We start from the raw sequence: 124,245 nt of genomic DNA, 5'->3' as shown, positions 1-124,245 counted from the left end.
CCATATTATCACTGACAAAACAGCATACAAAACAGCAACAATTATTTGTTTATATGAATCAAATACTGAATTTCTTCGCTTTGACTTAATGTCTCTTGTTGTTGTTTTAATGTTTCTTTGAGACCAATTTACCAAGATAAATCACTTTTATATTTCTTAATTGATAAGTAATTCAAAACCCTGTTTTTTCTTTGGTAACATAGAGAGACAATACATAATTCTGCTACCTGATCTCTGGCTGCATCATAATTAACTTAAATTTTGTACTGGAACAACAAAACTGTCGTCGTAGTCCATATTTTAGTTTGTGGAACGTGTGAACAAAAATACTTAAATCTATCGATTAAGTTCAGTTGATTTTTAGCTTATATTTCCAGATGAATGATTTTTTTCCATTAACATGTTGATAGAAATTGATTTTGTGAAAATTAAAAAAATCTCATTACCAGGCTGTTTATTGACCTCTGATTTTAAGATATGTGTGACAAAACTACATGTAGTACACACAGTGATATTATTCAAACTGTAAAACAAATTTCTCCAGGAGTGTAGATTTTTACACATTCTTTAAGGGAAACATTTCTAAAGTATTCTCTTCAGAGCCAAAGTATCACATTACTCACAACACAAAATCACATGAAGGCTTAACAGTGGCTAAATGCTGTATATTCACATCATTACTGCCACTGTGTGGAGTATTGTGGTACTTACTTGCATTACATGGAGTCCTGTTGTTTCCCAGTCATTTGTCTGGGTACATTATATTACATTTAATGAGACTTTAGAATACAGTTTTAGCTGTGAGCCAGTGAAACTGCTGGTGAATCATGAAAGATAGATAATGGGACATTGGTGAACATGTCGGGTTTAACAGAAAATACAAGACAAGTGAGGGCAACTGTTGTATTTGAACTAAAGCTAAATGACTGTAGAAGTCATGTTTGGTGACTGTTCCTCTAATTGACAAGAATATTTTCATAAATGCAAAGATATTTGTGTGAAAGCATGCAAACTTTATGGACTGGAGGGTATTATAATGCGTTATGAGCCACTTGAGCCATATTGCTTTACATTAATCTTTATAGTCTTAAGAAAGTTTAAGTTTAATAAATGTGTTGATGTTAGTGGGGAACTGCAAGAAACAAAAGAAACATGAAACAAGAAAGCTAATTAGCAACTTGTTTGTAAAGTGCTGTTTAATACAGAAAGCCAGGCCTTAAAATTGTTAAACTTTGTTATGCTAACCAATTTAACCCATCTTTAATAAGTTGTGTGTTCTCACACTAATGGCATATTGTTGCCATAAAAGTACAAAGGTAACCGTTATTATTTTCTTAATGGAGCTCAGACCCTCTCCACTTCATAGATGGCGCCAAATTCCGGACTCCCAAGAAGAACGCTGCTCAGTGCTGCCACTAAAGGCCACAAGTTGTACTGCATTAATTTAAGCCAAGAAAGGTGAAAACAGACAGATATCACCATTATTGATGTTTTAGGTAGGTCCTGGTCCTGCCATTTATAGTCTGGTGAGACTTATGTATCAAATTATATATGTTTTTAAATGTAAAATTCATACTGACTGACATGAACCAAGGAGTAAACATTGCTATCTACAGCCGTGATAGGACACTCTCGGCTTGTGACAGCTAACAAAGCAAGCTAACCGCGGGCTGAAAGCAAGATGGCCAGAGCTGGGAGAAGCAGTCCACAGGTGGGTGAGGCTTGTCAATGGTGCAGTTAGGAGATGAAGATAAATGACTTTGCAGGCGGGCCTTGTTGGTCTTAGGGCTGCATGCAACACTACTGCCTCTCTATCTGAACATAGACAACTGTGTCAGAAACTGCTAGCAGGCTTTCAGCCAAGGTCGACAATTTCTGGGAGTTCATTGAAAAGCAGGTAACTGAACACGTGTCACCGGATCATATTATCCACATGGACGAAGTCTGGATTGTGAAATAAATTTCTAAATAAATGCGACTTATAGTCCGGTGCGACTTATGTTTTTTTTTCCTCTTCATGATGTATTTTTTGACGGTAAATACGGAAAATCACCCATAAGTGATTCCTATTTGTCCAAAAGACATTAAATGTGGCCAACTTATATCTCCTTTACTCAAGAAAAAAACCCTGCAAGGTTAGCAGTATAATGCCTAATAAATAACTTTATGAACATGTAAGAAAAAAAAAATCTGTCAACCTGTAAACCTCGAGTGCATAGAATTATACACTTACAGAGATTTTTGAAGCCTTTTAAGATATAGACTATAAAATAATGTACATAGGCATGTTGGCTGTGACATTACTCATTAATTAACCACCTAATGTCGAGTACATCTGCTTTTTGGTGACAAAACAGCCCAAGTCTGTGGAGGCATGAACTCCACTAGTGCTCTGATAGTTCACCACATTCCACAGCTACTTAAATTAATTGAGATCTGGAGAATTTGAAGGTCAATGCACCACCTCAGACTTCTCTTCCTCAAACCAACTGGATGCTGGTTCAGTGGATCCTTTCATCTCTGGGCCTCTTTTGGGACGTCCTGACTACTGCAGTCTGGGAACATCTCACGCTCAAATCCAGACACTTTTCAGTTTCGCTGCTTCCAGCTCCTCAACGTCAAGGACAGAATGTAAAACTGCTGCAAGGTGCCACTCTGATGAGGTCAAATGTGGTCATAATGATATGTGGGAGAGATGCAGGGAACTATCACTACTTCTGTAGTGCTTCTGTTATTTTTTAATACACAAAATGAGGTATTATCTGATCAAATAAGTCTGAAAAGACAGAAATGAGAAGGCAGCTGTAAATATCACAGAAGACAGGAATCAATCTTTTTATTAAGTTTGTTTTTTCAGGATGTTCATTGTGTCACACAGAGAAATCAGCCACACAAGTAAATCTGATTTTATTCTCTTAGCTTTTAATCTTTTTGCTGTTAATTATATTATTATTATTATTAATCTCCCTTATTATAAGCGCTAATGCTAAAAAAGTTACACAAGATCTATCACACGATTAACTAACTTGTGAGCACACCGGGACAGTAAACTAACACGTCACACAGATTTAGAAAAAAGAAAAAGAGCAACTTCCAAAATGTCGAAGGGAAAAGAAAGATGCGATCACAGTAAAGTGTGACTTACAGACAGAAGACAACATGGACAAGCATTTGCAATCACACAACCCTGCTTGAATCTTTCATTTTCAAGGTTCCTCCTGGAATCTCTTATTTGATAGATACTCCCCTGTCTGACTGCTTGAGTTTTCATTTCAGCCTGGAACAAGCCACACATTTACATTCCTGAAATTGAAACGTGCCTCAAAACAAACAGCATCCTACTCAATGTCAAAATGTACAGTCGTGGCGTGAATTATCCAGTCACCTGGATTTGGGTTTCGTGCACCAAATCGAACAGTTGTTACCAACTGCAAAGGCTGGCTGTGCGTCGCTGTGATGGATCAGACGGGGACTGGATTTAAACAGGATGCTGCCGTCCTTGTCACCAATTTTCCACCAAAGCAAAACTCTGTGGCCATCTGCCGACTTCTGTCCTGTCAACATCGTCCCTCCGTCTCATCAGAAAGGTTTGGGAAAGGAGCAGTGGGGTAGATGGCATGTGCGAGACACAGGAAACCTCCCGCTCAATCGCTAGAATGAATCATTTCTTATATGTAAAGAATACCTCAGAGCTGCATCAGAACAAGCTTAGAAAAAAACACGCACTTGATTCCAAATACAGATTCCTTTACAAGTGCAGCGTAATGGCTACGCGTCACAGGGCAGTGGTGAGCTTTGTCGTCATAAATCAAACAATTTAGAGGGAGGATAGAATCATTTGGACTATATATCGATTCTCCTGGCAGAATTTGGACTGAAAAACTAAAAAAAAACACCCCTGTAATTTCTGGGGCCCTTACTTTAGGCAGTACATGATGCTTTTTGGTCGCAGCCTGTTGGCTGGAGGCTTAAACGCTCTTTCGCCTCCTGAAAAATAGTAGAACTTGTGCGCGGTGGCAGTGAAGGGGCTGGTTCGTTGTCATTGTTGAATCAAAGCGGGTTTAACTGGTCTCAGACATGATTTCTTCATGGACCCCATCCTTCCTCCCTCCTCGCTGAACTCATTGTACTTTTACTGGATAACAGCAATCCCTTTCACCTCCTCTGACATTCACAGACCTATCGCATGCAAACGCATTTGCCTCAACCTTCCTGCACGAATAAAGCCGTTTCTTTGGCGGGTAAGAGTGCGTGTTCCCCTCGCAGCGCATACGATCTGAAGTATGCTAGCTGGGTTCGCTAGTAGGTATCCCCGCATGGGCTAAGGCTAACCCAGATAATGAGCACAGTGACCCCTTCTGGCGTCATCTCGCACTGGAGAGCAATATCATTCATAGCTGGGGAGTAGCACGGACATTGGATATTACAAGGGGCAGAGCGAGACAGCCAGGAACTTTGGAAGCTTTGCTTGATGTGCGACTGCTGCTCACAATAGCGTGCCGGCTAGCTAAAGCGCACAAACACCCTCAGTTTCACCGTTTCTGACCTTCAGCCCGACATTTTTCCACTCAGACGCTCACATTCACGCGACTCATTAGTAGATTATGAAAGAAAAAAAAAAAAAAGAAGCTATCCAGTCAATATTCACACGGGCCGACACCAGGCATGCAACTTCCAAACGGTCCAGAATAAGGGAAGAGGGAAAAAAAAAGAAGCTTCCTGCCCGCCTCCTCAAATCCAATCAAAAACAAACCAAAAAAAAAAGAAAAACAACTCACTTATAGACGGGGCAAATGGAAGACATTAACAACCTGGCAACATCAAGGAAGAAGTAGTCACTATCATGGCTCTCATTGGCTGTCACCCAACATGACGGGTCAGCCAATCAAAGCTTCCGGCCCCTTGCTGAGACAGGTTACAAATTACAAGATAATATCCAATCAGAGAAAGAAAAAAAACCACAACAAAAACTAGCTTAAAAAGTGGTAGACACACAATGTTGTAAGTATCTCTGCTATAGTATGTTTTTTTTTTCATCTATGTCATATTAAAGTCATGTAATAAAGAGAAAAGTGTTACAGTTTTTTTTTTCTATTACATCATCATCATCATCAGCTCCAATATCATGAACATGTAATCATCAGCATTAACAACATCACCGTTTTCAGGATTATTACTATCGGTTAACGCGAGGTGTGCGGCTTCTGAGTGCCGCACTGAATCTAAATTAAAGGGCTGACAGAGGCTCCAGCAGAGGGAGGGAAAGAGGACTGGTTTGCCTTTCTTTACCTCCGGTCTTAGATGTATTTATCTTGCTGTGCTTCTAGAGGCTGTGCTTCACCGTAAAGCAGCCCAGTGGAGTTTGTTTTCAGCCGGGGGACGTAAAGAGAAGGACTGGAGGACAGCTCTCTATTCTATCCTCCATTAAAATCTCCATTTCTCCTCCTCCCTCCCTCCCTCTCTCTGCCTCTATTTCTATTCTGCTCTTGTGGGGAATGATGGGAGTCGTGTAATGACACATAAGAAAGCTACTTGTCTTTCTCCTGCATTTTTGTCATGCTTCACCTTTACCTTCCTTTTGCTTTCACCCTCCTCTCTTTCCCGCTCTCGCTCTCTGTCGTTGCGTTCTCTTCAGCAGGACACCTCCATCGTTTGGGAGGGGCTGGGCGGCATCTGGCCGCCTTGCGAGCCCTGGGAGAGGGTGCGGGAGCGAGAGCGGGACCCATCCATGGAGTAGGAGGAGGAGAGGGAGGTGGTGCGGGAGCGGGAGAGGCGGGTCATGCAAGAGGAAGCCACTGTCGGGGAAACAGAGAGGCAGAAGTAAACCATCATGTTGAGACGTCAGGATTTTATTAGAGCAGAGCGACAGTCTAGAAATCGATGAATGAATGAGAGCAGAGCACTAAATCTTAAAGGTCCAGTTTAGGTTGGACTATCCCAATAAGTCAGTTTGTTTTTGATTAAACATTCATTTCAGAGAGATAAAGGACCACTCAACTGAGGATTATACCAGGACCCCCACCTTATCAGCGTGTTGACAATAACAAAAACATAGGAATACGGGGCGATATGAGTCTAAACTCAGACATATTTAATTCAACAAAGAAAAACAAGACTGAAACTTACTGTAGCCCATGCCCTGGATGAAATACTTGAAAGCCTCAGTCAGTTTAGCGGGCTGTGAACAACAAAACCAAACAAAAATCAGGTTACATGTTCAATCAAAACCATCAAATCTTACCTGAACTAATGGATACAGGTGACTTGAAGTGGCAGCCAACCACAGAAATACTTTTACTTTTGCCAAACTATACCAGAAACTGAGACAATTTGCATTTCTTGGCCTGTGACCTCCAGCCTCCATGTTGAAAATCACAACCGTGTGAAACTGCAGAGGCTTCTCGGGGTTGTTTTTACCTGAGTGAGCTGGGGGAGACCACCGGCATCGGCCATCTGCGACAAAACGAAAGACGTGAGTTGAAGCGAAAGAAAGAACGGAGGCAATAAAAAGGAGGGGAAAAGAAAACAGGAGGTTCACCTTTAGGAAGGAGGTTGTTGTCGGGTCCAGTTTGCTGTTGCACTCCACCTGGTGGTCACAGAAAGAAGGCACGGTAAACCTCAGCAGCCCGTCCGATCATGTCTGAGTCGAACCTCTTTACAACACAAGCTAAACTTACAGCAGCCTCCTCGTATGGAGCTTGATCCCCCACCACCAACATCACTGGACACCTGAGGTTGACACATCGAAAGTCAGGCAGGTGGCATTAAAATGACATATCTGAGATATTTCTGACAGAAAAAACCCAAAGATTCTTACTTGAAGGTGTAGGTGCGGTCAAGGATCAGGTCTCTGCGACTGCGGGGGGGGACACGAACATGATGTTAAGTCTTTATTTAACGGTCTTTAATATCTATGCACTCACACTGGCGGGAGTGTTTCACCTGTTGTAAGTCTTCCAGAAGAGCTCTATGTTGACCAGATTTGAAGCTTTGGAGATGCGCTCTCTGTGAGTCTGCACTGCATCTGCGTTCGCCGACAGCTCCTCCTGAGAGACGGAGTTCAGCCTTTTTAGCCACAGCTCAAAAATCAACAGCTAATTCTGCCAACCTAACGTCACCGCTGCATTCTGTGAACATACAGCCTTATTGACATGTTGTACCTGACTGAAAAGATGACACAGGATCTGCTCGGTGAGGGAGGAAGTCACAGAGCTGAGCTGCAGAGGGAGACAAGACAATCAATGACACTGTAATAGAATACAACATGATGTTTAATAAAATTATTCACATAATCAATAGTTGAGATTGATAAAGAACTCCCATTAGGACTAAACTTGATTTAAATACCAGGGTTCCGTGGATGGAAAACCACAGTCCCGACTCAACAGGAAGGAAAGTAAACAATCAAAGCAAATCTGACAGCAAACAGAACATAAAGAACCTTCTGAGCGGCCCAGTCCATCCATCCTCGAGCGTTAGTGTCGATGTTGACCAGAACCAGACCCTCCACTGAATCTGGGTTTGCAAGCTGGAGAGAGACGGTGAGTTAAAAAAGAAAAAAATGTCACCTTCAGCGTAATCAGACTGAAGAAGAAGTCAAAAAAGGAGCGCTCGTACCTCCCATAGAATCTACTGTTACAAAAAAACACTACTTCTTTATTATTATTTGAACCTTTATTCAACCCGTACAAAAGGAAAGGATTTACAACTTCATTGTATTAAGAAACTACGGATAAATCTAGAATTTGATGCAGCAACACACTCGAATGAAGCTGGAAGAGAAGCAAAGACTTCAGTTTACAGAGCGAACCGGTCGCAGTGTTCTGGAAGATTCTACAAAAAGCAGATTAATTGGCGAGGGTGTCGGGGTTGGTTATAAACTGGTCAGACGAGTCCACGTTTCAGCTGCTTTTAGCAGAAAACTGGAGGTTATTTCAAATAAATGAAAAGGTAACAGATTTCTCTTGTTGCAGTTTATATAGTACACATAGTTTATGAGTATATGATATACTAAAGTACTGAAAACTACTATTACTACTGTGATAATCACATTATCTGCAAGTTACTGTCGGACCAAACTCATGGGAAGTGTACTGGCCAGCGTCAGCAGTATGCTCTTTATAATTAGAAGAAAGCATCCAAGAAATGTACTAAAAGTTTACCCGAGTGTAAATTAAAGCACCGTCGCTTATTCTGGTGCCAACGATCGTTTTTAGGAGAATTACACCAGGACACGACCTTGTTCTGCAGCCGCTCGGCGACTTAAACATCAAACGCTGACAGACTCACGACTGTTTTTGTGCTAAAAACAGAGGCTGACACTTTTTGTCAGGCAGACAGCGGGACTCAAAGTGACAGCTCAGACAAAGAGATGATGCTCACTGTGAACTTGGAGAGGATGTACGCTCCGGCTCCCACTCCCACTCCGATTACAGTGCGGAAGCTGGCAGAGGGAGACAGTAAGTTAGCACAGGCGGCGCGGCGTAAGACTGAACTGAAAGAGGCGTTCACTGACATTCTGTGGAGGTGCACAGCAGAAACACTTTGAGTTAAGTCGAATGAAACCCGGCCGACTCACTTGAAAAACTGCAGCACTGCAGGGATCATCTCTGCGATGGTCTCCATGGAGGGATACTGGTAACTACAACAACAAACACAAATGTGGTGAAGCGCAAGGCCAAAAAGTGTTATCATCTTTAGGTGGGAAAGTTTTCTGAGCTGGGATCACTCCAACCTATTTGTAGCAACCTGATTGGTTGATTATTCGATGTAACTTATAGCACATACAGACTAAGACTTCTGGCCAATCAGGGCAATACATGTAACAAAATCCTCCTGAGCCACTAAAATAATCACCCAAGGGGGAGAAGTAATGGAGAAGTGTAGGGAGGAAGTGTGGCGAGAGAAAAGTGAGGATTTTGTTTAAACCTCTGACAAGAACGCATTAGAGAGCAGAGAGGAGGGAGATGTGAGAGATGGGAACGCTTTTTTACATGAAGGGGGATTAATTCTAAGCCTGCACAGAAGAGCGTTTCCATTTCGGGCAAATTTACTTTTAAAAAGTAAAAGCAAGGTTAGTGCACGACACGGAGGGAATGTCGTACCCTGCGGGGTAGGCGGCGGCCCCCTCCTCTTGTCCCGGGGCGTCGATATGAATCAGGGTGAAGTTCTTCACGATCTCCTGCATCTCCTCGAACTTAAACAGGGGAGAGAAGCAGCTCTTACCTGCAACAGCGGGAGAGACAGAGGTGGTGGGGTGAAGAGGAGCCCAAAGTGGGTGAGAGGTTATAGAAACACAGACAGAGAGAGGGGGAGGGGGGTGTTACTCACTGTCCAGACCCACGTCGTGCAGGGTGAGGATGGCGGGCCTGCGTGTGGTCCGTGAGCCGTGGAGGGTCACGTGTAGGATGCCTTGCGGGGTCTCGACAGTGTGCTCCTGCAGAGACACAGAGACAGTTTGTTCAGCAAAATATATGTCAGCCAGGTTCTTCTAAAGCATTAAAACTGCTCAAAAAGCTACTTTTTTTGTTGGCGTCAAGTCTGTCTATCTGCTCCACCAACAGTCACTCTCATTTCATCTCATCAGCCGTGTTTCAGACGTTGTTGCCTCGAGTTAATCTGCACCTTCCGTTTTTCGTGGTGTCTTTTTTGCCACCCTGTTGACTCTTCCCAAAAATATCTGTCTGGTGGTCACACCTCAACAGGTCTTTTTTTCTGTCAAGTCTTGTGACTTTTCAGTGTTGGTTTAATTGAGGTTCTGCACACGGTGCAGTCTCACCTGTCCTTGGTCGAGGAGTATCCTCGCAGCCAGTTCAGCAGCATCCTGTGAGAAGTGAAATAGTGGATTAGTAGGGGAGCCAACACAGAGGACGAGACTTTTTTTTCTTCAGACAAAAAGGAAGAGACTCATACACAATCCACACCTTCAACATTTACCAGCTTACCACTCACTCGATAACAATAATGAAAAAAGAGTATATACTCTTTTCGCTCTCTCGTTAACCTTGTTGTTGTTTGAGTGCTGCAGTTCCCTTTCTGCCCACCAGGTGTCAGCAGCGTGAAACAAACAGCTCTGCGATGCAGCGCTGCATCTGCACAGCAACACCAGGCGCAACAGAGCAGCAGAGGATCTGCTCTCACTCCTTCTGGGCTTTTACTCCAGCCCCGCACATATGAGCCAGCGCTGCAGCTGTGTGCAAACACACACTTACACACACACACACATGCAGGCTCGCATTCACACACGAGAGTTTTCACATATGTGCTACGAACACATGTTGTCATAAGTAGGGTTTGCTCAGACTTAAAAGCGCAAAACACTGGTGCATTCACGCCCACACGTACAGCAATGTCACATGGTAACACACACACACACACACACACACAGAAACATAACCAGCTCTGGTTTTTCTGTCTCTGGGGACACACACACAGTGTTTCAGATCATGTGGCAAACGTCCAAGCTGATGTGTGCCTGTGGATATTAATCCAGCACGTAGGTGAGCTTTACATTCGGAGCTTGGAAACGAGTGTGTGCACTTTTATCTGTGCGAGGTCGTGGAAACCATCTCTGACCTTGGCAGGATCCGCCTGGCCCGTGAGTAAAGGCTTGTCCTCTGTGATGGCGATCTCCTGCATTTCTGTTGTCATGGTGACGCCTCCTGTAGGTAAGGACACAATGAACACGTCGTCTTTTATCAGTTTTTGTTTTTAATCAACTAAATACATAAAAACTGTCACTGCAGTGTCAACATGGGTAAAATAACATGCAGCAAGAAGTATGATGCAAAATATATGACTAATGAGTGCACGGGGAGCAATAAAGTGTGTGTGTGTGTGTGTGTGTGTGTGTGCACTGACTCCCAGCCTAACACAATTACTCAGTGGAATACACTGCGATATAGGCACAGTTGTGTCAAATTCACTTAAACATGCACTGTGGCCTACGCACACATTTCTGCGTGCACAAAACACACACGTGCACACACACACACACACACACACACACAGACAGAGTGATTAAACACTGCATGTAGCTGTTATCTTCTGGGACTTTGTTTGGGCTGTGGGACCTTTTGAAAGTTAATTAGCAATTAGTGCCGGCAGGCATGAGCAGAATAAGATTTTGGGGCCGAAAAATATGAGCTAAAAGAGAAACATTTTTAAAAAAAAGGATGGATGGATGGATGGATGGATGGATGAAGGAGACGGACACGTCACTATTCACCCCACGTCTGGCTCTGTGAAGCAAGGTCCAGCAACAGTGACGCGTTCGCACCTTTACAGCCCCTGTGAGTTGTGACAGTTCAAGCTGAAGCCCTGACAGCTGGGCAGATGTTCTGCACGAGGACATCATCAGGATTCCAGTGATATCTAACTTTGCATGAATACAGATGTTTCATGCCAACTTAGCTAGCCCCAGCTGATAAATTACCGCTTCTCCCTGTTGTCTGAATATGGGGTTTCGTTGGGGAGCCAATTCTTATCCTATAAGAATCAAATTACCTGGAAGTCTTTAAGTTTGAATTTGGTAAATGCTAAGGAAAGGAGTGCTACCTTTAGCATCTCCTTTAGCGTAGGAAAGATTCAACCATCCCTTCTGAAAGAAAGGATTCTGTCTCACAGTTCCTTGTAGCTGCAACCTTTAAAGCCATGCTGGATTATATTTATCCATTTGTACTATGACTCGTGTGCATAAATATGAGGATAACTGTGAGCAGCCTGCGACGGCACATTTGTGCCTTTTTCTTTCCTCTCCCAAGTTCTTGTGAATTTTTCCTACCACCTCTCTGTAGCTCCCCGATGTTTTCCAATGACGTCGAGTGGAAGAGGAGAGAAGACTTTTTAGCCTATTCGACCGCACTTGTGGTCACTTCTCCTTCCAAAGACAATTTAAAATGGCAACAGGATCGAATTCAAAGCTAAAGCTGCAGAACAAACGTCAAAACAACGCGTGACATCACAGCTGTTACTTCCATCTATAATATCTGATGTGTGTTGGTTATCTTCCCCTAGTTTTGCTTTTAGACTTTGTTCAGGCTAAAACTAGACAACAAAAATGAGGCGGATAGCTGTGACTGTCTATCTGAGGGCCTCATACTCAATCTGACATTTAATCGGAAATATGGGACCTTTTGAAATTGCTTATTTGTGTGTGCGCACGGATGCATGCGTGATGGTACTCTATCTGCAGGATTGGCATTACATGAGACGGGGGGGGGGGAGGAGGCGAGTTAGTGTGCGTGTGTGCTGGTGCACGTGCGCTTTCATCAGAAAATGAACAGCTACCCCGGGGGGGGAGGATGCTGTGTGTCTCAAACGGAAATGATTAGTCACCAAAGCACCCCAACACACACATGCAAACAGTCACTGCTTCCATTGTTCCTTCTTTGCATTCATATTCATGTTTAATACTTTTGCACAAACCAAATATGTGTGGTTTTTTTTTTGTTGTTGTTTGTTTGTTCTACCAACACAATTTCTATCTTTATTTCCCTCAATTTTAGATGTTAACTGAAAGAACCTCAGCAGAGCAATCCTCTGCCTGCCCTTCTTATTTGTTTTGTAACGCTCTGTGAGCGGAGCGCTGTGATTGGTCTTCTTCAGGGTTATCCTGAAGTGAGAACTGCATTTGTTTGTTGTTGCTGAAAGCCGAGCCGAGACATAATAATGTGAGGTTCAAGCGAAAGAAAAAATCATCTTATGGTGGAAATCCTGCAGAAGGACTGAGACAACAGACCTCGGATACGTTTTCCCCTTAAAGCTGCCTTAGTGTCATCATCACATGCTCCAGATACAGGCCGGTCCTATATGTTCACTTGCTATGTGCAATCATCTATGGATGACCTAACTAGCATTTGGCACTAATTCAGTCGGTGTATTCTAAGCCACGCTCTGCCTCTTCGCTGCAACATCTTCACCAGCGAAAGAAAAGAAAAAAAAAAGAAGCAAGATTGTAAAATGAGTTCAAATGCTATGCGTGGCCTCTTTAGGGGGAATACTTCATATCTTAACTCAAAACTCACACATACACAGTTTAAATCCGAAAACAAATGAGCAAAACATCAAATTTATCAAGAAAGAAAGAAGAACGAGCTCATAAGCTGAAGATGTCAACGGGAATCAATTACTCACAAGAAGAGCTTTGTCTCCAATGTGAGCATTTATACAAAGTCAGGATTGAGCGCCTGAGCACTCAAGATGGTCTCCAACTAAAGCAGAGCAAACGAGCAACACAGCAGGCAGATTATTAAGAAACACCAATTAAAATGAGATCAACAGACTGTGACAGAAGGATCCAAACAGTTCGAGTCAGACTTTAACGAACCCCACAGATTTAAACGGGATGTCCCCACGTGTTCAAAGGCCATTTCCAAACAATGTCCATCATTCTACAGAGAGAAAGGTTTTTCACAGGTGGGTTATCAGAAGTTTTCTCAAATAAGAACACGGCTGATTGAGTCGAACATAAAATCCTCAGTTTACCGAAGTATTCTAGAGTCCAGCGTGAGGCCATCTGTCAAACTGGACAACAAATCTACCACAGAACCGCCAATAATGAACCGATAGTTCTTTAATCACAAGCCCCCTCTTTTGATTGGAAATGCAAAATTAAAATGGACAAACACAAAAAAGCCTCTAAAGTCGATGCTCGGTTTGTCCACTCCGGGCTACAGTAGTGAAACGGCAGAAAAGGCAAGCAGGCTGCCGTTTGGGGAAGACCTGCGTCATAGATAAAGTGATCTAAAAGCATACACTAGGGCTGCATCGTGTTGTCCATATTTGTGCAAAGCCGAGACACTCCCTTTAGTTCCTTTTGCTGTGCATTACTTCCACTCTTTAGCTATGTTAGCCACCGACTTTGACAGCAGTTCAGTACTGAGCAGGTAACGTAGATAAGTGTGAAGCGCAGTGAGAGTGAATCAAAACAGAAAAGAAACCATATATAAAACCAAAACAATTAGCTTAAAGATGCTAAAACTGTCAAGTGAACTGCAGAGCGGTTTGCTAACCTGGATGCTAATATGCTAATGCATGTCACTTATGCTTAAAATGCTTATTCGCTCAGCTTAAATTAAAAAATATATGCATATTCAAATTGTCAGTTGATTAAATGAATAATTTAGTTAATCACTAGTGTCGAATACATCCTAAAAATCACCACATTTCCATGATTTTATCATCAAACAGATCAAACTCAGCTTGAGGATGGATACACTTTTAAGCCAAAGAAGAAGAACTTTGTGTTGCATCTTTTTCTCTCATCTCATCACGTACTGAAAGTAACTAACTACTCTAAATTAAACACTCAATGCCAACACTCGCAGACAATATATTTAGCGCTCTTTTGCTGATGTTTCATCCAACTGTGTTCGTCAGAAAAAGCAACCTAACCACCAGCTTTCAGAGTGTTGAGACAGAAAGAGCACCTCTGATACAGGTCTCATGTCACTCTGCCGTTATGTTTAATCTGCTCTCTCACAGACAAAGAGTTCGCTGATGACTTTTACATTTAATCGGCCTCACTCTCTCCATCATCCATCGCTGTTTCTCTGAGTCTGTGTTTTAGAGCGTGTAATAACTGCTAAACTGCACAGGAGGCACCGTCTGTCACCGCGGAAAGAGAAAGGCAAAGATGGAGAGATTTTTCGTGGAGAGCTGGAAGGGAGGGAGGCTGAGAAGTACATGTTGCTAGCTGAGAGAAAGAGACAGAAAGAGAGAGAGAGAGAGGGGAAAGGAAGCCTTGCTTCTGATTTGCCTCTATTTAAACATTTCAGCTGTCAGACAACAGTTGTTGAGTTCATCTGCGGCAGTGAACAGGTTCCCCGTCTCAGATGTACGTCTGTGTCTGATAATTGCTCCAGCTAAATCAATCCAAGCTACTTTAATGCGCATTTCTAATCATTCCGAGCATTCTGAGCATTTCATCTGTTCCATCCTGTCAGCAGGCCGCCTCAGTCTGTTTCTGTCAGTCCTCCCTGTCAGCGCTGCGCCCCTCCCCCCCCGTCTTTTCTCCTCATCCTGCTCCCCTCTGCTCTGTCACGCTGACTCCGTGTCTTCGTCCTTCAACACAAAGCAATGTCACCACACGGCAACTGTAGCCCCGGGGCTGCAGATCAGCTGATTGAAACTGAAAGGACTTTTGCGGCTGCTGTTGAATTAGGAAGTAGTTTAAGGTATGGCGCTCGCCAGGTCTTAAACAGTCTTAAACTGGTCTCATCTTGTCCTTCCTACACAGCTTATACGACAAATTAAAGAGTTGCAATTCAAATTCTAATTTCTAGGCATCTGAAAGTCGGCACCTTTTATACATTTGATTTAGTATTCATGGCCAACTTTAACATCACAGCCCTATGCCACTTTGTCTCAGGCCAATGCATCAACTGGGTTTATTAAACTGGGTTTTTGCAACCTGTACAGTGATCAAACCTTTAAATCCACTTTGTTAAAGAGGCTCCCCCTTTAATCAGAGAAGTTCTTTGCACTGCATGCCCCTCATCTTCTGCCGTATTGGTTAATAAGCTTTAATGGATCCCGTTATCAATTACTTAACGTTGCTAATGAATTGAAGGAGCGCTCATCCCCTCCAGCTGCACACAGCTGCAGCTGAGGCTGATGGGCTCTATGAAACTTCCCTCCGTGTCATCGGAGCTGGAACGGGTCCCAGCTCGCACAGACATTTGTGTGTTTCTAGAAGCAGACCGGCTAAAGATAAACTCAAAGGAAATTGACAGCTTGATGGACAACGCCGCAACAATACTAAAAATGATCTGAGTGTGGGTGTTGGCGTGGCAACAAAAGACACTAAATTAAGATAACTGACGCTGTGGCCTACTCTGAGGCTTCGGGGCTATAATAAAGCAAACCGACGTCTCGAAGCATGAGTGACAAAACAGCCCCCTGCTGGGTCTCCTCACGTCACTCTAAGTTGGTCAAATCATGGAGTCTCCATTCTCCATGACGAAGTGGCTAGAAAACACATTTTTGGGGTGTGACGGTGCTATAAATGTGACTGTCCCGGGAAAAAGCAGCTTCATTTTGTACATGCTGGCAGCAGACTCAGTTTCCAGCAGAACTGGGGCTTTTAGAGTTTGTATTTCTGCCATCAGAGGAAGCAAACTGTCACCAAAATAAAAAAAAACGAGAAAGTTCAACAAAGACGAAAAAAGGATTCGGTCTTCAAATTGTGCCACTGCTTTTTCAACCATCAACCGCCAGCTTATCTGCAGAGATGACACATTTTCCTTCACTCCGTCTGCCCTGTTTCTTTATCTTAATCACCTTCTCTCACCTTCTCGCAGCTCCGTGTCCCTCCCGACTCGCTCTATCCGTCTTTCATCACACTACCGACTTGTCATTCGCCTCCCTCACGGCTCCTGCCAGTCTCCTCCTTTTCAGCGTGACTGCGGCTCTTTGTCTCACTTCTGCCATCCCTCTTCCTTTCTCTCCCTCTGGTGAAGAGGAGAAACGGGCAAACAGACTCCTTTCTTTCATTTGGTCTCGCCCTGCTGCCACCCGTGTGTGCAGCTCTGAACGAAGAGGCACGGCCGGATCAGATACTGTACGCACACACCCAGACACACACACACAGCGCTGCCTAAAGGAGGGCGCCGGGCATTAAGGATGGAGGCTGACATACTGAAAGGTTAAAGCACGGCTGCTTCAGCATGTGGGTTCAGACTTTAGAGGGTGGTGAGAGGCAAGAGGTCTGAGAGAAGGAAGGAGACTAACTGCTTCATTCCTTCATGTTTTTTTTTAAAAATCTCTTCAAAGTTCAGGACATTTCAGAACGACCGAACTGTGATGGGCTCATGTCTCATCTTGTGGTAAAATGTGACGCAGGGTGGTCCTACATTCAGCCAGTTAGCGCTGGATGTCTTGATAAAAAGCACATAATTCAACAGTTTGCCCAGTTTAATCATCTTTCTCTCGTTGTCTGTGTTTGTTGAGCGTCTTTCTTCCTGATTTACACGGCCTCCTCTGATTTTCTTTGATGGCCTTCTCCACCCACATTACTCTCTCATTCCTATTAGTTTCTTCTCTTTGTTTTTTGTCACTTGTATTCTCTGGTTGTATTATTCACAGTCTCCTCAAAGTCTGTTACTTTGGCATTGCTCTTGCTTGGTTTTTATTGGACCTGAACTTCAGTTTTAGTTCAGTCTAATCGGATTTTACCCCGATCAAAGTCTTTTGATCAAAGGTCACATCTAGTTTCTCTTTGTGGGTGCCTTCTCTGAAGTTCTGTCAGCTGTAAAAACCAGTTTGGCTTTAAAACCCTCCCTTATCATTCAAACCTGCAGTAAGTGAGTCTTGGCAGCAATCTGACAGCACTGTAAGCTGTTAACTATGTAACTGTAGAAAAAAGTTCTGCAACAAAAACCCAAAGCAACGAGGTGATGTTTAGGCACTACGGTCCTGACCCGCTTTGCTTTCATTTTCTGTCATAAAACACACAGATAAGGAACGCTCTCTGAAGCATATTTGGTTGAAGGAACTTCCATGTTCCGAGGCGATACTGTACATCAGGATAAATACATTGTTTGCTATCCAGGACTGTATGTGTGTAAGTCTCTGCTCCGTGTTCCGTTCATATTGAACCACACCAGTTTATTTGGAGGTAAACCGAGACCAACGTATTCAAGTGGTCTTGATCCGCTTATCTGACGCACGCCAGGGTCCGCATGACAGTGACGATCCTGACTAACAGAGCAAATGCACCTGGCTTTGTTTTCACCTACCTAAACCTCTCACGTTAACCAATAACTTGCTCGGTACAGACCTTTGATTGTTCTTGCACTGGAACAAAAAGTTTAGGTGGAAAATGTTCCCCAGTCCACATTCTGCACCAGACGGCCCTTTTTTGGTCTGACAGACAGGATTTCCTCCATTTGCAGTGAGTTTTAGAACCAATGAGCCAAGAGAACAGCTGAAAAAGGACTTCCACTCCCCTTAGAGGTCGCTTCCACGGCACTTCTGCTCCTAACATTGAGTAATGACTTAACAGTAGATGCTGCTGGTAGAAATTCTATAAAAACATAATTACAGTGACAATGAAATGATCCTTCTTTCTCAAATCAAACAAATGAGTCACAAAGTACTTTAGGGAGGTCACGCAGGTGATGACAACAGGATGGAGGTATGTCATTATTAGTGGGTTGGTGTGAACCCAATCTGGAAAGGATTAAACATCATGTGAATGCTGCATGTAAACGTTGTCCTTTAAATGGAAGACCGGTGTTATGATCCACGTGTTAAAGTGTCCTGGGGCGAGATAGTGAATCTTTCACTGGCCGTGACACTCGTTAGCTGTCCTGGATAAAGCACGTGTTAAATGAGCTCATTTAATGCCAGTTCTCCGTCACTGTTAAAAATAATGCAGCAAATACAGAAAATGTTTGGAGAGAAACTGGATGCTGATTTCCTGTGGGTTCAACTTCTACATTAGGTGTAGTCATGCAATCTTTTGTAAGTATACTGAGAGGAAAACCCTTTAAAACGGACTCTCCCGGACTAATAATGTCGTTGCCACGTTATTTTTCCATATGCTGTGGAGCTTCATGTTGCACGATAGCGAAATGACACGAAACAGGTGGGTATAGACAGAAGTAAAACTGATCCACTTGTGGTGAGAAGTTTGGAAAAGTAAAGATTTCCCATGTTATATAACATGTAAAGATTTCTCTTAACAACAGTGATAGGTGTTAGACATTTTTCATCACTGACTTCACACACACACACACACACATAACACAGCAGTGAACCCGCAGGTGTTAAAAATGCAACCGCTCTCAGGACTAAATCTGTCCTCTCTCCTGAAGCAAATCATGTTAGTCTGCAGTGTTTCACTGCTGTCACACCTGGGCGCCGCCATGACGGTTTTATGTGGGCCCAGTTAATGTGTCGTCCTGCAAACTGTCTGCTGAGATCAAGTTTTCTTTCTTTTACTATTCGGCGCAGTGACACACAGAATATAAACAGAAACAAATGAAAAAGAAGGAACAAAATGTGCAATTTTTCACCGCATGCTCGCCAAGGCTCGACTGCTCATGGGAAATACAGAACGTCAGGCGACTGATCGAAATTTGCGAGTCACAAACACACATTTGCGAGCACCCGAAACCCAACGGGATGAACAGGATCACGGATCATACAGCATTGTATGAAATCCGAAATAAATCTCCCCAACTCTCACTTCTTCTTTGAGGGAGCTGTGGCTTGTCGAACGCGGCAGCATTTTTTAAACAGACTGGCAGTTTTTGTTGTACAAAGCGCAGAGCTGAAAAAACGCAGAGAAAAATGAGCGACAAGTGCCTGCAGAGAAAGGAGGCACAACAGTAGCCACCATGGAGACCCAGAGAGGAGCCAAAGCTCCCCTCGGCTCCCCACGAAGCCAGGATTTTGCTCGCTCTGTATCACAGCAGATCACTTCGGCCCCCTCTGTTCTCCATCACTCGCCAGCGCTTCTTTTCATTTTCAGGGCACCTATTGTTCCCTCCATCATGACCTCACCTCCACTCAGACTTCCAGTCTCTGTCTGTCTCTGGAGGTGAGTGAACACTTTGACAAAAGGTTAGAACACGATCCACCGGATCTCCAGAAAGATCAGCGCGAACGTTGGTGTATGCGACTGGGATTTTATACAGTTCTTATTCATCAGTCAAAAGAAGATGAACAGTGTTGATTTTATTTTTAACAGCCAATCACTGCCTATTTCTATTGAGACCAGCTGGTAAGTTTGTTATGATACATACAAAATGGATACCCGTTGTTTGGTTATATTAAAAAATGCCTGTTTTATGGATGTTTCCAAGTAAAAAACAATATCTATAATAATTTAACAATGTTTCAAAAATGCTATATGTATTTTTTCCCCACTGCTTTTTCCTAAATTTAATTAGTCCCATTGAATAATTTTAGTCTAAAAATAAGGAAAAGAATGAATTATATTTTCATTAAAACGTTATATCATTCTATGACAGGAATCATAGTTCAGATTTTTCAGGAGGCATAACTTAAGCATGTAACACAGCACTATCGACATCATTAATGCTAGCTTTAGAGGCTAACCTAGATAAAGCACACTAATAATGCAAACATTTAAATATTCTAAAATAATTAGCTATAAGATATGAGCCGACACTCAAGTCGATGCAAAGCTACCAAAAGATAACTCCAGGAACGATTGGCACTTCATTTACCCAGCTGGATTTAGCTAGCCTCGCTAGCTAGCTTCCATTTTTCAAAGGGAACGCGAGGCTAATGCTAAAATAGCTCCTTTATAATTATGAATATTGTTGAGACCCAGATTGTTTAAAATGTTGATAAAACATTACACAACCAACACAATTTTGACTAGCTGAAAAATAAGTGTAGCTACGGCTACATTGTAGCTGCCTTTGAATTAGCATTTTTCATCTTTCTCTCATCCTGTCGTTTAAATGTTTTTCCTGACACAAAACATGATCGTTGACTTTGGGACACTGCAAGAGGAACCGTTTATTGCTTTTGAAAGCTTATCTGAGCATTAAAATTTCATAGATAACTTATTATGGACGCTTTATTTAATCTAATGGCAAGTACAAAAGCATGAACTCCCAAGAAATGCTCTGAAGAGGACATCAATTGTTGCTTAAAGCATGTATTAATTTCTTTCTGCCTGGTTCTTGCTGTCTCTGAATGAAATTAAGTGTGCCTTTTCTTAACTGTAGGCTTTTAATTTGCTCTCTGCACATTGTAACTGGGAGCATGAATCAGGGTGAAGCATGACGCCAACCAGTAATTACCTTGAACAATGACAAGACCGCACAAAAGGTTCATTTAGTTCCGTTCAGCGCAGTCAGCGTTTATTCAGCTATAAATAAAAAAAATTAAAAACTATATGAAAGAGATTCAGATAACTGAATCGGATGCTTTGATCTGGGTCATGGGCCTGCAGACGAGCACATGGTCACGGACCGATGCGATCACACAGACACACACAAACACACTAATTGACCTTCAAACTGGGTTAAATTGATAGAGTGGAGCCACTGGCTAATAGTTGAAAGAGATAAACAGCTTAGCGATGGTGCACTTTTTGCTGGTGCAGCCAAACAAATTCCAAAGCTTCCCTGCTCCAGAAAACACACGAGTTTATCTACGATCTCATTCACCTGTTTATACTGCTTCTATATTTGCCACTGCCATAACTTTGTATCTTATCTGTGAAAATATCACAAATGTGTACTTTTAAAGCTAAACAACAACCAAGAGGCTATTGGCTATCTCATATTTCTAGCTTTGGCCTCTCAGCTGATGTGTTGCAGCTCCCAAAGAGCTCACTCAAAGCTATTTTCTCCTGATGCTACATGTTTTGTTCTTGCTTGTTTGTCTGACATAAAAAAGAAAGTGTTAAAATATTATAAAAGTTCCCATCACAGGTGGCATTTTTGGTCCCAACATGGCCCAAAACCACACGTTTTGAATGGCGTGGGCACAGGGCCAAAAGTAAGTGGACACCAAAACAAATTCATTCCACCCCCCCCCCCCCCCCCCCCCCCCCCCGACTTCGCTAATGTGATTCCAAAACCAGTTTAAAAGCATTAATATAGTGCTTTACCATCCCCCAAAGTGCTTGGAGGGCTTTCCAAAAGAGTTTGGAAGCAGACTGCAGACAGTTGTAACCACCGGTGCAGTTGGATGTTGTCTGGGAAACAGTGAGGCTGGTTTCAGGTGCTTACCGGCTGATGCTGCTGCTTCCTATAATTTATAATAAACAGTCTATGAGCTCAATTCAATACAAATGTGTCTCGAGCAACAAAAACATCCCACTGTTTGAGACGGAGTTTTGTTGCATGGCAGAGACTTTTAATTCAAATGAACCAATTCACTTTTGGCCACACTACGCTGCAACCTTTCGTCCCAATCTTTCCTCTACTTTGACATTTAGTCATAGCTCCTTTATAAAGTGTTCACATATGCGCTAAAGGCATCTGCGCATCAGCCACCATGAAAGTCACATGATGTGCATTAAATGAGTCACACAAAGGTATCCCCCGGCGACTGACTCATGAGCCATCACTGGTCTGTCCTAATATCCTTTGTTTACGGTCCTACTGTCTCTGTAATAGCTGTCATGGGAGCAAGATGGCTTCCTGCTTCATGAAAACGCAATTAGAGCAGTTACCTCATTACCGCAAATGTTGAGCAGGATCGGCGTGCACGGTGCCGGACACCAAACCATGTCAGTCTGCGTTATGGACTCAGATATGAAATTTTAATGAGGGACTCACAATCTTTGTGGTAGACGGTGAAGTTTGTATCAGTGAATAATAGATAATAATAGGCTGTATATCCCTGCTTCATTGCTACGGTCTGTCTGTCTGTCTGTCTGTCTGTCTGTCTGTCTGTCTGGGAGCAGCTAGTAGATAAAGATGAAGTGATGAGGCCTGAATGATTACGAGCTATTCTCGCAGCAGATGCTAAGTTACACCAGTTAGAATATTCTGTAAACAGGAGTAGAAGTCAGCAAATGTCTCCTCTCACTACATGCTATTCTTCTCATTCTAATACATCCTTCTTTTATTATTGTGATGACAGCAGACTCGCTGTGATCCAACACAGGACACAGGAAATGTCATTAATGTGCTTGAGCGAGCGCTCTGAGCTCCACTCGTCCTGATTAAGACTGAATTGTTAAGTGTTGTGATTAATCTCTGATTCCACCGGTGTATCTGCTGAAAGTGGTGCTGGAAGTTCTCACTTTTTAAATCTGACTGACTGTCTTCTTAATTCTGAATGTAACAGATTTCTGTGAAACTATACTATATAGTGCTAAACAGTATGATATGAGGACTGTAGCCGAAGATTCTTCTTCTTTTGTGATTGATCTGAATAATTAAATGACAGAGAATAGCATGAAACTACCAGTAGCAATGCTTTTTTCCCTGGATTATCAGTTTAAAATCCAAGTTGTATAAATTTACTACAAATACTCTTCAAATTCATTTTTGTCATCACAAGTGAATGAAATCAAAAACACTTTGAAACGCCGCTTATCGGGTTACTGTCAGATTACTTGCTGTTATGATGTTCTCCTCAGGGTGAATTTGCTCACTTGTTTCCTCCATTTTCGTTCACTAATTTGAGCAACATGCAGAATCTCAAGCAAAAAACAACAACGTGGAAAGAAAAGGACAGTGACTGGCGCAACAAAAGGGATGCCCTGGATATCCCAATTTGCTTTGTCACTCACAGTTGCAGCTTTTATATCAGTGAGAAAACATCTCTCACCCCTTCTGTTGTTATCACAGTTCTTATCACTTATGATTATTAGTTTAAATGGCTGACAGCTGACAGGTAATCGAAACTAAGCACATGAACCACAGCAGTCAGCTTCAGGTAGCTGTCCTGCTGTTATCATATACCTCCCCATTAGTGCCCGGCAGCTATATCTTCAGCGGCACCATCTCTTGTTGCTAGGAGATTTGTGACACAGCTGCAGTATGGATACACCTCACATGGATATCGTACGTGTTTGTGCTGTTCTTTTTTTTTTTTTTTGCCCTGTTCAACTCTCCTTCTGCCTGAGGATCTATTGACAAAGACGTCCTGCTTATGTAACACGTGCACACATTGTGAGGCATCGCCACTGAAGGCCTGGATATGCATGTGGACACGATTAGAGTAAAATCTGCACCACGGATTTCAGGAAAAAAAGAAAAGATGCATCTCCACATGCTTGACTCCACACATCCAACCTGAGAAATATGAATGGAGTGTTTGGCTATAAATAGGGTGTTGTGAAGGCCTGTTTGGACTCGAGGGAACAGACGAGGCATTGTGTTGCCCGGCCTATCTGTAACTGGCCTAAAGCCATCAGCCAGAGGACTGATCTGTTCCCCCCCGACAAACACAAACACACACACACATATCAGCCTGAACGCTTCCATACGAAGGCTGCTGTAATCTCATACACCTACACAGCATAAAATCCATATGCTCTGACCCAGATGCTGAGACTCTCATGCTTACGCACACCTACGCGGGCTATAAAAATACAGAAAATCCATATTCCTACACAGACTCATATGGCCTAGACACAACCATTGGCCAAAGCTGATGAGAATTCAGATGAGAAACACGCACAAATGTTACTCACATGGACAGAAATTATACAGACTAGACCGATCTCAAACACCTACGCACCGAGCGTCGCTCCATGCTGTCTCGTCATCAGCTAATATGCTCTTCTGCTCTCTTCAGACAGTAAAAATACAACTGAGCTCATATCATAAAACCCACACGAGTGTACACCGCAAAGAGAGATCTGAGGAAACGAATCAAAGCAAGCGGCCTGGCCTCCGAAGCAAAGCTAACGTTTACGCGCTCGAGTGCCTTTCTGTCCCCCCAGCGTTTTTAACGTTTTAACAGAATGAGAACGTCGCTATTTCTAGGAATCGTTCTGATGTTGAAGAGTGGTGGAGGAATATTTGCAGCATTTTCTGGGCTATGATGTCAGATTAACTGGCAAAGTTTTACGACCTAGAGGCTGTGACCTGCTCTGGTGGTAAGCTAGTATCAAAACCGTGTGAAATCCTCTTACGAGGCCAAAGATGCAGGTCTGAGTGGGAAAAACATTTCAGCCGTGTTCGTCTTCAGTCCAAACCATTCTTTTTCTTTTTTTTTTTTTTTTGTAGGCCGCGAGTGCACATTTAAATGCTTGTTAGGGGCTTTTTGGAGCTTTCTCCTCTCATGCTGACCAGGTTTTAACACACCGAGCTAACAGAGAAGAGTCTGTGTTTCTGTTGGTGCCGGCAGCCAGAAGTGCAAAACTAGACTCTTATTAATAGTGCAGAAGCTGTACTCAGACGGGCTGTGGAGGATTCAAGTGGAGCATGTAAATAAACCACGGGAGGGGCTCTTCTTTACATTTGCTCTCAACACTTTTTTCTCTAAATTAGGTTTTTTTTTTACAGAAGCTTTATTTCAAGTAATTTGGAGCACCATCTCAGAGTTAGCTCTTTCATTAAATGATCCAATAATCTCTGTAATAAAACATTCGGGTCCTAAAATGTCAGAAAAAGTTCAGCTGCACAAATATTAAAAGCAGCATTCCATAACTTTCTCAGTTACTCGGTGGCGTCAAACAAGCAGAGAATAAAAAAAGGAAAAGAAATCCAAGATGTGAAGCTAAATCTGTGAGCAAACAGGATGTGTTTTCAACTGTCGAGCTTTCAGCCCCTCTTTTAACAAAGCTCTCAGAAAAACAAGCCCCTGCAGTTTGAAGTTTATTAAGATGGAAAATAACTCGACTCATGAAACCGGTGGTTTCCCGTAATAACACCGGTCTTTCTGACCCCAGTTCAGAGGAAAGCGGGACGTGACGTTAAAGCGGAACATCATCTCTGAAGAGGCAGCATCGGCCCACACAGATCCGTGGCACCTCCACCACAGAGCCACCGTCAAACACTGAAACACAGTCCACTCGCCCCAACACTACTTCACATTTAATGGGAGCTTAGCTACACCGACATGTCTCACAGCAGCTGGCATGCCACACACTTCCCAAGACGTGGCGTCAGTGTCGTCAGCGCCTCAACGTGAGAAGAACAAAGACTATTTCTGAGCAGACAACAGCAGTCACTCTCCTGATATTCTGGGACCTGAATCCACCTCTGAAGCAACAGGAGTCCAATTCTAGCTGTTTCTTATATTATAGCACATCCATCCATCTTTCTGTTCTCAGTACTCAGTGTCTCAGTTTAAAATGTATTCTGCTGTCTAATCAAGTGCTATTCTCCAGTTTAGCATTGTTTCAGGTGTCAGTTTTATTCATCCTCTAATGCCAGATATAAATCCAGCTTTGTTCTTCTTTTAGCATCAGAAATAAGCTGTGATTTGAGCTCCGGTCTTCTGCTACTGTACTATTGTTCCCACTCTAACAGGTCAAGCATATCATCCCTTCCTGCAGTCAATATTGATGGATTAGCAAACACTGGGGGAGTAAATGTTAATATTGGAAGAGTAAACAGATAAGGTGACAGTCTGAATGTGCTCGAGTAAGTTTCCATCCACAGCTGAGGAAGTACATTTGTTCTTTGGCAAATATGTAACTGCAATATTTAGTGCCCAAAACTGATAAAAGTTCTCCACTTTCTTATCATCTCCATTTTCTCCTTTAGTTTTTCTTTCACATTTTGCCTGAAACTGATAACGTGTTAAATAAAGCTATAGGTCACACCTTTCATCAGTCGACTGCCTGGACTATAAAAGGTCAGATTGTTCTCAACAATCCAAATGAACTGTGCAGAGTCCAATGATGGCACAGCCAGTCAACAATGAGGCCAATGGTGCAGAGACGATGAAAGATGGCTGCTTTGCATTAAACAAAAAACAGTAGTTCTTCCACAGATGAACTTCTTCATATCTAACCACAGTCATTTTGCTGTGATACGTGTGTGCGCTGAGCTGGAGTTCTTAGTGGATTTACAAATGTACCATCTCCATCACAGGAAACTGTGCCAAGCTGCTCCCGTCCGCCACATTTGAACAATGTCAACAAGTTTATCTCCTTGGATTACTGGACTGGCCAGAGCACAAACACTCAGGGCACACTCTGAAGCATCAGAGCAAATGGCAACTGTTCCAGCTAAAGAGTTTATTTTTGGCCCTGACAGATGCGTACGACAAGGCTCCAGAAAAACGTTACAAATCCCCCACTGTGATTCATCCACAGTCCAGCGCAATGAAAGCAGAAAACGGTGCTGGAGGACCGTTTTCTGCTCACACTGTTGATGGAAAGAAACCGGGCAATAAAGTGAAGTCAGTTAGCTTCTTCAGTGCAAAAGTAAACAAGTAGCAAACCCTGAAATGTACCCGAGAGAGCAAATGTTCAGCATTTTCACTGGAACCACTCACTCCTTGTCAAAGTCACCGTTTACTTTTAGTGAATCAATAAAATCGTGCTTGATAAACTAATATATGCTGACGTTTTCTTTAAGCCGTTTTCAGTCAAAGAGCATGTGACAATTCTGACCTCATCAATCTCTTAAAGTCGTTCTTTCATCCAAATATTGGTTTCTTTTGTCTCAGTTTCACTCGGAAACACCAACGACCAGTGCTGGTCAAAATTTGACTTGCAGCAGAGTCCCCTCCACCCCCCACCCCCCCGGAAGTGGTACGCTATATACCGCCTATATCGCCCACAGGAAAGACCAGCACGGTCAACAACAGCCTTGGTCAAATGCAATATTTGCCATACACGCCTGATTAGATAATGCATTTAGTGAGGTGTTATGCAGGAGATCAGGCTTTTTGGTTTTTTTCATCATAGTGCAACAAGTTATGTTGTCATGACGATACATTCTAGGAAAACAAGCCCACAGTGGATGGGAGCAGTAGAAAACGTAGCTTTTCTACAGCTTTAAAACGTGAAAAAGAGCTTTGCCTTCTTTCATACACATATGAACATAGTTTTTTCCGATTCCTTTGGCTCGTGTGCGAGGTGAAATAACGCCCTGGCGCTGCACACGGAGTGGGCAGATCCATAGGGTGGCGAGATTTGGACAGCACAGTTATCTTTTTTAAAATGAGGCAATCTCCAGATTTTCTCATCAAATTCCAAATGAATCCACCCTAACTCGTCTCTCTGTTAACACTGCTGCACGGAGTTGAGACTTTTGCTTTCTTGACAGCGATATGTATATGTTAGCAGGTCCAACAAACTAAGGTTGTCGCAATGACTACTCAAAAAGTGGCCAGGCTACTCATTTAGACACGAAGGCAACGTGTTAAATTGTCATTATCTTAACAGGAATAGGAGCATGTCTGAAAGGAACCGTCGCCAATCCATATTAGAGCAGGCCTTAGCTGTGTGTCACACGTGATTTATTCAGCAGCTCAGCGTCCGTGGAAACTGACCATATTAATATAAGCAATGCACAGCCAAACAATTTGTTCTCATGACCTCAATAAATAAACCAATGCTTTATAGCAGATTAAAAACACCAGAAATCCTTTGAAGTCTGCAGATATTTCTGACACATTCAGCTCCCGAGGCATAAAATAAGAGGCATAAAATAAGAATTCAAACTTGGAAAATGTGTATTATATATACTCAAGTTCACATAGAAAAGAGTTTAGACTGTTAAGTTATTGATTTGTGCTGTAAAGACTCGTAAAATGTAGGAAGTTTTCCCTTCTATGCTCAACATGTCTGTGCTACTTCTACTTTTTGCGGGTTTTTTTTCTCTTTTTGCTACCACTCATGATCCAAATATTTAGCTGTCATCATCACTCAATATTTAAAAAATGTTCTCCCTCAGACATTGGTGTTTTGTGGCAAAGGCCGAAAGAAATCAACACCCCCCCCCCCTCACCACCAACCACGCAGAATGCTATTCTCACAAATGTGTCATTTCAGACTATGGGTCTATGGGAAATGCAAACACTGAGAGATCTGAGCAAATGTAGCAAAGAGTTAACAACCGAAGCAAGCCTTCAACCTACATTCTTCAGCTTTCATCTGCTGGGGTTTTAATGCATGTGCCTCTTATGCCATTTTAACACCAAATGTAGCCACAAACATTAAGGGAAGACATTACACTCCATCCTGAGACCACAACCCTTCATAAGCATGAATTTCTGGGACGATTAGGCCGTTTTGACTGAAATGTGGACGTCGGCCACAAACAGCGGGACTGAGAGTGAGCTGCCAGCTTCTTGCAGGTAAAAATCGATCAAGCTTGTCTGTTTTTGCCCGCAGGCTGTTGCTGTCAGCTTCAGAGTGAAACAACGTGTTTTTGTAAAGAAAAAGCGAGCTGTGCCCACTCTTGTTGCACCAACCACAGCAACCTCACTGAAAATTACCAGGTGTTTTGCTCCCGTAGACAGCTGGGTTTCCATTCAACAGAGAAGGCAATCTGAAGCTGCTTTTTGAAAAGCCACAAAAAAGGAAACGTGAATCCGATACATTTTTCAGTTAACAGGATAGGAAACATTTCTTATTGTTCTAATACAGTAGGGGAAGTAATTGTTCAAACAGGAAACAAACTTTGCGGAGGAAAAAGCCAAATCCTATGTGATGGACATCCACAACAGGTGTTATTCAGGAATTACTTTCATCTCAAGAAAAATCTGGGATATTATATCACATCTGGGAAGATGCTGGACACGTAAGGTGAGTTTGGCCAAGTCGAACGCCATTCGAAAAGTTGCTTCCATCCCCCCTAAATGAACATCGAGTCTTTTTTTCTGGCACGGTAGCGGACTTTCCTTTTCTTTTTTGCAATCATTATGTTTCCTTTAACCTTTCTTTTACAGATTAAACATTCTCTCACTGCGCTCAAAAGCCAGATGTTTGCCAGGGGTTAGTGTTTTTTTTTTTTTTACTGGTGTAATGAAACAAAAAAAAAGAAAGAAAGAAAAGATTTCCTCCTGCACTCCAATACAATAGAGGTGAATGTAGTCTTGTTATTGTTGCACACAGCACAGAGATGCAACACTGTGGATGTGATGTGAAAACGTTAATTCAAAGAGGGACTACTTTCTTCCAAAGTACAACCCCAAGGAAAACATGTCAAAGAAATGCTTCTTTGATACACCTCAAACAACATTTGTCAAGAGGGAGGTTTTCAGCTGCTGTCACTCATTCTGGCGCTTAAGGTTCTAGCTATATGAAGATGTGGCTGCTGGATATCTACCACACCCAACCAAGAAAGCCAAACACCAGCCTACAGTCCTGTATGTGGCTGTATCCATATCCCAATCAATCATTTCTGTCATAGTGAGTGCGCGCCTGCGTCCTCGTGGGCCTGCAATTTCTACCTCTCAGGCCTGAACAATTCTGGGGAGAAAAAAAATAAATCAAAAATCTACTTCAGAAGAAAAAAAAAAGCCTGCCTCAGTGTGCGCGTGCACGCTATCAACAGGGGCTCCACTTCACTCAAAGAGCCGTGAGGCCGCGAGTCTCCAAATGCGGTATGACTCACAGGGTCTGCGCGCGCGAGCTCGCTTGCTTGCTAGCTTGAGCGCGCGGCTTGCAGCACAGCGAAAACCTGTCTGGAGAGCGGTGTGTAGCCGGAGAAGTGTGTGAAACTATGTGTACGTGCGTGTCCTTGGTCTGGCACGACACGCAGAATCAAAACATTCACCCCCTCGCGCGCCCCGACGGGCCACGTCCATAAGATATCCCACAATATAGGCTCATATGAAACGCACATTTTCAGGTCAGTTTTATAGCAGTAATTTCCCAAGGTGCTTTTTACCCAAGCTGCTACGAGGCCCGTTAGACACACAGGAACACACCTCCATTTGACATTGGCACGTAGCAATGAGGCGGCAGAGCTTGACTTACACCCCTCCACTCCTCTCAGAAAAAATAAATAAAAGAAGGAATGAAAAAGGATGAAAAAAACATTCACCCGTGAGATTCCCAGGGCTGAAACCCTGTGGGATAATCTAACTGTTAAAACAGCACAAAGGAAAGGGACGGATGCGCCTTCTGAGGCAGTGAAGAAATGGGGAGGGGGCTGCATATGACTAAAGTTCACGCGAAATGAAAACGTCAATACTGGCCTATATTCTGTCTGCATCAGACTTGAGCCGTGCCATTGAGCTGTCATGCCTCGGTCGGCTATTGTAGAAAGAGGTGGGGAGGGGAGAGCAACAAAGAGCCGCTGGCTGTGCCACATGTGCGCGTCAATAACACGCACTCTCTCTCGGTCACAAGCTCTCGTACCCAAAACACAAATTGATGCAGGGAATTCGTTTTCTTTCATCTCATTGTTTGGCTTTAACGTATTATATCAAATGTGAAGCCTATTTAAAAAATGAAAACGCTGCTATCTGTGGCATAGCTTTACATTAAGCAATAACAAAGCGAGGGTCCACCTGGCGTCTTATTTGTTTTCTTTTCTTCTTCTTCTTCTTTTTTTTTATCGAGTTCCTGCAATTTCAGTTGCACGGCTGTTGAAATCATATGAACACGTATTCAGAGGCTACTCCCTGACTTTCCGGGAGGGCACACTGACCTAAGACAGTTTAAAAAAAATAAAAAATAAATACTCAACCGTGATGTAGGGGAAACAACAGGAGAAACTCACCTTTTTATCAGAAGATAGCAACCAAAAATTCAGGGACTTCTAAAGATATATGACAGGGCTCGTTCTCCACTCGTAAAATTTCTTCTTGCTCTGTTTTCAACCTGTCCCTCCTGTCTGTCCGCTAGTCTCCTGTTATTTCACTTTTCCCCCACCTCCTTTATTTTCCGCTGTGCCCGCTTCCTCCCTGTTTCTCCGTGTTGTTTTTTTTTCTCTCCTTTCTCCAGCAGGAGGAAAATTCAGCTACCAGAAGAAGAAAAAAAACGTAGCGGTCAATTAAAAAGCGAGATGGACCTTGGAGTTTATAGGGGTGTCGGAAAGTTGTTTCCCAACAAGCTAACAAGGAATACTGACACCGTGGTTTAGTTTACGTCAAACACATTTTAAATTATTTTTTGATAGACACGGTGATAGCTAAGGTCCAGAACCAGACTAACTGTTGACGTGAAATCAGGAGAAAATAGCTTGCTACTCTTTCTGGCTCCCCCTCTTCGTAGTATTCGCGTTGGTACAGTCCGCTCTTGTTGAGCTTGTGTAGTAGAACCGAGCGCGCGAGCATTCCCCTGGGTCCGAGCCAGCAGGTAAATAAACACACCTGTTATTATAACGCGGTCAGAGAGGAAAAGGAGGGAAACGTCGCTGCTTGAGGGAGCCCAACACTGACACTCCTAACCTATTGCGGGCTGGGACTTTAAGGGTCGCCCATTTAACCGTCACTAAGATTTCCATCTCAAAACATTAAAAACCTGTTAGGGTTTAGCTTCTTTCTGAGGACTATCTTTTTTTTTTTTTTTAAAAGGAGGATGGGTAGTTGTTGCAATCAGCTGTAGATAACATGAGTCATTGGGCCCCTCCTTATTAAACATAGAACCAAGAGCTATGACATAAGTTAAGCTTACATCTGGGCTGCAACTGCAGTTTCATATACAGCCATTCGAAAAGTAAATTACACCCTCTTTTGATATTACTGTTTTGCATGTCAACATGTTAAAAGATAAATGATAACATGTCATTACTGGATCTTGAATACACATAACAGATGAACACATTAGCACACGACACATTACACTGTGCAGTTATTTAGTTACCAGAAACTAAGTCAAAGTGCAGAAGCAGTTTGTGAAAAAAAAAAATAAGGACACCCTTGCTGCTTCTATTTGAATAAAGAGGGTAAATATTAGCCAGGTGCTTCTAACAGAACACACTTTATTAATTGATCATCAGCGGATGTGCGCATCTCTATAAAAGCAGAAGTTTAGCCAGTTTGCTGGTCTGGAGCATTCAAATGTGTGTTAAGACAATGCCAAGGAGGAAAGACATCAGCAATGATATTAGCAAAGCATTTGTATCTGCCCATCAATATGGGAAGGGCTGCAAGGTCATTTCCAAACAATTTGAAGTCCATCATTCTTCACTGAGAGAGATTATTAACTTGCGGAAAACACTCAAGACAGTTGCCAATCTTCCTCTTACTGGATAATTGTACTTTATGAGAGAACAATTAGAAAAAGGCTGAACAAGTATTCTCAGGAAGGCTTGCAAGGGAAAGCCTCTTCTCTCCAAAAACAACATGCAGCACAGCTTAGGTTTGGAAAGTTGCATCTGAACAAGCCACCAAGACTTCTGGAACAATGTTCTTTGGAAAGACAAAACCAAAGTGGAGATGTTTGGTCATAACACATAACACCAAAACAACCGAAAACCAAACTCAGGATATCAGCACAAAGACGTCATACTAACAGTCAAGCACGGTGGTGGAAGGGTGATGATTTGGGCTTGTTTTGCAGCCTCGGACCACAACACCATGCAGTTATTAAGTCAGTCATGAACTTTTTTTGTATACGTGTGTGTGTTGCTTCAAATAAATTCAGAATTTGTTTACATTTTTCAAATTCAGTGAACCTGGTTAGTGAAGACAATGGAAATGATTTTCTATGTAAACTTGTATGTTAAATAAAGATTCAAACAAATTAAGTTTTTGTTGCCCTTTAGCAAACCTCCCAACTTTTCTGGATATATGATTTGTATTTACAGTAAATTAACAGTAAGAGAGTCATTACAAACACTGGAAGAAAGATAACAGGTGCTGAATATGAATTCATTACATGGGGCCCTCTTGGTCGGACAGAAGTTGATTAGCTTGACAGGATCTGTACCGGGTCAGAGACTCAGATGAGCTTTTCCTAGAAAAGAGAACTGGAAATTCACCTCCAAGTTTCTGTTTCAAATTTCTCCAGACTGTGCAGCATAGTGGACCCATAGCAGAGCTGCTGAGAACTAGTGCATCACCCTGTGGTTATGTAAGTCGGGTCATAGTTTCCCCAAGTGACACACATAGAGTCATATTGTATTGCCATGGGATGACCGCATTGTTTCCCGCATGTGTTTCCCAGCTACATTTAGACTGGAAAAAAAAAAAGAGGATTCATAATGAATCTTTGGTTCCACAAAGATGATTATGGTATTTACGAGGATTTCTAATAGCTGTACTGGATGCACGCCCATCACTCAGCTTTAGGTTTATTTTCCAGATAAGTTGTAGAAATGCTTCAAATTATAAAGTCTGAAGCCTGTAAACTATCTAGTCTAATTTTGGAGTAAAACCAGCCTGTGCATCATGGTGTAGATGGTTGTTTGAAATCTCTTTGTGGCCCTATGCAAACCAGCTTACATAATGATCCTCCTGCCTGAGCTTCTGTCAAGCTGTGGTGAGCCGCATATTTGTTCCACCAGAACACACACTGATGCACATTTCGGTGAGTAACTGTGTCACTGTGAATTCAGCCCAAATCAACGCATTCAAATCAAGTGCCCGCACACTTAAGTGGAAACAAGAAAGCCGAGTCACTCCACCGTATGCTCAAATTTTACGTCTCCGTTAAAGTGAAGGAGAGTGGCTCTTTTTGCTCAGCCGACATCAGAGACTTGTTGCTTTTTTTTTCTCCATTAAAAGGTGAGATAGGTATCTACGGACTTGCTCGTCAGCAGCTGCAATTGTTGCGGTTGTATATCAGTGGTCTTTGCTTATCTTGGCCTCACAGCTGCGTAGCCTGGCCAGATTATAGCGCTTCTAAATGACGTAGCACACCCTCAAACGTAAGCCGTCGATATCTGGTTGTGTCAACAAGTGAATAAGCATCCTCTACAGGCTTAGTTGTTTGTCTTGATGTTTCTGCACTCGATGTAATGGTGTTCTTGAAGTAGTGCACCCTCTCTGTGTTTGTGTTCCTCTTTTCTGTTTTGCGGCAGCAGGTCTGGTCACACATTCATTCACATTCATTTTTAGACTACTCTTTTCTGGTTACAGAGATGTAAAGTAATTGTAAAGGCCTAATGCCAGCCTGGGAACCGACTGGTTCTGAGAAGTTTTAAGGTGTGGCAGAGTGAGTTTAGCTCTGGTCTGAGGGAGGGAGATGAGGGAGCATGGTACAAAGAGACACTTTTGTCCCGTCAATACTTAGGAGAAAGTTTGATAATGACCTGTTATCCACCATTTATCTGGATAGCTTAAAAGCCAAAAGCCTGAAAACATGCTAGCTGCTAGCATGGATAGAAAAGTTAAAAAGCAATTAAATTTGCCTATAAGTATACCTGAAATGTCTCTAATTAACATGCCACATCTGCTATGTGCAAACTATACAAAAATCTAAAAACGCCAACACCAACACGGGACTCCAGCTTCCAGAGGCCTGAGGAAGTTCTGGGTGTTTCTTCTCCCATCGTTATTTGAATAAAGAATGGATACATTTCTGTGGAAGACGAGTAGCTCGTCTCTCTTAGCTGAGTCGAAACACATTTATCTTAAGACTAAATTTATCATGTCCAAATTTGTAGTTGTTCAATGCTTACTCCCTGCTAAGCCCTACCTCCTCGTGTACAGTTTATCTTCAGCTGTCAGCAGCCATTTTAGCAGTATTTCTAAAAGCCATACAGGGTCTGTTTACCTTCACCAGACATCCTGAAATTAGTTTGACAAGATGCAGAACGTAAGACTTTGTCTCCATCTTGTCCGGAGACAAACTGTGTGACCTGACACCACCTCAGTCCGAGGCCAGACTCACTTCAACACAGCCTGACCGATGATTAAGCACATCTACTCTCCCAAACGGTGAGGTCATGGCAGGTTGAACGCTTCGGGGAAACTTCCCCTCGCCACATCTTTTACACTGACAAATCCCGAAAACAAAACATGAGCGAATGTGTGGCTCGTGGGGATTTGTTGCACACCTCCAGTCAGTCAGAACTGGAACAATAACAGATCCCTTCGAGTATAAACACGTCATTTAGTTTAGCAGAGACTTTTTATTTTGTACCACGGCCAATAAAAATGTTAGCGAGAGGAATGAATTATCCACATGTGCTGTAATTCTGCACAAAAACAAATCGTCTGACGCACAGCGACTAACACCAAGCATGGAGAACAATCAGCCGGAAAGTGATTTCATTTGTTTTCCGATAAAATATTGGCTGCTGAGTAATAGGGACAAGCCAACATGTTGAGCAGGATGTGACATTATAGAGAGCTTAACTGGCACTGCGTGCGACATAACATTCAAACAACACCTGACACTCAAAGCTCCAAAGGACCCCGTGGCGCCGGGGTCAGCTTACTTTGAATTTTTTATTACGAGTAGATTTCAAATTTTGCAAAACAATTCACGTCTCATTCAGACTGTTGATTGTGCAGGATGGCGCTGCCGCCCATTCTTCCAATATAATCAGGTTTGCCCATTGTCAATCAAATATGAGCCCGCGTGGTGTAATTTACCATAGTGCTATTAAAGTGATGAGATTTCAGCTTTATCGTGATTGAACTGTGGGGAGCCGGAGCCATAGGAGGGTCGAGTTGTCGGTCATGTAATTAGGGACAGACTAGGGAAAAATATCCATCACATTTTCTGTTTCAGTACAAATCCAGCTGTGGGTGTATGGAACAAAGATTAAACACTCATTCACCTCTCAGGCAGTCTTATGTTCCCAGCCTAGGATTTCAAAAAAACACTTATTGCGGGTACAGAGCACTAGATCAGCCAGACTACATCTGCAGGTGTTCTAACTCGCACTGGGATTGGATCTTAGCCAATCAGGATCGCAGTTTCTACAGCTTGACTGCAATAAATCAGTACTGGATGTCGAAAGGTTGCCTCCTCCTGCAAACTTCAGCACAAGCATCATTTGAAGGTCGGGGTAGCAATGTCAATTTGGCCAAAGGGAAAAAAGAAAGAAACAAAACCACAAAAACAATTCTCCTCGACAGCGTTGCTTATTGAGATCGGATTCAGTTCAGACTTCCAACTGTCTGCCAGGAATGCATGATCTACATCTGCACAACTAGACCCGGCTTGCTCGCTAGTGCAGGAGATGAAGACTATGAAGATTACAAAAAAAAAAGAAGGGGAAACCTAAAAGTGTGTGCTTTCTGCTTTTTGGCAGTGTCAAACAGAGTAGGAGTCACACGTTATCAGCTGGTCTTCAGTTTCTTCTCTCCACGTGGACGTGTTGCTGTTAAAGTGTTGCATGTTTAGGAAAAATGAAGATGACAAGTAAGAGGAGTGACATGTTCAATTGGCCATTAGCTTTCTGTTGTCACTGCCTGTTGTCAGAATGGGATTTGCGAGGCTCGCAGAGACGTCCCAGTCCTCAGCTGAACTTCGAGCTTGTTTAATATTTTCAAGGCGTGAGAGAGGAGTTGGAGGGCTGAGTGAGATGTCAGTCGAGACCTGATTGTGACACCGTCATCATCATTTTCATCATCGCCAGTGTCTCAGCATCCTTTTGTCCAAAGATGCCTCTGGTTTCATTCAGGAAGAGCAATCAGCAACGCTGATGCCTTCCAGCCTTTAGTGATCCAATCAAACGTTTGTATCCTTTCTATCCTTAATTGTTAGTCCTAAATTTCAGCTGGCAGTAATATACCCTGGCTGCTGCAGGATGTCGAACCAGACCAAACTCTTTGTGAATAAAAGCGCTTTTGATCTGCAGTCTCTTCCTCTCCTCTCTGTGAGTTCACATCAGACTGCATAACACATTGACTTGGTCAGACGCTACCCTCATCAGCTAAACTAGGCTGCCTTTAATCACCGCTATTAACCTCGTGGCCTTTGCACACACACACACACACACACACACACACACACACAAACACACATCTTCCCATCCCTCTCCATGCCCCCTTTCACCCTCCACACTCAACCTCCAGCAGGCTGCAGTCCACCAGGTTAATGCAGATGGAAAAAGACAATGAAAGCTAATGACCCTCAACGATCTTTATTTTTTCCAAATTATGTGTTAACTCCAAGTACATTTAACAGTTTGCGCATGACCATGCAACCACAGAAAGGTACTAGTGCTGAGGAGACATAAGAGGCTATATGACAAGGCGCTAATAGTTCTTTCCTAATTTCTTGGTATTCTTACCATACTTATTTAAAAAAATACTGGCTAACTTGGTCAAATTACCTTATTAATAGTTTTTCAAGCAACCATAGATATTTGAAACTGTACAAAACCTTTAGACTTTTGAATTTCTTTCCTCCGCCTTTGCCAAGCAATGCTGCATTCCTTCTCCCTTGCGGTGGGAAATTCGAAATGATATTTCAAATCTTGGGATCAAGACAAAATCCCCAAAATCAAGCTATCTTGGCGTAAACTGCACTTTGGGAAAATATCGCCCAAATCGACAACTATGGAATCCTAGTTTATCCAAATACCTCTGAGTTCCCAGTTGTGATTGAATGCAGCACAATGAATGTGAGACAGATAAGAATTAGACACTGAACGCAGCAACAAATGAATAAATCTAATCAAATGTGATGTACCAATTGTTTTAGAACACTTACCTTTTAAAGCACAAACACACCAAAACACAACCCCATTGGAACCTGCTGTGAGAATCTTCTGCCATCAGAGCATGTTTGCTTGTGTGACACCAGTTTGAGCTGAAAGCTGTTTTTTTAAGCTTCACATTTGCATGCTTTCATTGGCTGCTGTCTTCTCAAAGGGTGCAGCCCAAAAACAACCCAAAACGCAGCAGAGGCTTGTGTCTCCATAGAGAAAAGCTGCACCACACACTTCTGCTGGGTCTTAAAATGTGGCTAAGAAGTTTTCTTAGGAATTCCCTGCATATTGTCTCTTTTAATGAGGCCTGTAATCTGTTTTTGAAGACCCTGGTTGTCTTATATCCAGCTTGCAGTATCCTCTTATTCAACATCAGTGACTCCCTCCGAGTTCCACTTTACTGCACGATGACATTTGCCTGACATGCCCTGGACTGACATGCTTATCCAGAGGGATAAAAAGCATTCTCATGTAATGACGCAGACTTACTCAGACAGTACTCCGATTATGTTAGTGAGATAATGCTCTCGGCTAGAGTGGATCTAATGTTGCTTCTGGTTGCTGCCTGCAAAACTCTGGTGTTTATCGCTCTTTCCGTGATGAGTCTGAAATGAGAAATCTCATGGGACACTTTAGTGCAAAAAAAGCCAACTCCATTCAATGAACTGTAATAAATCATTTAGAATGGTTTGAATTGTTAGACTCTAAAACCTATCACCAGTGAATGTGCCACCTTTTGATAAGACGGGAAACAGTCACAGAGGCAGCTCCTGGCGATGAAGACGATCCCTTTATTGTCCAAGTGTGGTCGGTGGAAACTCCCCTGATGGACGCCTCGTTCTGTTCTCTGATTGGTCTAACACTCAGAAGGGAAAACTGAGTGCACTTGCACAAACTTCCCTCGACACATTGTGTTACGACCCTAAAATGTTAAACACAGCATCTGGCCTCCATTAACACTGGTGGAGATCTTTCCTTTTAACATAATCGAATGTGAAAGGGATGAAACAACGCACAAGAAAGAAGTGTAAATACCACAAGGGCAGACGCTGAAAACACTAATTCTGTTGCACACACAAACAGTTGCTGGCGGTAATGCAAATGGCAGCAGATAGCAGGGAATGCCACAGCAGCTGTCAAGACATCCTTAAGCGACAGGGCGAACTGACGACCTGTAAAATCCAGGATTGAATTTGAAATTCTTTTCCTTCAATATAAAGCTCTTAATGACCAACCTCCTTTGCATCTTAAAGATCTGAAAGATCACATTTTCTTCACACTTACAGTTTGAACTGCCTCAGGTGACAGTGGGCCATGCCTTTAGTGATGCTGCTGCGAGCCGAGACTGCTGGGTGACCTCCCATGATGCACTGGGCACCTTTGCTAACCTGCTGTCTTTATTATCGATTTCATTAAAAAAACTAGTGTTTCTCTATTTCATCTTTCTTTCCCCAGTGCAGGTATCCCCGGCCAAGTGTTTTCCGTGTTTGTTTGTGCATCTGTCTCATGCCGTCCCACCCCGGGCAGCCGAGGCAGATGGCCACCCTTCCCGGTTCTGCTTGAGGTCTCTTCCTGTTAAAAGGGAGTTTTCCTCTCCGCCCTGTGCGTGCTCAGGATGGGGCTGCAGCTTTTGAATTAGCTTGACATGAATACAATTACCAACAAAAAAAGAAGGACTGTATCTATTTGGACTTGTGCTGAGCTTGTTTACTTTCTCCCTAAAGGGCCCTGAGATGACTTTTGTTGTAAAATGGCCCGAAAAAACTGAACCATTTGCATTCATCCAAGCCAAATTTACTCGAGTCAGACTTGCTATAAGACACTTGAAAGGATGAGGCGTGTAGAAAAAGTTTACATTTTGAAAAACACACTCGATCCTCATCTGATTGCAACTGACAGTGGAACTTCTTGTGTTCTCGGGTATCATGTGAGTGCTTATTCATGTGATTCATGTGCATTTTTAGCTCACAAGGTGCGAACGAGCTCGGCTATTTGCATCGCAAGAAAACACATCAACTCACCTATGCATTTAGAGTGATAATTATGCTCACAGTTAAAGCCGCTGTCTGATTACTCCCTGACATTTGGAAATGCTGTTCTTTTTCTGCCCTTTTCACCTAAAAAGTGAAGGTTATGTGCTTCATCCCCATATTGTTGTTTGTATGTTACAAATAGGTAACATAGGTAGGTTACCTCGCCTCAGCCTCCGGCTCTGTATAAATCTGTCTCCTCCTGCTGAGAGGCTCTTCACCTTTACACACAAACCCAGACTGGAGTGCATCGCTATCACACTTTGTTGAAGGGCGCATGAACATATTAAATGCTTGCAGTCAAAAGAACATCAGAAATAGCTCCCTGTGTTCGGTGCAGGCATCCTCTTTAGTGCGGTCTGAGTGAACGGAGAGGTGAATTTTATGGGAGGAAGCACAGGGGAGGGAAGGAAGAGGAGACGAGGACGAGAGGAGAAAAGTGCCATTCTCCTCGTGCAACATGTCACTGTGAAAAGCTTGTAAAATAATTCCTGTGCAGGTTTTTTGGTTAACAGTTTCAAAGAAGGGAGAATCTTGTCCAACACCAGCCAAGAGTCTGTTAGGTCTTAATTTGGGGAATTTTCATTCTTTCTTTCTGCAACAGCCTTCTTGCTCTTGCACTGCGATCCCACTTGAATACACAGCTCCTTTAAGCTGCAGCGCTTTCAAAATGCGTTCTATTTACAACGCGAGCATCACCTTCATGGCAACAGTTTCTGGCACCTCGCATGCTTTTGCTTTTGCCTTTGCTGTCATGAATCACTTGACGCTGCATATTCTTGGAATATGGCCACAGGTAACATCCGTCTGCGTGAGCGTATGAGCCACGGTCACATTTTTGGGGAGGAGACGGATACCTTTAAAGGTTTTGAGAGGTGCTTATTGAGCTTACTGTGAACACTCTGAGTTTTCTCAGTGCTCACACTTTCTGGGGGAGGGTGCATGGTGCTGCTTTCTTCATGCATGTAGGACATCATTGCCACCTAGCTATAAACAGAAAGAGGAGCACTGACACTTCCGGTGTCTGTGCTTGTAGCTGTAAGAATGTATAGGTGCATGTGTGACTGTTCACATCTTAATCTGCGCCCTTTGAAACAGCTGCAGAAAACAGTGCAGCCGGGAAAAAGGGGGGGGAGGTGTGTCCCTGCACGCGATTGGCCGGGTGGGATGACTCCAACGTAAGTGACATCACAACTTCGCGCCTGACCTACTTTAAAGACGCTGTGACGTCACGGCTGTCTTTTTCAGTCTTCCTCTTTTTTTTATTTCTCTCCGTCACCCACTTCAGATCTCTTGCACGACGTCTTTCTCTCCCTCTTCCTTCCTGTCTTTGGCGTGCATCTGCATTATTTCAGTCCTTTTTTTATGATCACACAGAGGCCCGGGAATAGACTTAATCAGGAGAGTGAGGCAGAGAGGAAAGAGGAGAATCGTCCACGAGTGCCAATAACCCACTTTCGGGAGATTAAAGCTATATTGATGAATATTAATGTGTTGAAAAGCAAAGCTGGCCCCATAGATTTGACAAAACGGAGCAGCGGGCTTCAAGCATATGGGGAGAAAGGCTCTGTGCGCTGTTTAGCACTGATATATGTATTTATAGCAGCTGTATTCCACATCGTTACATTGTAAGATGTTGCTGTTGCACACAAGCAGGTGAAAAATAACACGCTCACTGATGGCTCTCTGATGTACTCCGGTGCACTGAGCATACATTTACCTTTCCATAGGTGTAATTCTATAGCTGACCTACAGTCATCCACTCAAACTATATATGACTATATGACTGCGGGTTGTGATGTAACACGATGCCTAAAGAACAATCTGGGATTTAGTCTTCTCGTTAGTCAAAATACGATGTTGTAAGAATTGCTTCTGCTATGACGATATAAAGAGGGGCTTCACTGACCTCAATTAGCCCCGATTCAAGGCAAAGCTCTCAGTTAAAATCGAGCTAAATGTGTCTGAAATGGTGTTTTATGTTGTTTCGTTTTCCGTTCATCTCTGTTCGATGGTCTTTTGTAATGGTTTCTCCTTTTTACCTGCCTTAGTACCACGACTGTAAATTAGCAACGTTGCCATAATCCGGCATTTTGTGTCCCAATCACATAGACACTGCAAATAAAAAAAACAAAAACAGAAAGTTTATTTACGTGAGAGAGGGTTCGTTTTCACCAAACATGGGACATGAGCTGATATTTTTTATGGATATATCCATGCATAACTTGTTTGACGAATCCTTGCTGTTTTCCCCTCTTTGACACGGCCCAAGTTTCAGTTAATGGCCGTGTTGCTATTTTACGTCTCTACACCAGTTTCAATGTGATAACACTACTTTCCACAAGTAGTATTTACTTTGTCGCTGATGCTTAGCAGGATTCCTCTGTATAGTGGATGGAGGGGGGGACCAGAGGTGCCATAACGTGGGCCTTTTTGTTACTGAACACATATGTGCAAGAGGTTACTGGTTTGAAATTCATCCTTTGGAATGTTTTCATCTCTCAGTGTACTTTCTTACTCCTTCCCAATCACTATTCCTTTGTTTTCTGCTGTGATTACACCAGAAAATGGCTTGCCTTCGACAACCTCAACGAAATGAAATAAAAGAATGGCTACAGCTTTCCCATTTCCTTTTTTTCTTACCGGAATCTAATCCTCTTACGAGCTGGTGTGCTTGCATATATGCGCTACAGCTGCTTCCACACATGCACCGCATCCCTGGAGTTGTGTTAACGCTACCCAGAGCACCGTCTGTGGAAACATTTTCATCAGTCGCACTGGACCTTTGTCAAGAGTTTACTCAGACAGTCCTTTGTGAGTTCAGATAATGTCTAATAAGGCATGTTTAGATATAGCACATGAGTCAGAGTCAGCATATGTGCTGATATCTGTTGCCTCTTCTCTGCCGGAGCGTTGCTTTTAGGCTTTTAGGTCTCAAGTTCTGCAGCTTACTTTTTGTGTCATATATCGTGTGTCCTGCATGCTTTACCGAGATGTCGCTCAAAGGTGTTTCAGGTTAGTGCCCGTCTGTCTGCGTGAACACAAGTCCAAGGGTAAAATACAAGAGGATGTATGAGGCTGATGGGATGCTTCAGTAGTAAAAACGTACAGATACTGATGTAAACCTTTCAGCTAAGAAATACCTCATTTTTTTAACCAAAACTTGGGCAAATATTGGGGCAGCCTCTCCTCGCTTTCGCTCTTTGTGCAAAAGGAAACTCACCAGCTTCTGAATTTATCTTCACATTTACTGGATAGTCACTTTCAGCAAGGAGGATTTTGAATGCAGGATTCGTGCTTGCCATGCAGTATTCTGACACTGTTTTTCCTTTGATAAAGTAGTTAGTCCATCAGTGCTGTGTTTTTTTGCTCTCAGCCAGCAGCAGCAGCAGCATCACAGCGGTAATCTACGTGTTTAATTGTATTACAGTGGAAAACAGATGTGTCGGCAGATTTTTGTTTTCCTGAAGACGAGAAGATTATCTGTGAGGAGCAGTAATGCTGTGGGGTGATCACAGCTGCAGGGTCACATCTAATCTGTGGATACGGTCATATCAGTCAACAATCACTCTGCGGCGAGAGGGAGGGAAGGAGGGATGCAGAAGAGTGGGAGTGATAGCATCTAATGGTTTACAGAGGGACAGAGATCTCCAATAAGCAGTCACACGTGGTAAAAGAAAAAAATGGAAAAGTGGATTGAGGGATGAAAACAAGAGCATAAAAAAAGAGGAAAAAGGCATGTAAAGGACTAAATAGAGAGGGTTGCACATGTTAGGAAAACAGAAAAGGCAAAGTGAAAAGAAAAAAAAGAGAGTGAGAAAAGACAATCCAGCTTTTTTCCGTTTGCTGAACATCGCCAAAGGGAGAATAGGAAGCAGGAGGCAAAACAGCCTCAAGCAATTGTTCCTCTGCTCGTCCTCCTTTTCTTCTTCTCTCCCCCCTCTGTATTTGGTTGAAGCCCTCTTTCTCTCTCATTTGTATTCACACCAGCTATGGGGCTAGTCACAGGGCAACCACTGCACAGTGCTGGTCAAAACACACACAGGAACACACACTGATACAGTTGGGGCTCTTCTTTGTGAAGCTAGATTAAGTGCAACCAAGTGCAGCCAAGTGCATCAACAACAACAAGCTGGAGCACTTTTATGTTAAATGTTAAAAATAAAATAAAAAATAAAATAAATATAAAAAAACATTCAGTTCAAACATTTAATACGAGGCCCTGCAGTCAGCAGAACAGTCCCAAAGCTAGCTTAACTTTTGTTAAAACTGTATATATACATATATATATATATATATATATATATATATGTGTGTATATATAAGGCAGCTCTTGCACTGTTAATAAGATAATGTTCAAGTTTGGTCCTGAACACAGTCAACTGTCCTAATACAAATTGGCTCTCCTAGAGTAAACCAACCATGCAGCTAATGTGAGAACAAAATTATATGCCAGCAATGATCTAGTGAAGCAATTGTTGCTGCCCATCAATCTGGGAAAGCTTCTAAGAACATCATTCTGCAATGAGAAAGAAAATCCAGATAATCAAGACAGCCGCCAATCTTCCCAGGAGTGGACGTCCCAGCAATTTAACCCAAGGCAAGACTGTACAATGCTCCTATCCTACACTGGATAGTGTAGTGGTATGATTGCCACCTTCCATGTGGGAGACCTGAGTTCCCCTGCATGAAAGCTACTACCTCCAGTAGGGGTCCTTAGGCAAGACCCCCTTACCCTACATGCCTACCTGTAAGTCGCTTTGGATAAAAGCGTCTGCTAAATGCATAAACATAAACATAAAAACACCAAGACATCTCAGATACTCCAGGCCTCAGTGAGCATTTGAAATGTAAAAATAATAAGTATTAGCTAAACTTATATGAATAGGTTTGGAAGGGTTGTCAGGAGAAAGCCATTTCTCTCTTTAAAGATCATGGCACCACAGCTAGGGTTTGTGAAGTCGACCTCGAACTCCTCTGTATACCGAAGTATATGAGGCTTGGCTGAAATTGGCTTATGTAAAAGGAAAAAAATCCCAAACACAGCAGCAAACCTACAGCAGAGTGTCTGAAAAAGAAAAGAATCAAGATGTTGCAATGGTCCTGTCAAAGTCCAGATCTCAACCCTGAGTTTGTGGTGGTGGGACCTTCATAGAGCTGGGCATCAACAAATGCCCACATACCTCAATGAACTGAAGCAACGCTTTAAAAAAGAGTGGGAAAACAGTGCCTCTTTTATGATGTGACAGACAGAACGTCATACAGCAAACAATCACGTCAAGGTATCGAAAAACAACAACTTCGCCATTTCATTTGAAAGGTTGGACTGACGTCATCACATGACCTGCAGTGGATGACCTGACAAAATGATGAGCTTTGCCACAGAATTTAATCACATTTCGGAAAATACTTGTGTTCTGAGCCTATAATCAGCATATTATCCCACTTTACGCATCCAGACCTTTAAGAGATATTTCTGTGAATAGGACATATTCAGAAGAAAAATGCTCCAAACCATTTTCCCAATGAATGTTTCATTCCTTTCTACTGATGGTGCAACCTTTGCAAGGGACGCAATGTGCTTCCCAAATGGTGCGTGTCCACAAAGCCATGACAGCTCAAGTATTCCAGGAGTTGGCTATATGGAAACTATCTTCTTTGCCCTGCAGTTGGCAAACCTGTCAATTTATGTCTTTGAGTTAGTATAAACACACACACACGAATCAATCCTATACTTCTTAAAGGGGCAGTAAGTGGGGTGTATGGCTGTGATGAAATCTTGAAGATACAGAAATCTTTTTTTGTTTTTTTAGTAAAAACAAAAACGACTTTAATCTTTTCTAGTGTTTTTCTTTGTGATCTTAAAATCTCTGAATATTAGCCCCTCGTCTGGCTTAATATCCTTTTTTTCCAACCCACAATGACTAGAATGCACTGCTATAAGTATTAAGAGTGTAAGGTGGCATCTCTGCTTTGAGGCCAATGGACACAGCCTTGTTCAGAGCGCAGGTACTGCTTGAGAAAATCCCCACATGGGTGTTTGCAATGCAGCTCCATTAATAACTGCACTTGAACAAGAGAATAATGTTTAAATTGACAGTGAAAGCAGCTTTATATTGATTCTTGTTTTATGTGTACGCACACAGATGGCTAGAAAGCAAACAGTAATACATCCTTAGGGACAGATCTTTTCTCTCCTGACGTGTAACTCATATTTCACTCTGTTTTCCTAACACTCACACACACACACACACACACCATGTGCACACAGAAGAACAGACTTGTCTGATTCAAACTCGCACACTCTTCTTCTTTTATATGTCTCTTTCATCATCATGTTTTTTTTTTCCAGGCTCCTTCTGTCCATACTTTCTCCAGCATACACACATTCATACAAAGAGCTTCAAGCCACTCTGATAAATCACCCCGGAGACCTCCAAATCCCCCCCCTACCAATTTGTCGACCTTCCTGTAACACTCCTCGCTCTCATCTCCCAGCTCCTCTTCCCTTTCGCACTCTTCCCCCACCCCTCCTTCCGGCCTCTCCTGTGACCTCTCCAAGGCTCAGATAAAAGCTTTGCTTTTCATCCCCTCCCCCTCCTTCTTCACCTTAACCTTCAAGATGGAATTATCTTACGCATAACCACCGATGGTATGTTTCTCAATTTTTATTTAAATTTCAATTTAAATCGTTGCAGTATTTTCTCAACACCTAAAAATGTCCCCCAAGGTGATGAGGAAAGAGACCTCCAATGACCTTTTGTTCATTAGTCTCAGAGTGTAAAACTGTGAATGTGTTATATAAGGATTTATAGACATAAATCTTTCAGAATAAACATACCTTACACAGACAGTTATAGTGCCTCTGCAATCCAGCCTAGTTTCAAAATGACCTCTAAACATCCCTTCATTTAAAAATCACTAAATCAATGCTGACTGGTTTAGCTTACTGTTAAAGGAGGAGTTCGACTTTTTGTTAAATGGGCTTATTCATTACCTTACAGAGCATGGATGGTCAGACGATCGATAAAACTTGTGCAGAATTTGTCTGTGCAGTATGAATCTATGGCTAAACCATGTATGACTGCTATCTATTTCCCATTTAAGGGGCCTTACACACTCAGTCCACATTTGGCAGTTGGTCACGTCTGAGCTGTCAGTTAACGTCTATCTCTTCTATTTCCAGTGTGTGTGCCCCGTTGCCATTGTCAAAATCCATTAATGTTCCTTTTTTTTTTTTTTCACCGGTCAATTTCAACATGTAGAAGTGGTGTTATGTCTCCCGGTGAAAGAGCTCAATATGAGTGGCTGTTCAACACATAGAATGAGTGCACAAGAAGAATAGAAAGCTAACAGCTAAATTAGCACGTCACAAACAACAAGCGACTCTTCCACAACGAAGTGGCCATGTGGAGTCAGGAAACCGAAGACCAACTGATGATTAGGATTCAATAAAGACCAGCTCTCTTCCTCATGTCCAATTGGTGTAAAAGACTTGTAACTCCCAAGAGGAGAGCAAAAAAAGAACATTTCCCGAACAGTTTCTTGTAGCTAGTAATGGGCTGAGCTCAAAAGTGACTGGGCTGCTAATCAGGGGAAAAGACAAATCTCGTGTCAGATTTTGACATTTCTACTATTTCTACTGATGGGGGAAAAATGTGCTTTTTTTCCCTCATGACATCAAACACCAATTTCAGATTAGCTTGCTTCAGTATCTTATGTGCCGCCACCCAGTTCCTGCCTGTTGTTGACAGAGCGGAGAAATAGATTTAAGCATTCATTTAGATCATGACTTGTGTGGTCACAGTGGATGGCTTTGTTTGTATGACATATTGGTTTTGTAACCCCGACCACTTAGTTTGTAAAGTAGAAACCTTACCGAGTCGTTTGGATTTGTCTAACCCTAACCATGTAGCTTCATAGTTCATTAACCAGGTGGTTTTGGTGCCTGAATCTAACAAAACTCTACAAACACTGGTCTCTTGGATGTAACGTTGTGATGTCAAACAGCTCCACTGCCTCACCGTTTTGTCTCCTTAAACACACTTTGGTTAAAACTGGGAAACATTCCTTTCATGATCAAATGATGGAGGTTAGCCAGCGACTGTCAGTCTTCACCACTATTTAGGGCGCCACAGAGAAACCTGCAAACCACCCTAAGATGCACAAACATCTTTGTCTTTTCCTCTTGGTGGTTTTATTTCAGATTATTCTGCTCAGAAGAAGTGGCCTTTGACTTCTTTTGTTTTTAAAAGAGCCGGCTAAATGAATCATCTGACAGTCTGACAGTCTTATGATCACTGTCATGAGCTGTGTCCCGGGATGCTTGTGATATTTTTTATTTCATATCTTTCTTTCGCATTCACATGAGTACATAGTGAACGATTATGAGTTAATGTAGCACCTCTCTGCTAAGTGCTAAGGGTCTTACCTTCTTTTTTTTTATGGTATGAAGGCCTGGGAAGCAAAAAATGGAAGTATGTTAACCAATTAAATGAAGCGGATTCAGCAAAACATGGAATAACCTGAATCACACTGTCTGCAATCAAATAACAGTCTAATCAAATTTAAGAATTACTGCTTTTTTTTTTTTATTCCCATTTTGCATTCCGTTCAAGCTTTGTCTGATCTGTGGTTGTATTTAACAGCCAACCTTGTTTAAAGTGTAGAAAAGTGAAACGGCGCAACCAAATCCATTCTTGGCGTGACCATCCTTCAGGCTTAAATGATTGTGTCATCGAATCAGACGCCTTTACTCTTGAGTCACGGTTAGTTGTTTATTCAGCCTGTGTGATTTGATGGTTCAGTTAGATGACCCAACGTCTGCTACCATGAAACATTAAAACGGGAGAGCACCTCATTATCTCGACTGGTGTGGGGAGTTTTACGGCTTCCATGGTAAACGCTGTCATTCACAACGAACACAAGAGGCCACATCGATCCTGAAAATATACAGCCACCTCAAATGTGGTTTTAAAGAAAAAAACTTGTTCTTTTTTCATGTTACGTAGAAATATTTTGGTTTATTAGTGAAGGAGGAAGAAAAATGCTCATATCCCACGGAACACTGTGGAAAAAACATCCACAAGTATGAAGACAAACAAAGGCCCCTTGCTCTGGGATCACTCACTGTAACTGTTAAACCGTTTCCACATTCTTCACCCCCCCAGTGCATGCCATGAAATCTTTTCCGCTCTTTCTGTCTTCTCTCCATCTGTTAGCGACTCCACCATCTGTCTCCAGTCTTCCGTGGCATGTCCATCCACCCATCCACTCTTCATCCAGACTCTCATTATCCATGTCGGTTGTCCTCTCGTTAATCACAGTTCCCCCTGAAGTTTTATGCTTATTGATTAGTTGCCCCCCCCCCTTTTCCTTTTCCCATTCCTCTTTACTACTGCAAGCTCAATGTTCTTTCATTAATTCCAGAGTTCTAAGGCCTTTATGGCCTCTACGGGCTGCATACCGTTAATAAAGAAGCTGTGCATTGATGTAGTGACTGTGCTATGGACAATAATTAAATCCTCCCTTATACAGTTCTAATATTGTTTAATCCAGGATACGAGTACGTAAAAATACAGCCTGAGATGAATAACATAGCGGTGCAATTACACTGCACCATCATTTAACAATATCGGTCCAAAGGACATTGTTCCAGAAGTCGTGGAGGTTTGTTCAAATGCAGCTTTCCAAACCTCAACTGTGCTGCCATGATCTTTTTAGAGAGAAGAGGATTCCTCCTGCAACCCTTCCAAACAAGCCATACATAGCTCAGTTTTTTTTTCGAATTGCACTGTCATGAACTTTGACATTTAAACATTTAAAGTGAGGCCTTGAACTTGTCCTTGACCTCACAATCCTTCCCAGATTGATAGGCAGCAACAGTTGTTGCTCCAAGGTCGTTTCAGGTGTCTTTCCTCCTTGACATTGCGTTAACTCACATCTGAATGCTCCAGACCAGCAAACTGTCAAATTCCAAAGGAAGGACTAAGAGTATGCTTAGTTTTTCCCATGCCACTGCAATTAGGCTCAGTTTCTGTTAAATAAATAATGACATGATGAAACGTGGCATGCGCTCATCTGAGATCATATTGACCCAATTTTAAGACCCGGTGAGGACCCGAAGATTTATTTTTTTTTAATATCATGTTCTGATACATAAAAGAGAACTAGAATTTAGAGAGGGCTTCCTTCATATTTTACACATTTGCATTTCGGTCATGCTTACGTTCTGTTGCACAACCCAGTTTCTCCACTAAATCCATCAGTGTAGCACCACCGTAACACCCCAGTGAAAAACAAATCCGTGCATTTGTATTGCACGGAAAGCATCTCAAGGCTCCAACATGGAAAAAACAGGTTTATTCATTTCGACCAGGGCAGACGAGCGAGAAAACACCGACTGAAACTGACAAACACTGAGACTGGCTGCGTCACACAAGTGGAGGACAGCGACACCCACAAGCATCTTCAAAGGCTGACAAGCATTTTTCTCTGAGGATTTGTGTAGTGTGACTGGGACTTTGTGCACGCTCGTGTTATCTGAGGAGCGGAGGGAAGGAGATTGTATCAACAAACCAACACAAAAAGGTCCTGGTGAGCTTGTGGTTTGGGGATACACTGCCATCTGCTGGTTAGGAGGCAGCTGTGCAGCAGATTCATCAGAAACTTACTTTTGGTTTTGCCAGACTTCAAACATGGCGCGCAGTGGCATTTTGCCTCAAGATTTAAACTGAAATCCCTGCATTTAGTCACATTCTTACTGCTAGGTAAGTTTTTGTCAGCATGGTAGTCATTAAAAAAAAAAAAGAAAATGTAAAAGTCAAATAGAAAAAAAAAGTACGGAACCATACCAATTTCAAGCGAAACTGAAAGGTTAAGAAACAAACAGTTCACACATTTGTGGAGGAGAGGAGCTACAGCTACAACACACTGTAAACGAATGTCCAATCACTTCAGCACATGCGAGCACGTGACCGCTGAAGAACATGTCTGTTGGGGGGAAACTTTCAGAGTCTGTGCGCGTGTGCCTGCGTCACATATTCAGAACTCGTCTCCGTTGGCGCTGTCGCCGTCATCCTCCCCTTCCTCCTGCTCGTCCTCCTCATCCTCATCTCTCTCTCTCCTTTTCATCTGCATGGAAGGAAAACAGTGGGGGGGAAAAAAAAGTAGAAAAAAGTAGAAAGAAAAAGACAAGTAAAACATCACATTAAGGATAGTCGAATATGTTACTTTCTACAGGTTTAAAAAGATTTTGTGGGACAAATTGGCATTGCTATGAAAGCCCCCCCCCCAAAAAGAGTCACTTATGGATCAGATCTAGGCCTGGTTCCCCTCTGCTCCATATCGTCACACCTCGTCCTCATCCTCCAGCAGGTCTCCGTCCTCCTCAGAGTCATTCAGCTCCTGGCTCCCTCTGTCCCTCCTCAGGCTGTCCTCCTTCTTGCTGGAGGTAGACGAGTGGAGGGGGGACACTTCCCCCGGCTCCGGTTTGGAGCTTTTCATCTCTGAGTAAATCAGAAAAATGGGACGTGGACAGAAGGAGTCACGGATGAGCAGATGGGACCATGGCGCACCTTTCATTTCATGACATTTATGAATCTGAACTTTCCATATGCCCTTTCATATCGCATCGTATTGCTTGATACAGTCACGTGCAGCTTCCTGATGTCACGCTTAAGATTTTAAGTTCTTACAGCGGTTTGTGAAGCAAAGCTATCAGTTGTCATGATGTTTTAGGCTGTGAAAGGACTGTAAGATTGAGCAAGGGAACCCTCAGAGTAACTGTGCCGTTGTTTAAATGGGATTTTCAGCTTTCAATTTGCATTTCTCTCTTCATTCTGGCCCACCTGACTTGTTGCTGTAGTCCTTTTCCATGCGCTCTAAGCTCTCCAGCAGGTAGTCCACCTTGTGTTTGATCTGTGAGAGCTCTCTTTTGATGGTCTGAAGATCGTCCGTCCTCACTGTGGGACAAAGAGCGGCTGGCTGGTAAGAAAGCGCAACATGTAACTGATCTCTACAACACCAAAGGTTATGGTAGAATCATTCCTTTCATGTAAAAGTTGTGCACCAGTTTCAGGAAAAAAGAAGGACAGATGCAGCATGCTAAAGATTGAGCTAAGAGATTTGGCTCTCAGATTAGTCTCAGACATTAATCAGCCGGTTCGTGGTCGTATTTAGGAAGGGCAAGCTGATACAAATCCAAAATACTCTGACTCTTCAAAAGCCTCCTCTATCAGCTCCTGATACACCATGAGAGGTATAAACTGAAGATTTCGACGTGGCTCTCGACGTCCTCTGTCTAAAACGGACAGCCCCAAATCCCACAGAATTATAGGGACTCATGCAGAAATGATGGACAGAATTTTAGCTGCCACCAACCGTTTCCAAGCTGTGATAGTTGTCAAAACAGGTGAGAAATGGGTTCTGTTCTGAGCCGCTTCAGTTCCTTTTTCTGAAAATGTTTCATTTACGAATAAATTCTACGCTTTTTTAAGCATAAAAGTAAGTTTGCTTAAGCGTAAAGCTTTGGCAGTTAAGTGGATTATTGTAAAAATGCAGGTACGTGTTTATTTTCATTGGTATCACAGCATAAACTAAACCTGCAAGGACACTTTCTTGACATCAAACTTAAAAAGTATTTATTCATATGTCTTTACCGCCAGAACTGTCAACAAACAGCTCGCGTAAATGCTCGGTCTGAAGAGGCTCTCGGTTCTCTCACAGAGCAGTGCATAGCAACACAAAAATGCCTTTACAAAGGATTTCTTCTTGAGTTGCACTCTTTATGGGCTAATGTCTGAGAACTATATTCCTAGCAGAGAGAGTGGACTATATTTGCACGTTTCCATGATCCATAGCTAAATTATAAACAGAGAAACAATTTTCTGATCATCTCTGACTCGTCGCCGCTTCTGTTTGCTGCTGCCTGACCCTGAAACGCTGCAGGGAGGGAGGACGCTTTGTTGCTCAGACAGCTGTCAGGATGTATTTCTTTGAGACACTGTTTTTTTTTTACCCCCAAGGTTTTTAAGCTCCTACTTACTTACTTTCTGGCCAAGCTTTAACAGCATTAATTTGCCAGAGACGCATTGCATCACACACTGGACATTTTATTGAACCTAAACCCCTAAAACTGGATTAACTGGTGTTTCTGGAATGCAAATGGTTGGACTTTGAGTCTGATGTTGCCTCCACCGCTCAGCCAGGTTAATTGTTTTTTGTGTTTTTTGGGGTGTGGGCAGCAAGGCATTTTTCTTAATGGAAAAAGATCACGAACAAACTAACTAGAAATACATTTCCTCTTGATCTACGGCTGGCTAGCATGTCTTTATATTTTACCAGTAGCCTACAGGCTGCCATAAGAGCCTTCGGTTGGTTCTAAGCTTTGACTGTGAGAGTTTTGGGAGAGGAAAAAAAAAAAAGCACAGTTTTAAAACTTTAGGCACGCTGGTGATAGCGTGGGTGCGACCTACTGGTGCGTGAGGTCCTCTGGCTGCTCTTGGAGGAAGAGGAGGAGAAGGTGGCCTTGCTCCGTCGGCTCCCTCCGCCACTCAGGCTGACCCGGGGACGCTTTGAGGGGATGACGGCGTGGGAAAGCGGCGGAGGGGGAGGAGGCACCCGGGACTGGTAGGAGTACATTCTGACAGAGAGGGAGGGCGCCAGAAAAAAATTTAAAAAAAGAAAACAGGGCATGCTTAATGTTCAAAGTCTTTCCATCTTTCTTCTTAACATTAAGAGTATTAACTGCCAGCAGAAGAACAGACAGCTTACCTGTCATAATAATCTCTTTGGAAGTCATAGTCCAAATCGAAAGATGAGCTGTTAGTGACGACAGCAGTGAAAGAATCAGCAAATACATGCATGTTTGAATGTTGTTTTGCATGTTTTTTTTTAGCACATTTCAATGCTTACGCACCTGTACATGTCACCTGCGGATCGCTTCACAGTCTTTGACCTGTGAGGCTTCGGCTCACCTGCCAGGTTGATGTCTGTGGGAGGAAAAACACTGAGGTGAGGAAAGACGGAGGAAGGGAGGACTCGTTTAAAGAAGGGGACAATGTGTGTCTACAAATAATATACGCAGATTATACCTCTCCCAGGCGGCATTTGCATGTAATTACTCACATCTTCTTCAGTCAGCTTGGAATGTTGGCCATGTAGGACACATTTGGCCAAAAACGGCTGTTTTTTTTTCTGGAATACCGCATAAGAAATTGGTGTTCAATCCTGTTGTGCCGCTTTTGCAGTGCCCAAGCTACACCACTAGAGGGCAGCAAAGTAAGCCAGCTTAGAGAAACACTGGGTCTCCAAATGTGAAGGTCAAATGTGAAAACTGTAAACTGCAAAAGATACGGTCAGGAATGACTGAACATGTGTTTTCTTTTTAAGATTTTAAATATCCGCGACACGCTGTATCTCAATCTTTTTCCCAATGCATTTAGGGATCAGAAACTGAAGAGATTTCAGCAGCACATGCTTAAAATCATTTGAATTATTTACATCTATGTGATGCCGTTGTTCTGGATCTGGATAGTTAAATAATGCTTTGTCCATAGTTCAGGGGATTTGCTATGACTGCCTTGTCTCTGCTGTGAACATTTTTTAAAGATATTTAAGAAAGGCGGTAAAATACTGAATTCAAAACTCAGTGTTGGGACCCAGCAGTCGACTTCGTCACTCCACCTCACCTAACACCTGTCCCACAATCATCCGGCCGTCCTCCCCGGCCACGGCGGCCCTGGCGTTCCTCTCGTTGGAGTACTGGACGAAGGCGTAGCCTTTGTGGACAGAGCAGCCGACAACCTTGCCGTACTTGGAGAAAATGGCCTCCACGTCGGCCTTGGTGACCAGCAGGGTGTTGAGGTTGCCTATGAAGACCCGGGAGTTGAGCGAGCGGGGGTCGGTCTTGTTGGTCACGTTGCTGCTGGCCATCAGGCTGGAGGTGGAGGACGGCGACCAGCTGAGGGAAGCAGACGGAGAGAGGTGAAGGTTGAGGGCAGGTGCGGAACAGACGGCGGTTTAAGATCAGAGGCAGTATCTATGACGTTTGAGACGTTTCACGGAGGCAGGAGGTTGTAAAATAAAGTGTAACGAGCCCAAACACTGTGACACAGTCGTGTCCTTCTCATCAGTGGTGTGGCTTTATTCACACGGCCTAACCTTTACACGTGTGAGGTGGGAGAAATTCTGTAAAGTCCTGTTTAAACTCTAGATTTAGTAACAAATAAAGTGGATCTTTTATATGTGACCCACACTGCACAGAATTCATGATGTGGAGTCCTGCAAAACACAGATAAGCTGATAAGTGATTCACAAGAAGAACTGAAATGTGCAGATATTCAGATTTTATGAGTCGGCTACACGATTCATTGAGATAAAGCATGTTATTAGTTAATTGACTAATCTTTTCTGCAATTTGGCACATTACATATCCTCATGTAACCACATGCACCCATCTTTTAATAGAAAATGCCATTTCAATAACTGATATACACAGGAAATTCTAGTTGTAGCTCCTACTTTCTTTCCCCTCCAACTAAGGTGTGTGTTTTTTAAAATAGATAGTAGAATAAACAGTGGGATCGGGCCACCAAGCAGCCAACACTCACTCCATTGTGTCTGTACTCGGGTCGGTGGAGGTCTGCCTGCCTGTCTTTCAGCCGGAAAGAAGAGGGCCGTCGAGAAAAGTATGAGAGACGGAATCAGGGGCTTTTCTTTTTTTTTAACCGCCCGTCTCGGGTTTTTGTCAAACCTGAGACAATAGGCGGACACGGGCTTGGTGGAAAAGGGCGTAAAAAGAAAAGAAAAGACAAGAAACACCTGTGGGATAAATGGTTGTTATGACAAAAGCAAAATCATCTTTAAATCCAAAAGCCTTCATCTTCTGTTTCACTATAAAAGTCCTTAAAGTTTGGCATTTTATTGGCAGAATAGATTAGACCTGGTCTATAAACTACTTTTGTTTGGCACACAACACAGTCTGCATGAATGTTCGTTTCATAAACAATCAATAATCCAGCTGGTACAGTCGTTGACCTTCTCTTTCAGTTTGAGAACCTGCGCCCCCCCCCCCCCTGTTGAGACTTCTTAGCACTTCATAACATTTCATTAATGCATCAGCCACTCATTGTTAGCATATCGTGCTATTAAAAGCGCAGTCTCCAGCTCTGCTGTCGCTTTAGTTGCAAAGACTGCAAAGTTATGCAACGCTGCAGGGAGGAGGGAGGGGATGGGGTGGGATTTCGTAATCGTGACAAATCCTCGAGTGTGTTCATTGGCCTTTCCCCCACCGTGGTAAACTCAGCACTGCTTGTACTCATCAAGCTTTTGTGCATCTGTTTTGTTCTATCCAACGCCGTGAACTCCTCATCTTCGAATCAAGCGCTCGAGCTGCAGCAAAGCCGTGTGTCGCCTGCCAGAACCCGGCACTGCTGCCAGAACCGGCACTGCTGCCAGAACACGGCACTGCTGCCAGAACCCGGCACTGCAGCCAGAACCCGGCACTGCAGCCAGAACCCGGCACTGCTGCCAGAACCCGGCACTGCAGCCAGAACCCGGCACTGCTGCCAGAAGCCGGCACTGCAGCCAGAACCCGGCACTGCAGCCAGAACCCGGCACTGCTGCCAGAAGCCGGCACTGCAGCCAGAACCCGGCACTGCAGCCAGAACCCGGCACTGCTGCCAGAAGCCGGCACTGCAGCCAGAACCCGGCACTGCAGCCAGAACCCGGCACTGCTGCCAGAACACGGCACTGCTGCCAGAACACGGCACTGCTGCCAGAACCCGACACTGCAGTCAGAACCCGGCACTGCAGCCAGAACCCGACACTGCAGCCAGAACCCGACACTGCAGCCAGAACCCGGCACTGCTGCCGGCTGGGTTTCGCTGGCCTCTCCCTCTCTGGCCAGCAGCTAAAAGCAGGGGATTTACATAGTTCTGCAGCAGGCCCGTTTGGCCAGAGCCCGCCGCTCTGCTCTCTTCTACATGACTTGGCGAGCCGGCGGCGTGTCTGTGACCCAGGCCTCTTTAGCGAATGCATCTAATGCTGTGAGGCACGCTGGGCTTCGAGCAACAACATCCAGCACTTGACGTGATACTTTTTTTTTTTTAACCCAGTTGGGTTACACAGTAAGTTACTCAGTCAGATTTACTCAGTCCCACCTTTCAGGCGGTCATGATCTGCTTATAACACGAGTTCTGTTCTGCCACTCTTAGTAATCTGTGTGGGACTTACTGTACACCTGCTGCATGATATAACCTGGCCCCGTTTTATTTGTGCTTTTCCTTTAACCTGCAACAAACTCTACAGCCTGCTGAGAAGAGTCATTTGAAGTCTGACATTTTGGCACATAGGGCAGCTCAGTTATAGCCCGAATTGATTTGACCTTATTAAAAGAGCCCCGTCGAACTCTCCTCTTATGGATCGCCTCATCCGGGGCTTATCATACCCTGGTGACCAGGCTCGGTGTGTCCCGCTGTAATTGTGAATATGTTGGTGCTTCGAAACTGTGACAGACTCTCTGGACTCATGCTCGGAGACAGACGACACAAAGATGACAGGAGGAGCAGCTCTGCAGTGGGAACAGATGTGTGCCACATCTGTGCAGAACACAGATTCCTTTAATACAGACTGAGGAAATGAAGACGAGAACGCTGCGAATTGTGCTGTGATCTGAACCGGAGATTCTTTTTTTTAAACCAGCTCTGATCAAATGAAGATGGATGTGGAACAAACTGACAAGATTTGCCTTTAATAAAAGCAGTCGACACTCTTTGTTAAGTGATTAATAACTAAGTTAGTAATTAATGGTATTTCATGCTTTTTTTTTTTGGTAAATGGGCAAAAACATTACTGTCTTCATAAGTGACGCTACATTAAAAGGGCAAGTGAGTTTGCTTATGTGAGTAATGGGTCAGACTGGACTCAAATGACATGCACATTCACAACAAACACACACAGAAAAAGAAAGTGTCATTTGGCCTTTACAAGTCTCTAATTTAAGGACTTCATGGTTGAAGACCAGAGGAAGAGGTCTGGTCCCCAACAATCAACATTAAACACCATCAATTTGATTTGTTATGACTCGGGAATATGTGGGAGGCTTGTTCAAAAAGGGCCGTGAGGCTGAGCATCTACAGAAAAAATAAGCACCTCGTTTTCTACTTTGACAGCAGAGGGAAAAATGTATGTGCACTTATGTAAAAATCCACTACATGCTGCTTGAAATCCAAAAGGGGAAGAACATCAGGGGTACATCACAAAGGGGGTGAAAAGTGGAATATTAAAAAATGATGCAGAAGCTGAAGCTGATGGGGGGGAAAAAAAGGGAAGAAAAAAAAAAAAAGAAAAAAAAGAGGACACCAACTTACGATTTGCTGCTGCCGAAAAAAGTGGCTTCAAAAACTAAACAGGGGGGAAACAAAAAAAAGAGGTAAGTGTTAGAAAAAAACACCGCTCCTCTGAAAGTGAACAAGAGAACTTATCCGTAAGAAGCAGGGGAGCCGAGCCGTTAGCCGTGGCTTGGGTTCGACCTGCCCGAGGCTTCGGTGGCAAAGCCCAAAACGTCCCTCAAAGTGCGAAATATCGGCGCCATGAAGTGAACGAATCGGTTTGAGGCGTTTGTCGAACATGTGATGTTTGTCTGACATGGATATCTCTTTTAAAACCATTTAATTACAGTCGGTTTTCAGAGCTGAGACCAACGTAATTCACACCTATGACTGAAGAGATGTTTTTCTTGTTTGTTTTTAACCAAAAGCCACGGCTGTTTTGCATACCACAGGCACTAAAGATAGTTCCGTGTCCACTACAGGCTCCGTTCTGCCGTTAAAAATAACACCGGCGGTTCACTAAAAGCGGAAGGGCTGCAAAACCTTCCACCGGGAACGCAATTGGTCGTGAAAAACTATCGGAAGAGGAGGAAAACACCAAAAACTGTATTTCTTTTTTTTTTTCTTTTTGGACAAACTACTAGCCTCGCCTTCTAGTTTGTGGTCCGATTCCCGCATATGTGCAAATTGACAGCAAGAACCGCTGGTTTGAGGGAACAGGTGGCCTCCCCCAGCTGGGTAAACCAAGGTAGGTATCAAAATGATATAGAAGTGATGTCAGAGGTCGGCGCAGGCCCCTCTGCAGCCTTTTCTTCGCAGCTCAGGGGTCAACTGCTGTGGTGTGAGTCTGCAAATAAGCACTCATAATTCATTCAAACGTAACAAAAATGCACAAATTAGGAGGCGCCAAAAGAAAAGCCCATCACCACGGCCACTGTCTCTGGAAATTGACACACTTCTCATCAGTGAGGGGGAGAAGAAGAAGAAGAAGAGACAAGAAGAGAGAAGAAGAAGAAAGATTTTGCAGCAGACAACATTAAGCCCGAGTACAGCCAAAATGACAAGGAATTCTGGGAAAAATACGTAACTCGACGTCAAGGACTGTAGATCAAGTTTAATGTGGAGGGGGGGTACACGGTACGAGAGGAAAAAGCACAATGTTAAAGCAAAGCAAAAGGTTTTCCGCTTTGAAAACTGTTCCAGAAAATCCCGGAGCAACGTTCCATATTTTTTCCATGAAAACGAACCGACATTCAGAAAAGCAAAACAGTTAACACAGCACGTCTGGGAAAGATAAAAAAAAAAAAAAGGAAATAGAAAATCGGGGTTTAGGAATGTCTTAATCGGAAAAACAAAGAGAGAAAAAAATAGATACTTGAACATATAAACATAGAGATATTGCGGCGGAGGCTACTTAAAACTAGTTTATGCGCAGTTTATATTGCCGTCACAAAATGTACGCCACAACAGCCAGCCAACAGTCTTGGGAATACCAGTCAGGAAAAATGCAATAAAAATAAAAAACAAAAAGTCCCAGAGATGCTTAAAAAAATGTGAAAAGCTAAAAAAAAAAACTAAAAAAAAAACCTCTCATTTAAAAATACTCACCGGGAGCTTAACACTAAAAATGAGAACAACTGAAAGCTCGTTTTACTTGAGAAGATAAAGATCCGCTTACAGCTTTGCCCGCTGACTGTACCACCTTGAAACAATTGACACGAAATGGCGACGATTCGCTCTGTCCGCGGGGAGGGTCACGCCCACTGCTGCGTCCCATTTTCTGATTGGATCCTTTTATCAGCACGTTTCGGTACGCGTTTCGTGGATTGGTGGACGGGATGCCAGTCTTACTCATGCATGACGACATCCGCTACAGCCTCGCCACCCGCACGGTTAGATTAAACGTGAAAACGTTCAATATGTGAGGTAACAGTATGCCAGAAATGACTACAGGCGGCAATGTATGAGAAAAATGTAATCGTCGTTGAGACTGTGCTGTTTCTGAGTAAAACAAACCGTAAAAAAAATAAAAAATGATAGAAATATTTCGTTGTCATTTATTTTTATCTGCCGTCTGCAGATATTTGTCATTAAAACCGGCTGATTTCTACATAAGAACGGCTTATATGCGGATACCTTTACGTTTCATTCTTATTTGGCACACTTTGACGCAGCATTGATTGATTTTGTTAATTTGGTTTGATACTTTATTGTCTTTCACTCAGTCACACACACAATTGTTTTAATGTATATCTCAAACCCGATTGTAGCAAATAAATGGCACGTGACATTTCATTTGTTACTGCTGCTTATCACCAGAAGCAGCACAGCAATGTAAAAACAATTTCATAAATAACACTGAAAATAAAATCAGCACGGTCACCACTTCATTTTCCGTGAGAATGGACCTGAGAAGAAAACAAATAAGAGTTCATTATGGCATGACTGATATATGAAAGTATAGAGAAAAAAGGGTGAAACAAGCAGAAACTGTGCATCAAGTACCTTGAATGTCAGCCATCCTCCTACGGTTTCGGGGCAAAGTGGCATCCAGTTTCGAGATGGACTCAGGTGTTCTCAGCACCTCCTCCAACCTGCACTGCTCATCACTTTCCTGCAAGGTGAATCAAGGCTGGGTTAATAGCCTAATCAGTGAAGAAGAAAAAAGAAAGAAAGAAAGCTTCTTTACTTTTAACATTGTGCAAATTTGCTCTGTTTGACAGCATCTGACGGAACAACCTGTGAGGGAGTTTGCTGACACTTCCTCCTGCCCACAGGCGTGTTCGGGCCTGGGCTTTCTGCTCCACTTTTCTGCCGCTCACGCTCCCTCTGCAGAAGGATGGCCTGCCGTGTGGTCCTGTACTCCAGCGAGAAGTTGCTGATGGTTCGACAGAAGTCCTCCGCTTTGGTTTCTTTCACCATAGCTCGGGAGTAGCCCAGAAATAAGAGGAAAGCGTGGAACCTTGAGAAAAGATAAGATGGTGGCAAAACAACAGGTTATACATGTTAACCAAAAAAATGTAAAGTTTGATTTCTCAACGTTGATGTTTTTAGTAACTGCAGAGCACCTGTTGATAACTCGACGATGGACTGCCCTCAGGACCTTCAGCCTTTCCTCGCACTCTTTCAGGATCTTTGGCAGCCGGTGACGGAGTGAACCCTCAGGCGATGAGGCCTCATCGCCTCTTCCTTTCCTCTTTTCCCCTTTCGCTCCTTTCCTCTTTTCCTCAGCCCTCTCCAGTAACTTAAGCTGCTCCCATGATGCTTTGCACACGGCCTCCAGCTGAGTAAAGCTAGTTTGGACTTGGGAGTAGTCACACTACAGATAAGGGAAGAGTTTGAGTACATTTGAATTTTATAGCTGATTTATTTTTTTATTATAGTCATCTGTTAAACCCTGTTAGGTGTGAGATGCCATGTTAGCATTGACATTCAGGACAATGACACACACATAGGTGCGACTACACACCTTGCCAGCTTTAGTAACAGCGGTGATGTCAGAGTAGAGGTCAGAGGATTGTGGGTAGAGCTGCAGCAGGAGCACACAGACGTGGTGAAGCAGGGGCTGGCGGGTGTGTGTGTCCCTCACCTGAGACAGCTTGCCCAGGTAACTCAGCTCAAATCCACGGGCCTTGGGACATTGAAAAGAGTTGTTAAAATGCTGGGGGAAACCAAGAAAGTGCCTTAAAGTGGAACGAATAAAAGTCTGGAGTCACTCACCTTACATCCATTGAGGAAGTTACCAATCGCTAGCACCGTCGCCAGAATACATCGAAAGGTCTGGCTGGCTGCCAGTTGCTCCATGGCCAGCTTTAGATGGAAGAGAGGCTCAGCAATTTCCTTTAAAGAGAAGCATAAAGAACATGTGAGCCATCAAATCCATGTTTTGTTTTTTAATCTGGTGACATCTATGGAGATAAGTCGCCCCGGTTATGTCTTTGCAGTGCATTTCAAGGTAAGTCAGTGCGATGTGGCTTGAAACGCTGTTTCACTCACCCTCTCTAAGGAGTCGTAGTCCAGAGCAAAGGCCCACAGCTGGAGCCTTGTGCTCAGGAGAGGGATTTCCCCCAGAGTAAGTAAGCAGAGCTCGGCCTGCTCCAGAGGAGAGTGAGGGTTCTGGGCCTTGGCCTCCTTGATCAGACACAGTTCCTCTTCTGTTGGGATCAGAGCTTGAAGACGCTGTTTTACAGCAAAAATATACTCAGATGGGTCTCTTCAACTCTGTGCTCCCATCAAGTTCCATTTGTCCAAACTTAGGAGGTTAATCAAAAGGTGCGAGTAAAAAAATCTCAAGGAAGTGAGATGTACTGTACCTGAACATCCTCTCTGTCCAGCACACTGCTGTCCATGCTGTAGATAGCCGGGGGGAGGAGGCGCGGAGGCGGCAGGCTACTCAGGGCAATGGTTATGATGTTACTCCGCTTCATTCCCAACACTGAGACAGACTGTTGCTTCTATGTTCAGATGAAAGGGTTATTAAGCAGTGGAACTAAGATACTACACAGCAATTTGTAAGTGCATAGTAGTGTGGAGCATATATTATAAAAAAAAAACATTAGAAACCTTTCCTTTAGTAAATAGAGAAATAGATTCAATGCACTTCATCATTTGATCAACACCATTTCGAATGTGCACAATGTATTTGGCTGTTAAGCAGCAAATAATAAGAAAAGACAAATGTAAAATCACAAAACTTAAGTGTGCATAACCCCAAAAAGTCAGCCTTTTTTTTTTGCCACAATTACAGCAGTCTCTTAGGTTTTGTCTCTTTAAGTTGGGAACATCTAGCCGATAAGACTTTCATGTGTTCCTTATGGCAGAACTACTCCAGCTCCCTCAAAATGGATGGGCTCTGCTGATGTGCAACAAGGACTGACACTCAGTGGGATTGCAGCCTGAGCTCTGACTGGGTCATTGTAAGACAATTGAAAATGCGCGGTTGTTTGTCTCATTTGTGGTTCAAAGTGCAGTGCTTAGCTCTATCCAACAAACTGTACAAAGCACACAGGACATTCTTTGTTGAAAATGATAAAATAATTGACTACCAATGAACTTTTATCGCCTTAAATTGTCGTTTTCACGTAATGATGAACGAGGGGGGCATTCCATGCTAATTCACCTAAACCTTCATGTTTATGTTGCAGATTTTATTGCAAAGATAGACGCAGAAAGTATTACCTTCAAGGGAACTTGCACAATACAGAAGCTCTGGCTACCACAGATGTTGATAAATAGCATTGAAGCTTACAAAAAAAACACACTTGTAGCATTTTCTAGCAGCGTATTTGCCAATTATGAGTCCTATTTGCACCATGTTGCACTGCAATGTTACCACACCAACCCACGATGGGCAAACAAAACCCAAAATGTGAGAATTTTCACATTTTTCTAACTGCCAATCTTCCTTCTCCCAGAAGGGGAGTTTCAGGTGGAGGGTTCTCAGTGGTGTGCGGTCTGCAATTTCGCACTGACTAGTCAAGAAATGTTACGACAAAACAGACATACAGTGCAAGTTTGAGATTGAGTTTTTGTGACGTCATCACTCTCACCTGCTGCCTAGACACCACGTTAAAACAGGAGTTACTGGTCTTAGATTCAAACAGGTACTCCAGTCGGTTTGTATCCAAACGCACCGGCTCGAGTCCCGCCCAGATAGTCTGTCGCCCAAAGCGTGTCAACCTGGGAAGTGGGGCCAGGTTTTGAAGTTCTCTCCAGTGGAGCTTCAAGGTGTGACTTTTAATGTTAGCATCTTTTGAGGAGGCTGAGGGTAAAGGTGGGGCAAGGGGAGGGAGAGGGGGGGGTGCCGGGGGGCCTTGTGGACATGTACTTGTTCCTTTTGCTGCGTGGGTTCCCTGGTCCTCTCCACTGTCGTCTTCATCCCATAGGTCTGAAAAATCCAAGGTGTTGAGGCAAAGCCGTGCGGCTGGTTTTAGCAAGGAATCCCAGGATTGGTCAAAGTCCCAGGTCAGGTCCTTGGTTTGATCTGATTCCTTCATTGTTTTTTCAAAGTTGTTTGTTACTCAAAAAAGAATAATTCAGTCGCAATACCCTGACAAAGCAGGCTATGCTTTCTTCAGTTGACCCCAAAATGCACACTTCTTCCTCATAATGTAAAAGGAGAGCATTCTTTTTGTCTTTCTGTTCCACATAAAAGCAAAACTTGATTATTTCCTTGTTTTTGTCGTCTCACTTTGCAGTCAGCCGCCACCTCACAGACACCAAAACTCCATCTGGATATCTTCGGATGCTCTGCCTCACTTGTCCACCACAGAAGCACATAGCTCACACGCCCCAAATCACAATTTTTTGAGCCACCTCTGGCTGAGCTCGCTGCACCGTAACCTGTAATTGCCTCGGGAGCCGTGTTTGTCCCTCAGATCTAAAACGACACCCCGCGTCTGATCCAAAAGTCCACTGTTGTCCTGGTTGAGCGCCAGAAACCTGCAGCCTCAGTGAAAAGAAAAGAATTCTTGTGAGTTCTGACAGGTTGTGTTTAGTCCTGATTCTGACTCTGATGAGAAAATGTGAGGAATGCCTTTCTGCAGCTCTTCCAGAATACCCAAATGACGTGCTTCTGCAGCTATCCCCTGACTTTCATCTCCCTCTGACTTTGTCAGTGACAGTTAGTGAGAGTTTCAGTTAGGAGAGCGAGGGAGAAAGATGCAGGGTGCATCAGTTTTGGTTTATTTGAGTTGCACCCTTTCCCTTAATTTCCTTATCAAGCCTGCATCTCCTGTTTATATTGCTCATGGTGTATACACAAAACTCTCTATCTGCCTGTGAAGATCTGTTACTTCCCTCCTCTTTAGCCTCCGCTTGCCCCCCCATGACCACATAAACGAAAATGATTGTCCAAATTTTGCCCTGCACTGCTTTCTTGCAACTTTCTGGATAAAAATATCGGCAATCATCAAAGATGCATGGACCCATTATAAGGTTCCTGTGTGCAGCATTTGCTAAAACACTGCAAGGTTACTGACTGGCAAAAATATTTAGTCAAAAACATTCTCGGAAAATATCCCTCAATCTCGGAAAGGCTTTAAAGCACACAGCATGCGGCTGTTCTCAGGGGTCATTTGCATGGTCCACATGCAGCCCTAATGAGGATCCCTCCCTCGGCTATTAGGTCTCTCCAAATTGCACTTTATCTCACTCAGTGACCCTGCTGACTCCAGGCGGCAGAGGGGCTCATGGGAGATTTCAGCCAAAATGAGCTCTATTTGCAAAGCTTAAGATAATTTAATATTTATTTATCAACAGAGGACTTTAAAGTCTCTTGCAAAATATACAAAGTGAACGCTCATTTACTTCTTTTGCGAGTATCTATCATACCGCCGCAATACTCGTTCTTCTTCGACCATCAAATGTGTTTCTTTGATCCATTTATTGTATTTATTTATTGCCAACTATATGCATATAAAGTGAAATGTGTGTTCAACCAGTCACAAACTGACTTTGGTCCAACCTGGTCCAGTTACCAGACTCAGCCGTCTTAGCAGCAGAGTTTTGGTGATGATGTGGCACATTTACTAAAACGGACAGATTCCCGGTGGGAAAGCACAGTTGCGGTTCATTTCCTTTGATGAAAGCGACTGGGATGTTCCATGTCTCCTTGTATGTGTCCGTGTGCTGGCAGTGGTGTAAATAAATGTGTGTGTGCTTCTTATCTGCTGCTCCTCTGTGTGTCCCAGCACAACTACCGACTGCAGTCCGACTCTCTCAGCGCCGAGATAAAAATCAGGGCAAAAATTACATGTAATTGTTCCCTGTTTGAGGTTTTCTAGATGATAGGGTCAGGACTTTGGTTTAAAAAGTCATTTTGAACTAGGACACTAATACACTGATATACATTTGAGCTTTATTCAAGTTTCTCTATAGTACATAATGACACTGAATTGAATTCAAACCACTCAAGACTCAAACGACTGAACGTCTCATTTTCCTCAAAGACAATAACATACCAGTGTACCACACTGCCTTGGGCCACATATGGTATTTGATGCAACAATGCAATGGCAGTTGTGACCGGTGATGATGTAGGAAGGCTACTTTCTTTGGAAGAGTTAATTGGAGGGTTCACAGAGCCACTATCATGGTGCGGTTGCACCTCAGAAGGTAGAGGGAGTTGCCTTACATTTGGAAGGTTGCTGGTTGAGCCCCGACCTCCCCAATTAACATGCCAGTATCCCTGCATCCTTCGGCGAGATGTGTTCCTCACTTGTAAGCAGCTTTGGATGAAAGCAACTGGAAAATGAATGTAGTTTAATCATATCATGATCCAGAGTCAATCAGATGAAATAAAAGCAAGTTTATTGTGACCATGTGCTATGTATATTGGTCACTATCATTACTGTGATATGATTTAGACATGCTAAGTTACTTGCCAGTTCAGGTATACCACTTTCTGGTTTGGGGGACTTGGAGGACAGAATGTCCTTAAACTGGATCCTGCTTTATGACCTAATCTTTAGACTCTGTTCTGAAAGCTGCTCTTGTCAAAATCTAGACTATTTTAGTGTAGTGAAGTATAGAGAGTTTCAGAAACTGTACTGCTAGCATCGTGGGAAGGGGGAACTAACTTGTGGGGACTGCCCCTAAACAATGTATTCTTCCAGGTTTACTCTCCTTACCTGCCTTATCCTGCCTTTTCCATTCGAGAAAAGAGGATGAAAAGGAGCCTTATTTGGAAAACAGTACAGCAACAAAGATTTATATGGTTCGACATGACTGGATTACTGACCCAAGTGCATTTGCTCTGCTCAAATTCCTGCTCCAGTGAACTTTTTTTTGGACCAAGGTGGTGCATGACTTGGAAAGTTACGAATCAGCTGAAGCTCATGAGCAGTATTGCAGTTATATCTGCTAATTCAGAATCCGGTGTTGGGCCAAATTGTGATCAACTGCAGACTCTGAGCCCCTTCTCAGTTTAAATTCTTAGGCCAAACTCAACACAAAGCCTCCAAAAAGAAAAGAAAAAACAAGAAAAAGAATCCACATGTTTATTTCAATGAGTTGTCGACAGTGGGTTTTATCAGAACTGGCAAAGATTTGTCATCATTCTGGAGTCTATTAAGAAAAACTTTACTTGAAGTGGTGTCAACGTTTCTTTCTATCCTGTACACGTGTACTGAGGAGTGATTTCATCAGGCTAGTCGTAGATCTGTGTATCAAAATGTAGGGTGTGTGTAGGGTGCCTACATATATAAGACAGCCTCCAACTGATCAACAGAAAGGCAGCGGTATGAGTATGGTCCTCACAATGTGTCATGTGAATTGAATAATATAAATTACCCAAAATATCAATTACATCTGATGCTACATGTCATTTGTTTATAGGGGCCCAGGAGGTCACTTTGTTTTTCAGCATTTTAGACAAAATTCAAACACCAGCTGATAACTGTCCAATTTAAAAGGTTAGAAAAAACACAGCCACCCATAGAGTGCCTGCACATAAAGCCCTCTGTCTGTCGCTTCACATTATTCAAAGAACTTTACTTTGAAAGCCCTCTATTTATTTTGAAATCTTCGAACGGAAATTCCCCCCTCTCCGCGCTCCCGCGTTGTTTTGGGAACGTCTCTAGTTGGGTGAGTGAGCGCGCGCCTGCCGGACCGTGGCTGCCTGTCATCACTCTGGCTGACATCACACGGGAGGATTTGCCCACAATGTCAAACGTCCACAAGCAGCGCGAGCTCATGGCTTCCCCGCGCCACAATGACACGCATCACCACATCCTCCGGCTCATCCTTTAAATACAAAACTCCAGTCACCTTTTATGGGTTTATCCTACGTTCTCGGTCGGGATGCTTTTGAGGTAAGATGGGTCACTCCGTTCCTTCTTTTTAAGCGTGGTTTGTAATTCTGAATTATTTGGGGTTATCGCTGTTTCTTGCATGGGGACATTTTGTCATGTTTGAGTGTGAAATATTCAAAACACTCTTCCCACGTCCTCTCCATTTAAAAAGTTATCGGGGCTATCTAACATTGACTGTCGCGGGCTATTACGTAATGGGAGTGCGGACAGCGCCGAGCAGATGTTACGTTGAGGGGCTGCGATGGAAAACCTCTGATACACGACTCCGTTTCTACGCCTCCGTAAAAAGCCACGGTGTCTGCCAAACGACCCTCATTTCACTTATTAACTGTTAGAAAAAAATAAAATAAAATCCGCAGGAATGACTAACTCCTTTGAAAACAATTGGAATATTAGTAACACAAATAAATTGTGTAAATAAGTACACAAGTGTGCATCTTGAGGCAGTTTTCAATCTCTGTATGTAATTAACAAGCTTCTCCAGAAACCCGTGTTATTCATGTGTCCCAGCAGGTCAATGTGAGTGCGTGAGACAGGTCAGAGGTCATGCTGCGGAGGGACTCCCACTGCCTGTTTACCTCTGGAGAGACATCTGACAATGAATGTGAGGTGAGACTGTCGATTTCCACCCACAACCTGCCACGTGTTCACATGTGACATTTAAGTTTCGTGCACAATCTGACACAAGTAGACATGACACCACAATGCATTTTGTTCTTTTACTGACTTAAATCACAACTTCCACATCTGGCCAGAGGCACTCTTAACCAGCCTCCGTGTTTGAGCTCTCGGAAAAACACAAGTAGGTGGAAAAGGTGGAAAAGCCAGAGATTACATCACTGAGCCGCTAAGAGACGCACGATATGAAAAAGTTTCGCTAACACTATCTGAGAGCCAAGTTGGTGTCCGCCAGAGCTCTGCTGCTTTTGTTCGCCTTTGTTCGACATGCTCCTGGCTCGCACTTGAAAGGCATAAGAGGCTGTAAAAAAAAAAAAACCAACTAAAAATGTCAACGCTTGTTTATCCTCTCCGTCTTTGTCTCTGTCTCAGATGGGGGCGAGTTGTGAAGAGGTAGATGTAGTGTGTCTGTGCGAGGCTGGTCCCTGTACACTTTACTCAGAAGCACACACGCCTACGCCGGTGAGTGCTCAGGCTTCCCACTTAAGTGTCTGCAGCCGTCGCTCAACCTGCTCGGGAGTGTTTCTTCATCTGTAATCGGGCTTTAAATGCATGCCGCCAGCTGACCTCTCTGCAGCTCTGCTGCTTCTTTACTGTATAGGGATTTTAAAAGGACGTGCATGCATGTGTGTCTGTGTGTGTTTGTCTCACATCTTCTTCTTGCTTTCTGTTGTCAGGACACGCCGCTGTGTGAACACTGTGGGAGAAACAGAGTAATGATAACCAGGTACTCTGAGGGATATGGCACGGAGGTAATGTGTATCCTATGTGCGCCCAGTTACTTCATTTCAGGGGACTGTGGCGTGTTGTACCATATGTTCTATTGTCTTCTAAGACTTTTTGATTTTATTTTTTTTGTGCTGCATTAGCTTTTGCAGGCAGCTGGCTTTCAAGATCCCAGCACATTAGCCACATGTGACTAATGACTGATGCTGATAGATTCTTCTTATTTTTTTATTATGTGTATCTCTTGGACTATATTACTTAAGTGCCTTGAGATGACAATTGTTGTAATCTGGCGCTATATAAATAAAATTGAATTGAATTGAATTGAATCTACTGTATTTAAAATGAGGGATTCACAAGGCTGGGAGCAAAAATGCAATTATTGCCGCTCTGATAATAGAATTCATGCTGCTAATGACATGTTAGTTAGTTAGTTAATTGCCAAAGGAGCAAACATAATTGCGGTGGCAGAATAAGTTGCTGATTGGTCTGAACTATAAGTGTTCCCGTCTGTCAAAAAGCTCCTGTCAGCCGATTTAAATCCAGCAGAGTTCAGAGACGCGTGTCGTGCAAAAAAAAAAAAAAACCTACTTTACTCGCAGGAATAATATGACATCTTGGTCTTGTACTGTTGAGCAGATCGATAGGATATAAATAGGCAGCTACTTATACGAGCTCTGAGCTCACTGGTGGTGTTACGGATAGAGGTGCCGGCTGATTCACGTATCTTAACGACAGTGACGTCATAGAAGGTGACGCACGATCACACTCACGCAGACAGATGCCACCCCGACGTGTTGCTTTTGGTCAGCGGTGACTCATTTTTTTGTATGTTTGATGTCTCGTGTGTTTCCCTCTGCTGCAGGAGGAGTGCGTGTTATCCGACCCTCAGGGAGAGAGCGATGCCGACGCCGATATAGAGGACACAGACTGCAGGTGCGATGGACACACAGCTACGGGCGCATGCTTAGGTTGTGGTTTCTTTGCTGCTCTGACCTCATGTTTGATTGGCTCAGGCTCCAGGAGCCCGGTTCCCTCCAGAGAATCAGCTCGCGGCGGCGCAAGCGTCCTCGGGTGGCGCGTCAAGACACCACGGAGAGCGAAGACGACGGTGGGCGGAGTCACAGATCCCATCGCTGGAACCTCCGGCTCAGTCCTGACAGAGGACACAGCAGGACCATACTGGAGGTGAACACAGAAAGCGCCCTGCTCTCCAGCATCACTCGCAATTTGGTCAAGTGAAGTTCAGGTCTCTAGAGCTGATGCTGACTCGGCATCCAGGAATGAGTTTGAATAAGGTCATGCTATGCTTTGTTGTTTGTCCCTTTTGGTGAGCGTGTTGTAAAGCTTTCTGTGCATATAATACGCAGCCCTAAGTCCACACCAAAGGGATTTGCTATCTCCAAATGCCGTCGAACTGTTTGAAACGCCTCGACCTCAGTTCATCAAAGAGAGATCGGTGGCATTGTCCTCGCCTTCTAAATGCCAGGGCTGGTTGATGTGCGTGAACTTTAACATTTTTAGACATATTTTCGGAGACGGCAAAGAGGCAAAAATGCCATCCATATCCGCATGGTGTAATTTACCCGTTTCTTCCGCGAAGTCGCGCCAGTGTCAGTGTTTTTCACGCCACATTTGGGAGGGAGTCCTGCAAACTTGCTCCCAACTTCTCGTCATCTCGACTGCAGCCGCCCAGCATTCCTTTGCCGTTGATAGCAAAACAAACAAAGCAATAAAATCAAGGCGAAGAGCAAAAGAGTCTCGACTTCCCACTTGTTTTTTTTTTTAATTGGTTGTCACTTTAGCTCATTGTTTGCTCTAGGGCACAGAAAAAGGGAATTTTTTTATGTTCCGTTTTAGAAAAGAAGAAAAAAAAAAATCTGCAGGTGCAATCCCATGTTCTAAATGTGCAGCTTTGCTCTTGTTTTCCGTCTTGTCTGTCTTCCAGGAGAGCGTGTCCCAGGTCAGGCCGCTGGTCATTTGTCGGCCGAACGTCGAGAAGAATCCGTCCGAACTGCCGCGAGGCTTCAAACTGATGTCTCTGTGGCCGTCGTCCCTCTCTCTTCCTGTCACCCTCCTCCTCCTGCTGCCTCTCTCCCTCTCTCTTGTCATTTTCATCGTGTCTTTCCTGCTGCCGTGGGCCAGCGCGTGACCTAACATTTCAGTTTTCAGCGTGCAGAGAATCAGATACCTTATATTACACCTAATACAGAAAGATTCATCTCCCCATTCAGAATATATAAACTTCTGAAACTCTGGAAGGGCGGTAAACATCTAGTTTTTTGCCTAAACCAAAAAGAGCACAGGCATAGCTTTAAATGAACATCGGGGCTGTACATTTCCATCTAGAATTTGCTCACTATGAACACAAACTCAGTGCTTGCTTCTGTCTTATAAAATCTCACCTTAAGTCTCACTTTCTCACCCCCTCATTTGTAAAAATAGACCTATCATCTCCCTCCATGTTCTAATGAGCAACAGAAACGGTATGTGTGGGGGTGGGGGGCTAAGTTTCAGGGTTGTGCAGGTACTGTCAAAAAGGAGAAAATACAGCCTCGATTGGAGAACTCGTGAAAGACGATGCTGCTGCACTATGCAACTCCTCTGTTCCTACTGCGGCATCTTGAATGCTTTTAAAAGAACGTCCGTCTCCCATGTCCTTGGCCCTCTTTGCCCTTTCCATTTTTCTCCCAGGAATCCATTTTTCTTAATGCAGGGACTTGTGGTTCTGAAATAGAGTATGACCCAATTCGAAAAGCAATAGCAGCGGAGGTCTGATATCGCCCCTGTCATGTATAATCTATGGGGCATCTGTTGGTTTTAATGAATGGATTACATGGATTACTTTACTTGTTTAAAAAAAGCTTCATCCTTCTCTTACTTCCTGGCTCCACTTGTGTCTGTTTAGAGTAAAATGAGCTGACCTCAGAATAGAACGAGCTTTAGTGAAAAATAACGTACTTCCGTTCAAGCGATTTTCAACAGTCATGACGTGGAAACATAAGAATTATTTCAATTATTTATTTAGGTTCAGAAGTTATTGTTTGAAAAAGAAAAAAAAAACAAGCCTGACAATCAGTCGTGCAACTTATTTCCAGCTGAAATAACTGGTAAAAGCCATTTAGGCTCCTCTGTACTGTATGTTTCGTGCTATGGTCTTTTCTTTGGGTTTTTTTTTTCGGTATGTTTTTAAATCTGTTATTAGCTCGCAACCCTGCAGAAAATTGTTCATCGTTATTTATGCAGATGTTTTAGTTAAGTTTATATTTGTATGTACACCCCCGCAGCTTGTTGTATTGCTTTTGTTAGATCTCAGATTTTTCCCCACTTTAAATGTACGTTCACCTCTGTGTTTCATGAGGCAATAGAAGTTCAATAAAACTAGATTGTATTTTGTCAAAAAAAAAAAAAGTGCCTATATGTATCTTTCAGAGGCGCTATTTATGTCTGAAAGAATGGATTCTCGCCATGTTGCAACACCAAATTTCAGCAGCAGCCGAGAAACAAGACTGTCCTCAAATGTTATTGTTGTTTATTCACGCAAGCAGATAAGACCCATATTTTACATCCAGTAGTCATGGGAACAGCTGCATCTGATGGGTTAAAATGGTACCCATGATGGCAGTAAAAATCATGAATTTTAGCCCTGACCATGGATGTTTTCCAACCCCTTCCCAGGTAGTTTTGAGTATTATTTATTTTATTTTTTTACGTGTAACCAATGCACAAAGTAAAATGGCTTTCATAAAGGCGAAGGTCATGTAAAAATGTATTTTAACCCAAACCGTGATCAGTTTTAACTTGACTAAAGTATAGTTATTGTTTAAACACATCCAGGAAATGGCAAAAATGTTGTTGTGTTGGGTTAGGGTTACGCGGTTGAAAGTGGTGCATCTCAGTGCACCATTACAGGACTCTGTTCTTGATTGTGTTCATGGGTTTGAACCTACAACCTAAATGGCCGTTTCAATTTGAGGACTTGCTGCCCTATACGTTCAAACCAAACACCAGCTCTAGTTAAGGCTTTTCATATCTTTTCAGTGGCCACTGTTGTTTCTCTAATAAGGCTGGATGTGGAGGATAAGATGAAAGGCATTTATATGGTTGCAGTCTGCTACTTAGCCATTAGATGTCGCTCAATCCTATGTGAACTGTGGTGTTGATTGGTTATGGTCAACAGCCAGGTTTCCACTGATGTACTTTGATATGCATTTTCAAGCTATGCTTAAGGAAAAACTTCCTTGAAATTGGAAAAAACTTTCCACATTTGATTGAGCTGGCTTTTCTTCTTTTTTTTTTTTTTTTTTTTTTTTAAAAGAGAGTTGTGGCGCACATGGCCAGGTCGAAGTGACAACCATGATTAGTTTTGATGTACTGAACTTGTTACTCAAATGACTGATCACTTGAATAGTTTTTGTTTTTGTCCGCTTCCTCAAAGTTTTGTTGTCAGTTCTCAGCAATGCGGAATCCAAGCCTCATGTCCCAACAGTCATGCTGCCTTTGAGGAAAGGGCCCAGGGGTGGACGTAGCTTTTCCTCTCCCTATGAGCGTTGTCATGGTAACAATCAAGACTGCAGAGGAAACAGACTTATCATAAGTAGATTTCGAGCTGCTGCCCAGAGCTTAACTCTCAGTGTAGGTGATAACGTGACTACAACAACATCTGCACATCTGCTGTGTTACAAAACTCTGGATGTGAGTATGACAGTACAGAAATATCAGTGCTTTGGAAAAGAAAATCTGCTCTGCCAGTGACACATTTAGTCTAGGGACACACCTCCTACTTTATTAGGTTTCTAAATTAAAACTTGTATTTGAATGCCTTAAAATGGTCTTTTGCATACAAATGAATAACGGTCTGAGTCACTTGTCTGCTCGGTTAAATCTTCCCGAGCGTATCTGCCGTGATGTGAATGGCCGTGAGAAGAGCACAGTCACTGCGTCCTCAGGTAGGAGTTCTTTTTAAAGCGAGAGGTTGCTCATCAGTTTCATTTCCAGCTCGCCCACTCACAGTGCTTCAACTTCAGAGTTTCATCGGAGGCTCTGACTGTGTGGACAAAATCAGAGTTGCTTTAATGATTTTCAAGTGGTTTGTCAGGCTGAGATTTTGATCAACAGCCAGAGCAAAAATACAGTTAGCAACAGTTTAATGTAATATATTGGGAAGCTCGTTGCCTTGCTGATGTTGAAGTGACTTCATGTTAACATAGCTGATTGTTTTCAACACGCTAAGACATTTCTTGAGCATTATTGGCGCAACACAATTGATTTAACCACCAATGAGAACTACCAAAGGAGAAATGAAGTTACAAACAGGTGATGCAACCCAGTCCAGCTGTCCTTCCTCACAATGTGGTGTCACAATGAGAGAGCATATTTGCGAGGGTCAATTTACAGCCACCTTTGACCTCTGATGCTATTTTTCATGCCAAGGTTATAGTGTGACCCAGGGTTTGTTTTGTCAATTGACACGAAAAGCCAACAGGTGTTGTGTTTTTTTGCCCTCTCGGCCTCCTTCTTCTACTGTTGCATGTTGTTGATCCATGGCCCAAATTCTTCAGAGTTTGGACGTGTAGGAGCAACGTGAGACCACAGATGACCCTCTAGGCATTCATTTCTGATGCCTGAGTCATATGCCATCAAATAAAGAGTCGTGCCAAGGCCCCTCGAGATGCCGCTGTTCATAGACTCAGATGGGCGATGATCCAGCTGCCCCCAGGTCCAGATTGTTCCCTCATTTATTACTTAGTGGGCACGATTTTTCTACTGCATAAATGAAATAACTGTGTCACACGATCGCTGCAGTTACAGAATGTTACATGGAATACTTTAATACTTTAACAACTTTAAGATAAACTGCATTATGCATAAAAAACACCATTAGAGAGTCTCAGCCAGAAACCTTGAACCGTTTAGAGTTTCAATCACCCAGTGACATATTATACTTTATATGGCAGCTTTTTTGGTCACATGTGGAATACTTGGGTAATCATGCCAATAAAACATTCACATACAAGAGGAGCAAGAGGCAGGAGAGGGGCAAGTAGACAAAATATCTGCTGAAAGGACAAGAAGAGGAGCTACTTGCAACCAACAGTGGTTTACAGCTGGACACACACAATCTGCAACCATAAGAGCATTTTCCCTCATAACCTGTGCAAAAAGTAAGTGATCTGCAATCTTGCAGCTTTGTGAGGTGTGAAAGTATTGGAAGAAATAACAGAGATACTGGAAAGTATGGCAGTGGCTACCAGCAAGAGTGAGGTGAATGGAATGGAGGGATGGTGAAGAACAGGAGGAAACGATTGGGGGAGAGGTTGAGACGCTGTCTTGAGGTTGAAGTGACCAATGAGGAGGAGGAGGATGGGGTAGCGGAAGAAGGTGAGGATGGCAACAGCAAAGGAGAGGATGTGAGTGAGGAAGAGGAGGAAAATGAGGCAGGAGAAAAGAGGAGTGAGGGAAACAAAGAAACAGAAGCAGAGGAAATTGATAAAGAGGAGGAAGAAGGAGAAAGTGATCTTGAGAAAAGACTTCAGGAGAGGATAAAGACAAAGAACAACAGGGAGATGATAGAAGGAGACAATCAAGTAGATGTGCAAGAAGGAGAAAAAGATGAGGAGGAGGAGGTGAAGGAGAATGGTGAGGTGCAGGAGGAAGAAGAGATTAGGAAAGCAGATGACGTTATGAAGGGGGAGGAAGATTGGGGAGATGAGGAGGAGAGCGAACTCAAGGGGAATGATAAGGTTGATTTGGAGGAAGAAGGAAATGACAGCACGGGGGAGGTGGAAGAGAATGAGGACAGTCAGATAGAAGTAAGGCAGATAGGGGAAGTAAGGCAGCTCCAGGAGGATGATGACGAAGAGGAGGAGCATCAGGAACAAAATGGAGGCTTTCACCTGGAAGTACTCACCGAACAAACAAGTGAAGACGTTTCAGTCGAGAATATTTGGGAAAACCAAGAGCATGGAGCTCAAGAAGATGTAAAATGGGAAGAGAAGGACAACTTTTCAGATTCAGTGGAATCGATGAACAGGGAAGATGTCGAGACAGAGTTTCTTCATGAATATGAAGATGAATACCAGCATGATGAGGATCAGTACGAAGATTCAGATGAACAAGAAGACCCTGACAAAAACTCATTAAGACATGAAAACGTTTCCTCTGAAGCTTGGACTGTGCAGGACAGGAATGAGGAAGAAGATGGAAATGAGAAGTTGACAGATGATGAAGGGACAGTTATAAACTCAAGAAAAGAGTTGGGAAGTAGTTGGGAAACTCCAGAGGAGTTTCATGATGATCATGAGAATCTTCAAGAAGAGACTGAGGATGATAAGGAAGCTGAATGCTCAATGGATGAAGATGAAGATAATGATTATGAAGATGAGGTGAAGGTTTACTGCAAAGACAATTACCCCACAAAGTTGTTCCACACTTTGAATGAGTTCAAGGATTCCGCCCTCCTCACAGACCTTACTTTGAGCACAGAGGATGGGAAAAGCTGCCGTGTACACTCCCCAGTCTTGGCTGCTGTCAGCTCCCTCATCTGGAAAAATCGAAGCGGCAGCAAAGTAGAAAACGGCAGAAGAAATGAAAGAAACTATGCTGACACAAGCGTTGGAGTTCATGGGTGGTCAGTGTCTTTTGGTCTAGAGGTGGATCATGACGGGTTGGAGGCAGTTGTGGAGTTTGCCTACACTGGAACCATATCACGTTTGAACAAGGATAACGTGGAGCAGGTAAAAGCTGCCGCTCAAATACTAGGTGCTCCCCGGGTGCTGGATCTTTGTGCCAAGGAAGAAGAACTGCTTGCAAAAACTTACGGATTCTCTGCCAGACAACAACTAATGATCAGTCTTCAGTCTATCAAACAGCTGTGGATGGACGGAGTTGGCTGTGATGTGATTCTGGAAACTCCTAGTGGATCGCTTCACGGTGAGGACTTTTGGTTAATTTTTTGCAACTTATTGTTGGTTCATCAATGCCTATTTTGTAATTGTCTAGTCTGAGGAGGCATTTCATGAGACTTAAACCATAACCTTCATTGCAGAGAGTGAGCACATCAGACTACGAGCATTTATTACCAAGTTTGGTATCTCAGAGCACATTGCTTAGGATTTCTTGGTGTTCGTAGCTTTACCAAATGTTTTCCATTTATTTTCAAGACAATCATTTTAAGTTAAACCCAAGGAACCATTCAAATACTTTTTCATTCAAAAACTCTCCTAAGTATGCAACAGGACCGGCTGCAACAGTTTTATTTCACTGTGCCACTTTAGTTAATCCTAAAATTTGTTTAGAGTGCCTAGGCATAAACCACTGGTAATTCTGGCTCTATGCATTCACTCGCAGATCAGGTGAGAGTACTTTTAATGGGTCGTGGTGGATCTGTAATTGACTTGGACATCATTGCGGATAATTGGTGTCTTCCACCAGACCCACGATGAGATAATTTTAAGCCAAGGTGTTAACTGTCTTGTCTAGAGCAGCCAACTTGTGATTGGATACCCCGGAGTGTAAGGTAATGCCAAATATGTACAGGGCCTACAGTGCACCTAAAATGTGGGGTGTGCAAGCATCTCTTACACAAACAAATTGGCTTAAAAGATCCACACACTTTACTGGATATGTTATTGGGGGTTTTGACTCATTATCATTCCTTTTTTAGTTCATAGAGTTATCCTGGCTGTCAGTAGTGACTACTTCCGTGGGATGTTCACCTTGGGCATGAAGGAGTCCCATCAACCTTGCGTTAGCCTTCCCTTCCTGATGGCTTCAGAACTGGAGGCTTTAATCTGTAGCTCCTACAGCGGAGCTCTCCCCATCAGCTGGACAAGTGTCTTTGAGATCACTGCCACTGCTCTCCAGCTCCAGTACCAGCCTGCCCTCTCCCTGGGCCTTAACTTCCTTCAGCAAGAGATGAATCATCATACCTGCCTGGATGTGGTATCTTTTGCAGAGGCCTATGAAATAGCAAATCTTCTTGAAGTTGCTGATGATTTTGTCTTGCGGCAATTCCAAAAGGTGGCGTGCACTTCAAAGTTCAAGGATCTGCCAGCCAAGCAGGTTTTCAAATACCTCTACAGTCACTCACTCTGTGTTCCTTCTGAGCTCGTCGTATTCAACGCAGTGGTAGCATGGATTCAAGCAAAGCCCAATAGACGACTTAGACTTGCAAAACAGCTAATGAAAACCGTCCATTTCCCACTGATGACTTTTAAGGATTTCAAAGAGGTCCAATCTCATAATATTTGGTCTGATCCCAGTTTGACAGAACTCTATGAAGCAGTCTTTGAAAACTTCTGCTCCAACGAGACTGCACTGCAGAGCCAGTGCCGCATCTATCTGCCGAAAGAGAGTCTGGTCTTGATTGGAGGTGATCAGATCTCTGAAGACCTGGGTAGCCGTAGCATCAGCACGGAGCTCTGGTTTGGGAATTCCTTGAGAAATCATACAGGGATAAAAAAGGCAATGGAGTGGAGAAGGTTGGGAGAGATGCCAGAGCCAGCGAGATTTAATCATGAGGTGGCTGTGCTTAATGGACAACTGTATGTTCTCGGAGGCAAGAAGTATTATGGAATTCATGACACCTTGAACTCTGTTTATAGGTGAGAAAGGGTAATAGCTCAAAGACATTTATTCAAAAGCAACCAAACCAAAATGCAGAAGCCAGTTCCTAATGGTAAGGGTAAGCACCTGGCTGCTGCTTACCCTCTTAATTTCTATGGAAGCAGTCAGGGTGGACTTAGTTTTTCACACATTGCATCTGCATTTTGGTTTAGTTTTGTCAAATAAATGATGCACTGTATGTGTTGTTGTTCATCTGTACTTACCTAACTTTAAGACAAGGTGATTTAAGGTGATTTTTAAAATATTTTTTCATCACTATCTTGGCATGAAAACCTTGCAGTTGAAAGAAGGAGTACTTTCTTTTTCACAACTGTATGTAATATACATTTGTTTCATGGTTTAATACTTACATTTATCTCATTATACCCCATTTCTAGGTATGATCCCCATCAAAACAGCTGGGAGTCCCTGAGTGAAATGCAGGAAAACAGATGCTCTTTCTCAGTGGTTGTACTGGATGGAAAAATATATGCCATCAGTGGACATCGTGACCCTGACCGTATAGAGAGTGTTGAATCCTACTGTCCCACTACAAACTCTTGGAGGTAGACAAGACATTATATCAATCTTTCAAATTCAAATGGTCCATGTACTTCAAGGACATAATGTCTTGCTTAAATTCTTATAACCATCACCTGCTGATCTTTTAACTTCTATAATGTTGATTAGATTGTGACACGACAATTTCCTTGGTAGCAATATCATTTAACCTAAACACAGGATCTAATTTTTGTTCTTTTTATGGCAATAAGTAGGCTACAAAATCAAATGCAGTTGTTGAGTGGTTAAGGTTTATTTTAGTTTATTTTAGGCTGGTAAAGGCAAAAAAAAACCGTTCTTGGGCAGGGGAGACAGCTAGGCAATGCAAAAAACTGAGTCCAGGGTGGTTTTAATGCTGAATTTATTTAAAGTGGGAACTCAAAATGATGTAATGTTTATGGCCTTTGTGAGTTTGAGAAAGTAAGGAAAAAAAAGATCTGCCTCCAGGTTAGTTTTTTTTATTTCTCAAATACTATAGTCACATTTTAGTCAAATTTTTCTTTGAAATGTGGCACTTTATCTACAGGCATAGGCTGCTTTAGTTAAGTTGGTGACAAGAATCAAGTTTAGTTGGCAAGTTGTGCAACTGCACAGTGATTATACTGATTTGTTTCAAGCAAAGCATCTGTATCTAACTACTGTAGAGCACTTAGTTCGTGTACCTTTTTTAGGGGAAATTATTTACAATGCAGAATATGGCGTTGAAAAACCTTGCCTGAGTTGCTGAAGAGGGTTGTGTTTTGTTTGATTTAGTCTTATTATTAATAAATAAGAACACCAATTTGCTAGACAAAGCAGAACGGTCAGTTTGACCATCAGCTGAGGAGCAATCAGCGGCAGGCGATGCAGCTGGACCTAACATTGGCAGACATGTTAAAATCAAAACTCAGTGTTTGTCGCCTAAAGACAGTTTAGTTTCACGCAAAAAAAGGTCCCCAAAACTGTAGTTATTTTAATTACCACTTGAGACTCCATGACCTTTCAATCATGACTAACATCACAAGTTAATCTTTGAATTTTATGGTAATATTTTGATTCAAACCAGTCCATTAATTTTTGAGTAAGCAGGCCAAACAACTGTTCAGCCAGTTGCCACCCAGTGCTAGTTAATAAACAAGTTTCCAGTATGACCATTGCGTAATGGATGTCCAAAACATCCCTGCGCTCCCAGTCAGATCCATCTGTTGCTTGCAAATTCTGTATCCAAAAACCCATTTAACATTTAACATCATTGGTCATCACTGGTCTTTGACAGTGTGATGCTGTATGTTAATATATGATTCCTATATCAGCTGTGCTTTCTTTGATCTTTCCACAGATTTTGACTTTGTAAGTTCTTTTCTCTTTTAGTTTCACCTGGCCCTTGGATCTACCTTTAAGTGGACACGTAGCAAAGGTTTTACAAGGGCAGATCTTCATCTCAGGAGGGCAAAACAGTGACTACCTGTGTCTTGCATCTATGCTTCTGTACCAGCCAGACACAGGAAGCACCTACCTTGCAAACATGACCAAACCTCGAGCTAATCACTGCATGGAGATTCTGGGTGAATGTCTTTATGTGGCGGGTGGAATCACCACATATGATGGTGTGACTGTCACTGACCAGCTCGCTTGTGAAGTGTACAGTCCAGCTGAGGACTCTTGGACGGCCTTCACATCTCTGCCGGTGCCACACGTTGGAGCGGGAAGTGCAGTTTGGGAGGGAAAGTTTTATGTGCTGGGTGGATACAGCCATGAGGACTACAGTGATACAAAGATGGTCCATAGGTATGACGCGATCACACAGAAATGGGAGAACATGGGAAAGATGCCTGGGCCAAACAATGACTTACGAGCATCTGTGCTGTGTTTGCCTCCACACTTCCGATTGTGAGATGTCATGACAAAGCCTACTGCTACAGTTGTTTCATTAGGTTTAATTTCAGAATATCTACGGCATGGTATGGCCTGTTCCTACTGCTCATGTCACTAAGCTGAGGTGAACTGCTTTGCGTCTCTTGTTGAAATTTGAACTCTTCAAAACTATTCACAACAAAGGTGTTAGGAGACAAACGCATTGATATCGATGATTGTGATGTTAAATGCTCAGTTGCAGGTGATTGCAGCATGCGCTTCTAATGTTTGCAGTTCAACGGTAGAGCCAAAGCAGAGGGGGAAAACAAAACAAGATCAAGATGGAGCGCTCAGCTTTTCTGCTGCTATTTGACAGTAGATTGTCAGTTTGCTCATACAGCGCAAACTAGACCATGCAGCTGCTCAGACATGTGCAGTTCTCTGTCACACAAGTTGCTCAATTTGAGTGGCTATTATCAGTTTACTGACCTTTAGAACCCCAAACAGATCCTAGATTTTGACAACCAGCTGATGCGAGTTAGGAGCATCAAACTGGGAGAAAGTCATTGGCTGCAGCACTGAAATTATACATGACAGTCGACACACTTACAGGGGATGGGCTCTTAAACACTGATGCTTTCGTTTTGTGCTTTATCCCACTTGAGTGCCAGTCTGACTTTTCATCCTGACGTAAATGCATCATGCCAATATAAGACAGTCACGTAATGCATTTTACTGCTGTTGATTAAAATCATGAAAAATCATTATACTGTTATTGCTGATAATCATACAGCGTACAGAGGGTGATCTAGAACAATGGATCAGATTTTAGTGTCAATGGAATCTTTCTGATAAAATGAAACACCCTGCCATTGCTGCAATATCAAACTATGATCACTGGAGGGCGCTGTCCTCCCCTTCCTGCTGTTCACTGTTGTCACTCTTTAGTGGGAGGCTGGCCAGCACTTCAGTCATTGGGGAAGGTAAGAAAATAAAGATGTGGTTTTATTATTTTTTTATTGCATTTATTAGTCTGAGGAAGATTCATGCATTTATATTTGTATTAAAATCCCCTTGAAAATAACCAAATAACTATGAAGGTAGCATCTTGCTGAAACAACAAGAAAAAAAAAGATACATTTAGGTAATTATGTTGACAATAATAGCTATACAGCTGTTATTTCATATCAGTATACTTAGATATCATGCTTGTTAAACAAACAAATTCGGCGGGAGCCTCAAACTATAATACTGATACGCCATGTTCGATCATCTACAAAGAGAAGAGGAGAAAACCACTGAAGGTCGTGTGTCCATTCAGGTTATCAAACACCCTGCCATTATCCCACAGTTCCACGTACACCTTATCGCCGGCAGCCAGTTGCAGGACAGCAGCATTACTGCTGCTGTCAGAGCCGTCTGCTGAAGGGCTTTCGTAGACTGAAACTTGACGGACATTGTTCTTCACCAAGATGGCCCCCATCGTGTGAGTGTTGTAGCCATAGGTACTGAAGGTAAAGTAGTACAGGCCGTTGACTGGTGCTGTGAAGATCCCTGCAAAAGAGAAAAGAAAAGCAGTCTTTGCAGAGCTCTCCATTATGTAACAGAAATGAATACTGTGATTATGTCTTCTTTGAACTATTTAATGCTCCACCACATTATCTAATTGGAGTGGCTGCAGTGTTGCAATCAGAATAATTCATTTTATATTACAATCTGTCTTTATATTCACTTTTAATGCTAATATTTTGATTAGTGCCGCTGCAATCTCCTGGTAGCACAATCTAATACAATCAGCACAAGGAAATACTAGAGACATTAGTCACTTCGCCTACTTTGTTGGGGAAGGAGTTATGTAAGTTTTACAGCCTTAGGGCACGTACATGTCCACATGCAGGCTTGCAAAAAAAAAGAAGCAATTTCTTTTGAAAACGATATGAACTTCAAAAGAATTCTCTGGAAATTTGAGATGGCTGTAACATACCTGGAGAAATTAACTAGAAAAGTGAATGATCTAAAGAGCAGATTGTAAGCACAAGCTCTAAATGTGAGACTATATCATAAGAATTATACGATACCTGTATTTAGATTGTAAGCGTTGCCGATGTTTGAGAAGACCCTTTTGAAAATCAGAGTCTTGTCTGTGCAGGGTCCTTTGTAAATCTCACCAGTGTTTACCAAAGAGGCGGAGAATGCGATCTGAGGAGCAGCTGTGAACGGAAAGGTACAAGAAAAAAATCAAAGTAAATCATTTCAATCAGTGAAAAAGTGAGATGTTGCTGTGGAACTACACAAAACCATTAAATGATAATTAAAAAAAAGGACTAAAGGGATCACTCACAGACAGCATTTTACTGGAAAATGATCTTAATAATGCATCTCTGCCACTTCAGAAAATGATTTGCTTTGACCTGAAAGGCTTCTTTCAGTGTATCAACAGAAAATACTTGGTGTAAAATTCCCTCCCGGAATGATGTAACTTCAATAGTATCAGTTAATTATCTTACTTTCATCACTGTTCTGTTTCAGCTTGTCAATCTCCTTCTCCGAGGCATCCAGTTTGGTTTTCAGGCCTGTACAAGTTGTTGCACGAAACAGAAGGGCAAAATTCAAACAGATGATTCGAAATGAAAAGAATTTCAGATATTTGGCATAACGATTGTGACCTTCATTCTCTTTCTTCAGCTTTTCCATTTCAGCTTTCTGTCTCGTCAGCTCGTCGACGGTCGTATTGAGCCTTGTGCCCAGAGCTTCAATCTCATTCTTGCATTGCTCTACATTTTTCAGCTTGTCCTCCAAATTCTTTATCAACTTCTCTTTTTCTTTCATCCACTCATTGAGGTCCATGTCTCCTCTCTGTCCAAAGCCCGGCTCCACAAACAAGGATCCCAAAAGGGTCAGCAGAAGAAAAGCACTGCACTCCATATCTTCAGTTTTAGATGTAATAAAGATGTGATATGTGGGTATTTTTCCCCGTCAATGCCTTATGTACCTCTTCTTTGCACAAAGGAGGGTCCACAGATATTCCACAGTGAGTATTCAGTGTTATAGCCTGCAGGGACTACAGCTCTAGTCGTGTCCCAACTGGCCAGCTGGGAGGGTTTTTGAGCAAATTTGCATGTTTGCAAATAATGAGATAAATAGAACATATGTTTCAAAGTCAAGTTGTTGCATATGGTATGTTGTGCAGTTGTGCAGATTATATAAAAGCAGCCACACCCATCCATCTATTCTTTTTCTATACCCACTTAATCCAATTCAGGGTTTCCTCTGAAAATGGGGCAGCATCAACAGTTCTTTCTGATCTGAAGTCTTTTGATAAGAACAGTAGCAATATCCTGGCCTTATTCCAAGTATATGGCCTGACTTGGATCTAATAGGACACCTTTGGGGCTATTTGAAGGCAAAAACATAGAGACAGTTTCTTCGGTAAAAAGCAGCTGTCTTTTAAAGTGGGGTGTTAGTGGCAGTGGGAATGGATTCTCGGTCCAGCGCAGTTGTCTTTAGACCCCATCCAAATTTCTCCTACCATCTTTCCTTGTCCTAAAGATGTTCTCTCATGAGGTCCAGGAGCAGAGCTTAGGAAAAGACTACAGGAGGTCATTTTTTGACTATATGTAGTGAAATTTCTAACATCCATGGTCAGGACATTCCACTAGGGCTGTGACAGAAGCAAGTGGATTTAAAACATCCCCCTCATTGAAATGCGAGGTGTTTAACGTCAAGTTCAAATAAAGAAAGACTTGGTTTTCACTTGTCATGTGCCCACATTTTCACTTACTGTTTTTGTTGGGTTTGTTCATTCATAATGACCAACTCAGGCTTTGGAAACATTTTTACCATAAATACGACTTTGCAGCATGAAATAAAAGACAAACATGTCGGCATGAAAGAAATCTGAAAAAAATCTAAAATCAAAAAAAAAAAATTACAAGTTATGTGGAGTTCCATCGCTGCCTCAAAACCTCTGAATAATGTGTCAGATCAGGAGGGGCTGAAGACCAATTTTACAACAAAGAGGATGAAACTCCCAAAAAAAACATGCAAATGCAAACCCACTGCTGTACTGAACAGTCTTCATCATGTAACACTTAGTTTCACTCTATCAAAAGCTAATCTTTGTCCACTTTTTGACAGAACAGCAAAGTTAAGGGATCGACTGCAACACTAACACAAACAAGAGCAGCCCACCACTCAGAGACTGCCCCTAAGGGCATATGGAGAGCGCATGGAACTCTTCTTTCCAAGGTTCAAGACCTTCGGAAAACCCCTGGAAACCGGAAGAACAAAACAAAACAGGTTCTACAATGCTTTTAAAGATGCTGTACTAGATAATACGTCAGTGATGACAGCTCAGTCATCACCACACACACTTGCACGTGTTATGGAAGTTTTCAATCGCTTCCTTCCTAATATCTCTGATGAGCAATGAAATAGAGAAACTTACTTTTTCTGCCGGCCGGCTAAGTTTTTATTCTTCGTTGCAAGGAAAAAGATCAGTCCACACCATTCAGCGGCAATGGTATGAAAAGATACAAACAAAAGCAATACAGAGCATTTATACCTGAGGAGGGGGGCTTTGTTCTTTAGGTGTGTAACCACACCTCCAGGGGGGGTAGGATGTCTTGATGATTAAGAAACAGGAGGTTAAAACAATTATCTTGTCTGAGTGTTAATTAAGAAGTAAATGATTTAAAACAATTAGCGTGTCTGGGTGATACAAATGGTTAATGTGGATTGGAGAGTCTGTCCGTCCTGAGACATAAAATTTACCATCACACACGTCCCATACATCCACACGTCCTCCCTCCCTCAAATCCGCTGGGGTGTGGCGCAGCGGCCACACCAGGGGGCCAGCAGCCCCCAGCCACTACAGACCCCGAACCAGCAGAATAATTCATCTTCCTGGCTCCTCCCGCCCCGGGCAGCAACCAGGAAACAGGGGTGTGGGAAGACCCCTCCCCTCACCCTTCCGGCTCTTCAATATTTTCTAATAGTGAGCGATTAAAATTGAGGGGCAGCCAACCCTCTGGGCAGCCTACATACCCAAAGAGCCCCGCCCACCAGATGCCACTCAGTGCAACCACCCCCCAAGGCCTAATGTATGTGTGTGTCTGATAAGTAGTGATGTCTAAGGTTTAATTAAAACAGGGGCGGGGAACTGAAGAGTGCAGCCAAGGGGGACCACTTACGTGGCCCCATCCACTACAATCCCCACGGAACACACACGCCCCCAAAACCCTACATGTGTGAGTGTGTGCTGTGTACAGGAGCCAGAAGGGAGAGGGGTATGGGGATATAGAACTAGATAAGAAACCTAATCTCTTCTATCGATCATGAATAATAAGCAGGTCCAGCTTTGCAAAAGGCTTTCTTACAAGCTATAAAACTGTCTTTACAGACTAAGTGGGATTCCTCTAAATAAGTGGAACGGCGTTTTCTTTCAATCTTTTTTGAAGTCCACTTCAAAGCGTGCAACACAAAATGAATCCAAGGAGCCAGCCTCTTCTGACTGGTTAGCTTAGTTTGTTCAGTGTTCCATTGCTCCTTGGTGTGGGTCGTGATGACGTTGATGATCATCTGAGCTTTTACAAACTAGATGCACGAATGCTTGGTTTGCGACTGTTTTGCTTTCAGCAAACTTTCAGCAACTTTCTGGTTCAATCTGGAAGATATTCTGCAGCAGCTGTTAGGTTTGTCAGGTTTATCGGGCTTAAATATTTTACCTGTGTACATCCTCATTCCAACATGAAACTTTCTTCTAATCACAGGGCAGTGTTGTATTTATATTTCCTGGTTGTTTTTTTGTCTTTTTTCCTGGTTGTTTTTTTGTCTTTGTCAAGCCCATTCGTGACGTGGGCCGTCCTTTCAAAGATAAGAGGAGCTGCTCACAGGTCTTGTGCAGGAATCTCGACGCTAACAGACAAGAACCAGTGTGCTTGCTCAAAATGGTTGTCAAGGTTGTTTTCTTTCTTGGTTTAGTTGGATTTACATCCTCTAAACTTCTACACATACGGCAGTGTGACCCTGTAGAACAGAAGCAGATACCTACTCTCTGCTCCAATTATAGAAACATTGAGCACGTTTATGGAAAGTTAAGCAAAAGGTTCGATTCTCTGGAAAAGCATTCGAAGTCCAATGCCATCGTTATCGACAAATTAAGAAATAATCTCACAGATGCAGTGGCAAAGTTGACCAAGAGCACGGAAAAACAACAGGGCGACATTTCCAAGCTGAAGAGAGCGGTCGGTAAACTGATCCGACACAGAGAAAGAGTAACTGGAAACTTCAGCGAGATTGAGGAGAGACTGGACTTAACTGAGGACCAGCTGAAGAGAAAGAAAGCCAAGCTTGAAAATCTGGAGACTGAAACTGAGGCTGCATTTAATGATACAAAGAGACTGTTGAGCTTGTACAACACAGAGCTTTCCCTGCTAAACATGACAGCACAGAACCTTGGTTTCACTGTAGAAGCCCAGCTGAATGTCACGAGGAGGGACCTTGAAGATGAGCTGAAGAAAATACAGAAGAACAGTGAAGGTAATTTGAAAATGAACAACACCAAAATCAACACCGAATCATGAAAATATTCTTTTGATGTAATTTGCTGTTCTTTTGTTTCAAGCCTTCGGCGCCTCGTTGAGGAAACAAAAGCTGGACGCTGGTGAGCTGAAGGATGAAACTGACCGCAGACTGGAGGATGTGAATGAACAGCTGAAAGCACAACAACTTACAGTGAATCAGCTCATGAACAAAACCAAAGGTGGGTGTAAAGAGATAAAACATCTAATCAAGCTTTATTTAGACATTACATGTTGCCGTTGCCACTTTTGGTGGCTGTGAAATGAGTCAGAGTTGCGAAAAATGACCTGTGTAATGTAATGTTTCTGTTGATAGGATTAGCAAAAAGTCTGGGATCGATTGAGAAAGGTGGCAAAGCAGAAGGTAAAGGCAGGAAAACATAACAAGACTCAACGCGTGGTTGTTTGTGATACACACATTACAGCCAAGAGCTGTAAACTGATCATAACAATGTTTGCTTTCCTTAACTTAGTGACAAAAAAGGTGGCATTTTCGGCAAGTATCGTCACTTCTGCCAACGTGTTCACTGGACCCCGAACTGCTGGCACCTCATCCGTTCTCATCTTTGACAAAGTCTTCACCAACGTTGGAAGTGCTTACAACAGAAAAACAGGTATGACTTGTGTCATCAGTGACGAAACACAAAATGTAATAGTTTTGTCCAAAGGGAATGCGTGATAACAACACACACTGCCGGTTCAGCAGCTTATTTTCATCTCTACATACGCAGTTTAACTGCATGCCCCCACCCAAATCCCGATCAACCGACTGATATATAATAGAAGCAGAGAGAAGCAGAGTGGGAGCCACACTTGGAAAGACACAAGCTTTCGCACCACTGTCTTACAGAGAATGTGAAATTGATGTAATGCCGGGGGGGGGGACCTGGGTAAGTGGGGCACCGTTTGGAGGATCTCAGCTACCGTTTTGTGTGGGGACTCGGCACGCTGACCATTAGAATGGTCATGTTTTAACGCACACACTGCAGGACTAACCCTTACTGCTCATTAAAACAGACATATGTTCATTTTCGTTGTGATATCTTTATTAAATGTGAAACATGATAGGAACACAACTCAGTCTGCCTACTTAGTCAGGCATCAAAAGCATTCAAATCATGCTTAGATATAAGAATACACAGTGAAATTCATTGTACTACAAAAAAAATTACACGTCAGCAGCTTTGATGTATTTATTTGATGCTCTGAGAAAAGAACGTGGTTGGCTAGCCTTGATGCTTTGACTCCAGGCCAACAAAGAAAAACATTACGATAATTAATAGATAAAAGAAATGTTGCCGTGCGTGTTTTTCCAGTATGGGGTGCATGACAAGTCAGCTGCATTCTCGTCTTTTACAGGCATCTTCACTGCTCCGGTGAAGGGCGTGTACCAGTTCACCTTCATGACTTTTAGCTTCACTTCCATCTACAGTTCAGGAGCCCTGTTGTTGAAAAATGGGTGTGTCCAAGTGAGCACGTGGGAATGCAGTGGATCGGATCGCAGCGACACAACCAGCAACACAGTAATTCTTGAACTGAATGTCAAAGACAATGTCAAGATCATCCTCTGGGAAGGTGGTAAAATACATACAAGCGTCTTCAGTGGCTTCCTTATCTTCCCACTGACATAGAGTTTTGGAGGTAGTACTGTTGACAGCATGTGTTTTTTAGAGGGGGGGTTTGTCTCTTATAATTTTCTCAGTGACTCGTGTTGTGTGATTATGGGTGAAGGCGATCACTGCTGTTTGCTTGTTAGCATGATTATGTTAAAAAAAAAGCAGATGAATTTAATGAATCTTTGTATTAAGGTGGAATACGAGCACCATTTCAAATTTTGTGCAGAACTTTTTTTATGATTGAAAAAAAGAAAGAGAAACAGGGGTGTAGGTTTCTGGCAGCCTTTCTTGTTCTGAAACCATTACTGTTACAGTTTAAACAAAATGATTAAAGAACGTGTTGCTTTCTTGGTGTTGAGACGTCTCACCCAACATTCCTGGGAAATACAGGAGTGATGCAGACAGGAATTTTTTGTTTACTTCCTGCACCAAAATGACAAGGTGTACAGGCCTGCTTGACCAGTTCAGGTTTTTTTTTATGATCTTGGTGCTTTTTAATGACACAAAAAGTAAAACACTACAACTAAATATCAATGTATGCACTGTGTCCATATAAGTAGCTAATATTTTCAAAGCTAACCTCAGCCACTGATAAAGCTATGTTAAACTGTTATATCTCATTTGTAATCTAGATTTTTCCCTTTACATGCAATATGATAATTTTGGTTCTATAATAAAACATCCTGCAATGACAAGTTGTCCTATTTTCTTGATATCGTTATTGTTTTACTTTCGTTACTGTATATTTACTTATTTGAAAAAATCCAATAAATTTTTATCTAAAACATCTTGACTGTGCTCGTATGGTTACTGTATGCATGCTAAAGTCAGCGCAGACAGCATATAAAATAGAGCAAAAATACACCGTATACATTCACACTTTTGTCACTCAGCATTTCTGATGACAGCAATTACATGTGTCTGATTTTGATTAATTCATTAGCATATATAAGTGCAACCAACTAGTTAGTGTCTCTCAGGTGCTGGGGCAAGCTAAGTAGACAAGCCTTAATGTCAGTAACGGCCCCTGGTACTTTGCCTGTGCTCTCCCACCTCTGTCTGCTGGGATCAAAGCGGTGGACCACCCCACACTCACTGTAGTCGTCCTGGCAGTATCCTCCCAGGATGTAGATCATCCCCTCCAGGACACCTGAGGCAGCACCAACATGAGCCACAGGCAGCGATGCAAACTCAGCCCAGGTGTCGGCCACGGGGTCATAAACCTCACAGGCTAGTTGGTCAGTGTAGAACTTCTTCAGGTTGCACACCCCACCAGCGACATAAAGATGTCCTCGCAGGGCTTCCATGCAGTGCTGGGCTCTGTCGTGGGTCATGTCTGCTAGATAAACGGTTCCCCTCTCTGGGTGGTACAGGAACATGGAAACCAGACACACATACTCACAGTTGAAACCTCCAGAGATGAAAACCCCTTCGTCTATGGCAGTAACAGCATAACCACTGAGAGCCTGGTCCAGGGGACGGACAAAGCTGTAGAAAAGTGAACAACTGGCATCAGAGAGTGATGAAGTGAAGATCTAAAACCAGTCTAGGCACCTGTCATTTTATTTAAGTAATTCAATTATAAGACAAAATTATATGATGTTTGTAAAAACAGCTTCTCTTTTTCAGTTTCAAACTCTCTAAATAACAAAAGGCATTAAATTCCAACTTGATCTTTTTTTAAAAGAGCATTTTCGGTCAAAGATTGGAGATTTTGTTGGAGTAAACAAAGCTTTCCAAAGGCCTGTGAAGAAGCTGTTTTGAGCGAAATAGTGCCACCCGCTGTCCAATCACTGGTAATGCTTTTGCATGGAGTAGGAGAGCATGGAGTAGTGTGATATTTTATTTGGTATTGAGTTACGGTTTAAACGATACCCCACCATATTGAATAAAGAAGACAAAAACAAACAAATAAATAACTCAGGAGAGACTTAAAGAAAGTAACAACGAGTCAAAGGTGTAGACACTGCCTGCAAATTCCCCAAAGCTAAATCAAAAAAGCATTCAAGGGGTGCACCAGATCAAGCCCATTCTGCAAGTCACCATCCTTCAAGACACAGGACCAGAAAGATCTACTGCCCAGTCCATTTTCCTGACACAGCAGGATACCTCCAGTGATCCTATGTCCATGCCCAACAGGTCAGTGTTGTATGAATGGCAGTGGAGTATCTGTGTATCTGGTCTGTGAAAGGCCGTGCTGTGCATGCTAAAGTTAGGCTTTGATTTAAGGCTCATTTGTACCCCTGGTACGTACGTAAATGTATGTTCGTTTCAAACGTTCTGAAGCGTCGCTTTCCACATGCTCTAATGCAGGCTTTACGTTGGCACTACACCCACAAGAGGGCAGTGTAGAGTTAAGAGTTTAGTCTTTTTCTGGTCTATTCTTTTCGCTGGTCGCACATGGGCTATAATGCGCAACACTGCTCCCAAGATTTCCAGTGCTACTGCTCTATTTGGATATGCATCCGCAGGTCTCTGAAAACATACTAATTTAGGCACCAAATGAATGGAGGGAACGGACTGAAGGCTCTGTTTATATGCGCCTGCGTCTTTAACGTAGAATATAAATGAGACATTAGCCTATTCGCTACTACTGCTCAGATAGATTGACACCGTGTCAAATTGTCCACTGCAAGTGACTCTAATAGATTACCTCCAGGAGTCAGTGTCTTGGTTGTACATCTCAACGCTCTCTGTGTTGGTGTTGATTTCCTTGTCTCCGCCAATGGCATAGAGACGCTCTTCTTGTACCACCACAGAAAAGTTACTTCTGGGCTCCAGCATGTCAGCCAGCCTCTTCCAGCTGTCTGTCAAAGGGTCATAACTAGCATGTGTTCAATGAGAGTAAGGATATCGACAGTGAGACGGTGGTTATGTGATATGATGTGATAATAATCTGTAGGTTGACTTCTTTCTTTACCTGTATGCTGATTTCATAATGTTATTCTTGGCGTAAAAGTAACACCCTCCAACTACATACAGCTTTCCCTTCATGACTGCAGCTCCGTGCCTGAACTTTGGCTCGTCTGGAATTTCTCTTAATCTCCTCCACTCTATCTCCTTTACCAATCCTGTGCCACTGCGAAGGGAGTTTGCAAACCACACTTCCCTGCTTGGCATACGCTGACCCATGTCTTGGTTTAGTTGGTCTCCTCCAACCAGAACGAGAACATCTTTGGGTCGCCTGACCCGCCAGTAGTCCTGAGATTTTGGAATGCTGAAACCAAATTCCTTAAGCGCTGAACCATATAGTTCCACTTCCTTGTCTGCAAAGCATTCCATGCGCAGGTTAATGGCTCTGACCTCCCTGAACTCTCGGAATGTCATGAGGGGGAAGCGAACTCCAGACATCAACAAGCCAGCGTGCGCCAGTCCTTCTTTCGGATCAGCCTCAATCCATGAGATCACAGCTCGAAATACAGCCAGCTCCGAAGGCACGCACAGACCATCACAGCAAAGGAATTCAAGAAGCTTCTTTGGTGATAGGTCCTGAAACTTTGCCGTGGCAGACACTTCCCTGAAGTTCCTCAGTACAAAATCATTGGCTTCCTCTAGGAGCTCTGACATTCCATAAGCTTCAGCAAAAGATGCTACATCCAGGCAAGAACTGGTCTGCATTTGTCCTTGCATAAAACTGAGGCAAAGCATGAGAGCAGGCTGGAACTGAAGTTGGAGGGCAGTACAAGTCATCTCGAAAACACAGTCCCAGTTGAGTTGAAGTGTCCCACTGTAGGAGCAACCAATGAGTGCCTCTAATTCAGGAGCTGAAAGGAAGGGAAGGGCTATACACTTCTGATGGGACTCTTTCATTCCACAGGTAAACATTCCTCGGAAGAAGTCACTGCTTGCTGCCAGGATAACTCTGTGAACTGGATAAAAGAGAAGTCACAAAATGATCATAAGAACACCCAAAGATTACCATCATACAAGTCATACTAACCGTGGAAAAAAGTGCCTTCCACATCCAAAATGACATCACATCCAACTCTGTCTGCCCACAGCTGTTCAATTGACCGAAGAGTAACGCTTATCTGTTCTTGTGAGGACATTGTCCACTGCTCCTGCTTGGAACATTTACCCCCCTTTATGCTTTGTTCTTTGTTGCAGAGATCCACTAGTCGTGGGACGTCCAATGCTTGAGCTGCAGCCTTGGTTTGGGCCATGGTGTCATTTCTTAAAGATGAAACAACTCCGCTGTAAGCAAACTCAATAACTGCTTGAAGCCCAACATGGTCAACCTCAGTACCCATGTGCAATGACCACCTGTGGACTCCTACCCCCTGGGGATCGTTTGATTGGACAGTGCTCTTTTCCCTCACTCTCTCCAGAAAGAAGGCGCTGACTGCAGCCAGGATAAGGGAGTGAACATGGAAGCTGCTCCCATCCTCAATTGTCAGAGTCAGATCTGTGAGAAGAGTTGAATCCCGGAATTCTTTCACAGCCACAAAAAGCTCATTTGGAAAGGTTTTGCTGCAGCATGTGTGGAAGTTGTGTTCTTCATCCCCTAATCCCTCACCACTCATATGCCCCATGGTTACGTCCTTACCAGCATCACTCATCTTGAACACTGACCCTTCACTCTTAGCCTTCCCACTTGTTAGGCCCATCTTTGTGTCATTGAAAGCAACAATCCTGCTCAGCTCGCGGCTGTCCTGTTCTACCTCTTCTCCACCTTCTTCAATAAGCCTTTTCCTCCTCTCTTTCTCTCTCCTCCACCGCTCTTCCCATTCCATTGGAAGGTAATGCCTGGTAAACTCCATGTCAGTTATTTCTCTCAGCAGTACACGTACAGTTGCTTTTCTTTGACATTTATAGTTGCTACTGACATCTAGCAAACGCCCTTGTCGTGAGGAACTTAAAGCTTTCTCATACTGACTTTTTTTGCCACCTCAAACCTTTCTCCTTTCCCCTATCTCTCCTCGACTCATGTTTCCTTGCCATATAAACAAGCAGCTATTCATAGCTATTGGGTCAGAGAGATTCAGTATCAAGAGACTCCTGGCATGAGCTTCATTGTAGTGCTAATCCAAAAAAGACTGAAACATGTTTATTCCTTAGTCTTTTTGTTTAAAATGATTGTTAACTAAATCAATTTAGCAAACTATTTGTTGCCATAGCATGCAAATACATAAGTAAAGTTGAGAAATCAGTGGTTGTGGACCATGTTTTGTGAGAAGCATATGAAACGAGGGAGTGTACCTCCAAGCAATGCAAGAGCAGGCAACAGTGCTTAAATTAACTTTGTCAAAGAAATGAAAACGTACAGAGGTAAAGCATGTTTGGGATAGGTGATGATCTTCTTTTTCCTAGATAGAAATGAAAGATCAAGGTCATCAGAGGGACTCTTAAGATGCTTGAATGCTCCGTGGCAGATGCATTTAACCAAACAATACAGATCCCTTAGCTGCTAGATCATGGGTGGATTTGAGATGGCTGCAAGATATCAGTAATTGTTACGTAGAGTTATTTTAAGCCCTGAAGGGCCATTGTTCTCCCCATACATTTGAGAATACATTCCCTTACATTCTTTCTGGGTAATCATGCATGTTTGCTTAATTGGTTATTCTAATCGGTGACCATAGAAGGAAGTGTGAGTGTGCATGGTTAATTGTCTCTGTGTTCCACTGTGATAGACTACCGACAGGTTCAGGCTGTACTCCCACGTCTCGCCTGATGGAAGCTGGGATAGACTCCATTCCCACTGCAACCTTGATTAGGATGAAGCTAGTGTGGATAGTTGTTGTTTCCATGTTGAAACAATGATGCTATCAGTTTTTCTGTGAAGTGCGGGATGCACGACTGGATCAAAACGGTGAGAATGGTATAGGACATCTTGAAAACCTTGATCATCATACTGTGATACACGATACTGTGAGATCTACAGGATATAAAATGGAAGAGCTTGGATTACTGACGAGTACACAGCTGCATTATCAATACATGAATATAGGAGCAGTTTCTGGACCTGTCTTTGCAGCTCTCAGGCTCTTTGGACAGAAACAGCAGACAGAGTGGTAAGAGTAAAGGAGGAGGGATTGCAACACTCGTTAACAACAGATTATTGCAAATCTGGAATATGTTAATGACACAGAGCATTTCTGATTCAATTCAGTTCAGTTTTATTTATATAGTGCCAAATCACAACGATTGTTATCTCTAGGCACTTCAAAGATACAATCCAATTCAATTAGAATCCATTGTTATAAAACAATCACAATCCAATCAAATTGAATAAATTCCAAAATTGGTCCAATTCATATAGAGTCAATGAAAAAAAAAAGTTGTACTTTGTTAAGGAAACCAACAGATTGCACTCATCGATACAATCCCCTGTCCTGAACGTGCACAAGGTGGAAAGAAAAAAAACTGACGAACATAACACCAGACCAGGAATACCTGCTGAGAAAGAGAAAACACAAATTAATGAAAACAATAATTAGTTATATTTAGAAATTATATATAATATCTCTACAGGGATGAATAAAGGATCATTCAGTTAAATTCATTTCAACTTCAAAAGATGTCATAAGCTGCTCAATTGCACAAATACAGGCATTTTTACTTTTTTTAGTGCCCTATGGTATTACATTAAAAGTGCTCAGAGTCCTTTCTTAAATATTTTTGTACTTTTCAATAAAAAAAACAAAACAACAAGAATTTTGTATCTTGGCTGACTTTGGCATAAATTAAAAAGGATGGATACATTTAATTATTTTACCTTTAAGTAAAGTGGTATTCAAATACCTTGCTCTTACAACAGAAATTAACAAGACTATACGGTAAAAGTAAAAATGTAAAAGTATGAATGACACAGAATTGAGGTTTGATCAGCAGATGGCAGCGCAGTTCACCAACACTGCATGCAAAGTGCTGCCATCAGATTTCATTATGCTATTCTGGCAGAAATGTCCAGCCAAGGCTCTGGGTGAGCATGGTGCAGGACCCCCCCGTGGCCCAGTTGTTGAAAGACAAGCTCAAGAGCCCTTTTGGGAGTCAAAATGTGTGCTAAACTGCCCTCTACAGTGGTGAGGATGCGTTATATGTGCCCTTTTTTTCTTTCTGCCCCTGCCCTCAAAAAAGTCTGTACACGCCACTGTGTACAAGTATCATTGTTTATTGTTCAGGATATGAGTGCCTGTTTTTGCAAACAGCAACTGAAAATAGCTGTTTCGCTGGCCTTCAAGTAAAAGAACAAAATTACAGTAAGTAAAAAGCACTTTAGCTTTAAAAAGCACTTTATTCATATATCTTCTTGATGCACTAACACTTCAGTAATATTTTACTGTTATACTTCAGGGTAATAGTTACGTCTCATTATGAGGGATGATGTGCAGTAGGGGGCAAAGGTTATATTTGAGTTATAATAATATATAATAATCTGGTGCAATAAACACTCCACCACTAGTAAATGGGGTGTGGGGAGATTTTCTTTTCTTTTTTCTTGTTTTAACAACCAAACAGCATCATTTTATCAACTCCAGTGCTAATGCTCCTTTTGAGTTTAAGCAAAGTAAAGCATAGTCTGTCAGCTGTCTTTGAACAGGTGTAGAGTTCCTGTGTACTCAGTGTATTTTGTATTCATGCAAAACCCGTATGCTTCCCACATCCTTGTGTTGTGTTAGCCTGTGTGTTACCATAATTTCTCCACATTTCTGACCAACTTAGTGGCTGTTTTAATTATTTTTTTGTCTTAGAGACTTAAGGGACCCCATCCCCTATTTTGATACGCAGTCCTGAGTTATATGATATTAAATAAATTGAATTTTGTAGATAGAGGTTGCTGAAAGCGGAGACTTCTTTAAGATCTTCTTGCATTTTTCATGGCTGGTACAACCAGTCAACGTTTCGCTGAGCGCTAAACAGAGGTCACATGCCCAAGCATTTACCACAAACTTGGAAAAAACTCACGATCTTATGAAAAAATCTTTACTTTCTGAAAATGTATGCACACATGTAGACAACTGACAGAGCAAACAACTTTTACTAGTTGTGCTTTGACAGTTAAAAGCATGTGCAGGTCTTGAGCAACTCTATGGAAGCTTAGAACGGTCCCGTTTTTATTTCTCTTTAATATGAGATCACGTAACTATTGTCAGAGGACAAAGTTTGCTTTGATAACTTAATGCATTACAAGGAAACAGAGGAGCTTCCATTTATGGTTATCAGCAGTGTTGTTCAAGTTCACACTTTACACAAACAAGGTCCGAGTTCAATTCATGTAGATTAAAACTGAACAGGTTCATATTCATAGTTCACCATTTGAAATTTTGAGCTAAAAAAACACGATTGTTCACTTTAATTTCTCTCTTTTTTTTATTATCTCCTCTGAATTCTCTTCCTTCTGAAGGTGCAAAGTTGTCTACTACATCCCTTAGATTCCACAGGGAGGCCTTAGTTCTTTTTTTCACACCTGTACACCTGTCTTCTGGTTTATGTTTAACTTTCCAGATAAGTCTTTTCCAGTTCACCTGTATCTTATCTTTCCCGTGCATTTCTTGCAGTTCAACCTTTATTTAACCAGGAAGAGCTCGTTGAGATTAAAAACTCTCCTTTTCAAGAGTGGCCAAGACAGCAGCCACACAATATGCAACAACCACATCTCTGTCATGTCACGTTTTGAGTTTTGTTTTTGTCTTGTCTGGTTTTCAGGTTTTCGGTTTATTTCTTGTCGTGTTTTTTCCCCTGTCACATTAGGTTCACTCAAGTCACCTGTTTTTGTTTCACAGCTGCACCCCATCACCAATCATCTCCCCACAGTATTTAGTTTCCAGGCTTCCCTCAGTGCAATGCAGAATACTCACCTCACTTCATGCATCAGGTTCACGTTTGGTCAGGTTTTGTCAGGTCAGGTTTTTGCCTTAATTTTCCACAGCCATAGCCATAGTCAAGTCTTGTTTTGTTTTGTTTTTTTCACATTTTAAGAAATATGGTATCTGGCTCAGCCGTGCCTTTTGTTAAATAAATCAAGTTTGTGTTTTGAACTCTGCATCTGGGTCCTCCCTCCACACCACGCTACCTGCCAATCTCAGGCTCACATAAATACTAAAATACAAACAGTGAATCATGAATGTTTTGTCCAATGCATAAAAAATGAACAATAAAAAATATAAGATAAAAATGAATCCATAAAATATATGCAACAATAAAAGTAAAAAAACAGCAATGAAAATCAGTAAGATTGAAAGTCAGTGAAAGACTTATAGGATCAGACAAAACAGAAACTGATAATTCTGTTTCCAAAACATGTAACTTCCTTCTAAAAACACCTAATGTGATTAGTTTATCAAGTTCCAGGTCTTTTTGCAGGGTATTCCAAGCAACAGGAGCAGCATATTTAAAGCTTTTTTTCCCATTTCGGTACGGATATTCGGTAAAGTTAAAAGAAATAGATCCCGAGACCGTATGTTATAGCTCCCTGTATCCTTTCGCCTTATATAGGTTTGAAGATACCGGGGCAGCACACCTAAACTGGAATTACACAAAGGTTCACTTTTTCATGTAAAGTAAATCTGTTTTTGGGGAAATTATACCCGAGATAAATGTACTGCCTGGAAATTCTGCACGCCTTAACATAAAGTGTTTAACAGGCCCTAAAAGTGATTGACTCCGATAGGCATTCACTTTTCTATGGTTTGAAGATGGCAGATATGCACTGAGATACTTATAAGGTCAGAATGCTCACGTGCCTGATAACTGTACATGCAGCGTGTCAGCCATAAAATAAATAGATACTCGATGTTTAAGTTGTAAAAGTCCTGAAAAGCAATTAACTGATCAGCTCCATATTTTACGATGTTTTCTCCAGCTTTAATGATTAAAGAGCATCTACTGTAATAATTAACATAAAGCCCCTATAAATAGGTTTCTTTCACAGTCATTCAACAGTTTGCTTTTACACCAGGTCGAGAAAAAAACAACAAAAAAACCCTTTGACTCAAGAATGGAGAGACTGTCAGTGATGATGCTTATGTGTCTGCTCGCTGGGCTGCACAGGTGCCAGGCTGGAGGTGAGGACAGTCAGACCCAGATCACAGAGATCTCAGATGAAGTCCCTGAAAAAAACTTCAGCGTAGAGATTACTGACGAGACCTTTAACGAAGAATTACAAACAGAAAGCACTCTGACCTCAAACACAGCACCGTGTCTACCGACATGTGAACCAAACATCTGCATGGTTCTAAAGGAGCTTGGGGCTCTGGAAGAGAGACAGAAAGCCACGGAGAGAGCCCTTGAAGAAACAAACAGAAAGCTGGAGGCCAGTGAGAAGCAGGTGGCTGCTCTCAACAGCACACTGACTGATTTCAGGAGCTTATATGAAGGTAACAAAGCCCACTCTCAGAATGTATTTTATAGAGCAGTGTTCCCTGTAACATTGCTGACTTAATATGTTTTAATATAAATTTGTTATTATTCTCTAATGATGTCAGTGCACTGACCCTTTAGACAATAATTTTTTTTATGATTTCATCACACGTATAATATATATTTTTTGCCATATGATGTATGTATGATGTATTTTCCAGGCTCACTCATACATAAAATGTGTATCTAAAAAAACAAAAAAAAAAAGATGGTATCCAACTGTTTTAGAGCAAAGCTCCATCGAGGTTTCTCACTCTGGTTACCAACATGTAACCAACCTAAAAAGAAAACCAGAATGTACTGATTTGCAATTCATCAATGCTTTATGCACAATAGAGCATTAAACGCATATCAAATGTTGAAAATAGGACCTCATCTTGAGCTTCTTGGCCGATGCAGGTCTCACACAAAGCTACTGGTAACATTAACCACCTTTATGGCCAAGCTAAACAATAACTGATAGTGCCACGACTGTAGCAACTAGCAGGGCTAAGGTCCAGAACTGACACATCCCCACCGACAGTGAGTGATACGGAAAAGCTGTCCTTTGTTGTCAGCTCCTGGTTTGCAGATTTTCAAATATTAGAGCCAGACAGAAAAAGCAGGAAAAGGACTCAAGAGCGAGATTCACTTAGGGACAAAAGAATTTATTCTTTGTGACCAACAGAAGTTGGAGTAAGAGGAACATGTTGATTCTGGAACCAGGTGAATTGTGTTCAAAAGTTGTTCGTAAAAAGGATAACTGTGGCCCAAATTTCACTCACAGCCTGAGAGACTGGAGAACTGACTTCAGTGTGAGCTGACGGACAAAATGTCACCACAGGAATGAAAACGAGCTGTTGAGGATTCTAGCAGAATTCAAGTGAATAGTTTGTGTTTATGGTCCCTCTTTGAGAAATGCTGTTGCTATGTACAGAAGATGTTCCATCTTTGTCCCAAAGGGTTCTCTCTTTGTGCTTTTAATCTACTGTATGAAATGAATGTGCTTGTTTTCATCCTTCAGGACAACATCGGGTTGCATTTTCTGCAACAAAACCAACATCTTCAACCATTGGCCCCGTAAATGTTCTTTACCCCCTGGTGTACACACAGGTTCTGTTCAACACTGGCAGACATTACAGCCCAGTAACAGGTCAATTTTTAGTTTCTCCCCTGTTCTATGTCATTTGAAATTCGAATTTTCAAAGCATATTTAACGAATTTGTTCACAATTGCTGTCACTGTTGTTACTCAATGCAGGTTACTTCACAGCACCTGTGCGAGGAGTATATTATTTCTCCTTTTCTTCCTTTGGCTGGAATTCAGCTCATACTACAGGAGGAGGTCTGTTCCACAACAGCAGACAGATTGTGTCCTGGTATGGTTACAGCAAAAGTCACCCGTCATCTGGTTCTAACAGCGCCATCTTGCTGCTTCAAGTGGGAGACATGGTCAATATTCGCCTTTGGTCACAGAGGATGATAAGTGATAATGGGAATAACTACTGCACATTCAATGGATTTTTACTCTTCCCAGTGTGAACATTATGGAAATTATGTGATTTCAAACAGATGTGTTTGATAGTAGTCAAAACAAAACAGAGTGATGCAGGATTTTGTACATACTTTATTTTCCATCTTCAGGAATTCAGCACAGTGTGATTAGACATGATATTTTATTTTGCATGTTTATGTTTTTATTTCAACTGAAAAAAGTATACCCCATCAAATAAAGGTGAGACGTATGTATATACTGTAAGTGTGTACGTGTACGTATGAGGCCCTTAACACAAATTACACACAAAAAGAGAAAAACATACCCCACCAAAGTGCGACCATCAATAAATGAAACATGTCAAAGCTGGTTTTAACCACACAGGCTTTCAACAGTTGTGTGTTTAGATGACATTATTGAGAACATTTTGTTTAAAAAACAGCTCTGCTTATAAAATATGTGGCTGCATTTAATTTGAAAAAAGAAAATTGTTTTAAATCAAATATAATGTCCAGTTCTTGCTATCTATCACAGTAAGATATGATCACCCAAAGTTTATGCACATGTAATCTCGAAACAAATTTCATTATGTTGATCAACAACATTAATGGTAATGAAATGAGTCTGTGCTGCTGAGAAAATACCAATGAAATCAGAAAAGAACAAAAAAAAAAACAAACAACCGTCGCAGTGACTGAAAGTAAAAGACAGAAAGGCGCATTCAGAGATGATCAATGCTGTATTACTTCTCTCGTTCCCACTCAGCGGAAAGTGATGAGGTATTCTGGGTAGGCCTGGTCGTCATGGAAGATCACAAACATGGATGGCTGCTGCTGGTTGTTTACCAAACTATCGAAGCAGTCAGTGGGGTCGGAGCCTCGAGGAGGCGGGGCTTTCATGGAGGAATTACCGACGGTGTAACGACCAGTCAGGACACGGGCAACATACAGCCGCTTCAGGCCCGATGCGTCTGCAGGGGAGTATCCACGAGCCGAGTAATCGGCACTGACCGCGAAGTAAACCCCCTTTCCGTATGCAGTAGCTTACATGAACAGAAACAAAGCTGTTTTAGACAGTCGGTCTACATTTCCTGTATCCTGACAGGTAAACCTTTGACAACGTCCACTCTTTTCATTATTGATTCATGACAGTTTATTGTCAGAGGGCCATACTGGCAGATGAAGTCTTACCATGAGCTCCTGCATAACTCCTGTCGAATCGGTCTCTTTCGATGCAGCTGCACGACTCTGCCGATGTGCCGTGATAGAGGAACTTCTCGCCCAGTTCTGCAGAACCGTTCTTAGCAAGTATACGCTGCTTGCACACGCTATAAGCATGCCACAAGTAGACGTTTTGCACACGCTCGATCTGAATTCAGAGGAAAAGGCCAGTTATTTTTCTTCTATACAGTGCGTTTTCGGCGGTCAACTTGTTCCTTTTTGTAAATGTACTGTACTTACTTTGTGAATGTTGTATTTAGCTTTTTGGAGGAAACCCTTGGCTACATCCTGGTATTCATCTGAGTTATTCTGTAACTCTACCCTCTTAAAGACTTCTTCATGCATCGGTTCCCAGCTTGTTGGCAAATCAAAGCCTAAATTAGAGGCCATCAAAATGATGGTTTTAATTTGTTACATGCCAAAAAGTGGTAGTGAGGCATTTCTAAAATTAAAAACAACAACAAAATGTTACCCACGTGCTTCAGTTTCCATTCTTTTCACTTTGTACTTGTTGCCTGTTTGCCCGTCTGCGGCTTCTTGTGCTGTCAGGTTTACTTTGAGTGTCTTACCATCCGGTTTCGACAAATCAACAAAAACCTGTTTCTTCAAGTGAGCTTCCTCCAGCCTGTAGTTGTCACGCAGACTCAGCTCCTGCCATTCTCCATTGTCATCCTGAATCTTCCACTGGATGTTAAGAGCCAGCATAGCCTCCTCTTTATCTTGGAGGTCTTCATGAAGCACTTTTTGGAATGCTTTGTTAATCAGCTCGATGACACTCAAAACATCCTCTTTTAGGCCTCTCAGCACATAGGCCTCCTGTCCCGACCCCGGACCATCTCTTGCCTCAGATCTAACTCTTTCTCCAGCTCTGCTGCCATTCAGTGGGTCAGAGCTTTGATGTCTCTGGTACTCCAGGCTTATTCCTGAGACGCTGACTTTGCCCAGCACTGCGTCCAACTCCATGTCATCAAGCCGAGAGAACTGACGCATATCCACAACTCTCTCTATCAGTTCTTTCTTCAAGATCCCTTCCAGATCTCTTTTGATGTTCGGGATGTTGTCCAAACCACAGCTAATGACATGGAGCACTGCTGGCTGCGGTTTTGAGGAGAGGTAGCTTTGACCTTGTGAAAGTGCAGAGGTTCTTGACCACCTTTCTTGGAAATTCTTGAGCTTTTGTTTAGCCATTTCTATTGTGAAAAAACAAAAATAAAAGTGCTTAATCAGCTGTATTATTCTGTATTATTTGCCAAAGAATGAATTATATTAGATTTACCCCCTACTTCTCTTCAATCTCATTGACATATGTGGTTCTGAGTGAAACTGGGTTTTCAGTTGGATTTAAAATTGCTAAAGATGTTTCTAGAAGCTACATTGCAATACAGTCCATGATCCCCATCTGCCTCATGTTTTCTAGTGCGATCAACGGATCCAAATTGAGTTTTACCCAATGAGATTCCCGAGCAACTACGTGGGGAAACAAACTGACATTTTCATCAGCCTCAGTTGCACGTTGATCTACTGATATTAATGTGAGAGCAGATAAAATGCAATATGATCGACATAAGAGCATGGAACAAGATTTCAGCTTATAGTAAAGCATTGTTATTACCCAGTAGGGAGGCTACAGACTCATTGTCTTGTTTTAAATTACATTAACTAAGTACCACAAAAGGTTCACTGAACTAACACAAGACTCTTTTTTCTTTAGGGGTGCGTGTCTACCTTTTAAAACAATTCGATGTGTATTTAGATACGATTCAAGGATGATATCAAGGATGAGCTCTTATTATTTCTCCCACATGGGATGTTCATTTTCAAAAAATCCAAATGATTCTTAGACTTTAGATTTGGATTTGCAAGTTTTATTAGTGTTACCTCGCAAGCAATAACCCCGGACGTACTGGCAGCTTTTAAAACTAGTTTTAAAAGGCTCATTCACTGTTAAAATGCTCTGCTAGCCTGGCCCATGGCTGGTGAATTGAGCCATTGATCAGTAAATGCCACGTTTTATTCAAACAGGATTCATATTTTTAATCTTTACCCCCGTAGTTTGTTAATTATTCGCTGAAATGTGGTGTTATATTATCCCTGAAGTTCTAAGAGACTTATGTCTATCCCTGATAAGTTTGTTCACAAAGAAAGGTAATTCATGTAAAGGAGTGCACAGAAAAAAAAACTTTCATCATAGATGTAAACAAACCTCTCAGATTGGGGCGACGCTGAGCCATTTGTCCAAATCGGCTCTCCAGCTCTGATCTGCAAAAACATCACAGCGCAGGTCATTAAGGACAAACAGTCGAGAGGAATGCAGCAGGCATGCTTTGTAGTCAAGTCTAACCTGAAAGCCTGGAAGACTGGTTGCTGTGTGAAGACGATGCGGATGAGCGAGAGAGAAACTGGCTTCAAGTCACTGATAGCGGAGGCCATGCCATCCAACATGGCTTTACAAGCTTTAACAGGGTCCATGCCACCCTGTCCTGTTGGGGTGAACAGACAGTTGTGAATCCATTGTAGACTACCAGCCTTGCTTCTATTCACTTATGGGACCTTTATTTTGTTCCCGTAACTCAGTTTTTATCTGTTATAACCCACATTGTTTTACTGTTAGTTGTCGTCATATACTTATTCAAACAAAGTTTAAGTACAACTTTTCCTCTACACTGAGGTGATTAAAACATAAGCAGATTTGGTTTTAACTGAATCCAATAGACACAGCCACTCATGGTAGGCACACATACATAAAGACGGTACAAACCAGTATTGATGGCTGGAAAGGCCACTGAGCCATAATGTTTGTTCTCACACAGCGACAGTATCTTTTTGCAGTTCTTTTGAATCCTCTGAGGGTCTGATTTAAAGTTGGCGTGGATGATTTCCTTACAGCCGAGCAACCCAGGTCCTGTGGTGCACATTAGGTCTGGTGGAGTGCCCACTGATAAGAAGGAAAGACACATGCGTGAAAGACCTCTTTAAAGGGTTCTTATTAACTTATTAATTTCTGAGTTTATTCCTGAGGCTTACGTTTTGTCAAATCTGCCAGGATAGTGGGCCCTGCTGCAGTCAGAATGGCTTTGGAGACACCTGCTGAGTACATAACTGGGGAGTAAAACTTACTGTAACTTAGTGTAAGAAGAAAAAAAAACCCCATCTAAAATCAACCAAACATTCAGATCATACCAGACTGGTGGTTTGAAAAATCTGTTGTGTTGACGATCAAGTCGGTGCCGGCATTTATGATGTCACCGCAGAACATCTGAAGCTGGACTCCACCCAGCATAGCTGTGGTCTCATTATTGGTGACGGATACATTACGGTAAAAGGAAGCTAAAAACAATAAAAAACAATCAAATAATAAAGAAAATATGACCATGCTTGCATAGTTTCACTTAAATCTGCAGTTATCCATATACTTTTGATGATAAGGTCTCAAAGTTAACTTTGGTGGTGGCTGTTTCTGAGCTTCTGATATGTTTTTCTGCCACCTTGTGGCTTACAGTGTTTCATTTAGCCTTAAGGATGTACAGTTAAGGCCAAAACATTCACATCCTGGCCCAGTTGTCATGCTTGAAATGAGCAAATGCACTATTCACACCAACCTTGAGCTGGATTAACATCATTTGTGAATCCTCTGAGATGCAATGCCTCCTGAGCAGACTGGAAGGCCTGCAAAAGAAAAGTAAAGAGCTTGATTCCAGTTCAGAGGCCTTACACTGCCATGGCTCCTCTTTATATAATCATTGGCATCCTCACTAAATTCTAATCCAAGACAGTTTTTTCTTTTCTTTCATAATAAGGCACCTTTAAAGGTTTGTCCTTTACCTTGCTGGACTCTTTGTCCGAAGGATGAACAACAATACGGACCAGGAAAGATGATCTGCTGGCTCGGCTCTGTTCAAATGCACCAACCTCTTCAAGAAGAACCCTGCATGCCTTGCTGTGAGGAAACTGAAGGACAGCACCGGTCCCTAGCACCGGAAGAGCAACTGAACTAAAACCTCTGAGCTCGCAGGAAGCCAGAAGTTTTCTGATTCCCTCCCTCATCACCTGGGGGGGGGGGTTCAAGGATTTTTTGTTATACTAAAAAAGACACTGTAAGGACAAACCTGGCTAAAACAAAAGGTTACAAAGACATATTTCACCTGGACTGCAGTTCCATGTTGGCTATTATCCCAGCAGACTTGGTTGATGAAGATGACTGCTTTACTGTTAAGTTTAGGTAAGCTCTCCACTGTGACTGTGTCACCAGGCAGTGTTGCTCCTGTTGCTGCCATAAAAAACTTTGTAGCCAACTGAGGTCCAACCACATTGGTCAAAATGTTTCCAATGCGCATAGAGAGAGGATCGTGGCCCATCATCGGGCAGACAAGGGCGTCCGTCTAGGAAAGTACAACAATCAGCCAATGAAGTACTTTATGATTCTTATTGTTATGCTGAGCCGAACAGTAGAATTGATCCCAGCGCTTGGTTCTTACCTGCTGAGTCTCGATGTTTCCCTGAACGATCTCAACACGGACACCACCTGCAGCAGCAGCTCCCCTTGATGCTTCTGGTGTTCTGTTTCTGGTGTTCATCCCTTGTAGAATCTTGTCACATGCCTCTTTCAAGGCCCCCACCACCTTTTCTCTATTATCTATTAGTACGATTCTTTTCAGACTGCGTCCACGCTGACTACCAAACTCTTTGACGGCAGTTGCAATAGCTTCAGAGCACACTGTCAGAGGAACGCCAAAAATCCCTGAGCTGATACATGGCATGGCGATGGAGGTAAACTCCATTGTTTCTGCTAAATCCAAAGCACACTGGACAGTTTTTTGAAGCAAGACCTTCTCTCTGCCACCTGCACTTCCACCTACAGGTCCAACAGCATGCAGCAGTTTCTTGCATTTTAGATTCCCTCCTGTGGTCACCACCACATCACCTGTAGCGATTTTTCCCATCTGTTTTCTAATTGCTTTGCACTCCTTCTGCACCTGAGGGCCAGCTGCTTTACTCAGCGCAGCAGCCACACCACCGCCGTGATCTAAATCCTCATTGGCGGCGTTCACCAGGGCGTCTGCATATTGTTTGGTTATGTCACCCTGACACACTAGCACCTGAAGGCCATCCAGAAGGCTATATTTAGCAACTCCCAAATTCTGTCTACTAATGAGTGGTTGCTCATCACAACAGATAAGGCACTTCTGAGATTGAGCAACTTGTAAGAGGCTCCCTTTTCCAGAGGGACTTTCAAAATATCTGATAGCAGCAGGCAAGTCAATAGTGACTCTGTCCTGCACGAGGGAGTCCAGAAATGGGCCTAGCCTATTCCTGACCTCAGTCACTTTGCTGGAGGAACCTTCGAGCATCACCATGGGGCTGGAGGAGGATGCCACAGGACTGAACTTAACGTCTGAAAAGTCAAACTTATGCATCTGCAGCAATTCTGGTAAGAGTTGAACCAACTCTGGGTAAGGAAGTTGAACTCTTCCTTCTATGCTTGCCTGGTCTAAGATAAACTGTGTAATTATTTCAGTCAGCTCTTCAACTTCTTTAGCGTGGCCCAGTAAACACACGGTGCTGTCCGCTCCGTACACAGCGATAGCCCTGCACTCCTTTTGGTTAATCTCTTTTGTCTTGGAATTAAGCTTTTCGCGAAGCTCTGGTGGCACAATAGAGGAGTTAGGAACATCATATTTGACATCTTTGAACTTTTCTTCAAGCTTTTTTACAGATTCGTCCAGTTTATCAGCACAGAGGGAGAAAAAGTGTAGCTCTGTGTCTCGCAATTCTATTTCCACCTTGTCACCAACTCCTAAAAAGTCACCCAGCAGCCTTGGACCTCCATGAACCTTCTTAAGGAATGTCAAAAAATGTGGGCTCTTGCCAGAAACATTCCTCTCGAACAACCAACTCTCCTTCTCAGTGATCAGCTCACCAGCCTTAAGAATCTCCTCTGTAGAACCTTCCAAAACCAGCTGACCTGCATCTCCCCGTGTGACCTTCACTTCTGGAAAATGTTGTCCTAAACTGAGCTCAATCTCCTTCCAGAGGAGTCTGAGTTTTGCTTCACCAAGTCGACGAACACTGGTTTGCCTCTGAATTAAAACTGATCTTCGATGTTTCACATACGAGCCATCTAAATCTGTCAATGTGGCGTGCACCTGAGAACGTTCCCCAACAACGACAGCCATCCCAATATCGCTGTACACCTTCATCCCATCTGCTGGCTGTTGAGAGCTGCAGGACTGCAGCAAAGCTTTGACTTTATGGGAGTCCACCTCGTAGTGGCACATGTATCCATCAAAGATTTTGTCCATCTCAGATTTCCAGTTGCTATCTACAGCATCAAGCTGAGCTAATCGTCTGACTAAAACTCTCCCCTCCCGTGGGCGAAGCTGAGCAGAGCAGCCCACAGTGGCAAGTTCTTTCTCCAGTTTTCTGCCAGCCTGTGGAGATTCCTTCAGGTAACGGAGGAGAAAAGGATCAAGCTGCACTTCACATCCTTCACCATGTGGTGGCAGGCTTGATGCGACAGAGGACTGCTGTTCCTGCTGCTGGAAAAACAGAGTACGTCATTTGTTAGTTTTGATTTTCAGTACACGACGGCTACATTGAGTAACTGACATTCGATGTAAAATAATGTTTTAGGACATACTGTACAAAACATGAGGGAACTAACTGAAGAAGAGAAAGAAAAAGATGAACAAGAAAATAATTTTACACTGATAAAGAAAGGAAGAGCAACTTTTTATCATATATCGTATTATTATAATTATAATAATACTACAATAATAACTAATTTATTACCCATTTATTACCCTCTTTATTAACTGTTGGGACTGTATACAAAATGACACAACAATGAAAACTAAATAATAAATAAAATATTTCTAAACTTAATTTAATGTGTTCTTAAAAAAATAATATATTTTTGTTTGTTTCAGGCCTGCAACACACTCCCAACTATTTGGGACGGTGGCAATTTAGGGATAGCAAGAACAAAAATTCACGATGGTTAAGAAATAATAACAGTAATGCTGATTTAATTTCAAACACCTGTGACCTTCGATCCCTTAGGGGATAATTGTGGGAAACCCTTGTCAAGCATGACAAATATAGAGATACATTCACAAACGGACAAAAAAAAGCACCAACACGGACTTCGTACGATTGTCCATCTTAAGATGCGATTAAAGGAAGAACAGGGCTCGTCATAATACGCTGGCAAAGGCCTGGGGTTGCTGAAAAGTTAGTTTGATTCATAAATGGTGATACTGAGCAACAGCATTCTGTGGGGTTTATATAATACATGAACACTTTAAAATATGTGAATCATTTTGCAAGCCACTGTAGAAGAGGGGTAAAAACGTTGCCGTATCTCGCTTTCTGGAGTTCTGAATCTGTGCTGTCTGCTTATAAAGAAAGCCTAAGTAATCGCCGCTTGATTTTGAAAATTGTTTTGCATTTTCCATGCAGCCCCAACTGTTGCTCAAAACAAATTGTAGCTAATGCCTGATCTGCATAATTGAGCATACAATTCCATCATGATATTTGTCTAAAAGTTTATTCTGTCAACCGAGTGGGCACATATGCTTTATAATGCATAAATATCTTTAAAGAATGTGCCTTATGTTCACTAACTGCAAGAATTTCATATTTATATATATTTTTTTTCTTTGCTATCCAGAATGATGACAGATTACCGGTTTTCCACACTTACCAGTGATAGGGTTGTTGAGTCCACATTTGGTCCAGCTGACTGACCTGGAGTCAGGGAAGTGTGAGAGGGGCTGTGGGGTTCTGGGCTGCCTCGCACAGCCAGAACCAGAACACCACCTGCAACCGTCAGCTCGTGTGTAGGTCTTTTCAGGACTCTTTGCTGAGCTGAGGAAGAAAAGGGCACATTACTTATTAGGACGTCTGTCTTTTTATAATAATCTTTCGCCCCTCTGCAGTCTCTCAGGGTGTTTCTGTGTGATAAGATGTGCAATATGAGAAACAGAGCCAGAATTTTTCCTTCATTATGTGCATGCTAGTTGAGCTTCTTGGCATGCTGCTGACTCACCCTCACTGAAAGATGATAAACGCAACCATATGATTATCTGGAATGAAAGGCATGCCTTGGTGTCTTCTTTTGTTTACCTTTGGTGACAGTTCTGAGGTAGGTTAGTTGTATTTTATCCCTCATTTAAAAGCTTGGGCTACTTTATAAGATAAAGATGTTTTCAAACCCGCCTTGGAGTGCTCAGAGAATGTGAGGCTTGGAAGCTACTCAGCAGTATACACTTATACATGTCACACTAATAAATGCAGAGAAATCAGACGCATGCGCATATCAGCATCAACTGACTGTCAGTTTCGCAGGTTTAGATGCAACAACTTTTCCGTCAAACCAAATCTTAGAACTGAAGTTCTGCTTCCGTCTCGTTCTTAATTGATGCAAATGATCACAGGATTCAGGCTTTTAAATCAGTTCACATTTAAAATACATCAAATCAAATACAAATCTTATCAAAACAGTTCTGTGGTGCAGCAATCAATGTTTAGTTTGGTTATTTCAGTTTGAGTGCGCACATCCGCGAGGTGCGCGCAAGCGATGCGTCACAGTGAAAGCGAAAGTGAGACTGTGTTGTTGAGACTCTAAAAATATACAAAGACAATTAATGTTTGACATTCACACGTTTCGTGGGGGTCTAATGGGGGGTCTTTAACATGTTTCTGTAATAATAATGTCAGTTGTCAGGCTTCCAGTCTCCTGTCAAGACACTTTCACTTTCGCCACCGAAAATAATTTTAAGCCAGTCCAACTTCTAGAAATGACAAAACAAATCAAGTCTTACCGTCTCGCTCTTTAAAAGCAATGCTGTAGACTTTCCCACCTATGTCCCGCACCGAGCTGCATTCTCCTCCGCCGGATTTGCGACGGATCTGGAAGTAACTTTCAATCCTCTTCTTTTGCTCTCCGTTCAATTGGACGCACTCGAAAAATACTGGATACTGGCATTGATTCTCCATAGTGTCACAAAAAAAAAGAACATATTTCACACTCGCACGTAGGCTGTGGCTCCGACACTGTCGAGACCAGCTGGCATCTGTTTAGTGATATATTTGCTGCGCCCTCTGCAGCTCAGAACTCAGCAGCGAGCCCCACATGACTTACAGGAAGAGACGCTCCTTCCTGATGTTTTGTAAGTCATGCATTTAGACGCACAGACTAATTAAACCTGTCAGAGGACAAAGGGCGACTTTGTTTTCTATCAGCAGTGCAAAGTAAAGGTACAGTTTACATAAACTGTATAAAAAGACAAATACGTTTTTTTCCCTCACTGTCTGACAAGAAACAGACAATCACTTTTACTGTTTTAGGTCCGTTAGGATTACCAAAATTATTTCTATTTACTGAATGCCAGAATAATTTGAGACCATTTTTGTTAGATTATTTCTTATTACTCTCTTCAAAGTCAGAAGTTTACATACACTAAGATTACTATGTCTTTAAACAATTTGGGAAAGCCCAGATGATGATGTCATGTCTTTGGAAGCTTCTGACAGGCTTATTGACAAGATTTGATTTAATAAAGGACACACCTGTGGATGTATTTTAAGGCCCACCTGAAACACACTGCTTCTTTGTGTAACATCATGGGAAAGTCAAAAGAAATCAGCCAAGGTATCAGGAAGAGAATTGTGGGCTTGCATGAGTCTGGTTCATCCTTGGGTGAAATTTCCAGATTCCTGAAGGTGCCACGTTCCTCTGTTCAAACAATTATAAGCAAGTATAAACACCATGGGAATGTCCAGCCATCATACCGCTCAGGAAGGAGACGGATTCTGTGTCCCAGAGATGAATGTGCTTTGGTCCGAAATGTGCATATCAACCCAAGAACAAAAGCAAAAGACCTTGGGAAGATGCTGGCTGAAGCTGGTAAGAGTGTGTCATTATCCACAGTGAAATGTGTACTGTACCGACATGGGCTGAAAAACCACTCTGCCAGGTAGAAGCCATTACTCCAAAAGAGACATAAAAAAGCCAGATTACAGTTTGCAAATGCACACAGGAACAAAGACATTCATTTTTGGAGACATGTCTTGTGGTCGGACGAAACTAAAATTGAACTGTTTGGCCATAATGACCATCATTACGTTTGGAGGAAAAAGGGGGAAGGTCGCAAGCCTCAGAACACCATCCCAACTGTGAAATACGGGGGTGGCAGCATCATGTTGTGGGGTTGTTTTGCTGCAGGACGGACTGGTGCACTTCACAAAATAGATGGCATCATGAGGAAAGAACATTATGTGGAAATACTGAAGCAACATCTCAAGACATCAGCCAGGAAGTTAAAGCTTGGACGCAAATGGGTCTTCCTAATGGACAATGACCAAAAGCATACTGCCAAACTGGTTACAAAGTGGCTTAAGGACAACAAAGTCAATGTTTTGGAGAGGCCATCACAAAGCCCTGATCTCAATCCCATTGAAAATTTATGGGCAGAGCTGGCATGTGCGAGCAAGGCGGCCTACAAATTTGGCTTAGTTACACCAGTTCTGTCAGGAGGAATGGGCCAAAATTCCTGCCAACTATTGTGAGATATATATGTATGTATGTATATATATATATATATATATATATATATATATATATGTGTGTGTCTATAAAATTAAATCGCAGCCACTTTTACTTTGCACTCCTGATAGAACACAAAGTCGTCCTTTGTATCTGCAGGGTATGGTGTTTTAAATATATTAAAACACCATACCCTGCAGATTTTAACTGTGACCTTTTTGTGTGTAACATCTCAGATTGTTTTTAGTTGGGGGTTCTTATACATTTCATCTTCTACATTTCACATTTCAGGTGGGGATGAGCTGTCAACCTAAGGTGACCAGACGTCCCTGATTTTCGGGGACAGTCCCTGTTTTGAGTGACCTGTCCCCGGTCAAAGCTGTCCCCGAAAACGCCCCCAATTTTGACACCGAATGGGGGAAATGCATGTAGACTCAAAGTAACAGCAGTTACTATGGTAGCCATTTCACACATCACCAGAGAAGACGTCGTATGACGTATAAACGCAGCAGCATCAACAACAACAATCTAGAGGTGGCAAAAAGGAAAGAAAAGGAGACCAGTGGCTGCGATAAATGGTATGTTGTGTATTGACTTATTTATTTTTGTCAGGGTTTTCACCTCCGTATTGAAAATGTCCCGTATTTTCATTCCACAAATCTGGTCACCTTATGTCAACTGTAAAACTTTAAATTGGACTGTGGTTAAGAGATGACCCACCTACAAGATGGCCTGACAATTGCGCAAGAATAGCACGCCACCTTGGGCAGAATCTGGGTGTCATTTGTATGCTTTTCAAGCTTTCTGTGTGTCATTTTACCTTGTTAAAATATCACTAATGGTATAGGATTGCGGCACAGTATAACGGCAGGGTGCCATGCTTTAAAAAAGCTACACTTTTTCACGATACCAAGCTGAGGAGACAGGTACATAGAGACAGACAGAGATTCTTTGAGGAGTCTTACAAAAGACAATCAGAGCAGGTAGCCGACAGAATAAGAAACCAAAAAGGTAAAAGTGAAACCAAGTCCGCAGATTACCAGGGTACTTTAAATACCAGGGACATTAAATACAGAGTCACTGCAAGGGAGTGGCAGTGAACCGAAACCAGATAAAAAGCAAATAAGGTCGAAAGCTACGTGGAGTGAACAAAACTAAAAAAAAAAAAACACAACACAAAACAGATATCATCCCCTTATCACATCTCCCAATTTTCAGACATTTTATCCCCCCCCTCAACTCCTCTGTTCGGGTCTTTATCCCTCTCCCCAGAGAGGCAGTCAGAGGAGAAGAGGACAGACATGTGAAGAGAACAGGTGACATAAGAGCTATTTTAATCCGATATCAGGTAAGGTGTTGTTTTGTAGTAGCCTTGGACCCCATTTCATTATTATCAATCTATCAGATGAGCATTAAGTACATTTATGATAAACATCCCCCCTGCACTGTAGACTTCCACAAATGATAGGCAACACCGGTGTAGTCTTGCCTTTTGTTCCACCAGCAATCCCTAAACTTCCTTTGAAACATTTGACTGCGGACGATAGTCGTATTGCAGGCAGGGTTAATGAGGATAACATTTGACTAATGAGATGAGCCTCGTGACATAACATTTGAATAGAAGAACTACGTCACTGGAACATTAGGCTGCATTCTTCTGCACTTTGGTTCCTCCCTGTTGGTACAGAGAGAGGGAGGAGACGCTTTGTACTTTCACCCACAGCAATAACCCATCCCATACCTGTGTGTTGCAACTGTTTGACGATAAGAGGACACGCAGCTGCACTTTATTGCTTTATTTATTGCATCCTGCCTGTTTTATTTCTTAAGTGTGTGTTCTATGATCGTTAAGCTTTTATTGTTGGTTTTATTCTCATTTGTAAAATTCCCTCTTATGTCGTCGAAAAATCCGAACAGACATGTCACATTGTACAGGGCGTGAGACGAGCCTAATTTGAATTTAATTAAATGTAAATCAAATGAATGTAATCTTTACCTTTAGTACTTAGATTTATGTTGTGACCATTTGGAGGCGGGTGCAACGTATGCATCCAACTGTTAAACACAATTTGTATTTGTAGTGTACTCATAGATTTGCTTGAAGAAAAAGTGATTTTTTTTATTTTGATCTGTTGCCACATTTTGTTGAAAGCATTTTTTTTTTTTTGCCGTTTGTGATTGTTTAAAGTTTCCATTTAACTGTTAATATGCCAAATGAATAAAAAAATCATTTGGGCCCTGCAGAGGTGGTGGTGGCTCTCTATACTCATCACTGAGCACAATTCATGTAAAACCTGTACCATATGTTTTGCATGTTCACACACAGACACATTAATTTACTCACTCCCATGCTTTTTATAAGGCTGCTGTGTCGTCCAGTGGTTTCAATCCTTCTGTATCCACAGATGCTGTCCATGTACTTGCTGCTGGTGTTGTTGCTGTTTGTGTTTTTCTTTTCTTTCTTTGTTTTTCTCAGGTTCGACATTACTATGTATAAAGTATTCTAACAAAAATAAATGAATAAGCAGTACTTCTGCATCAAGGGTAGTTTTACATTCATAAAGCTCCCATTATGATACTATAATGAGTTATCTCACATTTTGGTGGATTCATCATTTTGTCTTGCATGCCCTCTTCTGTACCGTGCTAAGAAGGCTAAATATGAATTGATGTCATGTTACTGTTAGTTGATGTTAGTCATCCATCTATATGCTGGCAGTCATTGAGCCATTTCCGAGTCAGATAAAAAAGATAGACAATTTTGATTTAGCTGTTCACTTTAGCACTTATGTGCCAACCCAGCACTGATTCACCCCTTGATTGAGGTAACTTTTCTGTTTAAATGATTCCGGGTTAAGTGACTTTAACGAAAAAAGAAGCAAATGAAAATTTAGTTACCAGCTAAAATGATAAAAACTGAAAAAGTTCCATCTCTCTCTCTTTCTTAAGTTTTATGAATTGTGATGTATTTAAAGCGTTATGAAAACCCCTTAGTTATTCATTTTATATATGGTATGAAACACCAAATAACCATTAAAACTAACACAAATATTAATACATGAAGATGTAATTAATTTTGTGTCAAGCAGCCTTGCAACCCTTGCAGAGGACTTTTCTCTGAGTTGACAGAGTGCCTGCTGCTGAACATCAGCAAACAAATGACGCAAACAACTAACACTCATTTAGTGTCAGTTGTCACACCAGAAGTTGGCAGGATGAGGTACTGAAGGCTGAGGATGTAGACTGTCCTTCATTCAGCGACTCATTCAGACCCAGCTCAATAGTCCAGACTATCATCTGGGAATTCCCATCCATTACCATGCAATTTGAATTTCTGTAAAATTGCAATTTCCATGCAATTTGTTAAACAGAAATAAAAGGATTTTTTTTACACATCTAATCTATGGTGCTCAGACAAGTGTTTTACATCAGTTGGAACATCCATAACCGGTTCTTTTTTCTTTTTTTTTTGCATATGGCATATGTAGTAACCCAAAGAAATCACACTGTTCCACTGTTGGCTATCAGTAGTTTTGGCAGTTATTCACTCATTCTCCATACCCGCTTTATCATATTCAGCATCACAGAGTGGTGTCAGGTAAAGGGCAACAGGCCAGCCTCGAGAAGACAAACTACTGTGGATGCTTGCCCCTACAGTCAGTTCAGGGTCACTAGTTAACCTAGAAAGCTTGAGTACCCACAGAGAGCCCACACATGCATATTGAGAGCATGTAAACTCCCACACACCAACCTGACATTCAAAACTGCGGTCAACTGAGCAGACGTTCGTCTTTTCCTGATTTAAATTTCAATTCAATTCAATTCAATTTTATTTATATATTATTTCCAGTCAGAGGGAGTTGATTCATTAATGCTAACATGATCCTCCTGCTGCAGCCAGGTTTCTGTAAGACAAAATATATCAATATGATGATCACAAATCCAATCATTCACGAACAGAGACTTCGAAAGGAGAGATCTAATATTCAGCAAACCACATTTAATAGTTTGATGTTTTTGTTCAGTTAAAGTTTTTGTTTTAATTTTTTTTTGCACAAGAGGATTTGCTCCTTTTGTGTTTTTTGATGGGGGGCGCAGCATCAGGTGGGAAGCCGCAGAGAAGTGTGTAAGACTACAACTCTGCATCCTGGTCTCAACCCTGCGTTGTCATGTTTTTGGATGACTAATAAATTCGTCCATATTTCTAGAAACGAGAGCCACTCCTTCCAAAGTGGGATGGATGCCGTCTCTCCTCATCAGACCAGGTTTTCTCCAGAAAGATTGCCAATTATCTATGTAGCCCACGTTGTTTGCTGGACACCATCGAGACAACCAGCGATTGAATGAGGACATGCGGCTAAACATGCCATCACTGGTCAGATTTGGCAGGGTTCCAGAGAAAAGTACGGTGTCCGACATTCCATCCATCCATCATCTGCCGCTTATCCGGGGATCGGGTCGCGGGGGCAGCAGCTTGAGCAGAGAAACCCAGACGTCTCTGTCCCCGGCCACTTCCTCCAGCTCTTCCGGGGGGACCCCGAGGCGTTCCCAGGCCAGCCGAGAGACATAGTCTCTCCAACGTGTCCTGGGTCTCCCCCGGGGTCTCCTCCCAGTGGGACGTGCCCGGAACACCTCCCCAGGGAGGCGTCCAGGGGGCATCCTAACCAGATGCCCGAGCCACCTCATCTGACTCCTCTCGGAGGTGTCCGACATTGTTTTGGCAAATTTACGCACCGATGCAACATTAATTTTATTGACCTTTCAAGTGCAGCCCGTATCACAGAATGTATGGCAAATGCATGTAAACCGTGATACGGAGCGAGCAAACCTATTACGCCGCAGTGATTCACACCAGGGATCTTCTTGCTGAGAGGAGACGACTCTAACCAGCACATCATCAACTCTAACGAAAAAAGTTTAAAAATAACACCATACCACTTCTTCAGTATTTAGGAACATATATATATATATATATATAGGAACAACTGACAAGTGCCAGGAAATGAATCTGATGTAATATGCTGAAACTTCCTGTTTTCTCCCACTGTTTTTCTTCATATACGGCAGCGTAAAAGTGTCAGCGCTGGATGTTTGTGAGGATGGGACCCAACTTGCGTCCTGCGCTGCTCTTACCCTGTGAGTACACTAGACTGTCCACAAACTTATTTGCTTTGTACATGTTGGATTTTTTGTTAGTGACTTATATTTGCGCCTAGTTCAACCGGAATTGAGAATATTTTGACATATTTGTTTTCTTGTTTTTTAATCATCTGTGCCCGATTTCCGTCTGACGTTTCATCTGAATCATAAGAGCTTGATTGAGGGCAACCGGACTTCTTTTTGGAACTTGAAGCCGTTTCACCTCTCGTCCGAAAGGCTTCTTCAGTTCTGAGCCTTCTGACACTCATAGAAAGGAGTCCAGTTGCCCTTACTCAAGCTCTGATGATGATGATGATCACCATGTTGGTGTTTGAGAATCTTCATCAACATATTCACATCTGAAGTTTCAACCTTTATTTCAGTGTTGAATGTACTTCTCCACTCTGGACATGCTGAAGGTAAGTGTTTATTCAATTCTTTTATGCACGCAGCACGAGTAATCTTTTTAAGAGCATTTTTTCGATAATATGTTCACTGTTTTGTTGTTGCTTTTGTTTTGAAGCTGCTGTATAGATGCCCCATGGAGTGTGTTGCACAATAAAAATGTGTTATCTCATTTGTCTAGATGCTGTTCTGACTATTGAACCAAACTGGCCCATATTTTATCACGGAGAGTCTGTTATCCTCACATGTTGCACGAAGGACAGCGCAGTATGGAATTACAAAATAGTAAAGAATAGTAAAGGTTTACGTTCAAATCCATGCCACTTATATTCCGTGCAAGCACATGACGCTGGTGAATACCAGTGCTGTGATGCCTGGAGGAGCACATCTTCTACAAAGTGCAGTACTGCCGTCTTGTTAGACGTATCTGGTAAGTCTATGGTCATTTATTAACATGCCCATGTTTACTGTGATCAGCAGCACCTCTGAAGCATGTCCCTTGCTTATTTTGCTAGGTTTCACACGATCTATATATCGAATTAGTTCTATTTTCATTTCATCCAATAATGTTTTCCAAAATCCTTTTTGGAAAACCCAAGAGAACTGAGCCCAACAAAATAATAGTGGGCAAACAATTTCCTTCAAAACAACGTAAGAAATTGATCACATTATAGAGACAACATCGAATGAATAGAGCTCGGAGTCAGTGGTAAAGGCAAAAATGCCAGTTATACAGGATACAAAAGTTACAAGTAGTCTATAAACAATACACACTAAAATCCTTTAATTGTGAGAAAATCTCTCTCAGCAGATAAACCCCGGCCTGTCCTCACTGTGTCTGCATCATGGCCTGCAGCCTCAGTCACTCTGAGCTGTGAGGTTGATCACCCGTCTGCTGGATGGAGGTTCTACTGGTACAAAGTTGTTCCTGATCGATCGCAAAAGAACTACATCTATGAGCCGCTTCCTGGTAGCACGAATAGAATTACGCGGGACATCGGCATTATTCGTGGACAAACACAGACAGCAGGATATGCATGCAGAGCCGGACGAGGACACCCAGAGTATTACACCCATTACAGTGAACCCCAGTTTGTCTCGTTAGAAGGTCAGTGTGTGCGTCCTTTTCCTTTTTATACATGCATTTTATACTGTATTTTGGATTCTTTTGTTTTATTTATTTCCACCACAACAGCATGGTGGAGTGACAAAGGTTATTTACCTACAATTCTGGGACATTATGATTGCAGATGTCAGACCTGAGAGCTCCTCAGTTCGAGTTCAGTTCATCTCCAGGATCTTATGTGGAGTTTTACTGCTTATTGTCCTGCTGCTGCTGTTGCGCTGCTGCATTAAGACAAAGAGTAAGGCCTTTTTCCTTTTATTACTCACTGAAAATCACTGATAACTTCCAATGTTTTGACATGACATCTTTTTTTTTTTGTTGAAACAGATATATCTTTTAAAAGGTTGGTATGACACATCTCTTACCTTTAATTACGTAGCAATATGCTGTGTGTACTTCATTAAATTCTGTCACGCTTTAGCTTCCCTCAGGTTCTGAACATCTGTCAAGGCTCTTCCACTCTCCAAACAGCCGACCAGAATGAAAGTCAAGATTACTGCTCTCTGTCCCATGGTCAGTCATTTTGTCAACTATTTTTATCATCCGGTTTGACGGACTATTACAAACAAAACCTGATAAGATTTTGTCAATGTCTTGGTTTTTCCCCGACCTGCAGCTGATGCTTCTTTCTATGAACACCTCAGACGCACCTCTGGAAACATCGGAAGTGGTACAGTATAGATTTTATATAGTGTGCAGTTGTCAGATGCAACATTATGACAACTGATAGATCTGAATAAATGCAACATTACGATTTCAGGTGAACCAGCCAATGAATATTACAATCTCATATTTCCTCCTGGGCTGGGATGTCTCCATATGAACGGTGAGTAAAATGCATTGCTTTATAAGGTTATAAAAGGTCGTGAAAGGTAATTATAAATGAAGATGTGTGTGTGTTATTAGTGTGTACAGGTGATAGATGGTTTTTAGATTATGACATTGCTTTGATAGCAAATAATGTAAAAGAAAATAATGCTCTGGTGATACCAAACTAAAGATTTAAGTATGTTGTACATGTGTTTAGCATGCATTTTGTGTACTTTAGCATGTATTTCATACTGCTAAAGTTTCATTAAAGTGTTCTGGTTTGCTGTTGGAATGTTTGTATAATGGAGAGATACCTAAATGTTTCTAAAGACATAAAGGGAACCTCTTCACCAACTAACTTTGTGTCAACGGAAACCAGTGACAGTACATTGTAGGTTATGTAAGTGTAGATTTGCAGTTATATTATGACATGGAGAAAATGTAACACGGATGAGTTCATTTTTGTCTGTTCGAAAAAGTTCCCCAACAGTGATCCACTGTTTGTACTGTGGGGAAGTTTAAGTTTAAATCTACTGATGCCATCATCTTAACAGGGAGGCGTGATGATGCCCAGGAGAGCTCCGACTACAATAATGTGAATCCTGGAGGTGTCACAGGTATAAATGAACTGGATCATAAATAATCCCATCAATCAAACCACATGTAGAGTGAAATGTGCCGTGTCAGTATCATAAGAGGTGACCCGGGGTCTGCTTAATGTCTCAGTCACACAGATTTTTGTGAAAACAGGAAATGCTTACTTATCATGTGATTTTATAATGGAGCTCTTTTGTTCCGAGCGCCATAACAAAAGGCCGACCATCTCTAACTTCATATGTACGTGTATACACAGAGAAAGATGATTCTTTCAAACCTGACGGAGAATAATGTCGACATCCTGAGAGCATCCTGACGTCTTCTGTAAAATGATGCCTTTGCTGCTCACTTCAATTTTACATGCCTTGTTGCAGGTCCATAGAAAGAAGGAGCATCAACACGGTGAAGAAGTGAGACTCATAATGACGTGAAGAACACTCATGTTCAAATGTTGACGGCATGAATGAAACAGTTGCCATGCAAGATGACAGGCATTTCCGAGGTTTGGTTTCAGACCATTACCTCATTTCGTGTGTGAGATTTCCTTTACTTAGTGGATACTTGTATTGGATAATGATCAGTGAATGTATTCTTGGACCATGATTTCTTCTTCTACAATGACTGATTTTCCGTTGTGAATTAATAAATAATTTTGTCACTGCTGCTTTTACTGCCTTGGTCTTAACTGTGTGATGCACATTTCTTAAGAATAGGACTGCCGCAGTGTGTGAAAATGCACACACTTTGGTTACAATTAGCAATAACAATGTCTCAGCAATGCTAACCACTACACCACTGTGACTTATTTATATCCACGTAAAAAGAATGGCAGCAAAATTTTCTGACTGAACCTGAAAAGAGATAATTGAACATTTGGTTCTGCAGATTTCTTCTGATCAGCTGGCAGTCTACATAAAGCCAGGCCTTCAGTACTACCTTCACATAACTGAAATGGCTTTGAATAACCTAACTATGACACTATGGGCCTACATGCTATCGTCACATAATTGAACCACCTCATTTTCACAGTGACCCTAATCTTTTATAAGGTAGTATTGAGTGATTGAGTAGATGAATGCTCAACACCTGCAAAGGTTACAGTAACTAAAAGGTGAATATATGACTGAGAGCATACCTCAGGGTTTTACCTGCATTACTTTGTTAGGCAGGATGCTGCAATGCAAACGGCACCCATCCCATATCAGTGTCAATATCTCAAATTAGAGTGCCTTTAAAGGTTAAACCTAAACTCACTGAAATACTTAAATTTAAGGTTTCAACCCTTGACTGTTATTTGGAGCTATTAGAAGATATATTTTTTTTATCTTTGATATTTCAGTTGCAGAAAGTTTGACCGCTTCTGGCTCATTCCTGATTGGTCAGCGCCTGTGACATCGCTTATTGTGAAGTCGTCTGACCCTTGCTGATTGGCTACAGAATGTCACGTGACTTTATTCTATTGCCATTGCGTGTGGGGGTTCCACTTTTAAAGCATGCACAAGTGATCGGAAAGGATACCTTGCACTGTGATGAGTTAAAAATAAGTTTTTTTTTTATTTAATTTTAATCCATTTCATAATATGTTCACACGACAGGAGTTTTGATGTTTGTGACTGGTGAATGCTGCCATTTCCAAAGACCAGCTGTGTCAAAAAAACAACAACAACAACCTTTTATGTATAATCATATGAAATTAACATAATATAATGAAATAATATGAAATATGCATTTTCACTCCATCTGCACCTTTTATGTCAACTCTAAAAAGTGTTAACAAGCCCGCTAAAGAGTTAGTTTTACATCAAATCAATTAAAAGAGATTAAAACATGAGAATTCACACCTGGTCACCAGAAGCAAAAGTGTAACTTAAAAAAAAATGTTTTAAAGATGAAGATCATTTTGCTAGCAAAGCAGTATAAGGTGGTATATGTATTTCTCTTTTCTCTATGCTCTACTATAGCTGATCACATGCAAAATATGAGAATCACTAAAAAGCTTCACAACTGTTTACTGTATTCAGAAAAACAGGACGGAAAATCTGAATTAATGGCACCGACTGCATGTCACAGTTTGTTGATTTTAGCCGTCATGAAATGAAATGAAAAGGTTTGCGAGGTTGTCTTCGATTCAATTTTCCAGGAAGTTACTGAGAGTTTAGAGACAAAAAGAGTCAGTAACATGAAGTGTTTTGTAAGTAACGTTTCGGTGAAGCCACATGCAGATATGAATCCTTAATTTATCATTCACTGAATCTAAAGAACAGACACTCTGCAAGCTTGTTGAATATGAGGGCATTAAATATGCGGTATCAGACAAACTCGGTCAAAGAAGATGGGGTCAGCCCACTGTAGCAGTGAGTTGGGGGGGGGGGGGGGGTTGATTCAAATGTCATCATACAACACAGATGAAATTTAACGTATTATTCGTTTGCTGACTGTACCACTTATGCTGTCCTCCTCTCTCTATGGCTGCAGATTTGTCACATTCCTCAAACCTTCCATTTGGTGCCCATTTGTCATAGCAGACTAGTTGGTCACTGACCCAGAACCACAAATCCAGAGTGCACGTGTAACGTAGACCCAGCCAAACATGAGCAGTTGAGGCGCTCCTGACTCTCTCCTGGACCCATCTCTGCTGGTGAGGGTTAGTGATGGAGACCAGGTCAGTGTAGTACTCTCTACAGTAATGTAAGGCCTCTTCCCAGGTCTTGTTTTCTTTGATCAGGACCACTTTATCTGTCGTGGAAGAAAAAAAAAAAATCACAATATTGTGAATTTTGGGCTGGGATTGTGGATTTCAAAAGCGTTTGATGAGATCCAAATGTTCATATACCGTGCGGAGTGATATAAAAAAAAAAAACACACAACCAGAATAA

At 42.4% G+C, this 124,245-nt stretch overlaps 10 protein-coding genes across 17 annotated transcripts; 4 read left to right on the top strand and 6 right to left on the bottom strand.

The window, feature by feature from the left end:
- Positions 1–2,805: 2,805 nt before the first annotated feature.
- Positions 2,806–31,382, bottom strand: ndrg2 (NDRG family member 2). 3 transcript variants are annotated; one of them, XM_072376074.1, is made up of 16 exons: positions 31,083–31,382; positions 10,576–10,661; positions 9,779–9,823; positions 9,331–9,436; positions 9,105–9,225; positions 8,579–8,641; positions 8,383–8,443; positions 7,442–7,528; positions 7,161–7,217; positions 6,943–7,046; positions 6,818–6,856; positions 6,678–6,729; positions 6,539–6,586; positions 6,418–6,453; positions 6,127–6,178; positions 2,806–5,795 (listed from the first exon to the last, which is right to left on the bottom strand). In XM_072376074.1, the coding sequence occupies exons 2-16, from the start codon at positions 10,648–10,650 to the stop codon at positions 5,632–5,634; spliced, it is 1,110 nt and encodes a 369-aa protein (XP_072232175.1). In that variant the 5' UTR covers positions 10,651–10,661; positions 31,083–31,382; the 3' UTR covers positions 2,806–5,631. The 3 variants fall into 3 exon arrangements, with proteins under 3 accessions (XP_072232175.1, XP_072232177.1, XP_072232176.1); XM_072376076.1 differs by lacking the exon at positions 31,083–31,382 and adding an exon at positions 16,282–16,499; XM_072376075.1 differs by lacking the exon at positions 31,083–31,382 and adding an exon at positions 16,292–16,499.
- Positions 31,383–49,522: 18,140 nt separating this feature from the next.
- Positions 49,523–60,146, bottom strand: hnrnpc (heterogeneous nuclear ribonucleoprotein C). Of its 2 annotated transcripts, XM_072376596.1 has the most exons (10): positions 59,887–60,146; positions 58,318–58,351; positions 55,558–55,768; positions 54,637–54,908; positions 53,865–53,937; positions 53,720–53,767; positions 53,422–53,588; positions 51,796–51,909; positions 51,302–51,453; positions 49,523–51,079 (listed from the first exon to the last, which is right to left on the bottom strand). In XM_072376596.1, the coding sequence occupies exons 3-10, from the start codon at positions 55,560–55,562 to the stop codon at positions 50,990–50,992; spliced, it is 921 nt and encodes a 306-aa protein (XP_072232697.1). In that variant the 5' UTR covers positions 55,563–55,768; positions 58,318–58,351; positions 59,887–60,146; the 3' UTR covers positions 49,523–50,989. The 2 variants fall into 2 exon arrangements, with proteins under 2 accessions (XP_072232697.1, XP_072232696.1); XM_072376595.1 differs by lacking the exons at positions 58,318–58,351; positions 59,887–60,146 and having other exon boundaries at positions 55,558–56,510.
- A 469-nt stretch (positions 60,147–60,615) lies between these two features.
- Positions 60,616–64,942, bottom strand: LOC140282034 (FH1/FH2 domain-containing protein 1). Of its 2 annotated transcripts, XM_072376575.1 has the most exons (9): positions 63,828–64,941; positions 62,592–62,732; positions 62,275–62,457; positions 61,999–62,118; positions 61,748–61,909; positions 61,347–61,597; positions 61,018–61,240; positions 60,784–60,892; positions 60,616–60,686 (listed from the first exon to the last, which is right to left on the bottom strand). In XM_072376575.1, exons 1-9 carry the CDS (start codon positions 64,272–64,274, stop codon positions 60,658–60,660), a joined length of 1,665 nt encoding a protein of 554 aa, XP_072232676.1. In that variant the 5' UTR covers positions 64,275–64,941; the 3' UTR covers positions 60,616–60,657. The 2 variants fall into 2 exon arrangements, with proteins under 2 accessions (XP_072232676.1, XP_072232677.1); XM_072376576.1 differs by lacking the exon at positions 61,748–61,909 and having other exon boundaries at positions 63,828–64,942.
- A 2,922-nt stretch (positions 64,943–67,864) lies between these two features.
- LOC140282180 (uncharacterized) lies at positions 67,865–72,895 on the top strand. 3 transcript variants are annotated; one of them, XM_072376754.1, is made up of 7 exons: positions 67,865–68,090; positions 68,604–68,699; positions 69,141–69,230; positions 69,446–69,520; positions 70,360–70,430; positions 70,511–70,682; positions 71,443–72,895. In XM_072376754.1, exons 2-7 carry the CDS (start codon positions 68,637–68,639, stop codon positions 71,644–71,646), a joined length of 675 nt encoding a protein of 224 aa, XP_072232855.1. In that variant the 5' UTR covers positions 67,865–68,090; positions 68,604–68,636; the 3' UTR covers positions 71,647–72,895. The 3 variants fall into 3 exon arrangements, with proteins under 3 accessions (XP_072232855.1, XP_072232854.1, XP_072232856.1); XM_072376753.1 differs by having other exon boundaries at positions 68,601–68,699; XM_072376755.1 differs by lacking the exon at positions 69,141–69,230 and having other exon boundaries at positions 68,601–68,699.
- A 2,880-nt stretch (positions 72,896–75,775) lies between these two features.
- LOC140281705 (kelch-like protein 9) lies at positions 75,776–81,534 on the top strand. Its single transcript, XM_072376198.1, has 5 exons — positions 75,776–75,904; positions 76,031–77,426; positions 78,160–79,099; positions 79,499–79,666; positions 81,012–81,534. The coding sequence occupies exons 1-5, from the start codon at positions 75,776–75,778 to the stop codon at positions 81,532–81,534; spliced, it is 3,156 nt and encodes a 1,051-aa protein (XP_072232299.1).
- A 960-nt stretch (positions 81,535–82,494) lies between these two features.
- On the bottom strand, positions 82,495–84,428 carry LOC140281891 (complement C1q-like protein 3). The gene is made up of 4 exons (XM_072376393.1): positions 84,161–84,428; positions 84,002–84,067; positions 83,573–83,704; positions 82,495–83,048 (listed from the first exon to the last, which is right to left on the bottom strand). Exons 1-4 carry the CDS (start codon positions 84,417–84,419, stop codon positions 82,768–82,770), a joined length of 738 nt encoding a protein of 245 aa, XP_072232494.1. The 5' UTR covers positions 84,420–84,428; the 3' UTR covers positions 82,495–82,767.
- Positions 84,429–87,389: 2,961 nt separating this feature from the next.
- LOC140281704 (uncharacterized) lies at positions 87,390–89,912 on the top strand. Its single transcript, XM_072376197.1, has 5 exons — positions 87,390–88,034; positions 88,120–88,257; positions 88,392–88,439; positions 88,501–88,689; positions 89,435–89,912. The coding sequence occupies exons 1-5, from the start codon at positions 87,443–87,445 to the stop codon at positions 89,704–89,706; spliced, it is 1,239 nt and encodes a 412-aa protein (XP_072232298.1). The 5' UTR covers positions 87,390–87,442; the 3' UTR covers positions 89,707–89,912.
- Positions 89,913–90,481: 569 nt separating this feature from the next.
- Positions 90,482–94,583, bottom strand: LOC140281822 (kelch-like protein 33). Its single transcript, XM_072376318.1, has 4 exons — positions 93,632–94,583; positions 92,612–93,560; positions 92,345–92,515; positions 90,482–91,179 (listed from the first exon to the last, which is right to left on the bottom strand). Exons 1-4 carry the CDS (start codon positions 94,449–94,451, stop codon positions 90,654–90,656), a joined length of 2,466 nt encoding a protein of 821 aa, XP_072232419.1. The 5' UTR covers positions 94,452–94,583; the 3' UTR covers positions 90,482–90,653.
- Positions 94,584–99,631: 5,048 nt separating this feature from the next.
- On the top strand, positions 99,632–101,595 carry LOC140281703 (uncharacterized). Its single transcript, XM_072376196.1, has 2 exons — positions 99,632–100,010; positions 101,293–101,595. Exons 1-2 carry the CDS (start codon positions 99,632–99,634, stop codon positions 101,571–101,573), a joined length of 660 nt encoding a protein of 219 aa, XP_072232297.1. The 3' UTR covers positions 101,574–101,595.
- A 47-nt stretch (positions 101,596–101,642) lies between these two features.
- Positions 101,643–111,762, bottom strand: LOC140282190 (protein mono-ADP-ribosyltransferase PARP14-like). Of its 2 annotated transcripts, none has more exons than XM_072376764.1 (15): positions 111,569–111,762; positions 110,449–110,612; positions 107,222–109,282; positions 106,889–107,125; positions 106,569–106,793; positions 106,346–106,412; positions 105,927–106,073; positions 105,771–105,830; positions 105,505–105,681; positions 105,088–105,226; positions 104,950–105,005; positions 103,223–103,936; positions 102,987–103,120; positions 102,717–102,894; positions 101,643–102,568 (listed from the first exon to the last, which is right to left on the bottom strand). In XM_072376764.1, exons 1-15 carry the CDS (start codon positions 111,741–111,743, stop codon positions 102,288–102,290), a joined length of 4,815 nt encoding a protein of 1,604 aa, XP_072232865.1. In that variant the 5' UTR covers positions 111,744–111,762; the 3' UTR covers positions 101,643–102,287. The 2 variants fall into 2 exon arrangements, with proteins under 2 accessions (XP_072232865.1, XP_072232866.1); XM_072376765.1 differs by having other exon boundaries at positions 107,222–109,279.
- Positions 111,763–124,245: the final 12,483 nt, after the last annotated feature.

The sequence above is a fragment of the Leuresthes tenuis genome, unplaced genomic scaffold (genome assembly GCF_036924035.1).
Source record: "Leuresthes tenuis unplaced genomic scaffold, fLeuTen1.0.hap1 SCAF_22, whole genome shotgun sequence".
Lineage (NCBI taxonomy): Eukaryota > Metazoa > Chordata > Actinopteri > Atheriniformes > Atherinopsidae > Leuresthes > Leuresthes tenuis.
Note: the sequence above shows the minus strand (reverse complement) of the source record. Positions and strands in the feature narration are given on the sequence as shown.

Bases quoted from the DNA above. Each gene is read 5' to 3' on its own strand.
- ndrg2 (XM_072376074.1), bottom strand. From the start codon at position 10,650: ATGACAACAGAAATGCAGGAGATCGCCATCACAGAGGACAAGCCTTTA. The intron at 6,730-6,817 runs GTAAGAATCTTT...TGTCAACCTCAG, and splicing joins GACCGCACCTACACCTTCAA to GTGTCCAGTGATGTTGGTGG. The intron at 6,587-6,677 runs GTAAGTTTAGCT...TGTGACCACCAG, and splicing joins CTCCATACGAGGAGGCTGCT to GTGGAGTGCAACAGCAAACT.
- LOC140281704 (XM_072376197.1), top strand. From the start codon at position 87,443: ATGGTTGTCAAGGTTGTTTTCTTTCTTGGTTTAGTTGGATTTACATCC. The intron at 88,035-88,119 runs GTAATTTGAAAA...TTTTGTTTCAAG, and splicing joins AATACAGAAGAACAGTGAAG to CCTTCGGCGCCTCGTTGAGG. The intron at 88,258-88,391 runs GTGGGTGTAAAG...TTCTGTTGATAG, and splicing joins GCTCATGAACAAAACCAAAG to GATTAGCAAAAAGTCTGGGA.
- LOC140282190 (XM_072376764.1), bottom strand. From the start codon at position 111,743: ATGGAGAATCAATGCCAGTATCCAGTATTTTTCGAGTGCGTCCAATTG. The intron at 107,126-107,221 runs GTAAGAACCAAG...GTACTTTCCTAG, and splicing joins GAAACATCGAGACTCAGCAG to ACGGACGCCCTTGTCTGCCC. The intron at 105,831-105,926 runs GTATGATCTGAA...TGTACTCAGCAG, and splicing joins TTTTTCAAACCACCAGTCTG to GTGTCTCCAAAGCCATTCTG.
- LOC140282180 (XM_072376754.1), top strand. From the start codon at position 68,637: ATGCTGCGGAGGGACTCCCACTGCCTGTTTACCTCTGGAGAGACATCT. The intron at 69,231-69,445 runs GTGAGTGCTCAG...TTCTGTTGTCAG, and splicing joins AAGCACACACGCCTACGCCG to GACACGCCGCTGTGTGAACA. The intron at 69,521-70,359 runs GTAATGTGTATC...CCTCTGCTGCAG, and splicing joins CTGAGGGATATGGCACGGAG to GAGGAGTGCGTGTTATCCGA.
- LOC140281891 (XM_072376393.1), bottom strand. From the start codon at position 84,419: ATGGAGTGCAGTGCTTTTCTTCTGCTGACCCTTTTGGGATCCTTGTTT. The intron at 84,068-84,160 runs GTCACAATCGTT...CAACTTGTACAG, and splicing joins GCTGAAGAAAGAGAATGAAG to GCCTGAAAACCAAACTGGAT. The intron at 83,705-84,001 runs GTAAGATAATTA...TTCCGTTCACAG, and splicing joins GAAACAGAACAGTGATGAAA to CTGCTCCTCAGATCGCATTC.
- LOC140281703 (XM_072376196.1), top strand. From the start codon at position 99,632: ATGGAGAGACTGTCAGTGATGATGCTTATGTGTCTGCTCGCTGGGCTG. The intron at 100,011-101,292 runs GTAACAAAGCCC...TACTCAATGCAG, and splicing joins TTTCAGGAGCTTATATGAAG to GTTACTTCACAGCACCTGTG.
- LOC140281705 (XM_072376198.1), top strand. From the start codon at position 75,776: ATGGTGAAGAACAGGAGGAAACGATTGGGGGAGAGGTTGAGACGCTGT. The intron at 77,427-78,159 runs GTGAGGACTTTT...TTCCTTTTTTAG, and splicing joins TCCTAGTGGATCGCTTCACG to TTCATAGAGTTATCCTGGCT. The intron at 79,100-79,498 runs GTGAGAAAGGGT...CCCCATTTCTAG, and splicing joins ACCTTGAACTCTGTTTATAG to GTATGATCCCCATCAAAACA.
- hnrnpc (XM_072376596.1), bottom strand. The intron at 53,938-54,636 runs GTGAGGTGGAGT...TTCCTCCCACAG, and splicing joins GATTGTGGGACAGGTGTTAG to ACATCAACCTGGCAGGTGAG. The intron at 51,454-51,795 runs GTGGGCCAGAAT...TGATTTACTCAG, and splicing joins GGACTACAGCAACAAGTCAG to AGATGAAAAGCTCCAAACCG.
- LOC140282034 (XM_072376575.1), bottom strand. From the start codon at position 64,274: ATGAAGGAATCAGATCAAACCAAGGACCTGACCTGGGACTTTGACCAA. The intron at 62,458-62,591 runs GTACAGTACATC...GCTGTAAAACAG, and splicing joins TGGACAGAGAGGATGTTCAG to CGTCTTCAAGCTCTGATCCC. The intron at 61,241-61,346 runs GTGCTCTGCAGT...TCTTTTCTCAAG, and splicing joins CATCGTCGAGTTATCAACAG to GTTCCACGCTTTCCTCTTAT.
- LOC140281822 (XM_072376318.1), bottom strand. From the start codon at position 94,451: ATGGAGTTTACCAGGCATTACCTTCCAATGGAATGGGAAGAGCGGTGG. The intron at 93,561-93,631 runs GTTAGTATGACT...TCTTTTATCCAG, and splicing joins GGAAGGCACTTTTTTCCACG to TTCACAGAGTTATCCTGGCA. The intron at 91,180-92,344 runs GTAATCTATTAG...ACTTTTCTACAG, and splicing joins CAAGACACTGACTCCTGGAG to CTTTGTCCGTCCCCTGGACC.